Source organism: Lagenorhynchus albirostris, chromosome 2, assembly GCF_949774975.1.
Source record: "Lagenorhynchus albirostris chromosome 2, mLagAlb1.1, whole genome shotgun sequence".
Lineage (NCBI taxonomy): Eukaryota > Metazoa > Chordata > Mammalia > Artiodactyla > Delphinidae > Lagenorhynchus > Lagenorhynchus albirostris.
The window spans coordinates 8,609,349-8,718,206 of NC_083096.1; the positions used below are offsets into that span (position 1 = coordinate 8,609,349).

Genomic DNA, 108,858 nt, shown 5'->3' on the forward strand with positions numbered 1-108,858 from the left:
CAACTCTATGCCAATAAAATGGACAACCTGGAAGAAATGGACAAATTCTTAGAAATGCACAACCTGCCAAGACTGAATCAGGAAGAAATAAAAAATATGAACAGACCAATCACAAGCACTGAAATTGAAACTGTGATTAAAAATCTTCCAACAAACAAAAGCCCAGGACCAGATGGCTTCACAGGCGAATTCTATCACACATTTAGAGAAGAGTTAACACCTATCTTTCTCAAACTCTTCCAAAATTTAGCAGAGGGAGGAACACTCCCAAACTCATTCTATGAGGCCACCATCACCCTGATACCTAAACCAGACAAGGATGTCACAAAGAAAGAAAACTACAGGCCAATATCACTGATGAACATATATGCAAAAATCCTCAACAAAATACTAGCAAACAGAATCCAACAGCACATTAAACGGATCATAAACCATGATCAAATGGGGTTTATTCCAGGAATGCAAGGATTCTTTAATATAAGCAAATCAATCAACATGGTACACCATATTAACAAATTGAAGGAGAAAAACCATATGATCATCTCAATAGATGCAGAGAAAGCTTTCGACAAAATTCAACACCCATTTATGATAAACACCCTCCAGAAAGTAGGCATAGAGGGAACTTTCCTCAACATGATAAAGGCCATATATGACAAACCCACAGCCAACATCGTCCTCAATGGTGAAAAACTGAAAGCATTTCCACTAAGATCAGAAAAAAGACAAGGTTGCCCACTCTCACCCCTCTTATTCAAGATAGTTTTGGAAGTTTTAGCCACAGCAATCAGAGAAGAAAAGGAAATAAAAGGAATCCAAATCAGAAAAGAAGAAGTAAAGCTGTCATTGTTTGCAGATGACATGATACTATACATAGAGAATCCTAAAGATGCTACCAGAAAACTACTAGAGCTAATCAGTGATTCTGGTAAAGTAGCAGGATACAAAATTAATGCACAGAAATCTCTGGCATTCCTATACACTAATGATGAAAAATCTGAAAGTGAAATCAAGAAAACACTCCCATTTACTATTGCAACAAAAAGAATAAAATACCTAGGAGTAAACCTACCTAAGGAGACAAAAGACCTGTATGCAGAAAATTATAAGACACTGATTAAAGAAATTAAAGATGATACAAATAGATGGAGAGATATACCATGTTCTTGGATTGGAAGAATCAACATTGTGAAAATGACTCTACTACCCAAAGCAATCTACAGATTCAATGCAATCCCTATCAAACTACCACTGGCATTTTTCACAGAACTAGAACAAAAAATTTCACAATTTGTATGGAAACACAAAAGACCCCAAATAGCTAAAGCAATCTTGAGAACGAAAAACGGAGCTGGAGGAATCAGGCTCCCTGACTTCAGACTATATTACAAAGCTACAGTAATCAGACAGTATGGTACTGGCACAAAAACAGAAGATAGATCAATGGAACAGGATAGAAAGCCCAGAGATAAACCCACGCACATATGGTCACCTTATCTTTGATAAGGGAGGCAGGAATGTACAGTGGAGAAAGGACAGCCTCTTCAATAAGTGGTGCTGGGAAAACTGGACAGGTACATTTAAAAGTATGAGATTAGATCACTCCCTAACACCGTACACAAAAATAAGCTCAAAATGGATTAAAGACGTAAATGTAAGGCCAGAAACTATCAAACGCTTAGAGGAAAACATAGGCAGGACAATATATGACATAAATCACAGCAAGATCCTTTTTGACCCACCTCCTAGAGAAATGGAAATAAAAACAAAAATAAACAAATGGGACCTAATGAAACTTCAAAGCTTTTGCACAGCAAAGGAAACCATAAACAAGACCAAAAGACAACCCTCAGAATGGGAGGAAATATTTGCAAATGAAGCAACTGACAAATGATTAATCTTCAAAATTTATAAGCAGCTCATGCAGCTCAATAACAAAAAACAAACAACCCAATCCAAAAATGGGCAGAAGACTTAAATAGACATTTCTCCAAAGAAGATATACAGACTGCCAACAAACAAATGAAAGAATGCTCAACATCATTAATCATTAGAGAAATGCAAATCAAAACTACAATGAGATATCATCTAACACCAGTCAGAATGGACATCATCAAAAAATCTAGAAACAATAAATGTTGGAGAGGGTGTGGAGAAAAGGGAGCCCTCTTGTACTGTTGGTGGGAATGTAAATTTATACTGCCACTGTGAAGAAAAGTATGGAGGTTCCTTAAAAAACTACAAATAGGGCTTCCCTGGTGGCGCAGTAGTTGAGAGTCCGCCTGCCGATGCAGGGGACGCAGGTTCGTACCCTGGTCCGGGAAGATCCCGCATGCCGCGGAGCGGCTGGGCCCGTGAGCCATGGCCGCTGGGCCTGCGCGTCCGGAGGCTGTGCTCCGCGATGGGAGAGGCCACAAAAGTGAGAGGCCCACGTACCGCAAAAAAAAAACAACAACAAAAAAAAAACTACAAATAGAACTACCATATGACCCAGCAATCCCACTACTGGGCATATACCCCGAGAAAACCATAATTCAAAAAGAGTCATGTACCAAAGTGTTCATTGCAGCTCTATTTACAATAGCCGAGAGATGGAAACAACCTAAGTGTCCATCATCGGATGAATGGATAAAGAAGATGTGGCACATATATACAATGGAATATTACTCAGCCATAAAAAGAAACGAAATTGAGCTATTTGTAATGAGGTGGATGGACCTAGAGTCTGTCATACAGAGTGGGGTAAGTCAGAAAGAGAAAGACAAATCCTGTATGCTAACACATATATATGGAATTTAAGGGAAAAAAATGTCATGAAGAACCTAGGGGTAAGACAGGAATAAAGACACAGACGTACTAGAGAAGGACTTGAGGATATGGGGAGGGGGAAGCGTAAGCTGTGACAAAGCGAGAGAGAGGCATGGACATATATACACTACCAAACGTAAAACACATAGCTAGTGGGAAGCAGCCGCATAGCACAGGGAGATCAGCTCGGTGCTTTGTGACCACCTAGAGGGGTGGATAGGGAGGGTGGGAGGGAGGGAAACACAAGAGGGAAGAGATATGGGAACATATGTGTAACTGATTCACTTTGTTATAAAGCAGAAACTAACACACCATTGTAAAGCAACTATACTCCAATAAAGATGTAAAAAAAAAAAAAAAGAAAAGTGAAGACGTGCCAGCGCGCACCTCCTCTTCTCCAAGGCCTGCTTGATAGTTGATGGAGGGAGAGGTGGGTGTTCACTCTGCTATGATTTGCCTACAATTCACAGACATGAGAACAGCCAAGTCCTAAGGAGTTTGGAAGTAAGAAAACTAGGCAAAACTCAAACTCATTCTAAAATTTCTTCTTAGATTTCTGTCTTTCTGTGCAGAGAAGATATCCTACTAATTCCATCCTTAAGGATACGGGAGCATCTCTTCTTGACATTAGGATTTTCCCAAACCCAGGAGTTATATGTTTACTTACTTTCCACTTCCCATATGTTGCTTAAATTTGCAGAATCAAATGATAGATAATTATTAGCTAAACTTCACTCTCATTTTAAGAAATCTAAATAAGTATTATAAAGCTTCAAGGTCAACCCATAATGTTTATTTAGCATTTATTTGACTAACTGCTGTACTGTACGTACTTCACACGTTACAAATTCTCTATCACAGAACACAGGTCTTTGTTTAAAGTTCTTGGTGCATTTTCCTCAACCCAGGTCACTGGGGAGAAACATTCTGTGGATCCTCAAGATAAACAATCTTATTTGGGAAAGGGATTCTTAGCTGTAGTCATTCTCTAAAGCCTGGAGATGTGATTTCCCATCTCCCTCTCTTTTTTTCCTTTATAAATTCCTCTCTTTACCCTGGAATTCAAGAATTTGAGTACCTTCTCCAGCCTGTCTGACCAGCATCCCAAAGTCAACATCCCAGTTAAGCCCGATTCCCTACGGCTTAACTGCTGCCGCCCCCCAACGGGACCCTCACACATCTGTCCTGTTAACAGGAAGCAGGAGCTCCGTGCTTTCCAGCTACGCAGGCAGAACCAAACAAGCAAGCGAACTTGTTGCCTCTATAACTATCACACACTATACCCAACCATCTACTTTCAAAATATTCCCAGAATTTGACCGCTTGTCGCTCCTCCACTGATACCACACTGCTCGAAGCCCTTGTCATTTATCTCAATTCCCGCAATATCCAGTGATCTGGTCTCCCCGCCTCTGCTTCTACTGCGTACAGTCTATTCTCCAAGAGCAGAGAGACGCTCTTAACACGTAATTCACCTGGTGTCCCTCCTCTGCCCCAAAACGCTCCAGGTCTCCCGTGTGTGTCAAAGGCCTCACACCTGCCTCCAGCGCCCTCTCAGCCCTGCCTGCTGCTGCGGGCCCCCTCATCTCTGACCGTGCTTGATGCCTCGTCTCCCCTTGAAAGAGCACGCAGGACACTACTGCGGGGTTTTCTTGTTCCCTGTCTGGAGTGTTTCTCCCCAGATATTAACAAGGCCAACTCCCTTGTTTCCTTCAGGTTGCTGCTCCCATGTTACCTTGCCTGAGACGTCTCTGACCACTTGCATAAAATAGCAAATCCTGCCTCTACAGGACTATCCCAACACAGCCTAGTCACTCTACTTTGCTTAATTTTTTTTTTCCTGTATCACTTATTCCCGTCCATCTCATCCCATTCACTGAGGGATGGCCCAATGCTTTGCTCACCCTGTATTCGCTGTGACTAAAACCATGCTTGTCACTGGCGCGAAGTAGATAATAAATATTTGACCAAAACGTCTGCCAAGTGTCTTTTACCCCCCGATGTTGCCTGGAACCTACATAGTAAGAGCCCTTTCAAACTAGTGAAATTTTTCCCTAGTATTTAGTGAGTGTGCCTTCCTGAGTCTGTTTCCATTTTTTCCCCTATGGTTCTTCACATTAAATATCCTAAACTTGTCTTCGAGGTGCTTTCATTTTTGCTACCATCTCCATATCTTTGGGTTTTGCTTTTCTAAAGATAAATAACGACTATGACACATATTCCAGGCCACTAATCTGGTCCTCGACAGGGGCCATTTCCCTCTTTCCTACCACACTTCAGTGCGTCAGGTTTTTAATTTCTGGAAAGTTTATCTTACACCAATTTCCTCACGTGCTTTTTCAAAATTAAAGTTGTCCTTGATCTCTACAGCAATTCTTTTTTACCACTACCCATTTCTGAGGGTTCTTTCTCTCTAGATACCAGCTACTTAAGTTTTATGTAGACTATTTTCCTTTGTCAACTCATTCACCCTTCGGCACAAGTCAAACTGGGATACTCTGAGTGCCGTAAACCTGTGAGCAATAGAAGCCAGTGACCTGGGCTTCCGCGGGCTGATGGGGGGTTAGCCAGCAAACTGTCAGCCCCCAGCAGAGGCAGGTGGTCAGTCTCCTCCAACTCATTTCCTCCGTCTACAAGAACCTCCTCCTCCCAGCCTCGCAGGAAGACACGGAAGTGAGTCCGCCACGCAGCAGCCCAGCAGGGACTTGGGAGTGGAGTCTGCCTGGTACCACCCGTGTGGACTACACCACTTTCCAAGTCCAGGGAACTCTGAGAGCAAGGCTCTCACATCTTCCAGCCATACCCCTAGAACCGCATTCACGTTGAAGAGGAAAGGTGCAACCAAGTTTAAACGTGGGTGGCAAGGGGTAAGTACAAGGTGACAGGATGAAGATGCAAGCTAGGGAGTAAACAGTAAGAACGCAAAACTCACGACACTGGGGGAGGTTGTAGGAGAACACGTATGAATGGGCAGTTTCCCTGATGGGGGGCAGGACGTTTAAACCATCGTTGACAGGAGGGAAGAAAAAAAAAGAATGCTTATTATTGTGCACACTTGTTTGTGAGATACAGTCCCGGAAGTTCATGGCTTCTGCTTCCTCTATCAAGAAGAGGTAGGGTCACTTCTGGGTAGAGACAATCAAGTAAAGCAGGATCACAGCTGGATCATACTTAACTAAAGATTTGGTGGGAGAGTGAGGAAGGAGGAAAAACTTGCAATAATATCAAGAAGGCATAAAACCTCATGCTAACAAAGAAACCGAGGAAAGAAACAGATTCAGGCAAGATTTAGATTAGGCTCAAATGAGCATCGAACCCACTTCATTGTAGGAAAAGAAAGCTGACATCATTCGAAGAACCCTCATCCAAAATCCATAACAAAGCAAACTGAGGAAATAAAGAGGCTCCCATAGAATAAAAACAATGAAAACCCCTCAGGAATGAAAAACCCCTTCCAACCACGAGTATCCCCAGGGGTTCCTTCTCCCTGCACCCTGCATACAGTCTGGGAACTGATCCCTGTGCACTCCCTTAGTAGGGAGCTGCGAGTACCACCGCAGGGGGTGGGGGTGGGGGTGACCTCGGAAGAGGGCAGAGCTCAGGTCTTCCAACAAAGGTTTTACCATCCTCAGGATTGCTGGGCTCCAGAAACTAGGAGAACTAGCCTCACAGGGGAGCAAAGAGGGACAAGTCTCAGAGTAGGCAGGAAGCCCACAGGCAGAATTTGCACTTAGGAACATCAAAGCTCTCATAATCTGTGCTAATGGGACAAATACATAACATTTTTAAAGCAACTTGGAGGGGGTGTTGAAATGATCTATACCTTTTTATTTTAAATCTCAAAAAAATACCTAAATGTACATTCACTGATCTCTTGATATAATGCCAAGGTTTTTGTTTGCAGCGTGGATTCTTTAAAGCTCGTGCACGACCTTCTTGTCGCCATCAACGTGAGTCCCTAGCCTGTGGCTGTCCTCCGTGTCACCCCAGTTCTTGTTGTCATTCTAGATTAGTTCAACACTCACATTAATAACCATTGCCTCAGAGATCCTTGACTCTTTATCTCAAAGATCTCCTCCTATCTCGGCTTCTTCCAAGGTCTTGACTTTTTCTCATCAATATTCTATCACCTCTGAAATCTTGATTTCACACATCCCATTCTCTGGCCTTCTCATCTTTCAGGCTCACTTTTAGCTTCATTTCACTAAAGGTTTCACTTTCACAAAGGTGCCACTTTCCCCAATCCACCACCTCCTTTCCATCATTTATTCCTTGAAGGGCTTACTTAGATCCCGTGTTCTGGTCCAATAATCATCACCTTGCGAGCATCTTTAACTCCCTGGCCTGCTTCTACTTCCATCAAAAGTTAAAAATCTATTTGCTTTCTCTACACCTGCAGGTAAATGCTGCTGGAGGGGTGGGGGGAAATATATATATCTCTCTCTCACCTTACAGGTCTTTGCCTAGTTTCACTTAAATTTATGACTGAAACCCCAAAAGGGTTTCAGTCCAAAAGGATACATCACTGCCCAAATCCTACTATATTTGGAGTTCCCAAATAATTTCTTCTTTCTCCTCAAATTCCTACATCAACTTGCTTTAAACTACATTAATGCTCCTCAATTTATTTTATTTCATCATCAGTAACTCTCATTCTTCCTTTTTGTACTCAGCGGTGCATTATGGAATAAAAATACATAACTAAGAATACAAATTCTTTAAAATCAAAAACACCATAAACATTAGCGACGCCCAACTGTGCTAAAATAACTGAACGAGCACGAACAAGCTCATCTGATCTCCCCCAACCATCAACACTGACTTGACAAACCTTCACATTATTCCATTTTAAAGAGAAACGTTCATATTATTTAACAAATTTAAAAAGGAAAATCGATGCCATTACCACATTTACATCTTTAACACTGTGAACTGCAGGATGGCAGCTCTTCTGTGAGTATACATTACCATATTTTATCACAGTGAATGTTGTATGACCAAATGTGTTTCCATTTGGATTTTTTGTAGCAAATGAAGCACAGCCCAATAAAATATCCAAATGTGATAAACAGAATCTCTCAGATGCCTTCTGTTTCATATGGCCTCAGCCCTACTGACATCAGTTACATCAGTTACATTCTATAGATGAGGGTGAATTATAAACTATTAATAATTCTATGCCAAAGGATCTACAAATAATGATGAGACAGACTCAACAACACAGCCTTCTCCAGAGCTATTTTTAATGTTTTTTATGGTCATTTAAGAAAATTGAGAGGAAAAGTCTTCTAACCCACCATAAATGCTGATCATTATACAATCAAATAGGAAAAGTGTTTTAGAAAATGACAGAAAAAAAGCTTATTTGGCAATGTGCTGTTATTTATATACTAGTACCTTTAAGCCCTAAAAAAGTTCAACATTTACAACTCAGGCTATATCTATTTTAGTTATGTGAAAGCTCACCCAAGAGCAGATGATCAAAGGAACAGAGAGCAGAATAAAATACATATTTAGTGGGCACTTATGAATTGGATGGAAATTAAGTTCGAATATGGCCCATTAAACTCTTCATTAAAGAAATTTTGCTGCAGAAGATTCACATATTATTACTGGCACCGCCACTATGCTGCTGCTGCTGCTGATTTGATGATGTGGGAGTACAGTTTGTTTTGAAACTATTAAATGTTAAAATCAGGATGCTCAAACTGTAAAGATAATGTCATTTACCAGGACACACTCTTAATTCTATTACAAGGATATAGGAAATGTGACCATAACCAAGCTATAAGTTCAGCCGAGCACATAGCTTATCTTTATGAAGAACTACGAGTCTCTCTGTATTATTTAACTCATTAACAGAAAAGGTGACTATAAACGTACTTAACTCAGTAGTTTTCAAAGTGAAAACTTATATACTGTATTTATTTCCGAAACAGAGGAATACTGTGCCTGAAAAATCCGATGAATCATTTTATGTGAAGACTTTCATCATCTACATCCTACCCCACAGTACAGTTTCTGTCTTCTTGGCTGAATGTGATTCTTCTGGTGGGGCATGGGGGCACGGGGAGGGTAGTATTAAAGTACCACAAAATGTTTTATTCACAATTAAACCAGAGACTTAAAAATCCACTGATGTTAAATCAGAATGAGTACAACACTTTATCAGGTTACACCGCCCAAATTTAAACTCTACTCAAGAACCACTTTGCTTGAGAAATAATAAAATCGGTGGCTAGACAATCACTTCTAGTGCCTACACCATGTACATGAACCACATTACATATTAAAGCACTTTAATCAAACTTGGAGGTTAAGTAGCTTTTAGTAAATGTAAAGTGGATAGAAATGGAATTCAATGGCAAACAAAATTCTCAGAGATAGGTCATTTACTTAAATTTGACATAGTATCACCCCACTTTTTGAATTTTGGCAATAAAACTGGTTTTATTTCATTAGCTTTACTCATTTAAATGGCACGCATTTATAACTCCCAAGATACTCGTATAAACACTACCTAAAATAATACATAAAAAACCAAACAATCAATAACCTGAAAGTGTTATTACCTATTATGCATTTACTAAATATAATTCTTTATACATCTATTATACATTTGTAATTTTCCTTAGTTATTATTCCAACATATGAATATAGAAACCATGCTGGGGTCAATATATATCCAAATGTGGCAATGAGTTGGCCAGAACATATAGGACATGGCATTTCAAAATTTCTAATGCAATTCTCATGTCAAATTCAGTCATTTCTCCCCTTTTTATTTCTAAAGTTAATATACCATGGTTAGAGTAATCAGTTGAATATCAAATCCAAGTGAATCATAAAAGTTCAGTCACGTAATATTAAGGCTAATGTGATTAAATTTATTTTTCATGTTTCCTTTAATTTTGACCAGCTTTTGTAATGGCTGCATTTGTAATATTATAAAATAAACTGTTGGTCTCAAAAAATTTTATAAACGAATTAGTTTGACAACTAAGACTCATATAATAGTTATCTGGCAAAGTGGCACTTTATTCCTGGCCACATATGTATATCTTATCATCACTGTTCCTACTGTTGACACCAATAAAATGAAATTGTTATGTAGTAAGAAATATGGCAACTAAATACCCCTCCCCACCCTCCAAAAAAGAACAATGTCATCACTTTAATTTTATTAGGAGTCACAAAATTTTTTATTTAGGAAAAATATTTCCTTCAATGTTTATTAGATAATGAATCTTATTTAAATGAATAATTTACTTTTACTTTTCTGTGTAGACCAATTAAAAAGTATGCCTCTTTCCTTTCATAAGCAAATTCTATTTGTCTAATTCTGCATGGCAGATAAGAAATTAATACTTTATTTCCTTCTACCTTAAAAATTAATTACGAATTTTCCTCATTATGAATTAGTTATTTCTGTATGGACTGTTGTCACGCTGCTGTTAAAAAAAAAAGTTAGTAAAGGATATGGACACATGGGAAACAAACCATAAACTATAATACTAGTTTATAAGGAAATATATTAAACATTGTTTAAATATTAAACAGCAAAATATTCGTATATTAAATAAATAAGACTTGAATTTGTCTTGTGGAACTATAGGCCAATACCACCAATAATGGGGATGGTCTAGTGCAAAAGGTGGCCACAAAAGAAAAAAAACACAAAAAACAAAAAAAGGAGGAGACGACACAACATTTAATACTGGCATTGTTTTCGTAACAAATTGAGCCAGTGATTTTCGATCCTTTCTCAACATAAAATACCTGAAGAACAACTTTTTTAAAAATACTGATGAACAGGTCTCATCCCATACAAATTAAATCAGAAACAGGATTCAGGCAACGGAATTTTTTAAAGGCCCCCAAATGATTCTAACGTACAGTCAGGGTTGAGAGCTGCTGACTGAAACCCACAAGCTTCTTACTGTTGCCTGACTCAGAAAAGGTGTCCTACGAATGAAGAAAAGGCGCTTTCTTTTACTGGTGAGACAAGACAAGGGTGTCTCCAGTTACTTATGGGTAAGTCAAACTTACTAATGCATACTTCCTTTCCATTAAAATATCTGCATAGGACTCTTCATTCCCTACAGGGAATTACAATTACAATTCTGTATTTTTAAACTCCAAGACCAAGTAGAGTCAAAGTACTTTTTTGTAATAAATCAGTTACACTGAGAATCCATCACTCATTCATGCACATAAATATGTACTGAATGCCTACTGTGTGCAAGGCACTGTGACAGGTGCCGCTACAAGACCTGGAGCCATGAGAGGATGAAGAGTGATGGGCTGGAAGCTTTTTTCCTTAGAATTAACGGCTATAAAATGAATTACATGGACCTAATTAAGGGAATGAAGGTCAAAAAAAAAATAAAAGGAAAAGAAAAAGACAAAAAGTACATACTAAGGGTTTGATCTTCAAATACATGAAACAGCATATTTGTACTTTTCCTAATGTTATTTCCAGAGCCTCTGAATACACGTAAGGCAAATTCAAGATAGAAAAATAAACCCTGTTTAAAGTAGATGTTCCCAATTTTAACCACACTCTATAAATTTCATACATAAGTATAAATACTAAAAATCTTTATAGAAAGGTAGTTCATGTCCACTTGTAGTAGTCTTAACAAGTAATCTTACATTAAAATATTACAGATTCTAGTCCTTGACTATTTCATCACGGAGAAAGTTTATACAACACAATTTATTTTGAAAACAGATTTATATGCTGAGAAATTCTAATGTGAACAAATTTGAGTTTTCTTTTCAAGAAGAGAGGATGCAGAGAAGGGAAGAAAGGGGTGGGGGGCAGAGTCTGTTCAAACCTTATAAATATCCTAAAATCTAATTTAAAACGCTGACTGCTTTCTTCCTCAGGAACCTAGTGAATTCCATATGAATAAATACTTTTTCTGTTCATTATTGGCATGGACTTTTTTGGTTACTTAAAAAATAAATATTAAGTGCTTCTCATTTTTACGATAGCATTAAATTTCAAAATGAGGCTAGGTAATGTCAGCTTAACATAAGAAAGAGCTAAATGTATACATAAAATATGTTAACCTACGAGAGATTCCTGGGGTGGGAAATGACATAAGATGAATGATCAGCAACAATTCTAGTGGCGAAAACTCTTTAGGGGAGTAAAGGTTCCAAAAGCTGCTTTTAAGTAATAAAAGGTGGATCAAGACTCAAGAAAAACGCTCATTCGTTTTACCTTGGATGCAACACTCTGTCTAACGTACAGAAGTAGTAAAATATTTTACTAAGTTAAAATATAGGTTTTATATTTTATACGATATTGAATACGCACATAAAAATACCAGTGTTTTTATCTTGTTTCTGTTCAGACACTTAATTAAGCAAATATGTTCTTTGGTGTCTGGGAGAGTTTATCAATATTTAAAGATAATGGAAGATAAGAACATGCCTAGAAACAGAAGACTCAAAATCCTATACCATACAAAGAATCAAAGGTGGACTTATGAGAAAAGACAGAGTTACACTGCAGTAGGACTAATACATTTCTTTCCCCCAAATCATACTCTGGCTCCCAAAATAAAAAGTACTATAGCCTATAAGGTTTTTAATCTGTGTTTTGAGATTTTTCAAGTGGAAAGATATCACAGATAGAAATATATCATTCTAAGTTTTAAAATTACCAAAGTCAGTGAGAAGAATGTACATTCATTAAATGTATTCATTTTAAGTAAAGAAGTCTTGAAAAGCCGAACAGTTCAACCAAAGGTGATGAATTGTTCTTGATTTTTCATTATTCCTTTTTAAATAGAGAAAGTACAGATATAGTACATATACAGGCTGACATTTTGATTCATTCAAAATAGTCACATCCCTTTGCTTGGTTTTGAAAGTTCCAGAGATTAAAATTAATACCATTCATAACACAGTATTCTCAATAAAAGGAATTATAGAGCAATGAAAAATCAGAAGATGGCTTAGAGAGCCTTATAACCTCTACATATACACACTTTTGTAACCTGTATTTATTTTCTAAAGAAACAAATTTTAAGTAATGCTACTTTAACCAATGGAGAAAAAAATTCTATCAAAATATACAATTTCCATTACAGACTAGAAGGCTAATATTAAAAAAATAGTTGTAAGCCAAAAAGTTTGCTTATATGACAGGCATCATCCCTTTGAAGCATAAATCATCAAATAAGGTTTTATAAAAGATCGATCTGTGACCTTCTTCATTGATAAATTCATAAAGCTTGAGTCCCAGTCTCTAGATCACGGTGTATCCATGCTTCTTAATCCAGATTTCCAGAAAAGCGGGAAAACAAGTAATTCAGAATCTCAAGTGGGATTTGTGCTTTACCATGTACCTGAAAAATAATATTATAATAGGTTATAATGATTATAAGAATTCTAGAAGTTTTAGAATATTACATGTAAAAATAAGTTGACATTTTTTAAAACTTAAAATCAACACTGGAATAGGATGTTTTGCTTTCTAAAAAATGGATACTGTAACCTTTGGGAATATAAGGATTTCTGAAGTAAGCCAGAAAAAACATTCCTCTTAATAATTTCTATAATCTAAGAGCTTCTGGCTAGAATAATAAATGATTCTCTTTAATATATTATCAATTATAACCACTGGGTTAACTCAATCACCTATGACTTTGAGGAAACCCATAATATTCGGTGAGAGACCAAGAAAGTTACAGATTTTACAGAGCACCTGAAATGAGAACCACAGATTCAGTGGTATTGTGATCACATGCTGTTGTTAAATTTCCAATTATAAAACTGATATTATTGCAAAGGTCTTTAAGAACTCAATTTATACTAGTAATTAAGATATATTCAAAAACTGAACTCCTTTCATGAGCAGCCAGCTACCCATAACTCAAGTCCAGAGTCAGAGACCTTTTGGTGCTGGCAAAATACGAAGGGATCACTTACTTAGTCCAAGTTCCCTGGACAGACAGAAAACAAGGTTCAGAAAAGTCACATGGTTCATTCAAGCCGAATCACAAAATCAAGACTAAAATCTAGGTCTTCTGACTCAGATTTAGTGCTCTTTCTACCAAGCTATAAGCCCTTTCTCCCTCTGTTCAAGTCAGTATAACCAAGATATTGGTTAATTATCTATTTTAGATCAACAACAAATTAGGCAATGTCTTAAAGGGGCTTTGGGGGATACGGTTCACAACTTTAAGGAACTTAAAATCCAATAAGGAGGCAGGAAAATTACTAAAATAAGGCAGAAGTTAAGTGCATTTTAGGATCAGGATTACCTATCCAGGGTTTCCCAGAATCGTAAGAAAACTGGTCTATCCAGATGACGTTTGTGATAGCTGAGTTCTAATACTGTTACATCCCATTTCTGAACATTTGGATCCAGACGAACTTCATCATATTTGAGATGGAAGGCTTTAACTACAGGGGGGGAGAAATAATACTCTTTATTCAAACTGCAACCAAAATTATAAAAATATTTTATAAAAGAATAAAAATACCCAAACACAGACATTAATCGAAAAAACTTAAAAAAAAAAAAAAGTCAACCTTTCTTCCACCAACCAAAACTGTATTATAACCAAAGTGATCTTTGAAATAAGAGGCTGAGCACTGTAGTATCTCCCAAAACATTCAATTCAACAAAAATTTACTGAGGCTTATACATGCCAGCCACTGGGGACTGAAATAAAAAATGAGGTAAAATAAAATGCATATGATCCGGTGAAGGATAAGAAGAAGAAAAAGACTACTCACATACAGTATGATAAAGGTAGTAGAATATCATAGGAACACAAGAGAATAGTACCTTTCCCACATCGTGGGATTCAGAAAAGGCTTAGATAGGCAGGGTGGAGTAAGAATTACACAGAATTACACAGAAAAGTGATCCAGTTAACAAAAAGAACATGCTCAAAGAGAAAAAGGTTTAGTCTAGGAACTAAAGAAATTTAACAAAATTGCATCATGCAAAGTAAGGTAGGGAGAAAAAAAATAACACAGGGAATGAATAAAAGCTAAGACCATAGAAGTTCAGAGCAATGCTGGCCTTGTAGGCCATATTCAGGAGTTTGGACTTTTACCTAGGAGATGTAGGGATTCACTGCAGAGTGTATAGCAGAGACTGATGATACAGCATAGTAATCTAGAGGAGAAAGAGATTTGCTCTACTGGGAAGAAGATACACATATGACAAGAAAGATTCAAGAGATAATTAGCAAGTGAGAACTAATGGAACTTGGTGAGAAATGAAAAAGGAAGAAGAAACAACTGGAAGGTCTCTGGAGAAGGTTATCTGGAAGTAGATATTTGCATGATATAAAAAGAGAGTCTAGCAAAGATCTAGAAGAGGAGGATTTCAGGCAGAAGGAACAGCTGATACAAAGGCCCTTAGAAGCAAGCTTGGAATGCCCTACAAACAAGAACAACTTTTGTAGGCAACGTCCTATATGCAGATCCTATTCAGCTATGATAAGAAATCTGAATTTTATTCCAAATGTGATAGTAAACCACTAGATAGTTTGGAGCAAGGAGGTGAAATTATCTGATTTTCGTTTTCAAACGCTGTCTCTGGTTGCTGGGGAGATTAAAGACTCTAGGACTAAACTTCCCAACAAGTGTCTGCTGCCAAACGTTAAAAGGTGACCATAAACACTGACTTTGAATCTTCTTCCTTGATCGTCCTGCTGGACCATCCTCACCAGTTTATTATTGTATTTGCAATCAGTTTATCATCAGTGGAGTGTTAGTTTTACTTGTGTACATGGAAGATGTTTACCTTTTCTTTCCATTTTTTACTTTTTTTCTAACACATAAGATATGATCATTACTATCACCATTATCATCTACTATTAGGAGTTTCTAAAGAGAAAATGATTGACTGTTAATTTTTTTAAGTAGCTGATTTACAGATTGCTTGTTCCATACTGCTTGCAGACTTACTGGCTTTTGATGTTAACTAATCAAGGTCTAATTCCTTGATGGAAATACAAAATAAACCATTTGTGCCCCCAAAAAACACATAAATATTACTTCTAAATTATTTGCTTTCATAAATAAAGGTCTCCTCATTGAGCACATTTATTTTGAATTTAATTCAAATTAATCAATTTAAGCCAATTCATTTAAAGGGACTATCCGTTATGGATTCAGAAAACTCACTTTCAAAAAAATTATTATTTATATGTGTAAAAAATATTTTTTAAGTTTCTTTAAACTTTTAAATTAAATGAAGTCAATATTTGAATACTCTCTATTGTGATTTACTACATGTTTCTCTTTTCTAATGTTCGAAGTATGATTTGCTTTAAAAATCATTCTTAAAAATACATGAGTTATAAGTTTTAAAATGACTTATCTAAAGCCTTATATAGGGCTTCCCTGGTGGTACAGTGGTTAAGAATCCACCTGCCAATGCAGGGGACATGGGTTCAAGCCCTGGTGCGGAAAGATCCCACGTGCTGCGGAGCAACTAAGCCTGTGTGCCACAACTACTGAGCCTGCGCTCTAGAGCCCATGACTCACAACTACTGAGCCCACGTGCCACAACTACTGAATTGAAGCCTGTGCACCTAGAGCCTGTGCTCCGCAACAAGAGAAGCCACCTCAATGAGAAGCCCACGCACCGCAATGAAGACCCAATGCAGCCAAAATTAATTAATTAATTAATTTAAAATAAATAATAAAGCCTTATATAAAGGCCTATAATCCCCTTTACTAATTTCAGTAGATTTAGTTTACACAGTATTTATTTTTCCAATAGAATACACAACTTTTTAAATTAAAACAATATCAGAGTCCAAAAAGGTTAAGTCACAAATGAGGAAACATATGGTTTCTCTCATCATACAAAGTATGTTATTAGCATGAAGCAATGGTGGCAAGCAAACTTACACCAAGACACCATAAAACATCTTTTTTTTTTAATTTTAAGGTTTTATTTAAGCTAGTTTATCTAAAATGTATTTTACCATGTAATCAATATAAAATTATTGATGAGATATTTTATTTTTGTCCTGTATAAGTCTCTGAGATCTGGTGTATATTTTACACTGACAGAACATTTCAATTTGGACCAGTCAAATGTGGCTGGTGGCTTCTGTTTTGGGCAGTGCAGGTGTAACCAACCCCAGCAAGAACTCAGCTGCCAGTCTAGGGAATTCCCTGGAGGAATTCCAGTAAGTCCAGTGTTTCTTACTCATAAAAGACATAATTTTTAAGCCTCAGTAAAAATAGAGGAAACAAAGTTCTTCTTATAAGAAGCCAGTTATCTGGGGAAACAATGAACACTAAAGCAAAATACTTCACACAATTCAGAATTGTTCATTTTTTGCAAACTGCATGAATGTTGTCAACGCTTTTTTGCAGGAACAAAGAAAGAAAAGAAATAGAAAGGTGCTCTTAAGTAGTATTTCGGTAGATAAACGATGGCATGTCAAATGACAAAGGGACAACATAATACAGAAGATTAAATGAAAAAGTTTTCACAATGATTAACTCAAAAATTTGAAGAAATCATCATTTAAAAATCTTGATCAACAAATGTATGTAACCATTTCAAGCATAAGAAATAATATTTTGGGGAATTCCCTGGTGGTGCAGTGGTTAAGAATCTGCCTGCCAGTGCAGGGGACACGGGTTCAAGCTCTGGTCCGGAAAGATCCCGCATGCCGCGGAGCAGCTAAGCCCGTGCGCCACAACTACTGAGCCTGCGCCCACATGCCGCAACTACTGAGCCCGCATGCCTAGAGCCGGTGCTCCACAACAAAAGAAGCCACCACAATGAGAAGCCTGCGCACTGCAATGAAGAGCAGCCCCCGCTCGTCACAACAAGAGAAAGCCCACGTGCAGCAATGAAGACTCCATGCAACCAAAAATAAATAAGTAAATAAATTTTTAAAAAATAATATTTTTTAAAAGCTATATCTGGTTACAAGCTCAAATCTCTCATAATTTTGAAAAGATTTTATTTGGAAATTTTACACAATCCAATATTTAAAATCTTTTCTAAACCTTTGTATTTTCTTACTGTGCAATATGAAGAAAATATAATTTTTTTTTACCAAGTACCCTCAGTTTACTCCTATGCTATATAGAGATTATCATTTTCTATGTGGGTTATGGGGAAAAGGTGAGGAGCTAGAAGAGTCAAGAGTTAAATGCAAGGAGACCAGCTAAAAGCTAAGAGATAACATATTTCTAAATTTCTGGCTTAGGCAAATTACTAAAAAAAAATTGACTCAGGCAAAGAACAGCTTGGGGATGACAGAGGGTATAAGACAATAGATTCCACTTGGAACAGGTTGAGTCCTGATACACCGATGGGACTTCACAAGGAGTCACCTGGTCATCAGCGAGATAGGCAGACCCAGAATATCAAGCCAGAGACATAACTTTTATAAACAGAGGATACAGATGGTAGCTGAAAGCTATCAGATCTCCTTGAGAGAGTATGTGTAATTATAGGAGAAGAGAAGCGGGAACACAAATATGTCACTGAAAGCCAGAGGAAGAGCAGCTAGTGTCTGAGAAAATGTAACAAGCCCTCAGAAAAGAACATTTAGAAAGGAGGAAATGGATCGAGAGTAAAATTCTGATAAGGAGATCAAAAGTATCCAATATTTGGGTCACTGGTGAGTCTGGCGGGAACAGTTTAGTGGGCAAGCAAGAGAGCACAACTACAGTAGCCTGAGAATCAAACAGAAAGTGAGCGAGTAGAGACAATTCTTTCAAAGGCTTGGCTGTAAAAGGAAAGGAGAGCCAGCTAGAAGAAAAGGTGAGGTAAGAGGAAAGGGTTTTGTTTCCTTTTATGATGCAAGGGGCAAGAGTACTTTCATTGTAAATGCTGATAAGTAAAGAAGGAAGGCTGAAGAGAAAGAAAACTTCTTGGAAGAAAATTATTATTGTTAACTTTTTAAAAAATCTCTAAGTTCTTATCTAAATTTCTGAAGACTATCAATCTGAACAAAACAACAATGAATTTAGAGAGCATTTATATCTTGAAGACATTCTAATCATTTTTTATTACAGTATTATTCAACAAGGCAAGCAAGTAGGTAAAACACAACAAAATTAGTGTTCACTGACATTTTGCTTTCATTAAAACTCCCATTCTCTCTACATCTTTGACTTCTATTTATCAAACCTGTGCATTACTCAGGTTTCTGAAATAACATAAAAAGCTACCATCATATTAGAATTCATTTTTAAAACTGAATGAAGGCAGGAGAATAAGTGATTAAAAGTTTTCAAGCTTGGGCAGTTTCCAGCCTGGAAGAATGGTGGTACCACTAACAAAAACTAAAATTGATTAAAAAAAAAAGCTGGGTTTCACAGTAGCATAATCTACATTCATAATAAGTAAAGTTGTTATTTCTAACAAACATACCTGTTTCATGAGGATGCTTTTTAAAAAGTAATTTTACTAATGTTACTAACTTAAATGGGTACTCAAATTAAATGATAATTAGACTATCCCTACCAATAAAAAGACAAGCTTAGGGCTTCCCTGGTGGGGCAGTGGTTGAGAGTCTGGCTGCCAATGCAGGGGACACAGGTTCGTGCCCTGGTCCGGGAAGACTCCACATGCCGCAGAGCGGCTGGGCCCTGTGAGCCATGGCTGCTGAGCCTGCGCGTCTGGAGCCTGTGCTCCGCAACGGGAGAGGCTGCAACAGTGAGAGGCCCGCGTACCGCAAAACAAAAAAAAAAGAAAAAAAAAAAGACAAGCTTAAATTCATCTACTTTTGGTATATCAATACATACCAAAATAGGGTCAATAAAAGACATAAGACACATGAAATCTATCCATTTAACAGGTATCTACTGAATGCTTCCCAACGCCATGCTCTCTTCTGTGCTGATGATACAACAGTGAACGAGGCAGATAAGGCTGCTCCCATCCTGGAACTGGCATTCTAGCCAGGGAAGACTACAATACAGATACGAAAATAAGATAATGTCAAGCAACAGTGAGTGTTACCACTGCAGTAACTGGGAGGAAGTAACGGCTACTTCCAGGGTGGTCAGAGAAGGGCTCCCTAAAGGACAGAGTACTTACTTGGCTGAGACCTAAATGAACAGAAAAAGGCCAGTCGTGCAGCAACCACTCCAGATAGTGGGAGTAGCAGGTGAAAGTCAACCCATTTAAAAACTGGCTAACAAAGTGAATAAAAGTGTAGGGACACGCAACAATATTAATGATTTATTAATGTTATGGGATAGGCAATATCACTGTTAGATATAAGTACACAGAAAATATTAATGTTCCAAAAAGGCTTTAAAATATTTCACAAGGGCTTCCCTGGTGGCGCAGTGGTTGAGAGTCCGCCTGCCGATGCAGGGGACACGGGTTCGTGCCCCGGTCCGGGAAGATCCCACATGCCGCGGAGTGGCTGGGCCCGTGAGCCATGGCCGCTGAGCCTGCACGTCCGGAGCCTGTGCTCCGCAACGGGAGAGGCCACAACAGTGAAAGGCCCGCGTACCGCAAAAAAAAAAAAAAATTTCACAGGTACTTAAAAATTAAAATATGTGGTACTTAACAGGAATCTTTTGGTATACACATCACATGTGCATAGCCGGGAGGGAGGGAGGGAGGGAGGGAGGGAGGAAGGAAGGAAGGAAGGAAGGAAGGAAAGCAAAAGCATTTCTGTATTAGATAAGCAGTAAAAATAAAGAGACTCTTACTTTTAGCAAATATGTCGACTGGTGATCCATCAGGCAAAAGCCACGGCCAACCTTTGAACTGCCATGCAGGACCTTGCACAAAAACTGCTACAACCCGGTCCCTATAAATAGAAAAGAGGGAAGGGAAGAGTGGAGGCTGAGTATCTCAAATATTCTTGGTTACTATAATCCTTATGGAAAGAGTCTCATCATTATTCCTGCAATAGTCTCCTGTCAATACTTCTGTGAGGCAAACACAGTACTGCATTACCATAACTTTTCATTATAATGTTACCATTAGGGTACATAATGATTGCTACATTTCCCATGTGTTGTTTTTTACACCTAAGTCATTTAAACATAATTACATGCACAGTCCTATACGTGACCCTTTTAGCCTTTTATCTCTGCCCCTTCTATTAATTAAAGGGCCCATTTTGCTTATGCAACAGGGAACAGTAGCATATCTGTTAATTGAAAAAGTTAGTTTTAAAAGAAAATCATTTAAAATTCAAATGCATCTTAAATATTTCACTTTAAAAATGTTATAAATTATAATAATTTGCTAACCATTTTATAAAGCTCAAAGGCCTTATTTTGAGTTCTGATTATCTGGAAAATAATCTGAGTACAGAAATTACCTAAACTTTTAAACGTTTTCAATTGTTTTATAGCTGTTTCACTCACCCTAAATTCTCTAAGTTTTTTCTAAAGCAACTTGTTTTTCCCAGCCATTCAACTTCATTTTCCTAAAAAGCACAAATCTCTTTCTAGGCCCTCATATTTCATTAGCTTCCAGAAAATTTAATTAAACTGAGAAATTATAATAAGTACAAAAGCCGTACACAGTATAAGCCTACAACTAAAGAGGTGGGAACAAAATCATAACATCAACAATAATAACTAACACTCATTAGATTTACTACGAGCATTTACTATGTGCCAGTGCTGGTCTAAGCAGTTTACTTATGTTAACACATTTAACCTTCAAAACAACCCTGTGAGGTAAACTATTATTACCCCTATTTTACAGAAATGCACAAGCATACTAGAGAACAGTCCACTAGCCAGAAGAGAGAAGGAGGGAGGGGAGGAGTGTGGAGAAGAGAGCAGAGTGGGAGAGAGGGAGGGAAATCAATGATTGATCTTGTGCACTGGTTATGCTATTGTCCTGTATGGGGGCTAAGAAATCACATGAATAGCCAACTCAGTGTTACAATGGAAAGAGTTCTGACCTTACAACTCCCTGAAAGGGTCCTGGGAATGCTCAGAGGTCCACAGACCACACTTTGGTAATCACTGCATTAGATGGAGACTCTGTACATCCAACAGAATATTAAGCCAAAGTTACCTTCTATTCAAGTTAAAGACTTACAGCAGTGATCAAAGTTACTATGAAAAACCACAGCTTAAAATTCTTAACCTGCTCAAAATCTCTAAGGCTAAAATTCAACCTTAAATTAAAAAGTTCCTCCTTCATGGGATATATGCTCCATACTGCCTAAACCATCTTTGGTAATGGAGCACACTATTAAATGGCCTCTTAATTTTATGATGTAACTTGCACCATACAATAGTTGAAGGTCCAAGGTACCTGCCAAAGTAAAGAGGATTTGCTAGACAGAGGTCCCCTAGATCCTAGTGTGTCTCATAGGGTTAGCAGGTGAGCTGGATAATAAAAATACTATTCCCAGTGAACTCCTGAGAGGACAATTAACAGAGAACAGAAGAAAGGTAAGGAAAATGTTATCCCTAGGTTATGACACCAATGGCTAGGACCTCATATATAACTCAAAGTATTTCTGTTAGGTACTAAAGGAGAATTCTAATACAAGAACCCTTGATTCTTTAGTAAATTTTTAACATACTAATATTCTCGATGGCTTGACTTCCTAACATCTGAAGACTAATAAGTACTTCAAAGGTAAATTTCAGCTAATGCATCAATGTGTTACACTCTCTATATCAGAGAGATGCACACTTAGACTTTGTATTTTTACTCTGGCTTAGATTAATTAAACAATTTAAGGTAATTCATGTATCTGAATTTATACACACTTTATATTACAAAGATTGGGTTGGCCAAAAAGTTCGTTTGGGTTTTCCGTAACATCTTACAGGAAAACATGAACGAACTTTTTGGCCAAACCAATAGCTTAATATTTTATTAAAGGACATTTTAATGCAATAAAAGAGCTGAACCGGGGTGATGTTATTATTTTTGTTAAATTATTTCCTTACAATAAAAGTAACAATGCTTTCACTTATCACTTCTTACTAAAAAATTTGAATTCTCCAAATCAAAAATCTAAAACATAGGCCCTCTAAAACAACATTAGTCTATTTGAAAATTTTGTTCTAAAAGCTGATCCAGAATAAATGGACAAGTGGAAAGAATTTTTACTCTCCAAGTTTTCCAGAAGTTTGTGTTTCTTATAAGTAAAATAAAGTTCAGACATCCAAAATATATTACTTAGGTATTACTAGAATGTTAACATTACTGATGACCAAATTAGACATGAACACAGGTTTCAAGGATAGGTTCTATCTAGAACTCATGATAAAATTTGATACTTGTTCATTACACAAAAAATTAATGACTTTAATGACTATGTGAAAAATACACATTAATTTACCAGTCTTGAGGCATTAGTTTAAGGGGCTGGTCCACTACTCTGTAAGGAACTGTGACACTAATTGCAGTGCCCCCTGGTTGCATCTGGTCTTTTCTTCTCTGTATTAGAGTTTCATTTTCTCGTTGGCAGCCTTGTTTCTTCTTTTCATCTGATGGGACAAACCTTTCAAAAAACAGAAATGATTCCACAGGAATCGTTAAAAAGAAAAGAAATCGTATTTTGAAATGATTTTTTAAATAATGATAGTTTTAAACCAAAAACATTATTTTTTGATATAAACCCACTCCGCATGTACAGATCATAATGCTTGAAGAGTATGGGTCTTTACTTCCCATGCCAAGTAGAACTCAAGCTCACTTAGGCCAGAAGTCAGTATGTGTGTGTGTCAGTCTCACACACAGACACCCAATTTATATTCCTTCATCTAGCATTTAGTATTCCTCAAGATTAAACAACCACACTAATTCTTGATTTCTCAAATGCTAGTAAGAGGCAAATTTTACTATAACTCAAAGGTCACTTGAAATGGAGTTGACGTGGCTAGCTAGGTGACTCAGTCTACCCAGGAGCATCAGCAAACACCCCTTTCCACATGGTAGCCACCACTCCCATCAGGATACAGAACATGTGCAACAGACCAGAAAAGTTTCCTCTTGTACCTTTCAGTAAATCCCCATCCTCCTCCCCCAACAGGAAACCATACAATTCTGCTTTCCATCACCACAGATGAGTTTTGCCTGTCCTACGAATTCATATATGCGGAATCGTACAGAATTGTACTCTTCTTTGCCCAGCTTCTTTCATTCAATTTAATGTTTCTGATATTCATCCATGCTGAGGGGTATATTGGTAGTGAACTAGCAATGAATTCTTTTTTACTGCTGAATAAGATTCTATTGTATGAATATGCCACAATTTGTTTATACATTCTCCTGTGGTACATTTGGGTGGTTCCAAAATTGCGGTTATTACAAATAAAACTACTATAAATACTCTGGTATAAGTCTTTTTGTGGACGTATGTTTTCACTTCTCTTATATAAATACCTATGAGTGGAACTGTTGGATCATTGGGTATGTTTAACTTTAAAAGAAACTGTCAGAAAGTTTTCCAAAGTGGGATAAAGTATGAAGAACATTCTAAAGGCATCTCTGAGCTAGCTAGCAAGAAGTAAAGAACTCTTGGGCCAAAGACTGAGTAAAGTAGGGAACTCAAAGAGGTTAGAATAACACTGCAGACTTCTTTCCATCCACGGAAGGCACTGGCAAACTAATTAAACTTAAGCTTTGTCTTTTATTGACACTATATTTCACTAGACTCCTGGAAGAGGAAACAAGGCCCATATTCTGCTCAAGGTAGAGAATCTAACAGAAGTTCCTTCTTACATAAAGCTAGGACTCTGGGGGTTAAGTTCAGTATAATATAAATAATGTAAACTAGAAATAAACCCACTGCCCACCCGTTTTCCTGCCCCCCATGTCCACCCCAGCCCTAACCAACACCCTGACAAGTGCAAGAATAATCAAATCTCGGAATTGCAAATTGGACCTCACTTGGAGTTAAAGCAAGAGTTAACAACCCTGACCACAGTGACTGGTTCAGAAATAAATGTGTTATACAAGCCAGGCAGATAAGACTTAATCCTGGCATTTTTGGTAACCTGGAGTTTCTGATGGTCATCTTTGCCCCTGAAGCAGGAGAACCTGCTTAAGAGACAGAGAGACTAACTCCTGATCACTTCATTTAGCACTGAGTCCAGCTGTGTCAGAAGCTAGGACTAGTTATATTGAGCTAATAAATTATTTTTTGATAAGGCTACTTTGAGTTGGTTTTTAATACTTACAACAAAAAGTGCTCTAATGAATACAACCAGCAATGATACACAACTGATTGGATGGATATTTGTGATCTGGAGAAATATTTTGATATCCACTGACTCATCCAATATTTGCAATTTATTTATTCCACTTTGCATTCTATGAGGGTGAAGGAGTATGGGTGATATGATTAAAGTCATTACTGTTTAAACAAGAACAGTTCTAGTAAAATAATTTTCTTAGTATAAAATGCAAATGAGTTGATATACTGAGGTTAAGTTCCAGATTTTAAGTTTACGTTATTTTGAAAAACAGAACAATTTTATGGATATGTCACAGATTAAAAATATAGTTTTCAGGAATTCCCTGGTGGTCCAGTGGTGGTTAAGACTTCACCTTCCAATGCAGGGGTTGCAGGTTTGATCCCTGGTTGGACAGCTAAGATCCCACATGCCTCAGGGCCAAAAAACCAAAACATAAAACAGAAGCAATACTGTAACAAATTCAATAAAGACTTTAAAAATGGTCCACATCAAAAAAAAAAATCTTAAAAAAAAATATATAGTTCCTTTCTCCTAAATAAAAGAAGCTGAAATCGGGGTGGGGGTGGGGGGGAATTAACAATAATTTCTGAATGTTAAACCTCAAACTGAGAATTTAACTTAAAGCAATGTTAGATTGGCTATGCTCCCAGGTGCTTAGCAGACACAAACACAAATCTTCATTCTGGAACTCAAAGAATTTCCACAAGAAAAAAATTCCAAGGAAAATGAACAGAAATTACTAAATGAAAACCATTAAATGAATATTAAAAAAAACCCAAAACTAAACACACAAGGAAATGAGGTATAATGAATGAAACAATAATCAAAAGAAAATGATTAGTAAGGACTTCCAGTGATGCAGCTATCAAAGACCAAACCTGTAAAACAAGCCTACTAATACGTACAGGGAAAAAGAAATTATTTTTAAAAAAGAGAGAGAGACCAAAGATTTGAAAAAGAACTAAACAGGACCACTAAAATAGAAAAAATAAGATATCTGAATTTTAAAATGGAATGACTAGACTAGGGGATGGTCAAAGAAACAAACTACAAGTTATACCTACAGAAATGATCAAGAATGCAGGTGACAGAGCAACAGATGGAAAGTAGAACTGTTTAAGAGACATGGATGATGAAATGAGAAAGTCTTAAAGTATGTCTCATTTAAATCCCAGAAAGAAAGAAAAAAGGGGAGATGAAGGGAGAACACACAGGTAATATCTAAAGAGATAAGAGCCAAGACTTCCCAAACTGATGAAAAACACAAATCCATAGATTCAATTCTGAATCCCAAGGTGGGATATACAAGAAATCTACACCTAGGTACATCAGATAAATTTAAAATGATCTTTAAAATAATAAGATAAAGCAGATTTCTTTAAAAGGACTGATTACCACAGCTGACCTCTTCATCATCAACAAAGGAAGCTAGAAGGTAGTGCAATAATACCTTCAATGTAATAAGAAAAAAATTAACTCCTCTATGGTTTTCCAGAGTGGTTGAATCATTCTGCACTGCATGTGGCAGCAGGGAACACGAACTATTTATGGTCCAGTGTAAGCTCCAGTAAGCGTTCTGCCTGCTCTTCCCCAGGCCTTAAGTGGTTCCCTCACATGTGTGTGCTGAACAGTATTTGACTAATGCAAGGGGAACCCTCTGCCTATCTCTGGAGCACTCTCTCCGTGCAATCTTTCCTCTTTGGAACTCTGCCCTGTGAGAGGACCATCGTGGCCAGAGTCACAAGTGCCATCCAATCAGTTTATTTTAAATAAACTTATGGTCCCAGTGAAACTTCTCTCAAGATCATGTTTTAAAATGTAAAATGTGCTTTTTCATATTTCCATGATACAACCTTAATTTTGTTATTTAAAATGTTAAAGGTGAAGGCAGGTTTTATTTTATTTCGTTTCATTTACTTAATTGAAGGGCTAGAAAACTGAAGAATCCTCAATTTTACATGAAACCAAACAGAATCTATGCCAACATGAGCTATGGGTTACAGCCAGTACTATAATTGTGTGGAGGAGGTTTCAATTATGCATTAATTACATAGCAAAGCCTCCAGCTGACTCAAGCTGCAGGGGAGATGTCAGCTGCAATGAGGTGTTAAACAATGAAGGGAGTGTTTTAAACTGAGGAGAAAAATTAGGCATGATCTATCCAAAGAAGGTAGTCTTGTTAAATTGTTTGGCTTCTCTGTAGTAAGGCTAAAGAGAAAGATGCTAAAATTTAGTTTGTGATTTCCATGCACTACTTGCTATCTTTATTATAAAATAATATTTTATATTATCAGATCTATTTAAAGAGATGGGCCAAAATAATTATATTTCATATTCATCCAACTGTAGATTACTTGAGGAACTGCAGACTGTACATTATCTGAGTAATCCACAACACTGTCGGAATACTAAACTTCACAAAAAAAGCCTAATAAAATATAAAAATATAAAACCTAAAAATTCCTTCTTTCCACATTGTTATTAGGGAAAGGTTCACTGAAAATTTCACTCAAAAGTACTAAAGAAAAAACGCCATATGAATACACTTGTATGTGCCAGTTACTTAGGTTTTTATACAGCTATTTAAGTCACAGGCACTCAAAATTCAATTCTGCATTTGGTAAAACCTGGAATCAGCAAGTATTACAACTTATTTTGTTACTCATTTTTAATTAGTCATAAGTTATTTAGAAGCAGCATGATTTTCTTTTTGGAGGTGAGGTTGTTTTGTTTCTTTTTTAAGAATCGTCATCGTTATTTTACTGAGAAAGTTAAGCATCTGGAAATTTTAACACAGGATATAGATTTCCTCTTCACTTCTTCAACTATCTTTTACTGATGTCTAGGTTAAAAAAGTATGGTCCCTCCTCCTCCCTCTAGGAGGTATATACATCTAATTATTTAACGTTCATATTACTTTTTTGGTTCTTTAACCAGAATTTGGAAGTGAGGAGAAGACAACCTGAATTTGTTTTAGAACCTCTTCAAGCTCTTCAGCTGGAGCAAAATAATTCACGTTAAAAATTAATACAATAATACCTTCTTCGTTAAAACTTTAGTCAGAGTTTCTATAATTTTCCCCACAGTATTGATATAAAAGAATATACTGTTTTGAAATTTATATTTGAGACTATCTGTAAAGCCTATAGCACTGAAACTGAATTTTTGCTTTCTCAAAATAAATACTGCATTAGTAACACTAATTCTCAACAATAGTTCCATGTCCTATGAAAAGAACAGTTTAAGAAATTGCTTACTTCAGGTCCTGTAGAAGGTCCTTTGCATTAAGCATGGTTATTAAAGAGGTGGTAGCTGCAGGAATTATGATAATGGGTGTTCGAGATCCTATAAGGACAAAATTTTAAAGGAGCAGATATGTTATTCAAAGGAATTATAGTTACTTTCCTAATTATAAGTTAAAAGTTTGTAAATTTGTAATTTTAACTCTTTTGAGCTAAAAAATATTTTAGTCAGCAGTGATACTCAGAATATTTAATGATCAGGATGACTTGAGCACTGACTACTCAGAACAGACACCAAACACAAACATTTGGTATAAATGCACAAGCACGCAATCAGCCCTGATTTTGTAAGCTAGCTTACTCACGTTTACTTTTTTAAAGTAAGTTTAGAGTCACAGGCACAACCTTACCTTTCTTCTGATTTGGGGGAGGTCTGGCTTGAGAAACTGTAAGAAAGAAAAAAATTCAAAATGTTGTTATGAAAATCACATTCTTATTTTCAAACCTACAAAGTAAATAAGGCCTAAAATATCTGTATTTATATATGACTAGTTGTAGAATTTTTAAATGTATTGCAATCTTCTTAAATAATATTAAGTTATTTCTCTGCTTCACAAAACCACTACAGTGCCTTAGCACTTCAACAATCAGTGGTCACAAGGAAAGGGGATACATGGGCATTGGTAGGCACTGAGTATCTACATTCATGGATGCTTGGATCTAGAAAAGGAAGCAAATAAATAACTTCTGAATTAACTGATTATACTGTAATAAATGCAAAAACAGAGTACTACAAGAGCATCTAACTCTGGGGGAAGGGCTGGGAGAGGGAAATGTACTTAACCGCTGTGGAGAAAAACAAAGACATTACTGGGGACTAAGACCTAAAATATTTACCTTTTTCTCTCTTTTTAAAATTTTTTGGGTTTTTATTAGCAGAAGAAAACATTATAGGCAATGAGTCATGTAAAGCTCTTTATTCTGGAATTGCCCGTATTATCAATAATTTTGAATACATGTTATAAAAACATGAATATTTGTATCTTTTCATTATTTGTATATACAATGGACTTTATAACACACAAAAATATTTGTTGGCATAATAATGGCAATATCAGCCTAGTTCAAGATTAACATATTTTACAATAAAAAGTGATGTATGTTCAATTTTCAGTATTTATTCATACAATAAATTTTTATTGACTGCCTTCTACATGCCATGTGCTGTGCTACAATTAATTTTTTAAAATCACACACAAAAAAACTCAACAATTTAAAATTCTAATTCAACATTAGTTCTTAGAGATACCACTTTTAAAGGAAAGCACACACATCTTTGGAATATGTTCCATTTTAAAAGCAGTAAAATGCTAAATTTTAACTAATACTTTGTACTCCTTTATATAGCTATTTCATTGTGAGAAAATATTACGTAGTCCACAAGTATGATTCTTCTAGCCACAGAAAGCAGAGAAGGATATATACAAATACAAGTTCACACACATATTTATTATGGTGTTCTCATCTTTCTTCTTCCTGAGAAAAAAATACTAAAACTTTCTTAAATTATTTTTAGAAATAGTACTCATGGATACATCTGACATGTATACATGGATACAGCTAGATAGTGTCATCTGGAATGTAATACAATCTCAATAAATACTTTGAATTTGCTGGCGGGATACAGGAATGATGGGATGGACAGAGAGATGGATAAACTGTAGACGGGAGCTGCTGAATGACTAAGGAGAACAAAGAAATCTTCAACTGAAGTACCACTGATTTGCTAAGGGAACCCACAATGGACCCTGGAATATAGGAAAAGATTCTCTCAAATCAAGGCTGAGAAGACTTAATGTAGCAAAAACACAAAGTATAAAAGCTCACATATTAAAAATAAACTTTAGGTGTTTAGTAAAAAAACAAATACAATTAAGGACCAAGACAGGGACATGAAGATGAACATGCTAAGGATAAGCTTGATTTAAAGGATGGGGGAGCAAAGAGCAGAATAATACGAGTCCACAAGGAGAGTGATGGAGAGCAAGAGCCTGTACTCGGATGATCTCGATTCTATCCCCACTGTGCCGCTTCACAGGCAAATTACCCCAGCACGCTAAGATGAATGCCGCTCAGCTTCAGTTGTCCCCAACCATAAATCAGAGATAACAATTTCTACATCTTGATTCTGTTTTAAGAGTCTTAAAAACATCAAGGCAAGTTGTCCAGGTCCTGGGCCCTGGGCATATTTACCATTCACTGAACCTCGTGGCCCCCGCTGACGTAAACTGCTACTGCTGCTTGTGCCTCTACCACTACCACTGCCTTCCGCAAACGCAATGACCAATTGTTTACAAGCTGAGAAGAGGCAACTACTGTTACTATGCTTGATTTCAAATATAATTAATATTCTTTACTTAAATATTTATTCACAGCCTATGTACAAGGCACTCTGCTAGGTTCTTATTTTTATGATAAATAAAACAGAAATAATCCCTGCCCTCAAAGACTTTTCAGTAAAATAGGGGAACCAGACCATAACAAATAGGCAAACAAACACATATAAACAAATTTGAATACATAATATTAAGGAGCAAAGAGAATATACACTGATATTAAAGTGTCCTTTAGACAAAATGCTTAGAAAAAGCCTCTCAAAGGAAATGGCATTTAAGCTGAGGTTTGAAGGACAAAAAAGAGCCAACTTGCAAAGAACAAGTGAAAGAACAGTCTTGGTAAGAGGTAGGAATGTGGGCAAATGCCAAAGGCAGGAAGAAACTGTCATGCTTATGGAACTGCAAATGTGCAGACAGACCATGGGGACAAAAGGAAGAGTGGCAGGAGATGAGGTTAAAAATACACATAGGAGCCACTTTATGTATGGCTTTCTAGGCAACGTTAAGTTTGTTATTTAAGTGCCACTGGAAAACCCTGTAACTTTTAAGCCAGAAAGTGACATAATTTGATTTTCACATCACACCTTCTGTAAGGGGAAAACAATAAATTTAGATAAGGGATCAAAAGGGGGACAACCATGGGGCTTCCCTGGTGGCACAGTGGTTGAGAGTCCGCTTGCCGATGCAGGGGACACGGGTTTGTGCCCCGGTCCGGGAGGATCCCGCATGCCGCGGAGCAGCTGGGCCTGTGAGCCATGGCCGCTGAGCCTGCGTGTCCCGAGCCTGTGCTCCGCAACGGGAGAGGCCACAACAGTGAGAGGCCCGCGGACCGCAAAAAAAATAAAAATAAGAGGGACAACCGTGAAAGCAGGAAGCTCAGTTAGGACTATCACCGATATTCTATAGTGGTGCTACCCAAATTATGTGCGGTTAAGCATAAGGTTTTTCTGTAAACTTTCCAAGGTCAACTAAATAAAATACAGTAACAATGAACAGGTAGAAAACTGGCCATGCACCTGGATGTTGTGCCAGTACTGTACCCTTAATTCCTATCTGTATCTTGTTAGGGACCAGAACTAAACAGGTAATGGACTAATAACAATACTTTAAGATGCACTAGTCTACAGAAATGCTGGTGGCTTAGACTTAAGTTGTGGCAGTGGAGATACAGAGAATAGATAAATCTGAAATACAGAAAAGGTAAATTTGACAGAACTCACTGACATATTAGATGAGAGGAATAAGCAAATGTGAAAAATAAAGAGTAACTCCTAAGTCTTGAACTTAAGAAACAGAGTTGATAGCAGTGTCATTTATTCATGAAGAAGCAGAAGAATGTGAAGTAAGACATCTTGGGAAAAATATCAAAGAGCAAAGGTTTTAAGGTTTAATCAGTTTTAAGATGCCTACAGCACATCCAAATGTTAAACAGTTAAAAGATGATACCAGAGGTAGGAAGAATTAGGGACAGAAGTTTGAAAATCATCAGTACATAGATTTAAAACTATGGAATGGGGTAATCCAACCAACACCTAGGTTACAAAGTGGATCACTGAACAGGGCTAACTCTCTCTCTCAATCTCACATGAGCAGTAAGCAGATAAACTAGAGTTACAGAGTCATCGGTACTCACCTACCCATTTCAGAAGACCTATGAAACAGAAGTAAAGAATGAAAGATGGAGAAGTGAAGTATGTGATATACACGCATTAGAAAGAGGCAGCAAGAGCAGGGATATGTGCAAGAGATTCATGTGGCTATAAAAGGAAACAACATTAAGTTCCAGGACTGTAGCTTATCAAAGGCTTGTGTTTCTTAATTCACTGGAAGGCATGTGCCTCTTGTTAGTTATATTCCCTAAATGAATGTTTAGAAGTTGGGAATAATTGTAAACACTTTAAAATATTAAATTGACCCAGGGACTTGCCTGGCACAATTAGTGCTAAATAAATATTTGATGAAAGAATAAATAAGAAAAAATGATCAAAAATGGAACACCATGGGACTTCCCTGGTGGTCCAGTGGTTAAGAATCCGCCTTCCAATACAGGGGGTGCGGGTTCAATCCCTGGTCAGGGAACTAAAATCCCACATGCCTTGCAGCACAGCCAAAAAAAAAAAAAAAAAAAAGGAACACCATCCTTGAGTTCCTTCACTGAAGGAAAAAAGAATAGGTAGTTCAGTCCCCTATTTCCAAATAATTCAAACTCTACCTAACAAATAACAGTATAGATCTATGCTGTCTCATGTATAACGTTACATTGCCAGAAATGTTTTGTGTGGTTTTCTTTTATTTTTCAATTTAAAAAAGATAATCCAGGTGAACATGCCATATATTGCACAATATGCCTTCAAAATTGGGCATCACCCAATAAGCAAATACATTTAACAATCTGCAAAACAAAAATTCACTGATCAAGACAAAGATGACAAACTGCTAACACCCACTCAAGTCAGGTCTTACTGACAAATGAGCATTAAAAACTTATAAAATAATAAATCACTGCTTTTGGAATGGTGGGTAGGGATTGTGGACCTATGGGAATCAATCAGTGAGTAAAAGAAGAGGAGACCTCACATGGATGGGCGTCAGAGTATTTGTTATGAGACATTAGATAAGATTAATTTCAACCATTTTAATCACCATGGCAGAACAATCGAAAAAGAAAGATGGAATATTAGGAGCTGAAAAGACCCACAGCTCCTTACCTCACATGTGACCTTCCCCAGGACCACATAACTAACTAGCTGGTAGAACCCAGCTCCCTTTGCTTTATTACATGGCACATTTGAACAAACGGGTTTACTCAGGTATTAGTGCCACCCCTAACCCTTTCCTTTGTCTGCCTAATGATTTTGAGAAAATGTGAAATGGAGACAGTTATTTATCACACAGCACAAAACAGAGTTAGAATCCTCAGGTGGTGATTTCTTCCTTTTTATACCATTTCTGAATTTCTCATGTGATCTTCTTTAGACTGACCAACTACAGCCTGCCATCCCCCCCTTCCAAGGGAAAACAAATAATTCTGTATCTATCATTCAACTGCCTTCACAATATTCCTCTACTTCGCAGGCTATATTCCTTGGGTCCAACTCAGTCTGCCCATTCTTATTTCCTTGACTTTTTTCTTCATTCCTGAAAAGAGCTCCTTTAGCTTCTCCTAGTTTCTGGGACTGAGTACATGGAAGGCATTCAAATAATATTTATTAAATTTAATTGCTCTTCCTTATATTCTCATTAACAGCTTTTGGTATGGTCTTCTCTACTGAAAAATAGTGCCATGGTCCTGTCATCTGAAAGAAATTACATCCAATGTGCTCCAAATTTAACAAAGATTTCAAACAAACCCGTCATTTAAAAAAAAAGTAAATACTAGTCATGTCAAGACCCAGGTTTATGGATCCAAGACACAGTGAAAGAGCCTACAAAACCATCCCAATATAAACCTCTTAACATCATGCTTTTAAAGTGCTTCCAGAAATTTGAATACCTGTAATCTACATAATTTTAGAATTAGCCTATGTGCGAATGTACTATGAATAAAAAGATATACAAATCTGCACTACTGACACTAACAAACTGAAAAGGAAGATCACCCAGTCAAATTCCTGACTGTGCCTTTTCAATTCTTTTCATTTTCTTCATAGCCACTTTTAACAGCACTGATACTATGCTAAATGTAAAAATAAAACAAATGAACACTAAAATCAAACCCAAAACACCTAAAATGAATATAGCGTTCATATCTACATGCATTTATAAAGATCAATCTTTTTAGGTACTAGGAAGAGGAAAAGAAAATACTGCTAACATACTGGGTTGCCAAAAAGTTCCTTCAGTTTCTTCCATAAGATGTTACAAAAACCCGAACAAACTTTTTGGCCAACCCAGTAGCTTCAATACTACCCTTGCTTATTAACATACATATTTTAAAAAATGATTATGGAACCTAATATGCTCAATAACAGATATCTGAAAATCTAAACATCAAAGCTGCTTATCAGTCTATTAAAATTATGGTTCTATGCTTCTGTAGGAAAAAACAAAAATCACATCCACCATACTATCATGGAATTCAAACAAGGAATTTGATGGGGGAATGGGTACATAATAAATAGCTTTTCAAACCATGTTTTTAAAATCTTAAAAACCTTTCCTTGAAAATTTTCTTTAACTCTTCAACTATACCTATTTACTCAAGTAAATGTTCTTATACTAGTTTTGAAGTATTTTACATAAAATTTCAATTCCTTCAAAGCATTATACATTATCAAAATTTTTCACTGTCATGATTATAGAAAAAATCAAAAAGTTTTATATTTTTACCTGGTCTTGGTACCGGCTGTGCTGCAGGAGTCTGCGTCTTACGGGCCGAGGCACCCTCCTTTAAAAGAATAAAAATGGGTATGTTAAAGTTCCTTTGCATGATAAACACTTTCATTTAATTACTGCAAAGAAATTCCATCTCTCTCTCAGTCACTCCACTAAAAAAAAAAAAAGGAAAAACCTCCCCTTATCTTTTATGCTATTGGTTGTGAAGTAGTAAGAGAAATCTTTAGTGGGAATATATTTAAATTGTTACCATTCAGTAGTTATTGTAAGTAGGCAGTATTTTTCAAATACTCAATGATTTGCTTAATTGCTGGCAATTATAATATTCTCAGAAATGTCGTTACCAGTTTAAAAATCAAGTCAATCTTTTTTTCCCTTAAAGAGTCTCAAAATGAATAAATGATACATAATCTCACATGTGAAAGATGAAAGTGTTACCTTGAGTTCATTTAAAAAAATGCAAATATTTCAAATTAAAGGCATTTTAAAATATTCAGGGGAAATAATCCATTTATAAAGATGAGATTTGTTACATTTAAGAGTAGTTGAAAATATCTTAAAAACTGAATAACAAATCTCAACTAATTACTAAGCATGTAATATATACAAGGAAATATGCTATGTACTGAAGTACATCAATTATATACTCAAGAATAAATGCCTCTGAAATGCTTAAGATACTTCAAAAGTTATCTATATATTTAGTGCAATAGTTTCAATCATATTCACACTAAATTCTTCATTAAACCATTTTTCTTTATAGAAAGCTACAAGTGTAAATTTCAAAAACAACTAGTAACTCATGGAGATTTTATTCTAGTTGTATTCAAGTGAAGGAAATTTGATAAATATCATGGAAGTTACATAAATCCATAATAATAAAAATCACTACTACAACCACAGAAACATTTCTAAAGAAGTCCTGCTAAACAATGTTAATTTTAATCATATTACATTTTCTTCAAAAATTTAGAATGGTAAAATCATTTGGAATGATAAGCTATCCCAAAGCATCTTTTTTTTTTTAATGATTATAAAAATTAGTACCAACACAGAGAATGTATTTCACTTGGAATTCGGTGGGATTCCTGGCATTCAGTTAAAAAGCCAAAGAAACCATTCTTTACTGCAAAAAATAATAGCAGCAGAAGCAACTAGCAAAAACTTTTTTGGGAAAAAAGGTACCCGAAGACAGCAGAACATCCTTTTCCAATATTTTCACTGTTATGCATTTAGTTATACATTGTGTGGTTGAAACTGAGTCACTCTGGATGCTGGTTTCATGGATGTGTTAAGTTTGTGAAAATTTGTCAAGCTTACTAATGATATGGTCATTACACTACAAGTAAATTATATTCAAGTAAAATTTTAAATGTAAAGAAAGTGAGTTATTATTAAGGTGGAGAGCATATTAAACATTTAACTTCATTTAACATGCTGAAATTTCTGATTTATATTTTTCTCTAAGTTCATGTTAGGGGACACAACAGCTTTTACTCCTCTTTGTAAATCTAGTACCTAGAACACTCAACAAATGTGTGTCATATTGAACTGAGTCTAGACTTTTAAAAATCAGAAGCCAAGGGATAATCATTAAATAGAAATTAACTAGACATTATATAATAAAATAACAAGATTAAGCTTTAACCATATTACTTTTAAATCCTTATATGTAAATACAGACTCACTGGGTATGGTTTAAGTACACAGAGAAGGAAGAAAAATAAAGGAAATGAGACAGGAAAAACAATGAGCACACACATATGGAGACCTCTTTCTGTCTGCATTTGACTATAAGGCTGGTTGAATCCAAATCAAAGCCCTCTTCACCTGAATAGAGTAGACTTAGATCAAAATCACTAGAATACAGTACTAGAATGGAAAAGAAAAGTCTTTTCCATTACAAATTATTACCCTTAAGTATTTCTGTCTTCAAAACTAGACCCCTTTAAATATCAATAATGGGCATTTTATGTTTACCAAGTAAGCAATCTTTGCTTGATGACCCCTTCCCGTTCCAAATCATTCCTTTTGGCAATAATCCCCTGGTTCCTGGTCACTGGGCAAGACATATGTCCTGGGCTAGGTCTACTGAGAGTTCTTCTTTGATATGTGTTTTATAAATTGGAGCTCGCCAGTCACAAGGCTATAAGGAGGTTAAGTCTAAAATTACAGATAACCGTGTCTTTTGACCCATGGAGAAAACCCATCTGCAGAAGGACATAATGAAGTTACTGTTAGGGAAAACACTGACTGAAACCACCCACCCTGGCCAGGCAAGGACAGTAACAATCTACATGAGTTATTTTATGACAGAAGATCCTGTAAGGAACACGGAACTAACAAGACACCACCAACCGGAAGAATATGGGAAAGGTCAAAAGGACAGAGATGCCAGTCCACATGTCCTACCAACCTCCCAGAATCCTCCTCACTGGAATCCATCTTGGCTGAGCGGTTCCACGTGCCACGAGAAAGGACCCTGTGTCAGAATGATTGGCCAGAGACAACCTGGAAACTAATCCCATCACCATAAAGCCTGAAACTGCAAGCCACGTGGGAGAGCAGTCCTCCTGGGTCACCTTACCCTCCTGCTCTCCGCCAGGACGCCCCTTCCCAATAAAGTCTCTTGCTTTGTCAGCACGCGTGTCTCCTCAGACAATTCATTTCCAAGTGTTAGACAAGAGCCCACTCTCGGGCCCTGGAAGGGGTCCCCCTTCTTGCAACATTACCAGCATACAAGAAAACACATGGAATACAATATCTCTCATAATATCTGGCCTGTAAGACCTATTCTCCTGCTAACTCTTCTTGATTCTAAGAGCCATTAAAATCCCTCATCTCATTCTATGCACCCCACACAAACAATTTTTGTCTTAACTAGTTGAGCAGAATCTGTTAATTGCAACCAGAAGAGTGTTACCTAATTTTGTTTTCTCAGATTCACTGAAAATTCTGAGTTGCCAAAAGTCATTATGGTATAACTTCGCTTAATTCTGAAGTAAACACACACAAATAAGCTCAAACGCACACAATCATACACAGCTATGACACTTCAGTAGGCTGTGGGCTCCTGGAATGAAAACCGGGAGACCTTCACTAATCACGTCGTTAGTTCATGGCCATTTCTAGGACGCCCTAGCCAATACTAAGAGCTAAAAGCTCATTCTACTCTGACCTGCATTATTTTGAAATAAATTTGTATAAGTCATTGCATAAAGGACCTCAGAAACCATATAGTCCAATCCCAGCACCCTTTACTCTAAAGATGAAGAGACAGAGGTGAAATAGTTTTTCAAAGGCTACATAGTGGTATATCTGGCATATATTAAGAAACAGAAATAATAATTGGCAGTATCATGGAGTAAACCGACAGTTCTATATTTTTAAAGATATCTGGATTGGGGGGAAAATACTACTCAGCTGGGAAAAGAAAAGTAACAGCACAAAAACAACTAAAAGAGCTGACAAGTTGTGCCAACTGGAGAGGAAAACCTGCTTTCTCTTAAAAAGTCAGAATCATTACAATTTCACTAAGACTTGAGGCATTCTGGAAAAGAAGTAACTGATAAAAAGGGATGGGGGAAATAGTGATAGAATCATATTTGCGAAATGTAACAAGACAAAAACAAAGTAAACTGTTTACAGTCCTTCCTTGCCTTCTTTTAGCAAATGAGATAACCTAAAATCTTCTGGTATTGGGAGACAGAACAGTGGTATTTGCTGTTTAAACAAGTAGAAAATAAAACCATAATATAAAATATCATAAGAAAGAATATTTGTTACAAGTATCAGTATGCAAAATATACTATATTTAATTTTGAAAATTGCTATTTATATGAAACTTAATGAAATACTGAAATTGCTTAATGAGGAAAACATACAGAATATATATGCAGATTCTAGGAGTTTATAATCTACCTCTTTGACTACTGTACTTATGAGAGGAAAAGTAATATGTTTTAAAAAGTAAACAAATACTAATTTACAGTTGCATGTTTTTTCTTTTTAAAAAGTAACTCATTCCCATGAAATCTGGATTTGATATTCAGAATTCTCAAGTATCAGGATTTTTTTCTTTCAGCAACTGAATTTTTAAGTTCACTGAGTGAGTCTTCAAGTATTTTGGAAAAACTATGTACAAAAAGGAAACTGCAACTCTGAGCAAATCACAATGAGGCTGAAAAGCACTAAAGGTTTCAGGAACAAAACACTTCAACACAAATTTTAAGTAGACTTGTCATAACCTGGGGGCATATGTATACAATGTTTGCCAATACAGAAAATAGCTGACACATTTCTAAAATATAGTATAGTATATCTATACAGGCATATCTCAGAGATACTGCAGGTTTGGTTCCATACTACTGCAGTAAACTAATATCACAATAAAGTGAGTCACAAAATTTTTTGGTTTCCCAGTGCATATAAAAGTTATGTTGACACTATACTGTAGTCTATTAAGTGTGCAATAGCATTATGACTTTAAAAAATGTACATGCCTTAATTAAAAAAAACTTTATTGTTTAAAAATGCTAGCCATCCTCTGACAAGGAGGGTTGCCACACCTTCAATTTATTTAAAAAAAAAAAAAGCAAAGCACGTAGTATAATAAAACGAGGTATGCCTGTTAAATATATAGATTTGATACCTCTATCAAATTTCTCATTATGCTATATAACTACTTGTCTACTTCTTACAACCAGACCATCAATTACTTGAGGTCAGGGACTGTCCATCACATGTCCAATGCCTGTTATAGAGAGCCTGATGCATGGTATATATGCTTAATAAATATACATTAAGTAATTAATTAAAACAAATCCATACCTTAGCATTACTGATTCACTAGTGTTATACTGGTTAAACTGCTTTAATCTGTTAAATGAAGATGGTAAAAATATCACAGAAGATTACTGAAACAAAATTTATTTATTCATTCCACATACTTTCACCGAGAGCATCAAGTACCAAACAAGAAACTCGGAATGCAGCAGTATAAACAGAAGCCACGTGGTCCCTGCCCTTATGAGACTGGCAATCTAACGGAGGAAGCCAGTGACTGAATAAATGAAGAGAAGTTGAAAAATTAGAAATATAATTACATATGTATTTAATTATTCATAATGTGCATATATGTGTATTTGTAAGTGTATATGTGTGTATTTGTCTGTAAGTGTGTATGTATGTCTGTGTGTCCAGCTCACTGCCCAAAATAAAGAGAGACTAATAACTGTTAAACCATCTTCTTTCCATAAAGAGACATTCTCTATACAAAGATAAGAAAAGAACTAGCAAACCAAATTCAGCAGCATACTGAAAAGATTATACGCCATGACCAAATGGGATTTATTCCTGGAATACAAGGATGGCTCAACATATGGAACTTAATCAGTGTAATAAATCACACCAACAGAACGAAGGGAAAATAAGCTCATGATAAAACTTCATGATCATCTCAATTAATGCAGAAAAAGCATTTGACAAAAGTCAACATTCTTCCATGATTTAAAAATTAAAACCCCTCAACAAACCAGGAACAGAAGGAAACTTCCTCAACATCATAAAGGCTATATATATATGTGTGTATATATATGAAAAATCCACGGTTAACACCATACACAATGATGAAAGACTGAAACCTTTTCCCCTAAGATCAGGAACAAGATGTCCACTTTCCCCACTTCTACTCAACATAGTACCTGAAGTTCTAGCCAGAGCCATTAGTCAAAAAAAGAAATAAAAGACATCCAAAATCTGAAAGGAATTGATAAAAGTATCTCTTTGCAGATGACAAGATGTATATGTAGAAACCTAAAGATTCCCGGGGTGGGGAGGTTGTGCAGGGAACAGATGCCCTACCACAATTAATCAACTATTTCAGCAAAACTGCAGGGCGCAAAATCAACACACAAAAACCCACTGCGCTTCTATACGCTACCAACGAGCAATCTAAAAAAGAAACGAAGGAAACAACCCCATTTGTAATGGCTTTTAAAAAATCAAATACTCCAGAATAAATTTAACCAAGAAGCAAAAAAACTTGTACACTGCAAATTACAAAGTGTTGCTGAAAGAAATTAAAGCCATAAATAAATGGAAAGACATCTATGTTCATGGACTGCTAGAATTAACTATATTAAGATTTCAATACTACCCAATGCAATCTACAGATTTAACACAATCCCTGTCAAAATCCCAAAGGTGTTTTTGCAGAAAGAAAAACTCATCCTAGAATTTATACAGAATCTCAAGGAACCCCAAGGAGGCAAACTAATTTTGAAAAAGAAAAAAGTTGGAGGACTAAAACTTCCAGATTTCAAACCTTACTACAGAGGTACAGTAATCAAAACACTGTAGTAGGGCATAAAGACAGACCTATACACCAATGGAATAAGACAGCCCAGAAATAAACTTTCACATACATGAAAAGTGCTAAGTCCATGCAATGGGGAAAGGACAGTCTTTTCAACAAATGATGCTGGGAAAACTGGATATGCACATGCAAAAGAATGAAGTTGGACCATTATCTTACATCATATACAAAAATTAACTCAAAATGGATCAGAAGCGTAAATTTAAGAGCTGAAACTTTAAGACTTATAGAAAAAATCAAAGAGTAAAAGCCTCATGACATTAGATTTGACATCAGATTCACGGATATGATACCAAAAAGTACAGGAAACAAAAGAAAAAGATAAACTGGACTTCATCAAAATTAAAAGCTTTTATGCATCAAAGGACACTATCAACAGAGTGAGAAGTCAACCCAAAGAATGGGAGGAAATACTTGCAAATCATTTATTTGATAAGGAATTAATATCCCAGACATTTGGTTATAATATTATTCTGGATGTGTCTGTGAAGATGTTTCTAGATAAGATTAACATTTCAGTCAGCAGACTGAGTAAAGGAGATTGCCCTCCCCAAAGGAGATGGGACTCATCCAATCCACTGAAGGGCTGAACAGAACAAAAAGGCAAAATAAAAGAGAATTCACTCTGCCTGGCAGTGGTCAAGCTGGGACATGGGTATTCTCCTGCCTCAGCCTCAGACAGGAGGTTACACCAGCGGCCCTCCTGGCTCTCAGTCCTTCAGGCTCAGACTGAAGCTATACCATCCCATCAGCTTCCCTGGGTCACCAGCCTGATGACTGTAAATTCTGGGACTTTTTAGTCTCCCTAAGCACATGTGCCAATTCCTTATGATCGATCTATCTATCCTATTGATTGTTCCTCTGGAGAACCCAAACTAATACAGCAATAAAAATTTGGATCAAAAGAGAGGAAACGAGAGTGAGACAGAACACAAAATCTTTAAAGAGGTATTCTTTCATACTGGGAAAATGTCAGGTTTTTAAAAATTGTTTATCTGTAGATTAAAAAATTACATCCACATGAATGTAGATGAAATGTTAATCACAGCACTGCAATTAGAAACAAACCAAAGCATGTGTACTGATCTCCTTTAACACCAAAGTCTATAATGATCACATACTTTCTGGTACAAATGAACAATTCTTTCTCACTGAGTTTTAATAAAAGCATTATCATTCTCACTTAAAACTGGCAGAATTGTTTTTATAGTGGCAGAGGGATACGGGTAAGGTAGAAGGTCCACAGGCTCATTTGTGTAGCTTATGGATCCATGGACTAAAAACAAATACACTGATGTTAACTAGAGACAGAATAAATCAGTGCAAAAAAAAAAAAAAAAGCTTGATTTACAAGTCTTGAGCTCTAGGTTCTAGCTTTGGCCCTGCCACATTAAGAGTAGACCTTTGAGAAAAATCACAACCTCTCAGGGTCTTAGTTACCTTGCCTGTAAAATGAGGAAACTAGATTTTTAGATGACCTCAAAGGTCCAATTCTGCTCTGAAATTCCATTATCCTAATGTAAGTAATACCTTTTCAATAGGAACAATGCCATTACAGTACAACCCGAAGGGTCCAATTAACTGATTAAGTTTGAAGACATAATTCAATGTTTCTTCAAACGCATACAGCTCATAATTTTGCTCTATAGCTTATAAATTTGCTCTTCTTTTGTTTCGTGTGAATAAATAATATTCTCCTGACCAGCTCCCTCTATCGAAGGTTACACGTTTGGAATTATATTAATTTCATTGTTTTGGGAACCAAAGATTATAGCTACTGGCAATACAGGTAGAAAGGGAAATAACAATATTGTAAGCTTTAAAAGAAAATATTCAATGTTTTACCATTTAATGATTCAAGAAACTGACTGAGGAAGCTAAAATAAAACAGACACCTGTACATACTTAACTATCTGAAATCACACATACTGAGACAGGCAACTGAAATGTCGTGAAACATTATAAATTCCAGAGATGTTAATAAATACAAATTCTGTGAAAAGTTACAGAGGAAATACAGATAAAACTCAAAGTCTACTATGAGGATATTTATGAAAAAGAAACATACTCAATATGTTAATTAATAAGTAATCAGGGAGACACTAAAAAAATGGAGGGTACAAACAGAAATATATAAATTTTCATTTTTAAAATTTTAGTTCACTAAAACTCAGGAACTGTATTATCTGTGAGCCCTCTTTTTATTTATTAAAAGGGGATAAAATATTAGAAATACATAAAAATTAAACAGATAAAAATGTAACATAAAACCAACTACAGGGCTTCCCTGGTGGCACAGTGGTTAAGAATCCGCCTGCCAATGCAGGGGGACACAGTTCGTGCCCTGGTCCGGGAAGATCCGACATGCCTCGGAGCAACTAAACCCATGTACCACAGCTACTGAGCCTGCGCTCTAGAGCCCCGCGAGCCACAACTACTGAGCCCATATGCCACAACTACTGAAGCCCGCGCGCATAGAGCCTGTGCTCCACAAGAGAAGCCACCGCAATAAGAAGCCCGTGCACCGCAACGAAGAATAAACCTCTGCTCGCCACAACTAGAGGGAGCCCACGCGCAGCAACAAAGACCCCATGCAGCCAAAGATAAATAAAATAAAATAAATTTATTTTTTTAAAAAAAACCAACTCCAAAAAAAAAAAAAACCAACTCCAATTGGGAAGATCAAAAGTATCAAAGCAGTGAAACTGAGTGAGACCACAGTGAATTGTACAAGACAAACTCTACCTGAAGGGAAAAACTGTAAATAACTATATAACATTTACTTCTAGTTATCTGTGCCATCTTTATAATGATTTGTGTACCCATCAAGTCTAGAAATCTCTTGAAAAAAAGGAAGCTAATGATGCAGTATCTCATATGCTCCTGTAATTTGTGTATATGCTTAATGTATTTGCTGAAAGTAAGTGAATCCGTTGGGCATCCTCTAAGAAATTAGGGAGGGGAAGAAATCAAACCCTAAAGTCAACCCTTACCCCTTCCTAATCCTATAACCTTTGCCTGTCTCCTTTGCAAAGTTTTGAAAACTTTGCAAAGTTTCTTTATACTAAAGTCCCTATTGCCAACCAGACCATAAACAATCATTCTGAAGACAGCTACGTTACGTACATGAATTTAGAATCAAGTATACTCAATGTTCCCAGGTCATCTCAAAGAGGCCCTTTGGAGAAAACATTCTATTTAGTTACTTCTGTCTTTTGCATTCGTTCCTTATCTACTAAAGCTATTAAATAAGAAGCATTTTTCAATATTAATAATTTATATTTGAGTAACTATGCTTCTTTGTGAAGTTTCAGTGCACTTGTAAGTTCTAACATATTATATCTACCTGAATTTACAAACGGTCACACTTCGTAATGAATTAATAGTGTTAATATTTTTAAATACTCATGTGCTGGGGAGCAGGGAGTCAGGAGTAAGACACCTGAAACAATTTAAAGGTGCAGACCTAGTAGGCTTCACAACTCTATGTAAGAAATATTTTACACTGACCCCTCTAACAATTTAAAATTAAATGCACAGGTAACATTAACCTATGTATGTAAAATTTTTAATGGAAACCAATATCCTAGCAATATACTCTGTATTACAATTATGCTTTAGATTCATTTAAAGAACACACACACACATACTCTGAGACACTCAGAAGGCCTTGCTGTTTTCCAAGATTGTCTCCCACACTATAGACTACCTTCCCTGGCCACACTCACTAAATGCCCTTCAATTATTTTGTCAGCCAAACACACCTTCCCTCGTAAACTTCTAGAACACCTCCTAGAAAAGTAGTATCAAGCCCAGTACTGCCTTCATTGATAACCCCAGCTCTAACCTCTAAGACTATTCCATGTGTGTCAAACAACAACTGAAAGATTCTAGTTGATTCGTGCTAAAAAGAAACAGCTATGCTACTGAGAAACCAAAGAACAGGGGCTTCCCTGGTGGCACAGTGGTTGAGAGTCTGCCTGCTGATGCAGGGGACACGGGCTCGTGCCCCGGTCTGGGAGGATCCCACATGCCGCAGAGCGGCTGGGCCCGTGGGCCATGGCCCCTGGGCCTCCGCGTCCAGAGCCTGTGCTCCGCAGCGGAAGGGGCTGCGTACCGTAAAAAAACAAAAAAAACCCAAAGAATATACAAGCAAAAAGGCATACCCCGTTTTATTGCACTTTGCAGATACATTTTTTTACAAATTGAAGGTTTATGGCAACCCCATGTTGTCAGATCATGGTTTTAGCATTTTTAAATTAAGATATGTACATTATTTTTTTTAGACATAATGCTATTATTGCACAAAGTATACTGTAAACATAACTTTTCTATGCACTGGGAAACAAAATGCATGTGACTCACTTTATTGCGATTTCACTTATTACAGTGGTCTGGAATTGAACCCCAAATATCTCTGAAGTGTGCCTTTACTATTTTTTTTAAATTAATTAATTTATTGGCTGCGTTGGGTCTTCATTGCTGCACGCAGGCTTCCTCTAGTTGCGGCGAGCAGGGGCTGCTCTTCGTTGCAGTGCACGGGCTTCTCATCACTGTGGCTTCTCTTGTTGCGGAGCACGGGCCCTAGGCGCACGGGCTTCAGTAGTTGTGGCACGTGGGCTCAGTAGTTGTGGCTCGCGGGCTCTAGAGCGCAGGCTCAGTAGCTGTGGCGCACGGGCTTAGTTGCTCCACAGCATGTGGGATCTTCCCAGACCAGGGCTTGAACCCAAGTCCCCTGCATTGGCAGGCGGATTCTTAACCACTGAACCACAGCGAAGTCCCTGCCTTTACTATTAAAGTACTTGCCAAATTACTGCTGATTTTAGATGCTTACATTTTCCCTTACGATCATTAACAGTTTGTATGAATTAAACCAGATAAAGGTGTCTACAGTTAGTTTTGAAAGAGACTTTAAATTTAGCTCTGCTTTCAAGTCTAAAGAAATTCTTAAACAATATGAGAAACTGCAGCACAAGCTTGTGAAAACTGAAGGAAAGAGTAAGGCAGGCAAACACTGACACTTGTGGTCATTCTGAGATTGCTAATTTGCAATCAGCTAATTCCTGCTTTGAGTTCAAAGAAAAGCAAAACTGGTTCATAAATCTTATATTAACTTCAAAGGAAAATGCCATATTCTTAATAAACACAATAATTTTTTTTTCAAAAATGGAAAACTACTAATATTAAATAGCCAAAAATATGCTATTTGTCCAAATCCTTTATGCAATGAAAAAGATGTCATCTGATTTTGAGTCAAAACAGTCAAGAGATATAAACTCCAAGCAAACACTGCTAAGCAAAATTGCTGATTGATCTCAAAAAAATTAAAATTGGTATCTAAATAACTGTGTCAAATGGAATTTTTCAGAGTAGTACGTTGGAAATTACACCTAATCCAAAACATTAAGATTTTTCTCCAGCACTGGAAAAAGATAGCTAGTTCTTCAGGTGAAATAAATGGCTTGCATTTAGGGGCTAAAGAGTCAGACTAAAGCACAAACAGGAATGGAGACTAATGTAGGGAAAACCAGATTCATGTTCCCCTCCTCACATTACTCAAGGCTATTAGCTCATTCTCAGTGAACAGAAATCACCCACCATGGTTGAAGTGTTCTCCCCACAACCCTTTCTCCCTTGTTCTTTTTACCAAGGACATTTAGTTGAATTTATATAGATACATGAATAGTATAATACTTGTCTTTCCTATTACATATTGAACAAATCTGTACCTGATTGATCATGTAATAATCACTCAGATACTATTAACAACATGAATAAAAAAGTAATAATTATTTCTGTACCCAGTAGAAACTAAGAGTTAGGAGGCATAGCAAATCCTGCCTTTAAATTCTGGCTCCTTAGGGGATATTCTAGACATGCCCAGGAAAATCCTAAAATGAGCCCGGACAATGCTGGCCATAATGCATATATAATAGTAATATCCATCTATTTTCCCACCAGGGATGTGTTCTAAAATTAAAAAACAGACCTATGCAAGTAAAAATTACAAGACATCTATAACTATAAAACTTAACAAAATAGCTGCCAGTTTGCTGAGTCTGACAAAGAAATCTGTCACATTTACTGAGAAAGTTTAACCATAGAAATCAGATGTTGAAAGAAATCAGACTAAAGGAAGAACTTCTACAAGCTTGCCTGTCATACGATTTTTACCATTTCTCTTGGCTGGAAACATGCAGGTTGCTAGAAAAAGTCACTAAAGGAACTTTTATCTCACGTCTGCTGTTTTTCTGTAAAGTTCCTAACCAGCTTAACTTAAACATAAGAAACAGGATGCAGTTGTACCTAGAAGTTTAAAGTAAATTCTGATTCAGTACACAGGTACCCTTTCATTAGCTTTCAGGAGTCTCCTTCGCTGTGTAAACACTTTCCCATCACAAGCACAGTTGAGACAATAGTCCACTGGGAATTCAGGGGCCTAATACTGCACCTAATACTGCAGGGAACCACTAACCAGCAGGTTACCTATGGAGTTCTCTTAATAATCAAGATCCATAAGAAATCCAGTGGGCATCAAAAAAGAGTCCAATCAAAAGAACAGCCACAAATAATTGCTTTATCCTTCCTGGAGAAAGGGCAGGGAATGTAACTAAAACATCTTTGTATCTCTAACATTTAATAAGCTGTGCCTAACTGCAAATGTTGGCACACAGTAGTTGATCAGATATGTATTTGCTGATCAAGTGATTAAAGCAAAAATACAAACATCCATTTATACTGCTATGAATGATCTCTGGGTATGCTGTGCTAGTAACAGGAAAAAAGTCCCACAATTTCTCCAGCAGTGCCATGCAGCATAATATTTAAGAAGAGAGGATAAGGACTTATTAATCTTGCTTTAATTCCCAGCTGGACTCTTTCTCATCACTAATCATCTGATATTTGGGATAAATAGTTTACAACTCTAAACACTGGTTCCTCATCTTTAAAATGGGTATTACAATAATAAACAATTATGAGAAAAAAAGTCATTTATATAACAGCTCAAGTAGGCTTAGCACACAACATGAATTTAGTCACTGCTGCTAGTTGCATAGTCAAATCCTACGTCAGGAGTTATTGATAAATAATGATCTACTACAAGCCACTTATACTTTTATAAAATAAGTTATTTTAAGTAGGCACTTAAGCATTACTCTGCCACCTAAGTCTAATTTTTTTTTAAAAAAAAAAGAGTAGTTTTTTTTTTTTTTTTAAAGAGTAGTGTGGGCTTCCCCGGTGGCGTAGCAGTTAAGGATCTGCCTGCCAGTGCAGGGGACAAGGGTTCGAACCCTGGTCCAGGAAAATCCCACATTCTGTGGAGCAACTAAGCCCGTGCGCCACAACTACTGAGCCTGTGCTCTAGAGTCCGTGAGCCACAACTACTGAGTCCGTGCACCACAACTACTGAGCCTGCACACCACAACTACTGAGCCTGCGCACCACAACTACTGAAGTCCACATGCTTAGAGCCCGTGCTCCACAACAAGAGAAGCCACCACAATGAGAAGCCTGCGCACCGCAACGAAGAGTAGCCCCCGCTCACCACAACTAGAGAAAGCCTGTGCGCAGCAACGAAGGCCCAATGCAGCCAAAAAACAATAAATTAATTTTTTTAAAAAGAGAGTAGTGAGCATGTAATATGGGTGGACTTAGGGACTAAATGCCAAGAAACCTGGGTTTTAGTTCTCTCCTTCACACTTAACCAGAAAGAGTCAAAGCTCTAGGCCTTACATTTCCCATTTATAAAACTCTTACTGTTCCTTCTAACATTTCTAGGAAAATCACATATACTCCTTTAAAAAAGTCTTAGGATTCCTAAAACTACAAAACACATTTCATCAGCTATACTAAAAAACATAATGAGGACAAAAAAATTTTTAATATTAGAGAAAATGTAAATCTATATTTGAAATAACACACATTACTGGGGAAGATAGGTGGGATGAAAAATATACGACTACAAATATACAGTGTAAGTTTCAAAATGGTAAATTTCTATGAGTTAAGGTCCCTAAAGTCTCAGAGGAAAAACTGATAAATCAGGTTATTTAAAAAAAAAAAAAAAGGACAATGCCCCAGTACTTGCAGAAAAAAAAAGCAGCAAGGTGCCCAACAGACTAATCATACAAAATATTTAAGAGTGAATATCTAGTGTTTACTGAAAAATTTGCTTGATGGCAAGTTACTAAACCATCCTGAAATATTAGGACAAATAAACATGATTAGTAAAACCTCATTACCCACCAAGAAGATCCTGTACAAGTGTGCTTTATCCATTACATCATTTTGAATTCCGCCATACATGTAATTTTAAAGAAAAAGAAAAAATAAATGCTGACATTAAAAAGTGATTAAAAATAAAGTTTTGCTGCCTTCAAGAACACTAGAAACTGCACAAGAGTGAAAGAGAAGTGGGCTATCACAACACGTGTCAGTAAAGCAATCCACAGCAGCTGATTTACATAAATCCTAGAAAATGGTGGGGGGAGGGAGGGGGGAAGATGTCTACGTTACTGATTAAAAATGGTCTACGAGCCGCAACTAGATATTAGTAAAACGAAAATCAGAACTTTTGAGAAAAAGAACTTCAAGGGAAGGAGTGCACTGAAGGGGTTAAATTACACTAAGTTACATATCAAAGCTTATATTGCTTATACCCTATAAAATCACGTAACATGAAAACCAACATCTAACACTGAAAACATTTAGAAAGCCCGTGCTTGAGCATAAATTAAAAAAAAAAAAAGGAAATAAGCTGGAAAAAGATAAAATTATAACCATTCATTTCATAATCATCCCATTTTTGTATTATTCACTCATCACTACACTTACACTGAATATATATAATTTAGCACATGGAAGCAAATCTCTAAGCTTCTCCCTACCTTAGGTTTTTAGTCAAAATGAATGCAAACAATCACGTGGGATTCAGCCAAGCAGTGACGTTAAATTCTGCTCTGTCAGAGAGAGCATCTGTCAAGCCCACATTTAAACTGCTGCCTGCCTGTGCAGCAGCTGAGGAACCCTGGATTTCATATTACAGACTAAAACCCTGGTAAAACTGCTCAAAATCCTTCCTGCAGCTGCCAGGCAACAACGAAAGAGTTAAATCCTGTTCTTTTCCAATACAATCGAAGCACTCCATTCTAGCTCTGGCTGCTTTTGATTGCAGCTCAGTGTTCTTACTAGAAATATGGATACTGAGAAGAGAATACAGCACTGCATTGTCCGGCCAGGAAAACAGCAGATGTAAAAAGCTTCAATGCATCAACTGTCAGCAAGAGTCGACAGTGCTCCAAACAGAACGAACAACCACAGCTCTTTTGTTTAAAGAAAGAGAAAGAAAATGAAAGAAAGGAAAAACCGCAGAAGACTAGGACCCATATGAACAAGAAGGGGAACTCGAAGACAAGCAGACAGATGGACACTCTGGACACTGTGAAAAGCAATCGCAGGAGGCAGACTGCTGGGGGAGGTGCGCATGTTCGATAGCATCTTGGCTGAAGTGATGGCGTGCCAAAAGTATCTTCAGTGGGCATAATCCTCGCCTCATAAATGCCTGACCAAGGAAGGTATGTTGATATCTTGTTTGTGATACTCATTTAAATGTCTGTTACTTTTTTATAGCCCTGGAGGCACTAATATCTAATAAACAAGTTCATACAGTTCACTGTCCTTGAAACTATGAAAGGGTTTCTAAATATATTTTAAAATCTGTCATTGCTTTATTCAAGTAAATATGTAGCTTGCAGTAATTATGTATTACTGAAAAGGCAAACAGTAACAAGATGTGCTTAAAGGTTTCTCTGAGAAATTAAACTTTAAAAAAAAATCTGAAGCCCTCTAAAGAAAACACAGCAATCCTCTATCAAATTAAGTCAAGTTGAATCCTTATCCAATAAATTAAAGTGCTCTCTTAAAAATGGCCATCGAAGAGGTCAATGCAGTGAAATTCATTAAATAGTATCAAAGATGATCTTAATATTAAGAGCTTTTTCAGTCCTTTTAAAACAAAATCTTAATATAGAACAGTTTTTAATAACAAAATGTTGCCTCCCATACCCATCTCCCTAAATAAAGATAACTTACCAACTCTGAAACTATCAACAAATTTTAAGTACCACCGAGCTGTAAGATACTATAAGGAAAGCATTTGCACAGGATCACAGAAGGCAGTGTGCATTTATGCACAGCACACCACCTCAGGAGATTTGCATGCTCACGAATACAACTTTAAACAAAGAAATATCAATACTTGCTAAAATTACCCCCTTTTAAAATAGTGAGCTTTTATTTTAAGCAACAGACTGATTCTAAATGATCAAAATATAAGACTGGTTTTGGTGATCATTTTTAAAGTGAAACTCAAAAACATAATATGAAAATACTCTGTCATAAAAATATCCATGTAACAGCAATACAAGGTCAAACAATTAAATTTAAATGTAGCCACTGTGCTTCCAGGTTATATAAATATGTAATGATGAACTAACTGGCACAGTATGTGTGTGCAGGGCAGAAATAAATCTAATAAACTATTTTAGTAACAATCATAGTATAGCAACTCATGGCTCAGGAACTCGGGTATTTCTAAAATTTTTTACAGATCGTCAAAGATCCTGATTTTTGCTCAATTTTACAGCACAACTCAACTTATTATTTAATAATCACAAAAGGCAAACATTTTTAAGACATATGTAGGGATTCCATTCTCAAGTTAAGATTAAACAAGTCTATCAGGCCCTATTATTATTAGAGCTCAACATCAACTCTCACTCACAGTATGAATTTTTATTCCATTAAGGAATGAAACCAGATGGTATTAAACAAACAAAAAAAATATGGTTGTAAAAAACCTCAAGTCTCTCTTAGTACCTTTATCTCTCAATGTTAAAGTCACCAATTAAACATTTTTATAAGCTAGCTATCTCAAAACAAGAGTGTAGAGTTTTTTATTCAAGCACCCCTTAAATCTAGAACTGTTCCCACAGACTAAGATATTATCACTTTTAGAAGCCAAATAATAAAAACAGCATGTGTGTGTGTGTGAGTGTGTGTGTGTGTGTGTGTGTGTGTGTGTGTGACAGAGAGAGGGAAAGAGAGAGGGAGAAGTAACAGAACATTTTATAGTAACATCCTCTCCGTGAGCGTCAATCCATAAGATGTAAATACATATTAATCACTTGATAATATTACCATAAAAACCCATAAAAGACAAATCAAAGCTATTTCTATGCTGAAAATGTAAAAGTGCAAAACTATTTAGAATGTCAAAATATTTTAACTTTCTGGTCTTGTTCCCACTTCTTAAGAATTAATGTACAACAGGCAGTAACTGGAGAATAATTTTATCTTTTAATAAAAGGAGGAATAGTTACTTCAATTGTACTTTCTTTTTAACAGTAAAATTATGGTAAATATCTGAAAAATGTTTAATAAAGAATTTTTTTTAAGGCTAGAAACATGCACTACATTTACCAACGGGAGATTAAGAAATGAGTATATATGGATTTCAAGCCTGAGCAGCTGGATATTTACAAACATACAAATATCATGAATTTACATTAAGATGCATCTCTATCACCTATCGCTACAAAATCACATAGGACCATAAACTTCATGTATGCCAGGTTACAATATATAATAATTTGCTGTTTTCTGTAACATTGAAATACTTTAGAAACATCACTTCAGGTATAATGTTTTCATAAAAATACAATTTACTAATATATTTACCTTCATTCATTTTTTCAGTCCTTTATTCAAACATGCATTCAAACATCTGACCTTCTATTTATTGCTTCTTAAACCATCAAGTTTACACTTTTAAAGGATCTAAATGATTAGACTTCAACCAGTTTCCAAGCATTCTATATCAAGAGAAAGCTGACACATTTAATTTAGCTTTGGAATGTTTAAAATAGATTATCAAATAAATTTTAAAAGCAACTTTTGTTTCTTTTAAATTTACACACATAACCCTTATATCTACTGGCTTCTTTATGGGGTGGAGGGAAATTATTACTATTTATCTAATATTTCATTTGAAAATAAAAGCTTAGAAAGAGTCTCCTCATCTAAACAGAATGGCCAACTATTTACAAGTGTAAGGAGGAGAAAAGTGAGTTTCTAAACCAGAACACTCAGCTCTGTTATTTTCAACTGAGCTCACCACAGAACTATGTTTTACTGGTATGGTGAAGTGTCTTAGTCTTCATCAGAGCAATGTGAAATTAAAATCCAGGTAAATAAATTCTAATAAATAAGTAGATTCTATTTTTTTTAAATCTGAAAACTTAAGGAAGAAAAACACTGCTCCTATCTCACAAAATGATTAATGTAATTTCTTACATTTGAGAAACACCATAACTTCTAAAAGCACTACATAATCTCAGATACTAGAAATCATCAAAAGCTAGCGCCTGTACTGTTACGCTTCAGAGATGCTCGAATCCCCACCTGCTTGCTCCTCCTAGTGGCTTCTGCTAGAACAGGAGTCTAACACTTCCCATCAATATTTTCAAAATACTTTACATTATATGAGTGCTATTCTAGTTATTCAATTATATGAGGACTTCCATGTAAATGCCATTATTTTCCCCAAATAATTGAATTTTTTACCGAGGTTAAGCAAATTTGGTATTAACCATAAACCTTTCAATATCAAAGGCTACAAAAACACATTCATATGTGTATATATAATTTCAAATAAACAAACGCTCCTACAATAAATGTTTTTAATTGACCAGTTTTCTTTTACATAAAGAAACAATTTTCACAATAAAAAGTTGATAAAATTACACAAAAAGGTTTGTTTTCTCTTTTAACAGAATTCAAGCTACAGCTCCTTACCCATCCTTTACCCCCACGCCTTGATCCAGAAAAATAACAAACTGAAAAAACATGAACCAATTTGTGCTATGCACTAAAAAAACTTGTTCAAAGACCAGTTCTTAATATGTGGCATCGTGAACTTCCCATATTGACATCTCATAAATTTTTTTTTCTAAATGTAGGGCTCTAAGTGTCATGCTAGCAGAAGTCCTAAAAATGTAAAAAATTCTCTACATGCAAATTTAGAACACAGCATAACGCAAAAATCTTTTAAGATGCATTTTGTGAAATTTAAAATTTTAAATAGTTGGGGATACAATAATACCTAGTGTCTGTATTTTGTAAGAAATCTGAAAAGACTGTTCAAAGCAGTTCTTTGTTTTATTCTAACATGGAGATTCAACTGAGATACGTGATAGTACTCTGTGAAGTCCACAGATAATTAAAGATAATTAGTTGCTATATTATAAAAATCAATCATAAGTCTAAGTAAGGACAATGATCTCCTGAATACCTCATGTCTGAAGTGGAAGGTTAACATGAGAAAAGAGTACTTGCAAATATCCATCATTTATTACTGTCTTAAAATCCTGCACTGAAGTTACTGAACCCTGAACATTAATTCTGACAGGTGCGTCTTCTCACTGACTTTCTCGACACAGTAGGGGCCAACAGAAACATGCCAAGCAGTGTACTGTGACTAACAAAACTCTGCCATAATCAACCTTGCACCGTCTGTCCCACAACTGATACATGACCATTTTACAAAAAAGGCCGCTGACTGTGCACCATACCACCAACGGTATGTCAAATCAATTTTAATTAATGCCAATAAATTTTCCATCTGCTCTCAGGCCTCCTTACATGGCCTCTCTCAGGGATCTAGCAGCATTTTCCTCTTCTCCATGCATACAACTTTTAATCTTTAACTTAAGTCAACAATTACAAGTGACCAGAGCTACTGAGATAGATGATGAAATAAGTGGAAGAAAATCAATCCATTCACCTCTCTTTAAAGTGGTCACTGTGCTCCAAAGGTGTATTTTTAAAGAAATTAATCCTGTTCTCACGATGTTACGTTGCCAAGGGAAGACAAATCATAAACGTTGTTCCTGGGTTATCCTATTTTCACAGCTTAAAAATTTCCATGTGCCCTAATTTTATTAGTCTCTTTCAAGCAGTTCTGTGATATTTCCATTCTGTAAACGTTTATGCTTCATCTTTACAGAATGACTGCGAGGGAGACGACGTGACAGCATTAGAAAATGATTACCAAAGAACAGTACTGATTCAGGAGAAGAACACAATCTCAGCCACCGATCTCTCATCCACTACTGGATATTAACAACATGCTTCAGTGGAGAAGAAGACACTGCTGCTTTGCAAAGATGAGCTGGAATGCCAAGAGGTCTCTGTTCCGTACCCATCTTATTGGTGTACTTTCTCTCGTGTTTCTTTTTGCTATGTTTTTGTTTTTCAATCATCATGACTGGCTGCCAGGCAGAACTGGATTCAAAGAAAACCCTGTGACATACACTTTCCGTGGATTTCGTTCTACAAAAAGTGAGACAAACCACAGCTCTCTTCGGAACATTTGGAAAGAAACAGTCCCGCAGACTCTGAGGCCTCAAACAGCAACTAACTCCAATAACACAGATCTGTCACCACAAGGAGTTACAGGGCTGGAGAATACACTCAGTGCCAACGGAAGTATTTACAATGAAAAAGGCGCTGGACATCCAAATTCTTACCATTTCAAATACCTTATCAATGAACCTGCAAAATGCCAGGAGAAAAGCCCTTTTTTAATACTACTAATAGCTGCAGAACCTGGACAGATAGAAGCTAGAAGAGCTATTCGGCAAACTTGGGGCAATGAAAGTCTAGCACCTGGTATCCAAATCACACGAATTTTTTTGTTGGGTGTAAGTATTAAGTTAAATGGCTACCTTCAACGTGCAATCCTGGAAGAAAGCAGACAATACCATGACATAATTCAACAGGAATATTTAGATACATACTATAATCTGACCATTAAAACACTAATGGGCATGAACTGGGTTGCCACATACTGTCCACATATTCCATATGTTATGAAAACTGACAGTGACATGTTTGTCAACACCGAATATTTAATACTTAAGTTACTCAAGCCAGACCTGCCTCCTAGACATAACTATTTTACTGGTTACCTAATGAGGGGATACGCACCCAACAGAAACAAAGACAGCAAGTGGTACATGCCACCAGACCTCTACCCAAGTGAGCGCTATCCTGTCTTCTGTTCTGGGACTGGTTATGTTTTTTCTGGAGATCTGGCAGAGAAGATATTTAAAGTTTCTTTAAGCATCCGTCGTTTGCACTTGGAAGATGTATATGTAGGGATCTGTCTTGCCAAGTTGAGAATTGATCCTGTCCCCCCTCCCAATGAGTTTGTGTTCAATCACTGGCGAGTTTCTTATTCAAGCTGTAAATACAGCCACCTAATTACCTCTCATCAGTTCCAGCCTAGTGAACTGATAAAATACTGGAACCATTTACAACAAAATAAGCACAACGCTTGTGCCAACGCAGCAAAAGAAAAGGCAGGCAGGTATCGCCACCGCAAACTCCACTAGAAAAGACAACTTTTTTTTTTTCCCAAACGTGCGATCTGTAAAATATTGCTAAAAGCATGTATAGTTAAAACTGATTACATCCATAGGACAAGTTTTAGTTAAAACTCATTGCATAAAGGAATCCAAAAATATTTTTTTAATTTCTGAAGAAGGTAATTCTTAAAAATACAACACGATATAACAAAAAGGTATCCCAAACAATCTACTAAAAATCCACATAAGGGGATTCTGTGTATTAACATGCAATAACAGGCGTGCATACATCAATGGTTCAACTCTTACGTTAGGGGCCAAGAAGGTGTATTTGCATATGTTTTCCACATAAATTTTAATTTAAGAAATGGATACAGTCAAAAGACTTTGGATTCAGTTTTTCATTTCAATATAATTAAATGTAAATAAAACATTATTGTCAATTTTAAGGAAACTTTATAATTGTGCAAAGGACAAATTTTGACCTATTCTAGGGTTCTAAAAACCATATTCCATGCAATAAGATTTAGTTGAATTATTCCATAAACATATTTATAAAGTTCAGATGTTTCATCAATGCAGTTCTCATCTAAGTATTTACTTTTTAAAAACAATTGAGATATTCATTTTCTTTTATCAATACGCACATATACTGGGGGAATTTATTTTGACATGACGTGATAAAATGTGAAAAAAAAATCAATGTGTCTCAGGCTCACATTTTTATAAAAAAAAAAATTAAATGTTTCAAAATAGAACATCTGTTCCCTCGCTGGTGTTCAGGGCCAAGCTAGAACTTCAATGATTTACTCAATCAACCAGTTACTGCACTCTCAAGGAGCATCACCAGTTAACTTCAAGCATATCTGAAAAAATCTATCATTTTCCTCTAACTGAAGCAAAAGTGATTACTTACAGGCACAAAGAGGATGCACTGTTGAAAAAAGATAAAGGATAAAGAGTGCAGCGGCAGTTTCATTCAATACATTTTAAGATGCATGTCTGCCAAACTGCAACATATGGGAAGTTTATTTCCTGACAGCAGGTGTACACATGCCAGTACTTAATCATTTTACGGCACCTACTTCTTTCTCTGAGTGCCAAGTTTACAAACCTGCAGTTTTTAATTTGGTGGATGACAAATATTCTGCACCACTGATTAAAAACTTTCTTGGGAGGGATGGGGGAAAACTACAAATGTTTGATGAACACTTGATTCTAGGATGAACAATGTATACAATGCACTTTTATCAAGTTTTTAATAAAAAAGGTAAACAAAAAACCTTTACTGAGTGTTATGGTCCAAATGCTTCACAATTTGTATGGGTCCATTATAAATTTTAAAATCAGGAAATACTAACCCATTAATTTTAAAAAGGTGTTTTTACTTTAAACAAGTGTATAAATTTATCAATCTTGCTCAGTGAGGATGTCACTTATCCTAATTCTAATAACAATCATTTTCATCCTTGATTCTATTCTGAAGAGTTATCCACCAAAACAGAATTCTAACATGTTACAGTTCAGAACCACAGAGACTGCTTCAGTACTTATCATTTAATGCGTTGAATTCTATTTATACTCAACTTATCTCCCACTTTCAGTTCAGTTGTCTAAGTGTTCTATTCTACATAGAATAATTCTGAATGTTGAGCTAAATAACCCCCCAGCTCTTGGTAAGGTCTGTTTTTCACTTAATTTATTCTGTATGGTTATAAAAAGACTAAAATTACTAAATACCAAAATTACTAAAGAAAGGTCACACATAAAAGGATAATACCAAATTACGTAAGTGTGATGAAAGACAAAAGGAATCCTTCCCTCAGTATAATCCTCTCCTTAATACTTCAGAAGTTTTATTTCTTAAAAGTATATGTATATGCATGTATGCATCCACAGGTATGTACTCAGATACAATCCAAACACTATGTGTACAAATTATTATTACAGTGCAGTATCTTTAAGAGATAGTATTTTCCTTCCAGAAAAATTCAAGTCTAAAAAAGATGACTTGGAATCTCATGACACTCCAAGTTCTCAAAGAGCACTGAATCAAATAACAAGTGTTTTAGTACTGCTGAAAATCTTTATTTTAAAATAAGTATTCTGCTATTAATTTATTTTTGACCTTCCATTCTGAATATGCAAGCTGACTTCAGCAAAATATGATTTTCAAATTCATATTATGATATTTAAAAATACAGTATTTAAACATCTCACCAAATATTAATTGTGCCTTATTCATGCCCAGTACTATGTAATTTTTACTATGCATGAAAATATAATTTTAAATGACAGCACTTGCATTTGGTCAAAGAAAAAAATTACAGGAAGGAACAACCATGTAATCTTTATGCTCGAAGTGTTACGAGATATTGTGGAAGATAAAAATACCAAAACTTTCAATACTTACTAGTTTATTTTGATCAAGATTATATAGGTGATGAAATTCTAACTCAAGCAAAAAAATTTTCTTTCTCCTCTGATTATACAGTATAATCACAAAAAATCAACTGGAGTCTTATTAATATCTATTACCAAAACCCCTATAAAAATAATACCAACACAGCAGCAGGAACTATTTACTGACTGAGAGTACGCTGTGTGCCTGGTACCGTGTTAAAGCACTTTACATACATATCTCGTATAATCCTTATAAGTAACACTAAGAGATAAGAAAGACTGGTACAAGAGGTTAAATACCTAAGATCACACAGCTAGTAAAACAGCAGGGTTCCACTGCAAAGACTCTTAACCATTATGCTATGCTGCTACATACTTCACATATGACTCCTGCTAGAGGGTCTAAAAAGCTAAGCAAAAACGGCCTGTCCTCTCTTCTATTCCATGCTTATTCTTCACCTTTTGCTAGGATCTCCAGGCATCACAACTGTTTTCTCACACTGGAGGGACGCCTGATGTCAGGTGCAAATAAAGAGAAGGAGAAGGAGAGGAAATCTGATCCCTCAGTTATTTTTTCTTCTCCTTTTCAGTTGCTGATGTCTGGGGGCCAGAAACTCAGAAAAGCTAAGAATTACTGCTTATCTCTTGCTCCTTTGGGCACTGAGACACATCTGTAAACAACAGGCAGGTGGCACTCAGAAATTATGTAAAAGGTGCTTCTTTTGAAGTACAATTTGATCATTGTTAGTAGTCAAAAGTAGCACCGCATTTACTCACTCTACTGGTTAGTCGCCTACTGTTTGGTGATGAGGTGGTAAAACTGATTTATCCAGCTGGTTCAGGTTTGTTTTTAGTTTTTACTGCTTAACTACAAAATTTGACTATTAAATTAACACAGATTTAAGAAGCCAAAAAAAAAAAATCTCTACCATACCTATATTCTAACACACCTCACAGAGTATCAGTGTATCGCTTAACATGACTCTCGGAAGACGGGGAATGTGCATCAAATACTAACAGGGGCCATTCTAAGTTTCGGCCAGGAACCTGTTGCTGCGCACTCCATCAGCACACACACACACGCCCTCCCCCAAGCACGATATAACTCTACACCTTACTACTTTCAAGATCCGATTTGCCAGAGAAGGAAGAAAAACGTTTCTGTATTTGCAGGAAGTGTTTCCCCTTCCTCCACCAGCAAATGTCTGAGCTAAAGGACAACTAGAGTGAAAGCAACTGCCTCCATCTGTTTATTAATCTAATTATTTCAACTTCTCACTGAAGCCTATGGATTCTCAGTCTGAATTTCACTTGAGAAAGTATCCTAAACGTTGAAAAATGAAAATAAATCAACGGCATCACAAAAAATAAATGTTAAGTAACAGAAAGCTATAACATTATATGCAAAATCTTAAATTCATGCTTGTATATGTTTTTAATTAAATGTTTAAAAGATACTAATTTATACAATAAAACTAATAAGGGTTGTTTGCTTCACTGTCATACCTAAAATGCTAGTAAAAACATATATTTGAATATAGATAATAGAATTAGCATGAGATTCTGATGGCAATGAGAATTTTCTAACATACTGGCAGATTTCCTTTGGGGAGCTACTCCACCCTCAAATAAGAAAGTTCTAGGAAAACTTTCAATCAAGATACCCTGCCTTGCACTAGCCAAGATAACCAAAGACCCTCTCTTATTGCAATCTGAATCCTGAAGGAAACAAACACACGCACACAAAGAAAATGACTGGAGCTGATTCACTTGAACTTCAGCACCCTGCAGAAACTACCCACTGATTCTTGTTCTCTAGATCCCAGAGGTGCTACGGTTCCTGTCCCTTCTACCACTTGATTCTTTAATTTTTTGAACTCACCTATAATATTCTGATACTTTTTTTTTTTGGTTTCAGTTAGTCAGAGTCAATTTTTAACCAAAGAATGCTAAGTGACAGAAAACCTACCACTAGCAAATGCTGCAGTGATAAAGTCGTTCCTAGGTTCTATGATGACTTCAGAATGCTCTATAACACCATGCCCTCTGTGTGCTTTGCCACCTGAACAAGTCAGGAGAGTAAAGGGATCCAAGAACAACTTTCTGTTAAAGAAAACAGGCTGAAAATTTTAGAGCTGTTCATAATCCATATTCATGGCCAGGCCTCACAAGAAAACAAAGTAGTTTTTGTGCATATAACATAATATAGCGGAGAGCATGTTGCTATAGATACCTTATTACTGAAGAGGGATCAGGGAAACAGGCTTGGGAGCTGTGTTTCTACAGTCACACCACCGTGGGGGAGAGGCAACGTGTCTCCCAAGTAACCACCAACACGGAAGTAACCATCAGCACAGCTGCCTGAGCCCCCTGCACTGTAAAATGCTGTCTAAGCTTAGAAATGAATGAACAGAGAAGCCTGACCATACCTTCACATCTGCTGTTTAAAACTATTCCTTTATCAGAGATCTTTTCGTCTCCTGATAAGGCTAAAAAAAAAAAAAAAAAAAAAAAGCTACAACCTTCTTCCTGGTAGATTTATGTAAAGGAGGGAAGAGAATGAATGACTCCTCTACACTGAAAAGAGAAAGCTAATAACTGGGCCAAAAAGACAAGTAAAGTTAATTTTTACAAAAATAAAATGAATTTCTTAATCAAAGTTCATAAGCATAACCCCAAATTTAAAGTATTTGTATGTCTGAGTGTCTTTAAGTACACACATTTAACAGTACATTTAAATCCAGTTATCTTCTCTCATCTCCAAATTTTAAAACTTTTAAAATAACATTTCCTGTCTGAGTGAATGGCTATATCCAGTCAGTGGCCACACGAAAATATCCAGAGTCATCCTCACCACTTCCTTCTCTTACTATCACCCGTATCACTCTATCCCCAAAACCTGGATTCACAGTGGAATCCACCCACTTTTCTTCATCTTACCGCTCTAGTAGTTCAAGTGAGCAAAACTTTTACAACTGGTTTCTTCACAGTCACCCAATCTGCTTCCCATATACTACTGCCAGAATGATACTTTCAAAACCACAAAACTATTCACATCATCCCAATGCTTCAATGGATTCCCAATGTTCTTAGGATAAATATCAAAATCCCTGAAATCCTTGGATAGCAGCAGGGCCCATGAATGACTCTCTTCCTTGCTGAAGTTAATTTCTCTACCCAATCTTTTGATCTTACTGCTGCCTTTTACTTCACTCCATAATGTATCCTCTCTTCCTCAAAGCAATCAACAAACAAAAAGTCCTAGATTAGAAACAGTGAACTAAAATTTGACTCAATAAAAGAGCCTCACCTTTTTTGTTGGCAGCATTTTCATCTTATTTGAAATGAAACTTATTTTTAAGGCGTCAAAATCAATTTTTCTCTATAGTGAAAAACTGATTTTGAAGCCTTAAAAATAAGTAAGACTCAACCACTGGCTTATATATGGGCTCACCCACACTGCAAATAAAGCAACATATAAGTAAATATATGTTGACAAAAAGAAAGTACAAGTATTCTGGAAATAATTACTATAATCAGTTCCACAAATGTGAAGGTCCCTCACATGACAGTGCATTTCTAAGCAGGGACCATGATGCTGAAGAAGATCAAGAAGTGTTAACCTTCCTCAATAGAAATTCAATGCAGATGCAATCCCTAGGATCACTTCCCAAACAGACCAGTTTACTATGCTATGTTCCAGAACTCTAACACTAGGTTAATAGAAATTCTTGAGTCCAGTCCTCCTTAGCGTTGAAGAAACATCCAAAAGGCCACTCACTTGATAAATATTTACTGAGAGCCTAGGCATTAATACATGAGCTGTAGATACAATGATAAACAAAAACAATCATTAAGTTGCTGCCATAATACTCCTTTGACAGAGAAAGCCATGTAACAGATCTTCATACAAATAAGTGGAAAGGACAACTATGATATCTGTCATGAAGGAAAGATACACAGTGCTTTGCAAGCATATAACGGGAACTGACCTGACCTATGGTCAGAAAAGCCTTCTCAGAAGAATCGTTTAACATCTAAGAAATAACTAGATGTTAATCAGGCAAAAGGGGAACAATTCCAAGAAGGAACAGCAGGTACAATGGCCCTGAGGTTAGAGTAAACCATTGCACAAAAATAAAGAGGAAGATTGGTATGAGCTGATGCCAGAAAGGTAAAAAGAGAGAGAGACAGGTAAACCCTCATGAAGACTTATAGTACCTATTAAAATATGGCTTTTAATCCTGAAGCCAATGAAGATACAACAATACTTGGAAAATAGAAAAAAAAATTGAGGCTAGTGAATGCCTAACAGCTCCTCTCTTCTTTAGTGTTTGAGGCATCCTGGCTGCAACATGAGAACAGAATGAGGAGACGCATGAGTGATACAAAAACACAAACTAGGAGACCACTGCATAATCCAGGGAAGATACAGAAATAGTTGGACCAGGAAGGACGGTAGTGATCCGGAGATAAGAATTCCAGAAATGTGGGGGCTTCCCTGGTGGCGCAGTGGTTGAGAGTCTGTCTGTCGATGCAGGGGACATGGGTTCGTGCCCCAGTCCGGGAAAATCCCACATGCCACGGAGCGGCTGGGCCCGTGAGCCATGGCCGCTGAGCCTGTGCGTCTGGAGCCTGTGCTCCGCAATGGAAGAGGCCACAACAGTGAGAGGCCCGCGTACCGCAAAAAAAAAAAAAAAAAAAATTCCAGAGATGTTAGCAAGTGCAGTCCACAGGCCTTCACGACGTGTGGACACTTACGGTGAGGGAGAAGGCATGAGTGCCAAGGCCTAAAATCCTGGCCTGGGCACTGAGGGCATGAGGAGAGAGAAGACGCTGTACGAGAACCTGATTCGCCAAGGATAACATAATAAAGAGCCACTGAAAAATGTATAGAAGGATTGTCAAGTGGCACTGAGGGCCTATATATTACAAAGCATCAATAACAATAATAAATCTTAACTACTACTCTACATGCATATGAAAGGATGCAAAGTAACTAAAAATATACGGATAACATGGGCTTAAGAATCACTCATTCAGGGGCTTCCCTGGTGGTGCAGTGGTTAAGAATCCACCTGCCAATGTAGGGGACATGGGTTCGAGCCCTGGTCCTGGAAGATCCCACATGCCACAGAGCAACTAAGCCCATGCACCACAACTACTGAGCCAACGCCCCACAACTACTGAGCCCGCGTGCCTAGAGCCCGTGCTCTGCAACAAGAGAAGCCACCGCAATGAGAAGCCCATGCACCACAACCAAGAGTAGCCCCCGTTCGCCACAACTAGAGAAAGCCCACGTGCAGCAACGAAGACCCAACGCAGCCACAAATAAATTAACTAATTAATTTTTTAAAAAGTCATTCATTCAATACTTTTCAAGCAACACCTATGTGCCCACTACCCTGTTCTCAGCACTGGGGAGATGGTGGAGGGCAACAAGATGTGCTTCCCACCTTCGGATCTTCATATTCGAAGAAAATTGTTAATGTAAACAAATAAATAAGATTACTAGCAGAAAAAAAAGTGGGAGGTCTTCCTGGAAAAGTAACCTTTAAACTGAGATCTGAATTTTGAGGAGCCAGTCTTATTAAGAGCAAGAGGAAGAATGATCCAGGCAAACAGAAATACAAAGACAACGGCCAGGAGGTTGAGAAGAACTTGACATGTCTGTAGAAAAACAGAAAAAAGCCAGTGAAGCAGAACTCTAGAGTAGAGAGCTGTGGATAGAAATCAGAGGGGCCCCTAATATGGATGGGAAAAAAATTCACAATTTTATTTTCACCAACCTCTAACAGAAACTGACATTTCCTTCTTTCATGAATGGAGGCAACAAACCACAGTACTATTAATAACAGTTCTGACTTTGTCACCAACAGAAATCAAGTATTTTCATATCACATTACTCTTACAGATATCTTGAAATACTGTGTATGGTCATACTTTAAAATTCTGGAATTTATTAGATTTGTCCCTAGATCTTGTTATATAATGCATCAGTAAAAGCAACACGAAGTTCAATACCATGTCATAAAGTTATGTTTCTCAAAATTTTGATAATTTTATTTCAATAAATTGGTTTTCTTTGTTATCTTATGTATTTTATTTTATGCATTAAAAACATTATTCAGAGAGAAGAATCATAGGATTCGCCAGTCTACTAAATAGGTTCATGGCACCAAAAAAAAAATATATTACGAACTTCTAATCTAGAATAAAAGACATATAGGACTCCTATCAACTAAATGCAACTATTGGTGCTTGTTTGGATCCTATTTCCAACAAATGAACTGCAAAAAAAGATTTTTCAGAAAAATCAAAGAAACTGGAAAATGAACTGTGTATTAGATGATACCAACAATTAATTTTTTGTTATATGCAATAATGCCTACATTAAAAAAAAAGTCCACGTTTTTTAGAAGTGCAGAGTAAGTAGGAACAAAGTGTCAGTGTCTGGGTTTTGCTTCACAGTACTTCAGGAAAAAAGGGAGCTGTGGAACAGCTGAAGTAAAAGTGGTTAAAAAATAATTATAGAATGTGTGATGGGCAGATTTTAAAAATCATACACTATTTTCTCTAATTATACTTATGTTTGAAATTTTTCATAATTAAGAAAAATGGGGGGGGCTTCCCTGGTGGCGCAGTGGTTGAGGGTCCGCCTGCCGATGTGGGGGGCGTGGGTCGTGCCCCGGTCCGGAGGGATCCCGCGTGCCGTGGAGCGGCTGGGCCCACGAGCCATGGCCGCTAGGCCTGCGCGTCCGGAGCCTGTGCTCCGCAGCGGGAGGGGCCACAACAGTGAGAGGACCGCATACCGCAAAAAAAAAAAAAAAAAAGAAAAGAAAAATGGGGGGTGGAATTCAGTAACTGCTTTGCAAAACAGAGCCCCTTAGAGGGGAAAAAATTGCAAAGGGGCATTGTCTGTTGGAAGAAAATTAGAGAAAGATGCTCCTTTCTCTGGGCTGATGATGTCCTAGGCCAGGCCACCTAACTTGAGGAGGGTGCAAGCTACCTAAGGTGTTTTCCTCTTTCTTCCCCCATTACGTTCAGGGAAGACAGTAGGCATCATTAAAACTTGCTTTGACATTATTCATTATTCATCTCGTGAGTATGCACCACCTGTCTACTGGCATTTATTTCAAAGAAAAAATAACCTATTTCCCATTATATCAACTGTCTAGGCCTAGAAAATTAGCCTTTGATCAAACTAGCACATCCTGACGTTAGAAACAGTGATGGTTTAGGAAAAATAATAAGTTATAGTCTTAAGCTAATGAGCACTGATTGCGTTTAGTTTTCATACTCAGAAGAACCTGACGATTCAGAAGAACATGGTGGGGGAAAGGAGAGGGAAGCTAGGTAGTTGCAAATGCACGTAAACGATGCGTGCCAGGCCGCCGTCGTTTTCACGACTGGTAGAACGTTTAAAAATCTGTACGGGGTGGGGGGTGAGGGAATGCTGTACATATTTAAGCAATTGAACCATGCAAGATGGTTCCCAGGTTGTCAAAAAAATGACGGTAACCAAAAAGAAGCCCTCTCCATTTGTGTAATATTAAGAAGTGGACTGTACACCTCTCCAGCTTAGTGTATTTAAGGCAGGCTCTGCATCGGCAGGAAGGTGGGCTTGCTAATCTCTTCTCGGCAAGCCCGTTCCACCTTCCTGCTATCCTCACCTGTCATCTAACTCAGCACTCCCTCATCAACTGCTCCTCTGTCTTAGTAGAAGTGTTTTCTCAGCCTGACAGACAAAAAGCCTTATAACTCTGTTTCCCAAATATCATATGCTGTCACAAACCAGGAGGATGTCTTAGCAAAAACTGATACGTTCATTCATTAAGAGAAATTTTCTTTAAAAAAAATACCAAATGTCCATTCTATTTGGCTTTAAGCAATCAAAAGTTCCTGATTACAGGGGCTTCTCTGGTGGCACAGTGGTTGAGAATCCACGTGCCAAGGCAGGGGACACGGGTTCGAGCCCTGGTCCGGGAAGATCCCACATGCCGTGGAGCAATGAAGCCCGCGCACCACAACTACTGAGCCTGCGCTCTAGAGCCTGAGAGCCACAACTACTGAAGCCCGTGTGCCTAGAGCCCATGCTCCGCAACAAGAGAAGCCACCACGATGAGAAGCCCGCGCATCGCAACGAAGTGTAGCCCCTGCTCGCCGCAACTAGAGAGAGCCTGTGTGCAGCAAGAAAGACCCAACACAGCCAACAATAAATAAATTTTTAAAAAGTTCCTGATTACTGAAGTTTTATTAATAAAAATTTAATTCCTTCAGTACCAGGAGATAAATCTTACAGCTTCTCACTGCTGTCAGTCTAAAATCCAAATCCATCAGTAATAATTTTCATTTAATATTCCTGCATTTCCTAAGATAAATAGAAATAATAGTTTTAACTACAGTACAAAGGCAATGGCCACTAGGCAAATGTCTCCAACATTTTTTAAATAAGTCAAACGCAACAGAATGAGATGTTAGTCCTAAAGCTGAATCAGTCATCTGTCCATCTAAAGAACTACATCGTATCCACTAGGAGATGGATTAGTCAGACACACCAACAGGATGAGAAGTCAAAGCCTATCTAAGCAGTGACCAAGACTAAAGGTTCCCTGGCCTTTGCAGTATATCTTCCTTTACTGAAGAGATGCAAATATCATTACCTCTGATCTCCAAGTAGCTTCTCTACTGGGAGAACGTGTATGTGCTGGATAGAGGAACTGAATGCCCACTGCCCTTGGCAATTACATTTCTCACTCGAAATTAATTAATCAGCATTTAGCATTTCAAATGTTACTGTTTCATAAGCTTGAACAATGAATCAATCTCTCCCGGTATATTAATATTACCCAGTTTCTCAGCCGTTCTCTGGGCCATGGCAAACTACTAAGGAAATGCCACCCTATTAGGCAACTTGGGATCCACACAACTGATCTTTGCAGGGGAGAATAATGTTCTGCACAGGCGCTCAACACCAGCTTTGATCTGTTACATCACAAAGACGGTGGTGAAAATTCTTCAGGTACTTAGAACCAGACTGTATGTCTAGGGATTGGTCTTCAGTGATCTACAAGAGGGTTCCAATGTAAAATATAAATGTAATACTACCAGTGTGCCATACTGAAGCACGTTTTTGTAAAATCTACTAACCTGTGACCTTTACACTGATGTTTAAAGCTTTAAAAAAAAACTATAAAAACTTTTCAAAAATACTAATAATGACTCAGGAAGTTTAGAAATAAATCAAATGTGTATCACAGGTCTCCCCAAAATTGGCATTTATTACCTTATTAGACGGTATTAAATCAATTGTATCTATTACATTTAATCCAGATAAAGAAAGAATGTTTCCCCAAACAATTTAAATAGTTAAGCTTTTAACATTTATTTTTCCTGTTAAAGTAACTTTGGGATGGGAGGAGGGGAGGATATCATAATATGTACTAAAGTTATTGATGAATTATAATGTATCCACAAATTTACTATCAGAATGGTTGGTTATTATAACGTAGCTCTCCATGTTAAAAGCAAACAATTCCTAAGGACACTATGAAGTATTTTGTACAGCCTTTTAAAATAAATTATAATACTCCAATCATATCAGAAGCTGAATTTTTTTTGGGGGGGTGGCGTTTATAAAGAAAACTAAAAGCCTTCTACATAATAGAAGTTAAAATTCTTCTGAAAGGTCAAAGAGCTGCTTAATTTTAATTCTCAAACTTCGTATATTAAAATATATAAGGAACTGAATTTCAGGATGTTTATGGCAACACACATATAAGATAGAAATGACAAAAAGACACTGCAAGAAGACTGAAGCACCTATCTAAAATATCAAAATTAGGGGAGATAAATGATTAGTTTGATAGTGTCCAGAATTCACTGTTTGTAGATGACAATAAAATACTGAATTAACTCTTTCTGTCTTAAATGGTAATTTGTAAAAATGTTAAATTGACTTGATTTCAAAATAATTTTGTGTTTGATCTTATATACTTCTGCACAAACCTAAATGTTGAGGAACAAATGCTTTTTCAATAACATAAAATATGATGTCAACAACGAGACAATTACCTGAGTTCTATGGTATGACTTTTGTCTCCAATTAAAACAAAAATAAAAATCTTAAAAGCTTTAATTCCTTAGCATTTCAAATGAGTGTGTCTTCAACTTATTCACAGTAAAGCACCATTCTGAAATTTCAAAAAAAAACTTAGTTCTAAACAGTAAGATTTATCCGGACAAGAAGCAACTAAGAGTCTTTAAAAAACAGATATTTAGGGCTTCCCTGGTGGCGCAGTGGTTGAGAGTCCGCCTGCCGATGCAGGGGACACGGGTTCGTGCCCCGGTCTGGGAAGACCCCACATGCCGCGGAGCAGCTGGGCCTGTGAGCCATGGCCGCTGGGCCTGCGCGTCCGGAGCCTGTGCTCCGCAACGGGTGAGGCCACAACAGTGAGAGGCTCGCGTACCAACCAAAAAACAGATATTTAAAATAAACGTGGGAACAGTCACTCACAGAGGAACACGAGAAGCAGGAAAGACAAGAAGAACAACACTAAAAGAAACATCCATCAAGAAAAAGACCTGGAAAAGAAACCAAAACTTAGAATTAAAGATCAAATGAGGTTGGCAGGGTGTGGGACAGAGGGGAGGGGAAGGGATGAACTAACTACACAATCCAATGAGTATTAAGAGAAAAGCACTAAGACACTAAGAAAATAAAATGTGAATGTGGGATTTATACAAAAGATTAGAAATTCATTGAAGATTTAAATCAATTTATGAAGACCTAGAAATTGAAAGAGCAAACTAAAACTCAGCCAACAACAGCCAACAGAAAAGTACCCAACAAGAAAATATCTAAATACCCAATTACAGTATGTAATTAATATACTGTTTTTTAATTATGAACAAACGGATTCAAATCATGTCATGATATTAAATATTAATCTTTTTTCCTCAAATTAATGAAGAAAAATATATAAAATAAAATCATGTCTAAGTTAAAGAACAGCAGTGGTTAGTCTAAAAATACACTGAGAAGTTAGAACTTAAAAGTGATGAAATATGTTCAATAATGATATTAATTTTGTTAAAACTGAATAAAGCTGTAGTGATGAAGGTAAATAGAAATTAGAATAAAAGACTATATTGTAGTATGTCCAAGAGAGAATATTAAATTGAATGAAAATTAAAGTTTGGTTTTGTGCACATCTGAGTCATGTATATAACTGCAGCATTTCATATGGAACTACAGTGAAAAGAATTTATATAATCAAGCTGAAATTTCATAGTATAAATTTTTATCGTATTAACAAAATACCATTATATTTCCAAACTGGCTTCTGTTTTCTCCTGTTCTCACAATAACCAATAATAAAACACTTTGAAACAAAGTGATGTTAACATTATTATTAAAAATTATACAATGGTTTTCTAAATTACTTCTAACATACGTGTCAAAAATAACTTTGTCTATGCTTCTTTCAAAATAAGTCTCAGAAATTGTGTGATCATGGCATTAAATATATGGTCACTGGTAGAATAATTTTAAAAGGTATGTTACAGGCATTATTAAAATTTTAAGGCATTTTGGATAAACCGATAATTATTCTTTAATGAAATGCAAAGCTAAATTAATGGAGTTTAACTGTATATGCTTACTCCAAAAGCACCATCCATTGTGCAATGGATTGTCAATAAATCTCAACAAGATACATAAACTGAAAGCAACAGTATAAAAAAGCAGTATTATAAAAATAACTTTTACTTTATAGGCATTAAAATTCTCTGACAATTATTAATATGATCTGTGCTATTATTCATTTTTTCTAAGTATATCAGCATCAAAATGCTGATCATATGCTGACAAAATATTAATGTAAACTGAGATTTTAATACCTTTAAGAAGGTATCAATGTAAGGAGATTAATACCCACCCAAATAAGTGTTCACTCTACATACCACCCAATTGTTTTTTATTTTCTAATTAATTTTTAAAAATTTTTATTGGAGTCTAATTGATTTACCATGTTGTGTTAGTTTCAGGTGTACAGCAAAGTGAATCAGTTATACCTATACATATATCCACTCTTTTCTTTTTTTTTTTAAAGATTCTTTTCCCATAAAGCCCATTACAGAGTATTGAGTACAGTTCCCTGTGCTATACAGCAGGTTCTTATTAGTTATCTATTTTATATATAGTAGTGTGTACATGTCAATTCCAATCTCCCAATTTATCCCTCCCCCCACTTATCCACCCAACTAATTTTAAAAAGTGTGGATGAACAGAGGCTCTGTATTATTCAGTGTAAAAAGTTCATAACTACAATTAATTCAGTGCTACAAACAGCACTGAAAGAACAATGCTGAACTAGGTACACCTGTGCACATTTGAAACCCTGAAGACCTCAGAGGAGGTTATTATAATACCACTTTTCAGATGAGAAAACCGATGCCTAATTTGCTGCAACAAACAGGCAAAGAAATCATAATATTGTATGATTACAATATTCTTCTCTCTTCTTCTGTCTCCCTTATATGGAGGTATGCGCCAAATCTACAACGAGCACAACATTATAAAAAAAATTTTTTTAACCCAAAAATCTGGAAAAATCACTTGGGGAAAACTACTATAAAAGGGATAGAAGGGAAGTTTTGAGTACAGAGAAACAACATTGTCCAGTTTAGTGATGAAATCTTAGAAAAGTCTATGAAAATGCAGATATAATAAAAAATAAACTATGCACAAAATGCTAATATGTTAACAGTTAAGTATTACTTCATGTAACAGACAGTAAAAGTATAAAGTTGACTTTCAAAAGCTTAAGACATATAACGAGTTACTGACAGAAAACACACAATGTTTGGTTTGTTTAGGGGGTACACCTTTATGTTGGTCAGGCTGACATAGGACAGAACCACCCCAGTTCCCTGAAACAGCAAGAGAGGCAACAAGTTCTGAAAATTATTTCAAGTGTAATATAATATTCTCGAGCAAAATAATATGCCAATCTAAATGTAGAATGCAACAAATTATAAATTGTAGAAGTAATATTCCTACTTATAATTCTGTGACCATATATTAAAATCTCAACAGTTACATACTTTTTGGATCAAAGTAAATAATTTAAATCTAAGTAAATGACATTTCTTCCTATATATGAGCCCTAACAAGTAAATGGAAAAGCCTAACTAGCTAAGCTGTCACACACTTAAAACGATAATGTCTTTGTAGCAATTTTCTCTCCAAGGATAAAGAACTTTACCTTAAGATAAACACACACAGCTAGAGTAAAAATATCCCAGTTACTGGAGAAGAAAAGGGTTCTCATAATGTTTAAGTAAACTAGTCTTCATAGCTTTGAATGAAAATTGTATCATTAAACATGTAATATCAAGTTCATCACTGAAGCTACAGTTGCCTACATTTACACATATGACAAGCTGAGATTATACATAAAATTATAAATTCATAATAAAAGTAGCCATTATTTATCTGTTGAGTCCTTTTTGTGTTGAGCACTTTACACAGTGCCTGTTTCACTCATCAATAATACTGTAATATAAATTCTAATATCTTTATTATAAAATAAAAACAAGACCACTGATAGAAAGGTTACATAACCTTCTCAACTTCATTAGTGGTGGAATGAGTGGAAGAGCTGAGATTCAAAGCCAGGACTGACTTCAAAGCCTTAAATCTGTGTTTCCAAGTGACTGACTTCTCTTTAACAAGCTAGCACTGCCTCTATTTAGAGCAGGGATTTCATACTGAAAGGCCAATAGGGCCTAAGAAGGTGGTGTAAATAAGTGAAGAAGGCGACAGAAAAGACCAGAGTGGCGAGGCCTGAGGCTACCGGGGGAACACATCCCAGGTGCGGAAGGTGTCCTGCTCAGGGGACGTGGGTCTGCCACGCTGGACTGTGGGCCCAGCGCCCAGTCATGCCAGAGGCCTCTCAAAAGAAGCTGGAAATCCAGCCTGCTTACGTGACATACTCTGATTCTTTAAACCCTGGAATTACTACTGCGGTAAGCGTGGGGCCACATTTAGACTGGCACAACGAATGGCCCCAGAAGCGTGCAGAGAGGCCCTGGCACGCACAGACAGGCAGGCTGTACCTACCTCTGGAAAGAAACTTTCCCAGAGGCATCCTTCGAGTCCACACAATCACCAGTCTCCTTCCAAATCTTTCTAAGTGCCATGCTCTTCCCACCAGGGCATCTACTCCTGCCTTCTGTTCACTCTCCCTAAAATGCACTTTCCTGCAATCTTCAAGTCAGCCTCTACTCAAACTCTGGATCTCACTTCAAGTACTACCTCCTCAAATGAAGTGTTCCGACTCCCACAGAAAATCCTCCAACTTTAGGTTCTCACGGCACAATGCATCTGCACACACGTGGCACAGTCATAATTTCACATCTGAGTGACTGACTGATGTGTCTCTCCTCCAACAGACCATTAAAAAAGCCCATATGCATATGTCTGGTTTTCTTCATCTTCGATGTCCCTGCACCTAGCATAGTACATGGCATACAAAAGCACTCAAGAAATATCTGCTGAAGGAAGAGTAGAGGGAGGGAAGGGAAGGAGAGTCTTGAGTAACAACGTCTTAATCAGCTACCTCCATCTCCTCCTGGCCCCGGCTCTAGGCCCACCTCCAGAGAGCACTGGTACTAGCACACTCCCGTAACATTTCAAGCAGGGATGAACACGTTAACTGACCACCAAATGAGAACGAAGCAAGCTTTATAGAACAGGGAATGGGGCGGTTACTGATGTATGTATTCCTGCTTAAGAATGTAACTTGGAGGAGACTGAGATTCTGGATCCTTCTCAAAAGTGAAAGTTGACAGTGATAATATTAGACCTCTAACACAGATACTGAAAATCCACCCAAGTTTACTTACTATCAAAAAAATGGTTTCCCAAAAGAGATCATAAGAACTACGATGTCTGTTGGAGTCTCTTCAAATAACGACCTTAAAGGGAAGCTTTTGATCTGTATGATTTCAGAGTGCAAAAGCTTTCCTCAAAAATGAAGACAGCAAGGTTATCGAGAGTCAATGATATTCAGTAAGAACAGAGGAAAGAATAAACAGAGGCTAGAACACGTGGCCTTTCCACGTGAACATCAACAAGCTAGATTGGGAGATTAAAATAAAGTAGTTCTTGATAAAGGATTTCCAAATCTTTATAAATAATAACAATGAACTGTGATCGTATCTTTTTTATTCCCTCTCCGGTGGAACCACAGGTAAGTTCCTTGCTACTACCTAACAAAAAAAGGTCTTCATCATCTCCCTTATTTACTATACAATGAAAAGCATTATCAAGTGGCATTTTCTTAGTCTAAAACGGCCCCTTTCACTGAAGGAATACATGAAAATATATTCTGATGTCCCCCATACTGAACGGTTTCTACTCCCAAACCACGACTCCTAAGATAGCTTCAATTAAACTGATTCTATGCAACTCTGGTTCTTTGCAGTATTCTCAACAGAAGGGAGGAGAGGGGCAAACTTGGGGGTTAAACAAGCTTGGGAAAGAGTCCATACTCCTGTGTTCCAATTAAGAGATTTATAGGGGCTTCCCTGGTGGCGCAGTGGTTGAGAGTCCGCCTGCCGATGCAGGGGACACGGGTTCGTGCCCTGGTCTGGGAAGATCCCACATGCCGCGAAGCGGCTGGGCCCGTGAGCCATGGCTGCTGACCCTGCGCGTCCGGAGCCTGTGCTCCGCAACAGGAGAGGCCACAACAGTGAAAGGCCCGCGTACCGCAAAAAAAAAAAAAAAAAAAAGAGAGATTTATACCTTAAAAACGATGAGATTCCTATACCACAAAATCTGCTTAATCCAGTATTTCTTAAACATTATAGAACCCAAGTGACATATTTTGGGGGAAGTGTCCCAACCCAGGAAAGCCCTCTAACTACTCTTAGAGGTGGTGTGTCTCTGTATTTCTTGGCACAATTCAAAAGCTATACTTTACAAACTTGTAACTTTAAGGTACCTGAGCTTCTGTTCCTATAATAAACTTCAACAAATTATTATCTTTACAAAGTGTTACAAAATATACTGCCTGGGCCCTAATTTCTATAGATTTCAATAACTTATGGTTCTTATGAAATATTATCAAAACACATACCCCTTCCTTCTCTGTAACAGATACAGAAAAAAACACATTTGTATGAAAATTTTCTAGTCTGCATAATGTGACTTATTAATTTAGTCTAACATCTAAGAGAACTCTGGTGTCTTGAACTTAAAAGACATGCAGATCAATCCTAATGCAGATTGAAACTAATCTTGGTAACTCTGTACATCAACCAGGCATATCAAAACCCTGAAGAATAATGGTAGCAGAGCTGCACATAAATTAGAAAGGAAGTCACATCTGTGCAACAAAGCCTTTAACATACTCTTAACTGCTTGGTATGTCTGGGTGGATCTCATAACAGAAACTTTCTTAACTGGAGAATGAGGTAGAAAGTTGGTGAAACTTGCAAGCTCACAAACAGGTAACAGTTTCAAAAGAAAAAAAGAGGAGGAAAAAACATTACACTGAAAGGATAAGTTTGAGATTCAACTAAAAAGAAACAATTATCAGAGTAATTTCAAAGCTTTCAGGTTCAAAGTTCTCAATAACAACTGCTAAATGAATCAGGCCACAAGCAGCACAGAGATGCAAACTGGGCATTAAAATACTGGAAGTACTAACAATTTGACCATTTCTAGTCTTTCTGCTGCGTTCCTACACAGTGTCTTTTTGTGATTAGTTCTGTAAAATCACACACCATAGAACTGTTCGCCTCTTATAAGTATATTTAGGAACAAAGACTTTGATAAGGAAGTAGAGCCTTATCATTCACACATTGTTTAATTAAGAAGCTGTCCTTGGATTTCAGAAAAACTGTTCTGTAAAAAGCATCTATTAAAAACTATCACTGATTTTACCAATTGCTCGGAAGCTCAGTAATGAAATCAATTTCATGGCATTTTAGATGAGACAAAAGTAAAACCAACAGCAGCAACAGTTAACCACAAAAAAACTTATTTTGATGGCTACACCAGGGTAACAACATCAGTTCCATAATTCACTTGGGGAATGGCGAGGAGGCAAGTTCTGACCCCAAGAAAAGGTCAATAAATAAATCTTTAAGAATTTAAGTTCAATCTTACAGCTATGAGTTACCTTTTGAAGTCAGGAAGACCTAGGCAGATCTCATAAAATGGGTGTACCTAACCTTTTACCACCTTCCCCTCACCCACTCGACTCTGGAGACACTGGCCTGCGTGCTGCTGTATGGGCCTCAATCCTGACCCTGCGTGTCTTTCATGGAATGCTTGTCACCAGGCTCTGGCTCAACTGTCACCTCCTCAGAGAGGCCTCTCTCACTCCTTTCTGTAAAGAGTCCTATCTGGCTTATTCACAGCAACAACCCTAGCAACCAGAACACGGTCTGACACAAATATACTCATAAGCACTTGTTGAATGAATAATGCGTCCACGTACAGTTTCAATAATACAAAAACAAATCTGATGACAATTTAAAAATAAGTGTTTTAGGGCTTCCCTCGTGGCGCAGTGGTTGAGAGTCCGCCTGCCGATGCAGGGGACGCGGGTTCGTGCCCTGGTCCGGGAGGATCCCACATGCCGCGGAGCGGCTGGGCCCGTGAGCCATGGCCGCTGGGCTTGCGCGTCCGGAGCCTGTGCTCCGCAACGGGAGAGGCCACAGCAGGGAGAGGCCCGCGTACCGCAAAAAAAAATAAAAATAAAAAAAAAAATAAAAGAAAAAAATAAAAAAAATAAGTGTTTTAGCAAAATACATATAAAGACAAATATCAGTGCAGAAACTAAAAAAAGAACAAAGACTCACAGATAACAAAGATTATTGCATAGATTAGTGGTTACCAAAGGGATAGGTAGTTGCGAGGTGAGTGAAATGGGTGAAGGGGTCAGCTGTATGGTGTATGGTAACTAGACTTGTGGTGGTGATCACTCTGTAGCATACACAGATGTTACTACAATGTTGTACAACTGAAACTTATTTAAAAAAAAAATGGGCCTTGGTCAGATCACCTAGAAATAACCATCTTTAGGACATTAAAAAAAAAAAAGGAAGTTTGCCAAAAGTGAGCCAAAGGCTTATAATCATGGACATCATGTATTTGGCTGTGTCAAGTATGCAACTTGCAGCATGACATCAATCACTGCAATCTGTCTTTTTAGAGCGTAAAGCGTTACTTTTTTTTTTTTTTTTTTTTTGTGGTATGCGGGCCTCTCACTGTTGTGGCCTCTCCCATTGTGGAGCACAGGCTCCGGACGCGCAGGCTCAGCGGCCATGGCTCATGGGCCCAGCCGCTCCGCGGCATGTGGGATCCTCCCAGACCGGGGCACGAACCCGCGTCCCCTGCATCGTCAGGCGGACTCTCAACCACTGTGCCACCAGGGAAGCCCAGCGTTACATTTTAATAACATGAGATATTATGGCAAAGAACTCTCCCAAATTGAATCTCGTAACTCCTCACTGACTTTAAATTCTCTAACCAGGTAGCATACAATCTACTTGCAAGTTAATCAAAGCAGCTTTTCTTTACACTCAGTTTAAAAAAAAAAGACACCCATGAATCAAATAATCACCCCACAGCTCTGTCAGCACAACTGGTCATTAAAGATAAATGTATGAAATTGAAAATGTTGGAGAACAAAGATTTCCTTCAACATCTGCTACTCACATAAAATGAATGGAACAAAAGAACCTCTGCATTCAGAGTGACTTACTGTTACAGACTTCAGCGTCATACCATGATAGGTGCCCATAGTGTCAATTTTGAAGCCTTCCGTTTCTATAAAGAAAGGGAGGTTACCATTAGACTTTACATATTTCATGATAAAGAACAAACCTAAAGTAATAATCTACATTATATCTGACAGTTCAACAGAATGACAAAGCCTTGAATCTACTATAGATATAAAGTTAAATTATATACTTGTGAAGTTAGAAACTTTAAAAGGAGTACTGGTCTCCAAAATACATTCAATACACACCAATGAGCCCAAAATGCAGAAGCTGGTTAGGACTCTAAAACCATGTTCAACGGTCATATAGTTGGTTGGAAATATCAAAAGTTAGATTGAATAAAATACTTTATAACCCCCAAATTATTTAGTCCTAATATTCAACTACAGCACCACTAAAAGCATCTAACACCATGAGACCTCCTTAACTTATAAAAAGCTGTGTTCCAAAATTACAATCATCAGCATATGTTATGTAACTCACAGAAAAGCAACGTTGTAAATAGCGACAGGGACTCCAGGACAGAGGCCCAATATACCTTTCTGTGATGGGTCAGATATTAAATATTTTACACACTGCAAGCCATATAGTCTCTGTCACGACTCCTGAATTTTGCAGTTGTGGTGCAAAAGCAGGATGAACAACATATGTAAACAAATGAGCACAGCCTGATTTGGCCCAAGGAGGTTCAGATTTGGTCTGTGGGCTCTAATTTGTCAACCCCTACTTTATATAATTCGTCCCAAAAGAAAAACATTGCAGTGGATAAAAGAACACATTACTGTCTTTCTACACCATGGATTCAGTACATGCCTTTATCCAGCAAATGAAACCAGCACACAAAATTCACTGTATAAAGACAACAAACCCTTTAATAAACTTAAATGGAGATTTCAGATTATGCAGGAAAAAAATCGTAAATGATAAACTTCTAGTTGCCTCTAACCCATTTTTTCACGAATGAAGTCAAGATAAATGAAGATCCCAAGAGAAGTTGCGCTGACATCAGGCACCCCTCACTAGCCATCTTACTGATGCGGAAATGGTTCACTATTGAATTAGCCGTGTTAGCTATCACAAAACAAGTCCTCACATGCCTACTCTAAAATCTATGCTTCCCAAGTTCTCAATGTATACCTTTATAAATGGGGAAATATGATTTTATATATAGAATTTCCATTCTAAAATAAACTTCTGAGAAACAGAATTAAGGCTACTAGCAGTAAATATTTATAGATAGCTTATTACATATACCAGTTACTATTCTGGGGACTTCATTAACTAGTTTAATCCCCACAATAACACTAAAAGATAGGGACTACTACTAACGCTACTATTAGTATTGTAATGACACACAGGAGGAAACTGAAAGAGACTGCACTTAAAGTAACTTATCAAAATTATTCTGTAAAATGCTGGACAGTATTTTTAGGCTTTGAAGGCCACACGATCTCTGTCGCAATTCAAACTGCTGTCACAGCACTAAAGGAGCCACAGGCAACACAAAAATGAATGAGTGTGGCTGTGTTCCAACAATACTTGATTCACGAAAACATGTACATGGTGGCACAGACTTGGCCTGCAGACGTTAGTTTGCCAACCCCTGCCCCGAACACCAGGCCACAGTGCCTCTCAAGTTCAGCACGGCCACGGTAAGGGGAAGACCAAAATTAAGTAACTTGCCTTCTTTTCCTTTGAATCTTTCCTGGTCGTACCTGTTGTAGGCAGCTGGAATAGGCTGCTTGGTACGCAATGTGGGATCCTGTAGAAAAATATAATAACTATGAGTTACATGTCAATATTGTTTAAATTGTTACTTAATACTCATAATAAAAAAACACAATAAGGGTATTGTTTTCTAAGCCTTCTTCTTCTCAATATTTGAGCCAATAAGACAAAAACAAGGAGTAGAGAAAAGTGGGGAATCATCTGAAGCTGATTTTCAAGATACTATTTACTGCTAGAAAATTACCATCCCTGCCAGGGACAAGGCAAAGGACCCCAAGTAAACGTGCACAAAGGCACAAAGCAAAATTCTTAGACATTGCAGAAATAAAATCGGTGTACTTAGTAATTTCATTCTAATTACTTAAATTTCTTCACAAATTAATAAACTGTCTCCAGTCATGAATTATTTTTCTTTAACAAAAAAAAATTTTTAATGCAAAGTTTATTGGGCTGACACTTTGGAGCCTTTTAACTGAATTATTCCAATTATTAATCCTTATATTAAATAAATAACAATGACAATAAACCCATGTATCAATGTACAGTGTAAAACTGAAGCTAACAAAGGTGTTTTTTAAAAATACTGAGAAAAACTTGCTAATCTAATGATGTATAATTTAATTCAAAAATACTTTATATAAAACTCAGTCTGTAATAATCTAAAGAAGCAGATTTAAAGAATATTCCCAAAATTGCTTGGGAAATTCATGGTATTCATAAATACTGAAATATGCTTCATTTCGTTACAACAGGATGCTACCGCTATTATTATTCCAAATAAAAGATACTCATTCAAGACTGTCACTAGGTATACACTTCTATTGTGAAATGCCAAACATTAAAATTTTCAAGTATTTTAATGATTATGGAAACACAGAGAATATTCAGTCAAGAAGATAATGGCCGAACTGTTTTAAGATTTGACATAAGTTTCATGCCAGCTGCTATTCAAGATGTCAACCAATTCATGACCATAGGCGCCCTGTGTTTCACCATAACGTCACCTGCCCCACTACCTGTCTGACTCATCTGTATGTCCCGTTAGACTACAAGCTCAAAGGGGCTTTCGTTCTTGTCCCTCCTGTATCCTTGTCAGCAAACTGCCTGACAAATAAGAGGCACTTAAAAACTTGCCAGAAAGTCACCTCAAGTGTTCGTCTAAATACCGGCAAAAATTCACTACCTCTAAAAGGGTAAACACCAAGGATTTCATGAACAAATAAAACTACTAGTTCTTGCAAAGACTGCATTAGTACTCTACCAAATTTTGACATACTTTCAAAAATTCTATATAAAAAGATTTTATTTGCATATTATTTTTCCTTTGCTGAACCTTATGAAACTGGTTTCATAGATTTCACTTATATGTGGAATCTAAAAAAGAAAACAAATCAACAAACCAAACAAAACAGAAACAGACTCACAGATGTAGAGAACAAACTGATGGTCACCGAAGGGGTTGGGGGGAGTTGGGGCAAAATACGTAAAAGGGATTAAGAGGTACAAAATTCCAATTACAAAAAAATTAAGTCACAGGGATGCAATGTACAGCATAGTGAATACAGTCATTAATACTGCAATAACTGTGTATGGTTAACAGACGGTTACTAGACTTACGGTTCTGATCAATTTGTAATATATATAAATGCAGAATCACTATGTTGTGTACCTGAAACTAATATAACATTGTATGTCAACTATACAATAAAGAAGCAAATAAATACTCTAAGATGTTTTCAAAATTACAACACGGAATAATCGCTTTCATTAAAATTACTACATAAGCAGCAAAACATTCTTACCACAGGTGCCGCATTTGGGGCCGGTCGCTGTTCAGGTGCACGCCCTTCTTCTCTGGCTTTTACTGATTGAAGAATTGCAAAAATATTCTTGGAAAAATTCTGAAACAAATGGATTTTAATTATTAAGTCTGCTTAAAATTAAATATCCAAAAGCAGTAAGTTTACTTAATAAACAATTTCAGACTCAGTTTTCTTCCTATCAATTCTTCCCTACTACATCATAATGAGGTATGATTACTACACAAGTAAGTAAGAATCAACTGCTACTAGGAAATTCACCCAAAGACCAATTATTATAAACCCCATGTCACTCACTTATTTTCATTTTACTTAAAGTGCATAACTGGCTATAAATTCATTCATATTCTCCATTTATTCAAATATGTAACCAGGAAACAAGTTAATATTAAAAAAATAAAAATATGGCAGATTTGTTGCCAAGGGGGCTTAATTCTAAAAGAAATTAATCCTTCTGAAAGAAATCAACTACTATATTCTCTTCTAGGTATAATAAACTCCAGTGCTAATTTCAGACTGCTATAATTTTTATGAGATGTTGAAAGTTTTAAGATACTGTTTGTTAGGACTCAACATGCACTTTTCAAAGTTTTTAAGTTGGAATGCAATTTAAAAATTTAACTTAACTTTTGCACGAACAACCTTAGCAACACTGAACAAAGCTGACGAATCTGACTCCTCCTTCCTTCATGAAATATTCTTCTTTTACCTGAGTCTCTCCCTCAGTTCCCTTGGGGCTCTTCTAATTCTGCCTGTCAATCACTTATCATTTTAAGCAACATGTTATGACTATAAGCCAAACACCTCGCTTGGCACTCAGACACAATGACAACTAAGAGAGACGTCGTCCCTGTCCTCGTGAACCTCAAGTGGTTTCTCTTCTCTATACAATTAAGAATACTGTTTCTTTGGCTTGGACAGCTTGTCCCTCCTAATTACTTTTTACTATTTAGGTATCATTCTCTCGTCGTGGTTCTAGACCAAGTTAGCTGCCCTTCTTGGGTAGCATCCCTATAATGTCATATGTCACAATTACTGCTTATTTAATTATCTCTCTCCTATTAAAGAATATAACCTCTGTGAAAGCCAGGACCAATGCATCTCTAGTGAGTGCCCACCATGTGCCTGGCTGGTAGATGCTGAATAAATATTACACAAATAAACATGTATACAAAAGGAGAGATAGCCTGAAACATAACTTTAACCATTGCCCCACTGATAGTACTTACAAGTTCCTATAATTCTTTAGGACAGCAAACAAATGTCTCACAACCCCTTCCCACTCTCGAGAATTATGGCACACCCCAAAGAGTTTTATTATATAGGTTACAATATTTATCACATTAGAAATTTAAACTAAAATATTTTAAAAATATTAATTCCTACAAAAATGAGGGAAAAAATATTCCACCTAAAAATAACTTGTTTTTATGAAAAAGTATTTTCCAAAATGCACAAAAAGTAAGGACAAGGAAGAGTGGCACTATGTTAAATTTAGGAAACTGTTAAGGTCTCAGTAGCAAAAAGAAACCTCTCAAATTCTAATTTTCTCATGAAAGTTCACATTTTATTACTGGCAACAAATACTGTCAGTTCCATTTCTTGAATGAACAGGCTTTCTTCCCTCATTTTCGAAAAAATGTCAAATGCACAAGTGCTCTTTGTGGAGACAATCATCAGATTTTGGGATGCAGGAGTGCTTTGTATGCTCTGATTTCATCACAGAAAATACTAGAAAGACATATACTCAAAGGTTAAGATTTAATAAAATTAGTAAATTTTCAAATTTCACCAAGGACATCATTAGTAGGTGAAGAACAAAATGGCTACTAGCGAAGTTTGGTGCCAATGCTTTGATTCATGCCAAGATGCCAGCAGTTAACCAACCACTGCTTTTGCACCAGCAGTGAGAAGGTCAACACAGTGACATATGCAAATAAAATCTTAATCCTATTATGAAAATAGTTGAAAATATGAAAGTCAAATTTCATTACTTTAAAAATAATAAAGCATTTCATGAGAGACACAAACTCTGTAAGAATCAATCAAAATGTTACTAGCTATCTTTGTGTGGCAGAATTACAGGGGATTATTATCTTCCTTTTAGTGATCTCTTTTTATCAATCTTTCAAAGATGAACATATACTTGTGTATGTAAGTTTAAAAGCATGTTTTAAACAGTATTATAAAATCAGGCTGCCTTTTTGTAGGGTGTTTGCAGTGGTAATATAACTACAAAAGTATGTAGTTACATTTTTCATGGAATTTTAAACCTGTCTTTTATTTCGGAAACTCAGAAAAAAAGAAAGCCCTGATACCTGGTAATAATGAAGATCTGTCAAAAATCACAGGGCCTTTCAGGGCTATAAGTACCTAAAAAGGTTTTTTTAGAGGGTTTATTTTAGAGTTTTGCAGATGAGAACAGTATACAGAGAGGGGTTTCAGTTAAAATTGTTGCTTTTGACTTTTAAAAATGTTCATACTCATAGAAACAAACCTAGCTACCAAACAGTTCTTCTAGTATTAACTTATTTTTAAAATTACACATTGGTGCCAACAACAGTAAATTATATTAGAACACTAAGTTTTGAAATGATGGTACAATCCTGCCACCTAGAGCTCAAAGAAAATTGTTCATTTCAAACGTTACAATGAACGTTGGTAGAACAATATAAGTAACAATATTTAACTATTAGCCATACTAGGCAGTAAAAATGAGTATCAACAGATCACTTTATTTTAAATACAAAAATGAAAGTTTACTCACGTTCTCAAATTTCTCTATAATTCTAAGCTCTGGAGAATGATTCTTAACCTTGACCTCAAGTACTTTGTAAAACAAGTCAAAGTACAAAAGAAAAAGAATTCTTTCCTTCATATATTCTTTTCTAGTAGCTTTATTCCTACTAAAATGGCACAGTAAACTTAAGGCCAGAATCCAAAAAGAACTGCAAAGAAAACCAGTCTGCCTGGACCAATGTTAAAGTTCACTTTCATCAGTAATCTCATAACTTCTATAAACCTTCTCACCAAATCACCACTGTGAACTGGGCATCAGTGAAGAATTAACATTTAAGGGAAAATTCGGATGTGTGGGAGGAAAAGACAGGTGAAAAGAGGTAAGTGAAACAGAATCAACGCAACCTTTTTGGAGATGTATTAAGATACTAAACATCCAGTATCTTTCAACTTATCTTTCAAAATTTAAAGTACATATCTCCTTTAATCAGCAATTCACTTCTAGGAATTAATCCTTTTGCTATATAGACATAAATGCACAAAGGTGTATGAACGAGGATGTTTTTTAATGCAGTTTTTGTAATCATGAACAGGAAGGGAAGGAGACAGGGAGAAGGGAAGGAGGAGGGAGGAAAGGGAAGGAAGAAAACCCACAATCCTGTAGCAAAAAACAAAACAACTCCATTAATAAGGAATAAACATCCACCTAACAGACTATAACGTATCAAACACACTCAATGTTTGCTGATTGATTTTCGTTCTCTACTTTGTGAAGAAAAAAATTAATAACGGCATTAATGATCAGAGAGCTTGCCATCAATATTCCTTGTTCATTAGGTTTAAGCAAAAATCTCATCAACAAGAAAACTGTAGATCTCTTTGGATTTACAAATGAGGTGAAAATAAAGGGACTCACGCTTTGTATCAGACTTTTTCATCAGCTTCTCTGGTGACCAACAACCAACCACATGCTAGAATGGAATGGTAAATATGGCCCCTTAGAAGTCTACATTATTACCGATCTGTCAGATATGAACTTGAAACTTCCTCCTCATGGGAAACTTTAACCAGTTTTATAACCAACTGTAGATGAAACACACACACTGACTCTAACAAACAAAATATTTCAATTACCTTTCCTGTGCTCTGTAAGATAGTTGTTCGCGTCCTCCACACCCTTTCTCTGCTGACAATATCTCGGGTCACGTCTACTTCAGCATCCACAAAACTCCTCTGTTTTAGGGCAGTTATGTCATCATCTAAGTCAGTCTTGATGGTAGATCGTTTCTTAGCCATAATTTTGGCTTTGATTGCAGCAATTTTTTCCACCGACATAGCTTCGGACAAAGACCTGAAAGCAATTTCTTTCTTAATATTCACAGCAAGGATCTCTTGAGCATATCATAAAATATTCTGTGACATTTTTAAGTTCCTGGTAATAACACTATAAGTGGAAATAATTAAGCTTTCCTTCTTATATATAAAACTGACATATTTGATAACTTATAACCATGTAAGAAAGAGACCCTATAGAAATATTGCACTATAAGCAAACTAGTAATTTCTTAGAAGGAACAATGCAAAAAATTTTTCACATTTTTTTTTAACCTTTTGCCCTCCCCATCAGAGAATTTTGCACAAGCTGATCACATACCCTGGGACATCCCTCCCTCACCCTGCCTTTAAAACTATTTGCTGAAACCCTTCAGATTGTTTGGGTTTTTTGAGCACAAGCCACCCGTTCTCCTTGCTTGGCCCTGCAATAAACCTTTCTCCGCACTTCCCCCCACCCCCCAAAAAAGCCCTTTTCTATGAGACTTTTACTTGCTAACCCTCCCTCCCACCCATGCAACTTATACAAACACACACACATATGTGAGCATGTGCATGCACCACCCTGGAATGGGGGTAAAAATTTTTTATATGCCACATAAACATATACTCCTTTTAAAGCCTAGAAGATAAAACAATATTTTGAAATTTTCTTTTTCTTTCCTTTATTTTCAAATAACATGTGAAATAGCAAACAGAGCCTATGCTTTCAGAACTATTTAGAAAACAAAAAAGACAACAATGAAAGTATAGATTTCATTAAGATCACAATCTTAAGCTTAGTGTCATTTTTCAAAATGTAAAACAAGAAAGAGTTTGGATACCTTAACAACAGTTGATAAAATTATTAGTCTAATCACAAGATGACAATCTTGAAATACGTTTAAACAACATGTGGGAAAAGGACAGGAATTCCTGCAGGTTTAAACATGGTAGTATTACATAGTATGTATTTTATTTACATTAGGTATGAAAGTACTTGCTCAAAGTATATGCTCAATATGCATTAGTATTTGACTCATTTTACATAATAATACACAACTTTCCCTTAAAATCTAAAGCATACCAGCATACCTTGAGCCAAATTCAAATACTTTTCTAAACTATAATCAAACGTGCATTGGACATTCAATCATTGGACTTGTACTTCCAGCCAAGATGAAGTAACAGGGACTGGATTAACTCTCCTGTCTTGAAACAACCAGTCAAAATACATGAAACAATAGTTTACACAATACATGATATCAAGCAATGAAAGACAGTGATCTCTGACAAATGCAAACTAAATAATTAAGTCCTATGAAAGCTGCAGTTTATGGCCTTGAAAGTTTCCAACATGGCAGAGGGAGGAGAACCCAGGCAAAACTGTATTTCCTGATCTGAGAAAATGGTGCTGGGATTCTTCCATACGCAAGAACAAGGCGTATGGAAACTCACAGGCCAGAGTACCTGAGAAGAGAGAGCTGCTCAGAAGGTCCCCCTCGAGTATTCCAGCAGAATACTGATTAGCACATAAACAAGTGGAAACTAAAGCTAGGAACAGAACCACCAAGAGTATTAGAGGGAACAGTGTCCAGCACTCACTCAGGATGAATAATAATACCTGTTGCCACCAGCCAGACTGAAGACCTCATATTCCTGGGGCATTAGGTAGAGTACTCAGAATGGTCTCGACTTTGCAGTGGTGGGGAATAACTACTCTAAATTAACATTGTTCAAATAACAAACCTTAAAATCAAGACTCAAAAGGAAAAAACTGTTTCCAAGTGATTTAACTGTGTTCCAAAACAAAGCTAAAGAAAATTTAGAAGAATACAAAAACATCTAGCACTCAACAACATAAAATGCAAAATGTCTGGTATCCAAAGATTATAAGGCATATAAAGGAACAGGAAAATACAAGCCAAAATGAGGAGAAATCTAAACCAAAAACACTATAAACTGACACAGACGTAGGACTAGCAAACAAAGACATTAAAAGAATTAATGCAACTATTCCATATGCTCAACGAGTAAAGACATGGACTGCATATTTAGCCACCTTGTAGAGATAAAAAAAATACAATGTTGGAGACGACAAATGTAATGTGAATATAATTACAGAAGAAAACATTAGTGAACTATAGAAATTATCCAAAATGAACAGAAAAAAGAATCCAAAAAAAGAAAAGAACCCAAGTGAGCTGTTGGACAGCTTCCAGCAGAATACGAGTAATTAGGCCAGAAAGAGGGAAAAAGAAAAAAAATTTTAAGAAGCAATACCCAAAATTTTCTAAATTCAATGAAAATTATGAACCCAAAAATCCCCTCAAAAAGCTCAATGGACCTCAAGCACAAGAAAGATGAAGAACACTCCTCCAAGTCATGTGATAATTACATAGCTCAAAACTTGCAATACAGAAAATTTTTAAAGTAGTCAGAGAAAAAAGGGCACATTTAAAGAAACAAAAATAAGGATGACAGATTTCTAATCAGAAACAATGCAATCAAGAAGGCAGCAGTACAACATCTGTAAAGTACTTTAAAAAGACGTAGCTTGGAATTCCATATCCAGTGAAAATTAAAAAAAAAATAGGGGAAATAAACTTTTTCAAAAATAAAAATTAAGTTGAAAGAATCACTAGCAAACCTGCACAAAAAAGAAATGTTAAAAGAAGTCTTTTGGGGGGTGGGGTGAGAAGTCTTTCAGGCAGAAGGAAAAAATATGGGTACACAGGTCTACAACAGTAAAGAAGAGGCATGGAAATTTTTTTCTTATTTAAATCTCTTTAAAAGATAGTTGTTTAAACAAGAATAAGAATGATGCATATTGGTGTTTATAACACACGTATGAGTAAAATATATGACAGCAGTATCACAGAGGCCAAGAGGAGGGAACTGCGAGTGCCTTCTAGCTGAGGCTCCGTGCTTACTCACACGGTGATGGAGCACGGAAGGTGGACTGTGACCCTAGCAACCACTCAAACAGGACAAGAGCATAAACTAATCAGCCAACAAAAAAGACAGAAGGGAATTACAGCATGTATTCATTCAATCCAAAATTAAATGAATTTCCTTTTGGGGGGACAAAATTTTAGTCCCCCAAAAAGGAAAAAGAACAAAGAGACAAACAGAAAACAACAGCAAATTAAAACTAGAATTAAGCATATCAAAAATCACGTTAAATGTAAATATTTAACACATGGTACTTTACATAAAAAGTTTATTATAAACTATATATATATACCAACAAAAGATTTCATGCTATAAACCAACAAAAGATTTCATGATAAACGAGTGGCTTGGATTATAATTTTTAAAAAGGAAAGATCAATATGGTAACAGAATCAAGAAGCTTCCAAAAAGCATAAGTAGCACAATGGCTTCCAATCCTCCCATCATAAAACACGCTCAAGCATCTTCTGAACTGAAGGCAATGAAGAACACATGTAGACAGCATACTAATATCCCTTTTTTCCATGTATACTTACATATACCTAGACTGTTCAGTTTCTACTAAAGAAATTCTTACCTGATCTGTTCAGTCTGTACAATCCCTTCTTTGTGACCCTCCAAACGAGCAGCCAATCTCTCTTTATCAAGGCGTACACACTCTTCATCCTGAAAATAATCACTCAGTGAATATTTTAAATTTTTATTTAACTTGTAGAACAACAACAAAAAAAAACACTGCACATAACTTTTCCTTACCCAAGTTCCCACCTATAAAGTCCCAGGCATCACTGGCCTTTGGTCAATTTTAAAATATTTTTAGTTACATAAAGAGAACAATAATAAATATATGTTGGATCACGTAAGATTAAAACTGACTAAAAGCTTACAAATAAACTTTAGTAAGTTTTTTCTATGATTAAGTGTTCTTCCCATAACATATCATAGCTACTTTTATTCAGAAAGATAACATACAACAAATAAATTCCTTCTCTTCAGGGAAGTTTATAACTAAATTTTATGAGAAGGCTTTGCCACAGTCAAAAATTTCATTTTGGGTCTAGATTTTTTTCATCTGTTGCCCCAGGTCCTGAATCTATCAGCACAGAACAAAACACCAGAAGTGAAACTTTAATGGTTTTCAAAGTATGTTCCTCAAAACATCAGGAGCTTCCTACAAAGTGCCCAGGAGCCACTTCTTATCCGAATTCAACTTTGGTAGCTCGACTTTTACCTCATTTAGATATTAGAATCTCAGGTAAAAGTCAGTCTGAAAAGTGTTCGGTTACTTAAAAACAAAACTTACTAATTCTGATCTAGTTCAATGCCCACATTCAACAGACAAGAAAACTGACAACCAGAGTCAGCGTCTATGGCTAACAAATATGAAGTTGTATAAAAACCATCAGTACGTTCAAGAGGTCCAGAGAGATGTGCTCCAATTGTGTTCTAACCATGTAAAACTCGAAACAGGCATATTGCTGAGATGAATGCAAAGATTAATATTTTAACAAGCACATTAAATTCTTTCCATTTGTAAGAATGATTTAACACGTATTAACTCAAGTTCCTTCAGAAACTGATTTTTTTTTTTTTGGCCTCACCGTGCGCCTTGTGAGGATCTTAGTTCCCCAACCAGGGATCGAACATAGGCCCTCAGCAGTGAAAGCAGGGAGTCCTAAACACTGGACTGCCAAGGAAGTCTCAGGAGACTGATTTTAGAGACAACTGCAGCCTAGGTTTTAACCAGATCCTAAGGCTTCTCTCTGCTAGCATAGTGCCCAGCAGGTCCTCAATATAGATCTGCTGAACTGAAAACTGTTTATGTAATATATCAATAGCTATTTATGTAATTTATTTTAACCCTACAAATGCTCTGGAAAGCATTTTATGATGCTATTTCTTGCTGGTTTCTAAAGTTACCAGATCCTAGCAATTTTGCATTTCTGATATGTTCAATTTTTTTTCAAATAATTAAACCATGAAGTTCACGTTTTTCCAACTAAATGGTATCTCTAAATTCACTTTTTTAAAAAATTTATTTATTTTTGGCTGCGTTGGGTCTTCGTTGCTGTGTGGGCTTTCTCTAGTTGCGGCGAGTGGGGGCTACTCTTCGTTGGGGTGCGTGGGCTTCTCATTGTGGTGGCTTCTCTTGTTGCAGAGCACGGGCTCTAGGTGCGCGGGTTTCAGTAGCTGTGGGTCGCAGGCTCTAGAACGCAGGCTCAGTAGTTGTGGCGCACGGGCTTAGTTGCTCCGCGGCATGTGGGATCTTCCCGGACCAGGTCTTGAAGCCGTGTCCCCTGCACTGGCAGGCGGATTCTTAACCACTGCGCCACCAGGGAAGTCCTAAATTCACTCACTTTGTACAAAGTGGGTTATAACTTCCTTACACATAAAGAGAGTTGGGGAAAATTTCAGTTTTACTGCCACAAAATTTGTACCCAGGATAGTGGACTAGGTAGGAGCCACACTGCCTGGGCTCTAATCCGAGTTTTGTGCACCTCAGCAAGTCACTTGTCTCTGAGCCTGTTTGCTCACAGATGACATGCACAGCACTGCAGACTTCAGGAGGTGGTGGTTAGGATTACATGAGTTAATGACATACATAAAGTACATACAGTATCACCTAGCACAGAATAACAACGAGCTAATTATCACTATCATCTGAAAAACATCGTGTCTATGTCTCAGAGTATCCTTAAATAAAATTATGTATCTTAGCATCAAATTTTGTCAGTGATTCTACTGTATGTACTTACCAACCAACCCTGTCTCTGTAAGTTACCTTTCTGATCCTTAATTGTGGATGCTTTGCTGTTCATGAAGCAGGCAAAAGGTACAACTATTTGATTTTTATATAAGTGTGAAATGACAAAACTTAAGTTTCTAGTAATGTTAACACTACTGGTGACCCCAAGTGTTATTCCTATACTGGTCATTGATATATAGCCAGTTCAGTCATTTCTCAGATTTTCCGTGTGCCTCTAATACATGATCCTCCATTTTCAGAGAGTTTATATGCAACTGATCTAGGGCTTGTTACAAATTTAAATAAACAGTATTGTACTCATACAATTTAAACTCCAAAAGTTTAATTGTCTTATGCAGTATACGAGCTGGTCAACAAATTTTCTTTTCAACGTTAACTGCATTGCTTACAGGGTTCTATTTAACATGAACTACCCTTGTTTACCAATACTAATATTCCACTTGCTGGCTATAAAATGCTACCAAAAAAACATATAACCTGATATGTCAATATTGGAAGAAGTAACTGGAATAAGGACTTCATGTTCACGCCTCTTCAGAGTGGAGTAAACTCCTACACCACCTTATTCCAGAGGTAGGCACACCACAACACAAAGGCCAATTCTGGCTGGCCATGTTTCATAAAGTTTTATTGGAATACAGCCTCGCCTGTTCATTTATGCATCGCCTGTGCCTCCTCTCACACTACAGCGGCAGAGTGAAAGAGCTGGACAAAGACTACAAGGCCCAAAAGGCCTGAAGTGGCTGCTATCTGGCCCTTTATAGAACAAGCCTTCTGACCACTCATCTAGGCCAACACTTTCATCGTAAGGGTATAAAGACAAAGAAAATGAAGTGATTTGTCCATCACACAGCTTGTATGTGAGAGATCTTACACGATAGCTCAAGCTACTTATTAATCAACTGTTCATTCTAATATTACCACTTTTCCAGGAAAACAAAAGTTCTGAGCACTACTATGAGCAAAGAATTCTTACTACTACATGAGTCCAATCTCCATAAAAAACCTGAATCACTTAAAATAAAGTTCCATTACCTCAATTCGCGGTTTTTTTGCTTCTGCCAAAACTTCATCTGCAGCTCGTTTGACTGTAAGGAAAAAAGAAGTAAATAAACATATAGTTTGGGGACTGGTGTTTGAAAGTTCAATATAAACACGCAACAAGACATACCTTGAGTAGATCTCTGCAGACCTATTTCTAGAGGGGCACTTCTGTCTATACTGGCCGATGTTGCTGAAGATTTAAAAAGATTTCTGTGAGAAAATAAATATTTGAAGACAGGTATTGGATATATTTACAAGTGAATGCTCAAGATTTGTTATATTTCTTACTTTATATATGGTTATTTCCCTTAAAAAATGTTTTAAAGCAGGCTTGTAAAAGCATTTTATTATAAATGATTAATCTGTATTAGAAAGTCTGTTAAGAGGACAAACTATTTTTGACCATTTAACTTACAAACTGAGATATCTGACTGAAATCAACTTCAAAGAATATACTCCAATATCACAACACATGTATGTAAAAGTGTATGTAAACATAAATAAAAACATAAACGTATATATATATAAGGGAACAACATTAGAGCACAGCTCTGAATGGGGTGGTGAGAAGTGAGTCACGTGACAACGCAGAGAAACAAAATGTAACACAGAGGGAACAGCAAGTGCAAAGACTCTAAGGTTAGAAAAGCTAAAAGAACCAGGAAGACTGGACTTCTGAGGGCAGAGGAAGACTGGGAGAGGATGAGGGCACAGAGACAGGCAGAAGCACAGTCGCAAAGCTCAGGAAAGGAGGATGGGCTGTATTCTAAGTGTGACGGGAAGCCACAGGATGGCCTTGAGCAGGTGGGTGACACAATCAAGTTCAGAGGCTTTTTCAAAAATAGGTCCCTCTGAGTGGTGAGCAGAGGCTACACTGTAGGAAACAGTGGAGCGAGGACCTTCAGGAGGGCTACGCAATGGTCTAAAGAGGAAGGTGGAGCGGGGTGGGCGTATGATGGTAAGAAGCTGTCATACTTTCAAAGGTAAAGAAAGGACTTGCTGATGGAATGGACGTGAGCTGTGAGAGAAGAGAATCAAAGATTTCTCCAGGGTTGGTGGCCTAAGCAACTGTGTGAATGGGGTACCATTTACTGAGACGGGAACACTGGGAGAACAGACTTGCTGCTTCCGTTCTGTCGGTGGGGAGAAGGGAAGGAAGGACTCGGCACTCTATTGTGGATATGCTACATTTCACATGCCTGTTAAATACCCAAGGGAAGATGCTGACAGTGAATTTCTAAATGTGAAGCTCAGGAACACATCAGTGTTGGAGATAAGGAAGCAAGAAAAAAAAGTGAGGCAGACAATGAGTGGAAAGAGAACCTCCAGAGTCTGGTGCCCCAAACGCCAAGTCAAGAAAGGCTTTCCAAAAGGGAGTAAGCGGTCAACAGTATCAAAGGCTGAGAGGTCAAGTTAGCTGCGAAGCGGAGAGACCAAAGGATCTGCTAGTCCTTAGGTCAGTGCTGAGCTCATAAGGGTGATTTGAGTGAGATGGTGAGGAAGAAAGTCAGACTGGAGTAGATTCAAGAGAGAATCAGAGGCAAAGAGGAGGCAGTAACACCACACAACCCTTGCAAAGAATTTTGTAATGAAAAAGAGAAGACAAATGGACCAGTAGAGAGTAGGAAGGTGGGGGACAGGGGGGCTCAGAGAACTTTTTTAATGAGAGAGACCACGGTGTATGTTCTAAAGGGAATGGTGCAGAAGAAAGAGAACTGACGATGCAAGACAGAAGCAGCAATGTGCAAAGGCAGAGTCTCTGAGAGTGCGAAAGGAGATGAAACCCACACGCAGGGAAGGGGTGACTGGCCCCAAGAGTCAGGTGCATCCACTATAACAGGAAGGAGAAGACAGCATGTGGACACAGCTGCAGGTAGGGGAAGTTTTTAGTGGGAATACACGATCTCTTCCCACTAATTCTTATTTCACAGGGGAAAAAAAAAAAAGCAACAATGTCTATTTAAGAGTGAGAGCAATTAAAAAATTACTCACATGCTTCACCATTGAGATATCCAAGTAGATCTTTTCGGTCAGGTCTTCTAACCACCGGAATATTTTCAGTCTAAAGTCAAAATTTTAAAATAGATATCAAATCAATAACAATTATAAGAAACTTGGTAAAGATCAACATCCTGTAAAGTCTGAATTTTATTCCAACATATCTTGATAACATATATTTAGAATCATGTCTTTTAGAAAATAATTAGGCTGAAAGAACCTAATAAAATCTTGACAATTTTTAAGCATATTAATTTTTGGTAACTTTATCCTCAAAATTCCAGTAAGATATACAAAAGATAAGCATTAGAAATGAAACAATAACCCTATCCTCTTTGAAATACCAATTACAGTCTTTTTTGTCCCTTGGCTTATTCTAAGTATTTAATTTTACTCATGATGTTTTGCTTTTCAGGACAAATACCATTTTAGTCCCATTGCTTGCTCATTTTATTCAAGGTTTCCAAAGTGCTTTCTTTTCTCACACCCAAACTAGACCTCCTCCAAATATGGCAACTGAACTGTTTCAAGTAAACTAAATGAACCACTAAAACTATATTTTCATAATTAACAATAAGTACATGTTCCAACAACATATACTGAGGAAAAGACAGGCTTTTCAATAAATGATCCTGGGAAAACTGGACAACTACATGCAAAAGAATCAAACTGGACCACTTTCTTATACCATATACAAAAATAAACTCAAATGGATTAAAGACTTAAATGTAAGAATTAAGAAACAATAAAACTCTTAGGAAAAAAACATAGGCAGTGTGTTCTTTGACATGAGTCTTACCAATATTTTTTTGGATTTGTCTCCTCAGGCAAGGGCAACAAAATAAAAAAATGGACTACATCAAACTAAAAAGCTTTTGCACCATGAAGGAAACCATCAACAAAATGAAAAGGCAACCTTCTGAATGGGAGAAGATACTTGCAAACAATAAATCCAATAAGGGATTAACATCCAAACTATATAAAGAACTCACACGACTCAACGTCAAAAAAACAAACAACCCAATTATGAAATAACTAAATCATGGGAATGTAATGTACACCACAAGGAATATACTCGATAATACTGCAAAAATTCTGTATGATGACAGATGGTTACTAGACTTATTGTGGTGATTAATTCACAATGTACATAAATGTTGAATCACTATGTTGTACACCTGAAAATATTTTATTACTGTATATTGACTACATTTAAACTAAAAAACAGAAAAAAAATGATTTAAAAAATAGGTATGTGTTGCTTAGGCACGGGGAAAAATCAGGAGACTATACAGAAAAATGTTAACGACAGTTGTTTACTTTCTACATTACGTATCTCTTTTCTTATCCTTGAGTGTGTATAAATTTTGTAAGCAGGGGAAAAAAATTGAAAAATTAAATCTGGAAAATGTATCTGTTGTGCTACATGAGTAGTTTTCCTTTAATCTCCTATATTAGCAATTTGTAAAGAGGTAAGCAAAACAAATAAAACTGTATACTTTAGGCACCAAGTTATCCTTGGGCCATGAATTCGATGAATTCTATCATTACCACAATCTTCACTACCATTTTTATAATGTAAACTAAGGACAGCAGAGTACGGGAAAAACATGTGCTTACGGGATTATACAGTTATAAACCCTTTGTTACTTTATATAAGCAACAATGAACAAGAACCCTTAATATCCCTGGCTAACTATCTTATGTTGAGTACTGACTATACTTCACTGCAGCAAACATTCTGCACATGCTCCTCAATGACAGAGATAAACTACATTTAATCACTTAAAATTAATCTGTTTTTAAGAAGTTAGGTTAAAATTTAATTTCTGCTGATGAGTATAAACAAGAGCCCACCGATTTTTTTTGTGCTTGTTTTTAAAAACTAGTCTACATGGAATATCATAAATAGTTAAAATATCTGAATTGATTTTCTTTAAATTACTGTGTCTAAGTATTATAACATACTTCATCATTTGGTCACTAATGAATTATATATACGTTATCACCAACAAAAAAAGTATGAGTCTATTCACACTAAAATAGGGGCTATGAGTAGGAAAAACTCATTTCAGAAATGGTCTGCTCACAAGAAAGAGCAAATAATACAAAGGAGTTAGGAGAAAACAAAATTTGTAGAACCCTAGACTTTTAGAATTCTGCCCTTTCGATCTGTCAAATATTTAAGAAATATAATAGTTAAATCTTACGTGACCAAAGGTCCTAAGGCCCACAGTTAACAATTACAGAATCAGTTACGTACTACAGCCATTCCCCAGAGACGTAATCTAAACCTATACCAAGTGTCTGGATTATCTTTATTACCCCAAAATGAATGGACTTATCCAACAAAACATTCTAATTAGTGCCTGATTCAGTTTTTAAAGATCTAATATGAGCTCACATAGCTTTATAAAGCGAGATGGTGATATTTTATCTCGCTATTTCCAAAGTCTTAAGTAGTTTCACCCTACATATTACTTTTTTCAACACATACTTGACAGTAAATATATATTTCTTGTTCAGAAAAGCAGTGTTTATACACTCAGATGCAGAAAGCAGGCATCTTTCAAGCAACTGAAAACAAACGAATTTATCAATTAAGTATGAAAAAAGTGTATAAAATTGATTAAAAATTCATTTTAAAAAGCTGTCTACTAAACTTGGTTCTTTTTGATGCCAAAAAAATTTTTTTCCTTGCAATTAAACTAGATTTCTGAATATCAAGGTCCTTCCACAGGCTCATAAATTTTTTAAAACATCCCTACAAACAGCTTTGAAACTTCTGTTGTTATAAACATTACTCACATCTTACATGTAAAAAACTCACAGATTTAAAAAATATGCATAAATCACAGTGATCTATCTAATTTTGACCCTCCAGGAGACTTTCATATAGATACAAACAAACTTTTCATTCTTCTGATCTAAAACCCATGACGGAAGTTATCCACACCAAATGATACGAACTATCAAATCAAAAGAGTTTTTAAATGAATTCTACTTACAGCTGCACGTCGGACATAAACAGGATGAGATAGGTGCACATTATTAAGTAGAAATAAGATAGAATCCAATGTGTAGTATTCTCTGGGTTGGCCTTCCTTCCCAGTCCTGAAATGATTAAGACAAGATTTTTACTCACAATTCTAATATAACTCCTTCAGCTTAATCATATGTATTAATTTATCTACACTCACTTTGCTATCCAACGATGGATTTAACATAGCTAACAAAGATACACGTAGAGTATGAAATTTAGTAAGTGCAACTGTCATTTGGGCAAAAGGAACACAAAAGTAGATAGTGACAAAAAGCAAGAAGTAAGGAAAGCACACCATATTCATACTTTATTACTACAGACTTTTTAGAATTTGGCCCAGTTAGGTTCTGGGCTTTGTCAATAGAGAGAGAAACCTAATCAGTTAGCCAGGATCCATAAGAAAAAACAATCAACCTGATTAAAAGAAGCACAACTACGACTTGTGCTAAACTTCCAAGATATGTATCCTGTCTCCTAAGTAAGATACTGCTGAACAACGCTCTTCAACACAACAATTAATTTCAGACATTTGAGTCTTATGACATCCCTCAAATTAAGCCAATGATGTAAAACCAAAACTAATTCTACCTGTAATAAAACAATGTCGTCTAGGAGTGCAAGCTCTATCATTGCAAGCACATACTTTTACTTGCTCAACAAATGTTAGTGTCCAATCCCACCCTCCCTATTACATTCTCTCCATCTAGAAATATCAACGTGTTATTTAAATTCATCTGAATACCGCCCAATACAAACAGCCCCAAACCTACTTTTCTAGCCTCTGTTTCCACTTTTCCTCTAAATCAATATATTTCAAACCACACACCACTTATCAATCGTTGCACTGTGAAATATAATATATGAGTCACAACCTGGTATTTCTTTATGATATATAAGAACAAAAAATAGAATGCACTGCATTCCATAAGGATAAATTTTTTAATGTTATGTACATGTGTGTATTTACATATGCACACAGAATAACAGTAAATGAAAATGATGGTATTGGTGTGATACGCTGCTGTGAAAGTTTGAAATCTACTAAGCACTCCTTTCTCACTACTTGCTTCACTGAATGGCTGTCAAAACATTTCCTTTCCAGCTCTCATGCCTTTAACCACACAGTTCCCTCATCCTGGAACACCAAACCCACCATTTCACCCTCAGAATTCCTAACCATTCCTTAAAGCTTATTCATTTGTTCATTCACTTATTCAAGAAAAATCTGTAGCATGTCTATATGCCAAACACACGTCCATGAAACCTTTCCTAACACCCCCAGGTAGAAGTGACTGCTCTTTTAAGAGTGGGAATGAGATTCTTATCAAGTTATGTCTTATCTCCTCTACTCTCATCGAGGTAACCTCCTCTGAGGCACCGACCCAGCTCCTCACAATTTTTCCTAGTTCTCAGATTGAACAGCCTCGAGTACTCAGCCATTTTTTAAAGAAAAACCAATCAGTTAAAAACCCAATCAGCCCCTAGCTCTTATGGGCGGGGCAGAGGGCTCCTAACCTCTTCTAGTTTGGCACTGCCCAAATCAAGTTCTTTTCCCCAAACTCTTAAAAGTTGTTTTTAAAACCCAATCAAATGCAATTCTGTCTGGGCAAATTCCTTCTGGAAGAGAAAAAACACAGAAAACTCTGAATGATTTCTCCATCAACATTTCACAAAGCTAATTAAATCGTAAGCCCTCGAGACCAAAAGATAAAAAATAAAAAAATAAAAACCAACCAACTAAACTTCCCCTAGCTTTTCATCAACTCTTCCTAAAGCCCACTGCTCCCACTCAATCAAACAAAATGAGTATGGAAGTTCTGGCCCAGGTTTCTAGCTATCCAAATGAAACACCACTGAGAGAGACATCACTCAAAAGGCCCCCAACGATAATCAGACATCTCTCTCTCTCTTTCTCTCTTTCCGTAATACATATGTATATATCTATATTCTTTTTCAGAGTCTTTTCCCATTTACTTTTCCCATTACTCCACTTCAGCTGTAACCTTCTCCCTGAGGAAACTCCTGCCTTCACCTCCAACAGATTCTGACTACTCTTCCAAAGTCACCGAATCTCTTTCCCGTCCTAACTTCAGAGTTGGTTCCCTTCCCTCTGCTTGAGGGAATCGGGAAAGGAGAAAGAACAGATCAGGAGCTGCAAGGGGCCAGCAGAGATAGTTACCGAGCAGCCGCGTAGAGAAAGGAACAACTAAAGAACAAAAAAGAGACTTCTGGGCACCCGGCGGTGCGATCCTTTCTACACCTATGCACGCAGCCAGCACTCGGCACACACGGGCAGAAACAAACCGCCACAGCACCCTCCCCCGACGCTCAGAGGATGGACCGCTGCAGACAGCTCTCCTCCAGCTCCCTCCTCACCTACAAGTGCAACTTCTACTCCTGGGAAAACTTTTTCTCCGGAGCACCGGTTTTCCTCCATCCCCAAAGGGAACGGGGGGAGGGGTTCGGAAAGAGGGGGCCCGGGGGCGCCCAACTCTGCCCCGCCGCCCCCCGGTCCCGGCCGCGCCGGACTCACCCCCAAACCACGTAGTTGGTCTTCACATTCTTGGGCCAGGAGAACTCGCCGAAGATCACTTCGTCCCCTTTCACCACAATCTCCTTCTTCTGAATGTTGTACTGTCGCAGGACGCTGAGCACGTCCGCCATCTTCGCCCCTCTCGCTGCCGCCCGCCCCGGGCTCCGCCGCCGCCGCCGCGCCCGCCGCCCTCTTCGCCTGTCGCCTCAACCCCCGCCTCGGCCGCTGCCGCCGCCGCCGCCGCGAGCCAACTGCAGCCGCACTGGCAGCGGTCCGCGCCTACGACAGCAGCTGAGGAACGAGCCACCCAGGCCGCCGAGGACCCCGCGCTAGCAGGCAAGGCCCCGCCGCGGGCTGCCCGCGGAGAACGCCTGATCTCGCGACGCCAGGGCCGCCAGGGCCCCCAGCGCCGCCGCCCGCCGCCAGGAGGCGCCGCGCCCGCCCGGGAAACGCCCCTCCCAGACTCCCACTCGGCGCGGGGCCGAATCCCGTCCCGAAACTCGGAGCGCGGGGACGCCGTGCCCACGTACGGCGCACGTACAGGGAGCATTGCCCGGCGCACGCGCGCGGGGCACGTAACTCATCCTCGCCCTCCCGCCCCGCGCGGCGCGTACGCGGCAGGCGACAGGTGCGCGCGCACCTGCGCGGAGGGTCTGAAACCTCCATCTCTAGAGGGCGCACTGGGTGCTCCACGACCCACCTGGAGTGTGGCCAGTGGCTCTCGGGTCTCTCCTTTAGCCAGGATGGAGTTTGGCGAGAGATTTGCAGAACTGGGATTACCTTCCCAGCTAGATCGGACCCGCCTAGCAAATGGCCTCTAGGTCTTAGTGATTAAGCCCCCTTTGAAGGGACGGGTTTGGGGGGGGTTGTTTTGGGGGTTGTTTTTTATTACGTGTTTTTGGTGGACTCGCATAGTGGAAAAGACCGCGTCCAGTGGAGATCAATCCCGGGCACTGGTGTTTGTTAGCTGCCTTTTGACCTTGGGCAAGTTACACACCTTCTCACAGCATCAATTGGTTAATGGAGAAAATAGAATTAGTATAAGAAGGTGAAAGCACCTAGCAAATCATCTAAATATCATAAATGTTGGATCTTCCCCCTCAATTCCTTGGGTGGTGCCTTTTTCCATCCTGTCCCCTTCTCCCCGCCAACCCCAAAGGGCTACATTTAAATGGCTCCTTTCCAAGTTGCTGATAGGAAAGTTAGAGAACACGAACTCAATTTATTGATAGAAATTCAATATACTGTGGCCTGTTTACCTTAATTGAAACATATCCCATAGGCCATTTTTTTAAATTTCTCTTACTATAAGCAGAAAGGAAAAAAAGGCAACTTTGTGATTACATAACCAAATTCTGTTACCTGCTTTGAAAAGACTCGATTCTCGTTAACTGTATTCTGTTACCTGCTTTGAAAAGACTCGATTCTCGTTAACTGCCCTACAGAGACATACATAGAAGAATGTGGTTCATTTTTTATTTTTTTTCTTCTTTTTTATTGCGGTACGCGGGCCTCTCACTGCTGTGGCCTCTCCCGTTGCGGAGCACTGGTTCCGGACGCGCAGGCTCAGCGGCCATGGCTCACGGGCCCAGCCGCTCCGTGGCATGTGGGATCTTCCCGGACCGGGGCACGAACCCACGTCCCCTGCATCAGCAGGCGGATTCTCAACCACTGCGCCACCAGGGAAGCCTGTGGTTCATTTTTCTATACACTCTCTAGCCATTTTGCAACTGAATTTGAGAAATTTTGGATATTCTGCAAATGTTCCCGTTACTATCGTATTTTCCTAAACTTCACCCCAAACACTCAGGTTAAAAAGAACGTTTTTTATTTATCCCCAGCACTATCTACTCTATTTATACTTGTATCAGAGCACCCAGTACTACTTGACTGCCTCCCCTACAAAACTAAATGACAATAGACCTGTGTCATCCTATCAGAGTGTCTTGTACATTATTTGCCACGTTGTTGGCCCCTTAAAAAAAATGTTAAATCAATAAATGTATAGATGAGTTCAAGGAAGTCAAAGGGCCGCCAGGGAAGCCCTAGCCACTGTTTTCAATAATAAAATCCTTCATTTCTGATCCAGGAATCTCATGTCTTTTGTCATCATCTATGAAACTGATACAAATTAACTTGTCAGCTTTCAAGTGCAATAAAATCTCAGACCCTTCCCAGTTCTTGACCAGGAGTTGGCAAAATTTTCTGTGAAGGGTTGAATAATATTTTAGCGCTTGTGGGACATATATGGTCTCTGTTACATATTCTTCTTCGTTTGTTTTTTTGATTTGAAACAATCCTTCAATTTACAAAAATCACTTTTTTGTAGGGCTTCCCTGGTGGCGCAGTGGTTGAGGGCCCGCCTGCCGATGCAGGGGACACGGGTTCGTGCCCTGGTCCGGGAAGATCCCACATGCCGTGAAGCGGCTGGGCCCGTGAGCCATGGCCGCTGAGCCTGTGCGTCCGGAGCCTGTGCTCCGCAACGGGAGAGGCCGCAACAGTGAGAGCCCGCGTACCACCAAAAAAAAAAAAAAAAAAAAAAAAGATATGATTCCTGAGTGGTCTTGTTTTGTCTTGATCCATCATGGTCACAGAGTGATCTTATCTGAAGTCGGTGCCCTGTGAAATTATTTATATTTAACAGGAGCATATCACGGCCTCGCTTTTGGTATGGATGCAGATCCTGGATGTCAAAGACAGCCTTTCTCTTTGTCTGTGAGTGGACAGAGGGCTAGACTGACTTCTTTCACTACCATTGCCTTGACAGTGCCCACCTCAGGTGCCCTCTTAGATTTACACAAATCTAACAAACAGGTGAACAGGTCTTTGTTCTGTGCTTGGCCCTCATATCATAGTGGAAAGTTGGTGATATTGGAATTGGAGAGACTTGGGATCAAACTGCAATTCTGTCACCAATAAGTGTAGCCTTGGTCATGTTACTTGCCCTTCCTTTTTTCATTACTAGTTAGAGATAAAAATATTCCATTGTGGGCTCTGGTTTCAGACTACTTGGATTAAAAGCCCAATCTATCAACTGTATAACTCTAGACAAGTTACTTAAACTTTTGGTGCTTTGGGTTCTTTATATGTAAAATGAAAGGTAAGAACATACCTGCTTCATAAGGTGACTAAGAACAGTAAATGAAAAAATATGTAAAGTACAGATGATCCTTGAACAACACAGGTTTGAACTGCATGCGTCCACTTATGTATGGATTTATTTTTTCAATAGTAAATACTACAGGGCTTCCCTGGTGGCGCAGTGGTTAAGAATCCGCCTGCCAATGCACGGGACAGGGGTTTGAGCCCTGGTCTGGGAAGATCCCACATGCCGCGGAGCAACTAAGTTCCCCGCGCCACAACTACTGAAGCCCGTGTGCCTAGAGCCCGTGCTCCACAAGAGAAGCCACCACAATGAGAAGCCTGCGCACCGCAACGAAGAGTAGCCCCTTCTCACCGCACCTGGAGAAAGCCCACGTGCAGCAATGAAGACCCAACGCAGACAAAATTAATAAATAAATAATAAAAAATAAATAAATTTATTTTTTTTTAAATAGTAAATACTACAGTACTACACGATCTGAAGTTGGTTGGGTTCCCGGAGGCAGAACCTTGGATACAGAGGAACCAAGTTTACGGAGAGCCAACTATGACTTACTTGCAGGGATGTCTGATTGTGAAGCGCCCCTAACCCCAGCATTGTTCAAGGGTCAACTGGAGTTCCCAAGTAAGCTGTTGTTTGCCAAATGAGTTTCTATATGTGAATCACTCACATGCAGTATCTGACACATCAGTAAATGTGAGTTATTTTCCGCTCTTCAAAGTGCTGTTTGCTAACCTCCTTAGCACCCTGGAGAGTGTCAGGCACATTGATCTCTGTTACTCAGTGGAGGGTTGAAGGGAAGACAACCGGTAGCCTTCTACAGGCCCCAGGTCCCTTCCTTCTAGCTCAGACCTGCAGCACTGCTGGGGAATTCTCTGTTCGCCTTCACCTTCCCCTTTACCTTCTTTCTTCTTCCTTTCACCTCAGTTGTCCAGATCACCTGGTCCTGCTCCATCCACAACTTCATAGTCAGTCTCTTTGTCAGTCACTTCTAATCTGATTTCTGCTACTACCACGACCATTCATGAGAGTTTGTTCCTTGAAAGGTAACAATATCTTTCGTCTTGCAAATCAAAGTATCTGTAAGTTCTCACTCCTTCACTAATGTCCTTTTTTGCTACTATTGACTCTGCCCTCTCTTCAGAAAACTTTTTCCGTCCATAATTCTGCCTACATTGTCTTGCGTGGATTCCAAGAAAGGATAAAAATACAATTCAAGGAAAAAGAAAAGGGTTACAAAAGCCTCTCTATGTTCTTTGCCTCTTGTTTGCAGAAAAGCTGAAGTCTCCCAGGCTTCCCAAGGTCACAAAGGAGCAGACTCGAGCAGTTAATGTCCTAATGATTAGGACAATAGAGTCATAGATTCGGTGTCTGATGCACATTCTGAGTTGTTTTACAAGTACTATAACTACCACCAGAGGACATGACATAAGCTGCTCCAACTTGAGCAGTACTGAATCTATGGCCAGCACAATTCCAAGAACTGGCCTCGAGAGCATGGGATTAAAATTATTGCTCATAATAATCTGTATCTTTGTGGGCATCAAAATAATTGTAGCTTTCTCTGCCCATATATGTAAGCTGGCAACTTAAATTGTCAGCAAAGAGATGCTACAGACCGATGTTGACATCTTCCACTTGAAAAAATGGTGCCCTATGTCAGCATGAAGGCGTTACAGAAGATGGACCTTTGCCCCAACCCTATAGAAATGGAATGATGTTTGACAGTGGGGAATTGAAAGCGGCTCTTCTGCCCCTTTCCTGTTTGCCCACTTCTGTTCCTCTCTAACCTTCAAAGAACCTAATTATAAGAATGAGATCACTAGGCAATTTAACCTAACTCCTGACTTATGCTCTCCTGAAGCACGCCATGCCTTGCCTAACCTGTCAATTCTCTTCCTGGATAAAAAGAAGTAAGAATGAAGAATTAAATAATTAAAGAATGATTAGCTCTCTCCCCACAAAGGCCTCCTAAGGAATCCTGCAGGCAGATCATGTGGGCAAGATAACGTCTGAAAAGAGAGTCAGCCAGTCTGCATACAGAGGAGAATGATGCAGAACCCAACCTCCTGCCTTGATGATTCACTGAGATTCTTTCCCCCATTTTTCCCTTTAAAAACTATCATGACTGAGCAGAATCTTCGGAGTTGGTTTCTGGACACGAGTCTACCTTCTCCCCAGATTGCTGGCTTTTCTAATTAAAGCACCTTGCCTTTCTAGTGACACTTGCCTCTCGGATTATTGACTTTTGAGCAGTGAGCCACTGAACCTGAGTTCAGTAGCAGTACAAGTTCAGCCTCCTCTTAAGGAAAGAAATAGGACAGGGCAAAGCAATAGTGACCTCTATGGAGATAGAGAATAAAGACAACATTTCAGAATGCAAAGGTTAGGAAACATCTATCACAAAATGCTGTTTGTTCGACACCAGATGGCAATCAGAGGTATTAATTTGTCTAGTGCAAGGCTTATAGACTACCCGAGATCTTTTTTTTTTTCATTTGAGGTATGGCTGATTTACAATATTATGAAAGTTTCAGGTGTACAATGTAGTGATTCACAATTGTTAATGTTATACTCCATTTATAGTTACTATAAAATATTGGTTATATTCCCTGTGCTGTACAACATATCCTTATAGCTTATCTATTTATACATAGTAGTTTGTACCTCTTATCCTCAACACCTACCTTGCCCCTCCCCACTTCCCCCTCCCCATCGGTAACCACAACTTTGGTCCTCTATATCTGTAAAGCCACCCAAGATTTTAAAAACAATTTGCTCACACTTCAAAAGAAAATATTTTTGTTATTGTCATTCCCAGTCTATTGACCCAGAGACTTAAGAACACACATATAGGGATTTAGAAATGATATAGAAGTTAATAAGTGCTTTACAAAAATAAAAGCTAAATAAATATTTTCATTAGAGTCCACTGGATGCTAATTCTTCAGCAAATTGAAGTGGTAGAGGTACCATATTCTTTAACAAAAGTTTCCCTAATCCATGATATAATTTTCATTTCCTTCATATGTATGTCCAGGGCATACTTGGTTAAGGAATTCCAAGTCTTCCATATAGCTATAAAATCCTCCCTATCTGGTTTTCTTTCCCCTGTTCTCTGGGCTCAGAGCATTTAAATATCTTTCAGTTTGACACTTAAAAATTCTGAATAAATCTTGACATAATTCTTTCCCATCTTACTATGCTGGTGGATATTCTAATCTACCTCTCCAAGGTATTTTCTTATTCATTTCATTCGTGAATTAGGAACCTGAACTAGTTTAAGAACTTAAATAACATTTGACATCCCCATTCATTATGGCTTATCCCTGGGTTCTTCCAAAAAGATCACATAGGCCCTTGTGGTATCAAAAAATATATATATATATTTGGCTTTTGTCCCCGGTTTGGTTCCTGGCACAGAGCTCCTAAAACTCTTGGAATTTCCTGAGTGGTTGAAGTGTTTCCCCCCAAACACACATCTCAATGGAAGGGACAAGTTTGAGTCCCACCAAGTCAGTGATCCAATCAGCCATGCCCATGGAATGGAACTTTGATACCAACTCTGGAATGACAAGATTTCGGGGAGCTTCCGGGCTGGTAAACAGGTTGATTTGCTGGGAGGGTGGTGCTCCTGGCGAGAGTGCTGGACTTCTGCACCCAACCTTCCCTCAGCCACTCCCCAGGCATCGCTTCTATTGACCTGTTCCCGTTTGTATCCTTCAGAATAAAACTGTTTTTTGTAAGTACAGTGCTTTCCTGCATTTCGTTTGTTTGTTTAGTCAATTATTGAACTTGAGGTGAGGTCGTAGTAACACCCAAATTTGTAGCTGGCCAGGCAGAAGTGTGGGCAGCCTGGACACCCCCTTTGTGGCTGGTGTCTGAAGTGGAAGCAGTCTTGTAGGACTGAGCCCTTGACGTTTGAGGTCTGTGCCACCTCCACGTAATTAGTGCCAGAATTAAATTGAAATGTAGAACACCCAGTTGATGTCAGAGCATTGGAAAACTGGGTGTTGTTTGAAAAAGCAGAGTCCTTATCAAGCTTTCCTGTGAAATAATAATGTGTTGTACTTTTTGTACTTGTTGAATGAGAAACTCTATAATGCCCAAAAGCTTACAATGAATCTCAGTCATGGTTTTAAACTAATGTGGTTTTAGAGTTGCAGTCTATTTGGGAGAAAAACACAAGGGGGAGACATTGTTCAGGCTAAGACAATGAATGGGCACACATAAGTTTGTTTTTACCTTTTCAAATGCGAGTACTTAACAGTGATGTCAAAGTAAAAATATGACACATCTTTGTGAACCATGAACTATACACCGTTTACAACTTTACAGCGTTCAAAAATTTGTTGAAAAGATAGTGTTATCTCCTATGGGGCAGGAAACTTGTCTGTATCGTGCATCCAGAACAGAGGCTGACCGAATAAAGGATGAAGTAATATAGGAAAACAAATCCAGAAAATGACCATAATGCAAAATTCACAGGATTTTAACAATATACACAAGACTTCAGTGAAATATCAGGTTTTCTCTAGTCTGTGTTAGGTGTGGTAGGTTGAAAAATGGTCCTTCCCCCCAAAATGTGGAGGTCAAATCCCTGCAACCTGTGAATGTCACCTTATTTGGAAAACTGAGTCTGCAGATGTAATTTAGTGAAGGACCTAGAGATGAAATCATCCTGGATCTTTCAGCTGGGCTCTAAATCTAATCACAAGTGTCCTTATCAGAGAAGGAGACATGAAGAAGGAGGCAGAGATGTGGCCACAGCCAAGGAACACCTGGAGCACCAGGTGGAAGAGGAAGGACATGAATTCCCCCTTATAGTTGCCTCTAGAAGGAACACAGCGCTGCCAGATTTCGGACTTTTAGCCTCCAGAACTGTGAGAGAATAGATTTCTGTCCTTTAAGTCTGTGGGAATTTGCTACAACAGCCCTAAGACAACTAATACAATAGCTGATCCCTGAGGGCTCACAATCACGCTCTTTTTAAAGTTTCTTTGGAGGAAGCATTTTCCAAGGTTCCTAGATGTCTAAGGTCCACAGGTTGGACCCACTCTAGAGAACCTCTCAGAAGGCCCTTTCAAGTAGAAGATCTCATCATTTACTGATCTGAGCGACTTTCAACGCTAGGAAGCGGAAAACCCTGCTCTTGATGTCAAACACAATGTGTGAGCTTTAACTGACAATTTAAAGAATAAAAAACGAGTTTGAAAGAACATTCAAAGATATGTCAATTCTTTTAATTGATACTATGTTAAATCTTGAAAAAAAAATTGTAGAACTCCTAAGGCTGTATTTACCAATATATTCTTGATCTACCTATACTGGCCATCCCCCATTATGTTCACACATAAATGAACAGCCCACATCTTCATGTATCATTGCAGACATCACAATTATGACCAAAAATCGACACTTCTGTAGCTACCCAAAGAAGTACAAAGCAGTTGAAGATGATGAATATATCATGCTTAATTCAGGCATAACACTTTTGTCTGAAGTACTCTCATTTGGGAACCCCTTTTTAAAAATCTGTCCAGTGAATTCTGTGCTTAACATAGGCCATCTATACTATATTAAAATTAAATTGTGACATGATTGTTTCACCTCACAATACACAATTGGAGACAATAAGGGAAAATTCTACAACAAAACAAAAATACAGTAAATTTCCTAAATAGCTGTCTTTTGATGAAAAAAATCCAAAAACACAAAACCACACAACATTGTAGATAACAACATATCTTCATTTTTAAATTTAATTTTGGATTTATGAAGAATGACTTTACACCTTTCGGGGTATTTGTTTTTGCAACCAATTTTCATCCTTTTATGAAGTAATGAAACATGGCCCACTTGAAAGT

At 37.3% G+C, this 108,858-nt stretch overlaps 2 protein-coding genes across 2 annotated transcripts; one reads left to right on the plus strand and one right to left on the minus strand.

Annotated features, from left to right (window-relative positions):
- Positions 1-9,230: 9,230 nt before the first annotated feature.
- CDC73 (cell division cycle 73) lies at positions 9,231-100,060 on the minus strand. Its single transcript, XM_060126948.1, has 17 exons — positions 99,889-100,060; positions 97,321-97,426; positions 94,307-94,376; positions 92,442-92,504; positions 92,306-92,358; positions 89,081-89,169; positions 85,372-85,588; positions 81,481-81,579; positions 79,634-79,712; positions 77,932-77,996; positions 34,937-34,994; positions 28,622-28,657; positions 28,227-28,314; positions 23,109-23,270; positions 20,494-20,594; positions 14,091-14,232; positions 9,231-13,172 (listed from the first exon to the last, which is right to left on the minus strand). The coding sequence occupies exons 1-17, from the start codon at positions 100,017-100,019 to the stop codon at positions 13,136-13,138; spliced, it is 1,596 nt and encodes a 531-aa protein (XP_059982931.1). The 5' UTR covers positions 100,020-100,060; the 3' UTR covers positions 9,231-13,135.
- Positions 50,673-57,964, plus strand: B3GALT2 (beta-1,3-galactosyltransferase 2). The gene is made up of 2 exons (XM_060142023.1): positions 50,673-50,893; positions 55,384-57,964. Exon 2 carries the CDS (start codon positions 55,505-55,507, stop codon positions 56,771-56,773), a length of 1,269 nt encoding a protein of 422 aa, XP_059998006.1. The 5' UTR covers positions 50,673-50,893; positions 55,384-55,504; the 3' UTR covers positions 56,774-57,964.
- Positions 100,061-108,858: the final 8,798 nt, after the last annotated feature.

Coding starts and splice junctions, on each gene's coding strand:
- B3GALT2 (XM_060142023.1), top strand. CDS start 55,505: ATGCTTCAGTGGAGAAGAAGACACTGCTGCTTTGCAAAGATGAGCTGG.
- CDC73 (XM_060126948.1), bottom strand. CDS start 100,019: ATGGCGGACGTGCTCAGCGTCCTGCGACAGTACAACATTCAGAAGAAG. Junction 34,995..77,931: donor TGACGCTGAAGTCTGTAACA/GTAAGTCACTCT, acceptor ATTCTTTTAAAG/GAGGGTGCCTCGGCCCGTAA. Junction 13,173..14,090: donor TTCTGGGAAACCCTGGATAG/GTAATCCTGATC, acceptor ATTATTTTTCAG/GTACATGGTAAAGCACAAAT.